Below are 143,079 nucleotides of genomic sequence, written 5' to 3'. Positions count from 1 at the left end.
TTGCCAGATCCTGGCCAGTACTTATGACAGTTCATAGCAATTCTACTGTCTTGCCAACCTTTTTCTCCACATCCTGTTTGCGTGATGTTCCTTGTATAGTGTCAAATGGAGAATTGCCCCAACGGTATATTGCCACTAATCTTTCTTTATTACATACATTATGTTTTACTCTTAAAAATTCCTCCCAGCCTTGTATATGGCTGAGAAGGACAACATTGGCTAATTGGTTAGATCCTGTTAGCAATAGTGCTATGGGCACTGGAACCATCCTGGCTGCTTTGAGTCAAATTACCGAAGGAGACTCTTCAGGCAGTGGAGACACATCAATCAATAAGTCTGCTAAGTTGAACAATACAACTTTGATTAGGATGCATAAATGTAGTTTTCCATCCCCTGGGGCAAGGCATTCACACACTGGATAACCCTACCTGTCATAGAGTCCTACCCACTTGCCCCCATATCAATGTTTTCCACCTAATTTTACCCCATGTCAGAGTCCATTCCAGAGCAAAACAATTCCCTGGGATTTGAATTTTCCCCTCCTCTTGACAATGTACAGTATGATTGGGGAAAAATAAGACCGGCAACCGTATTTTACCTTGGTATCATTGGGTATTCTCAAATGAGCAGGGAGCATACACATCTCTAATTCCTTTTGCTCGATTATTAGGTGAAGAATTTACATTGTATAATATTTCAGCCACTAGAACTAATAACAAAACCAGTTTAGTAAATGTAAAGATTAATGGCCTTTTAGCAATTGATACTGCCGTTGGTGCTTCAGTATGTGTTAGACCACCTTTCTTCTTTCTGATAAGCACTAATGTAAGCCGATAATCGTTTAAATTGTAATAACTCTGATGTAGTCTGTTATTTGGCTGGATACTAGGATGGCACCCAATGATACCAAGATGATGGTCAAGATTCCTCCTTGTAGCAAAAATCCCAGTAGAGGCACAACCCAGAAAAATTTTCCCATACTTATTTACTAAGAACCAAAAGGGTTTTTTGGTATTAAAGCAGCCTATAATTTCAGCTATTTACTATAAGCGCTAGCAGCAACAACCGAGATTGCTATGATTAATCAAGTACAGACGGCTGAGACTATCAATCAGATTGTGGAAAGAAGTGCAGTGGCATTAGAGATACAAGAAGAATTTAATGCCCACTTGGCATCTGGCTTTCTATTCGCTAACCAACAAATGGATTTAATTCAAGAAAAATTGAGGCATTATATCATATGACATTTAGCTGTCCTGTGTTTCCTCCCTTAGAGGCTATGTATTACTCTCTGCAAGCTAACTTTTCAGTATTCTCAACAGAGCAAAGAAATCTCGAATTATCTTAAAAGGAAAACTGGTCCATGAAAGCGGAGCAATTATCGAGACAATTGCTGATGCAGATTGTTGTCCTTAAAAAACTAGATTGGAACCCATCCACGCTTGGAGATTTCACCTCATGGATTACCAATGCTTTTCTCCTTTTTTTTAAAGAATGGCTAGCATGTTTGCCTGGGGAGCCATTGTCCTCTTGGATGCAGAGTATGTCTATGGCTCTTTTGTTGTTTATAACGAGAGCAACACCAGACAAATGATTGTTTACACAGGCTATGGCTGCCATTGAAAGTGGTGCTTCTCCCAACATATGGCTGGCCTCTTTGAAAATTAAGAGTTGGCCTAGATTTATTTTGTCACTGTCATGTGAAGCCATTGTATCCAGAGATGGGCAACTTTCCTCGGGCTTGGACCAACCTAAGGCAGGGGCCTGGTGGAGATAGGGTTATTCCAAAGACGGGTAAGGCCGAGCTGTCGAGAGGAACGACCTAAGACAGGAACAATGACAATATTGACATGACACCCTGATCCAGACCAGTCATAGACAGAGGTGGCTACACCCCGTTTGAATGTACAGGCTAGTCAAATGACCACTCTGCCCAGTTTCTCCCCCAAATAAACACACACGTATAGCCCAGAATGGTGTGTTACAACATAAGTTCACTTCTAGCCATTGGTGTGCAGTCCTAACTGCAAGAGTGGCTTGCCATGGCCGAGCTGGGCACCCTGTGAGGCATGTCTGATCTCTCTCAGACCACTACCTCCACCTAATGGTTTCATTTTTATAATACAATAAAGGGGGAGCTTTTGGGAGCGGCTAAAGATGACGTTGACATCTAGTGGTCGTTTGTGGTATACAACCATTAAAGCCGTGTCCTTGGCATTCCTCTAGCACCTACAAGGCTAGGGTGATATTCATGCTAATAAGGTATTTCACACCCCACCAATCCCCAGAGGACAAGTTTACAGCCACTGTTTGTCTTGTATATAAGGCTGGTGCCTTTGTTCCTTGGGGTCCCCTGTATCAACAATGAGGTGTTCCTGCAATAAAGGCTGTTGAGAAGAATCCAACGGTCTTCCTTGCTGGACTAGGTGGGCGCTTCAATAATCAGGTCTGAGGCCCTCTTCTGGCCTGCAGGTGCATGCAGGCAGAAAGCTGTATGATGTATACATAATAAATAAATAAATGTCTAAAAAAAAAAAAAAGAAAGACATAAAAAATACCTTAGAGAAATGCAGGAAAACAAAAGTAAACAAGTAGAAGCCCTTAGAGAAGAAACACAAAAATACCTGAAAAAATTTAAAGGAAAACACAATCAAACAGGTAAAGTATTTGAAAATGGAAATAAAAACAATAAGGAGAGAACAAAGGGACACAACCCGGGATATAGAAAACCAAAGGAGGAGACAAGGAGCCGTAGATACAAGAATCACCAACAGAATACAAGAGATAGATGAGAGAATATCAGGAGCAGAAGATTCCATAGAAATCATCGACACAACTGTCAAAGATAATGTAAAACAGAAAAAGCTACTGGCCCAAAATATACAGGAAAACCAGGACACAATAATAAGATCAAACCTAAGGATGATAGCTATAGAAGAGAGCAAAGATTCCCAACTCAAAGGACCAGTAAATATCTTCAACAAAATCATTGAAGAAAACTTCCCTAACCTAAAGAAAGAGATACCCATAAGCATACAAGAAGCCTACAGAACTACAAATAGATTGGACCAGAAAGAAACCTGTCCCATCACATAAGAGCCAAAACACCAAATGCACAAAACAAAGAAAGAATATTAAAAGCAGTAAGGATAAAATGCCTATCAGAACACCAAACCAGAAATGAAATCCTGGACAGATGTCATACAGACCCTAAGAGAAAAAATGCCAGCCCAGGTTTGTATCCACAAAAACTCTCAATTTACATAGTTGGAGAAACCAAGATATTCTATGACAAAACCAAATGTACAATATATCTTTCTACAAATCCAGCCTTACAAAGGAAAATGAATGGTAAAGCCCAACCTAAGGAGGCAAGCTACACCCTAGAAAAAGCAAGAAACTAATCCTTTTGGAAAAAAACAAAGACAAGAAAAGCAGACAAACGTAATCTCACCTCCAAATACGAAGAAAACAGAAAACAACACTCACTATTCCTTAATATCTCTCAATATCAATGCTCTCAACTCCCCAATAAAAAGACATAGATTTACAAAATGGATACGCAATGAGGACCCCGCATTCTGCTGCCTACAGGAAACACACCTCAGAGACAAAGACAGACATTACCTCAAAGTGAAAGGCTGGAAAACAACATTCCAAGGAAATGGTCAGAAGAAGCAAGCTGGAGTAGCCATTCTAATATCGAATAAAATCAATTTTCAACTAAAAGTCATCAAAAGAGATAAGGAAGGACACTTCATGTTCATCAAAGGAAAAATTCACCAAGATGAACTCTCAATACTAAATATCTATGCTCCAAATACAAGGGAACCTACATACATAAAAGATAATTGCTAAAGCTCAAAGCACACATTGTACCTCACACAATAATAGTAGGAGATTTCAACACCCACTCTCATCAATGGACAGATCATGGAAACAGAAATTAAACAGAGACATAGACAGACTAACAGAAGTCATGAACCAAATGGACTTGACAGATATTTATAGAACATCCTGTCCTAAAACAAAAGGATATACCTTCTTCTCACCACCTCATGGTACTTTCTCAAAAATTGACCATATAATGAGTCACAAAACAGACCTCAACAGATACAGAGAGATAGAAATAATCCCATGCATCCTATCAGAACACCACGGGCTAAAGCTGGTCTTCAATAACAATAAGGAAAGAACTCCCACATATACATGGAAGTTGAACAATGCTCTACTCAAGGATAACCTGGTCAAGGAAGAAATAAAGAAAGAAATTAAAGACTTCTTAGAATTTAATGAAAATGAAGGTACAACATACCCAAACTTATGGAACACAATGAAAGCTGTGCTAAGATGAAAACTCATAGCTCTGAGTGCCTGCAGAAAGAAACAGGAAAGAGCATATATCAACATCCTGACAGCACACCTAAAAGCTCTAGAACAAAAAGAAGTAAATACACCCAGGAGGAGTAGAAGGCAGGAAATAATCAAACTCAGAGCGGAAATCAACCAAGTAGAAACAAAAAGGACTATAGAAAGAATCAACAGAACCAAAAGCTGGTTCTTTGAGAAAATCAACAAGATAGATAAACCCTTAGCCAGACTAACCAAAGGATACAGAGAGTGTGTCCAAATTAACAAAATCAGAAATGAAAAGGGAAACTCAACAACAGAATCAGGGGAAATTCAAAAAATCATCAGATCCTGCCACAATAGCCTATATTCAACAAAACTTGAAAATCTGCAGGAAATGGACAATTTCCTAGACAGATGCCAGGTACCAAAGTTAAATCAGAAACAGATAAACCATTTAAACAACCCCATAACTCCTAAAGAAATAGAAGCATTCATTAAAAGTCTCCCAAGCTATATCAATGACAGTAAAGTGATTAGCCATTCTTTTATGCTGGTCCAAAGTTTCCTGATTCTAAAAGAGAAAGTTCTCATAGGGTATTCAGTTAGCCATATCCTATCTCACACAGAATAGTCTTTTACTGACTTCGAAGCTGAGTGAACAGTTATAAATTATGTTTAGCTATGTCTGCTTCTGTTGGACCAAAAAGAAGGACACAATTCTTGTATCTGACTCATATATCGTCTTGACCAGAAGGCAGATTTGATACATCTCAATAAAATCCTCAATGGTTGGATGAAGCCTGAAAGCACAGGGTTCTGTGTTCTCTACACATGTACCCCATTAAGCATTCTAGACAGATATATTATTTTACCTCTACTTCATTAAAAGTTGCTTATCTGTTAAAAAAAAAGTCTCCCAAGCAAAAAGAGCACAGATCCAGATGGGTTCAGTGCAGAATTCTATCAGACCTTCATAGAACACCTCATACCAATACTATTCAAACTATTCCACAAAATTGAAACACACGGAGCACTACCGAATTTGTTCTATGAACGCACAGTTACTCTTACACCTAAACCACACAAAGATGAAACAAAGAAAGAGAACTTCAGACTTATTTCCCTTATGAATAGTGACGAAAAATACTCAATAAAATTCTTGCAAACTGAATCCAAGAACACATCAAAACAATCAGCGATCATGATCAAGTAGGCTTCATCCCAGGTATGCAGGGATGGTTTAATATATAGAAAACCATCAACATAATCCACTATATAAAAAAACTGAAAGATAAAAACCACATGACAAAAGTCCTGGAAAGAACAGGATTTCAAGGCCCATATCTAAACATAGTAAAAAGCCATATACAGCAAACCAGTAGCTAACATTAAACTAAATGAAGAGAAACTTGAAGCAATCCCACTAAAATCAGGGACTAGACAAGGCTGCCCACTCTCTCCCTACTTATTAAATATAGTTCTCAAAGTCCTAGCCAGAGCAATCAGACAACAAAAGGAGATCAAAGGGATACAGATTGGAAAGGAAGAAGTCAAAATTTCACTATTTGCAGATGATATGATAGTATATTTAAGCGATCTCAAAAGTTCCACCAGAGAACTACTAAACCTGATAAACACCTTCAGCAAAGGGACTGGGTATAAAATTAACCCAAATAAATCAGTACTCTTCCTCTACAAAAAAAGAGAAACAAGCCGAGAAAGAAATTAGGGAAACAACACCCTTCATAATAGTCCCAAATAATATAAAATACCTCGGAGTGACTTTAACCAAGCAAGCAAAAGATCTGTATGATAAGAACTTCAAGCCTCTGAAGAAAGTTATTGAAGGAGATCTCAGAAGATGGAAAGATCTCCCATGCTCATGGATTGGCAGGATTAATATAGTAAAAATGGCCATTTTACCAAAAGCAACCTACAGATTCAATGCAATCCCCATCAAAATTCCAATTCAATTCTTCATAGAGTTAGACAACAGTTTGCAAATTCATCTGGAATAACAAAAAACCCAGGGTAGCTAAAACTATCCTCAACAATAATAGGACTTCCAGGGGAATCACTATCCCCGAACTCAAGCAGTATAACAGAGCAATAGTGATAAAAACTGTATGGTATTGGTACAGAGACAGGCAGATATACCAGTGGAATAGAATTGAAGACCCAGAAATGAACCCACACACCTATGGTCACTTGATTTTTGACAAAGGAGCCAAAACCATCCAATGGGAAAAAGATAGCATTTTCAGCAAATGGTGCTGGTTCAACTGGAGGTCAACATGTAGAAGAATGCAGATCAATCCACGCTTATCACCCTGTACAAAACTTAAGTCCAAATGGATCAAGGACCTCCACATCAAACCAGATACACTCAAATTAATAGAAGAAAAAGAGGGGAAGAATCTCGAACACATGGGCACTGGAGAAAATTTCCTGAACTTTAAAACACCAATGGCTTATGCTCTACGATCAAGAATCGACAAATGAGATCTCATAAAACTACAAAGCTTCTGTAAGGCAAAGGACACTGTTGTTAGGACAAAACTGCAACCAAAAGATTGGGAAAAGATCTTTACAAATCCTACAACTGATAGAGGGCTTGTATCCAAAATATACAAAGAACTCAAGAAGTTAGACTGCAAGGAGACAAATAACCCTATTAAAAATGGGTTTCAGAGCTAAACAAAGAATTCACAGCTGAGGAATGCCGAATGGCTGAGAAACACCTAAAGAAATGTTCAACATCTTTAGTCAAAAGGGAAATTCAAATCAAAACAACCTTGAGATTTCACCTCACACCAGTCAGAATGGTTAAGATCAAAAACTCAGGTGACAGCAGATGCTGGCGAGGATGTAGAGAAAGAGGAACATTCCTGCATTGTTGGTGGGATTGCAGACTGGTAACAACCATTCTGGAAATCAGTCTGGAGATTCCTCATAAATTGGACATTGCACTACCTGAAGACCTAGCTATAAAACTCCTGGGCATATACCCAAAAGATGTTCCAACAAATACAAAGACACATGCTCCATTATGTTCATAGCAGCATTATTTATAATAGCCAGAAGATGGAAAGAACCCAGATGCCCTTCAACAGAGGAATGGATACAGAAAATGTGGTACATCTACACAATGGAATACTACTCAGCTATCAAAAACAATGACTTCATGAAATTCATAGGCAAATGGATGGAACTGGAAAATGTCATCCTGAGTGAGGTAACCCAATCACAGAAAAACACACATGGTATGCACTCATTGAAAAGTAGCCCAAATGCTCAAATTACCCTAGATGCACAGAACACTTGACACTCAAGTAGGATGACCAAAAAGCAGATGTTCCGCTCCTTTTTTAAAAGGGGAACAAGAATACTCTTGGAAGGGAATAGGGAGGCAAAGTTTAGAATACAGGCTGAAGGAATGCCCATTCAGAGCCTGTCCCACATGTGGTCCATGCATATACAGCCACCAAACTAGATAATATGGATGAAAGAAAGAAGTGCGGGCTTTAAGGAACCAGATGTAGATCTCTCCTGAGAGACACAGCCAGAATACGCAAATACATAGGTGAATGCCAGCTGCAAACCACTGAACTGAGAACAGGACCCTCGTTGAAGGAATCAGAGAAAAGGACTGAAAGAGCTGAAGGGCTTGAGACCCCATATGAACAACTATGCCAACCAACCAGAGCTTCCAGGGACTAAGCCACTACCCAAAGACTATACATGGACTGACCCTGGCTCCAACTGCATAGGTAGTGATAAATACCCTAGTAAGGGTACCAGTGGAAGGGGAAGCCCTTGGTCCTGCCAAGGCTTGACACCCGCAGTGAACAGGATTCTTGGGGGAAGTCTGGTAATGGGGGGAGGATTGGGAGGGGAACACACATATAGAATGAGAGGGGGAGGGGTTAGGGAAATGTTCACATGGAAACCTGGAAAGGGAATAACATTTGAAATATAAATAAGAAATATCCAATTTAATAAAGATGGGGAGGAAAAAGATCAAACCTAAGGATAATAAATATAGAAGACAGTAAAGATTCCCAACTTAAAGGGCCAGTAAATATCTTCAACAAAATTATAGAAGAAAACTTCCCAAACCTAAAGGAAGTGATGCCCATGAACATACAAGAAGCCTACAAAACTCCAAATAGACTGACCCAGAAAAGAAAATCTTTCTGTCACATAATAATCAAAATACCAAATGCACAAAAAAATAAAAGAAATAATAAAAGCAGTAAGAGAAAAAGGTCGAGTAATATATAAAGGCAGACCTATCAGAATTACACCAGACTTTTCACCAGAGCCAATGAAAGTCAGAAGATCCTGGGCAGATGTCATACAGACCCTAAGAGAACACAAATGCCAACCCAGTCTACTATATCCCGCAAAACTCTCAATTAACATACATGGAGACACCAAGATATTCCATGACAAAACCAAATTTACACAATATCTTTCTGCAAATCCACCCCTACTAAGGATAACAGATAGAAAACTCCAACACGAGGAGAGAAACTACACCCTAAAAAAGGCAAGAAAGTAATCTTCTTGCAGTAAACCCCAAAGAAGATAGTCACACAAACATAATTCCACCTCTAACAACAAAAATAAGAGAAAGCAACAATCACTTTTCCTTAATATCTCTTAACATTAATTCATTAAATTCCCCAATAAAGAGACATAGACTAACTGACTTGATACATAAACAGGACTCAGAATTTTGCTCCATATAGGAAACGCACCTCAGTGACAAAGATAAACACTATCTCAGAATGAAAGGTTGGAAAAAATTTATCCAAGCAAATGGTCCCAAGAACAGGCTGGAGTAGCCATTCTAATATCAAATAAAATCGACTTTCAACCAAAAGTTATCAAAAAAGACAAGGAAGGACACTTTATATTCGTAAAAGAAAAAAAATCTACCAAGATGAACTTTCAATTTTGAACATCTATGCTCCAAATGCAAGAGCACCCACATTCATAAAATAAACTTTAATAAAGCTCAAAGCACACATATCACCTCACACCATAATAGTGGGAGACTTCAACACCCCACTCTCATCAATGGACAGATCATGGAAACAGAAACTAAACAGAGACACAGTGAAACCAAGTTATGAACCAAACGGATTTAACAGATATCTATAGAACATTTCAACCTAAAACAAAAGAATATACCTTCTTCTCAACACCTCATGAGATAGGACCTTAGGTCAGCTTCCTGAGTTTTAGGTGTGTGGGTATATTCAGGCCTTGCTGTGGTAGGACAACTGGGTTCTGATAATGCCCATGTATATTGGCTTCTGTTGCTTATGGTCTTGCAGTTGCCTCTCACCATCTAGTTAACCCTGATGTTTGATGGTCTGGATGTCTCTGTCTGGAGCCTGCCTTTGACCCTGGGTTGCTTTAGGTCTCCTGGTAGGCCTGTGGCCCTGGCTGTAGCAGATCTCCTGTGGTGCCTTCCCAGCAGAGGGTCTTCAGATGAGCATGTACACTGGTGACTTGTTGCCTTGGCTGAGTGGCTCTTCTGGGAGGCCGTTTGGGAAGCCTTTAGACTGTGGGGTCTTCAGAAAAGCAGAGGAACTGCTGATCTTTTACCCTGGCTGCAGCAGATCTCCTGGGAGACCTTCAGACTGTTGGATCTTCAAAGGAGCAGTCAAGCTGTTGCCCTGTGTGAAGCAGTTCTCCAGGGAGGCCTACAGACTGTGGGTTCTGTTTCCCTGTGTGCAGCTGAACTCCAGAGAGGTTTTCAGACTGTTGGGTCAGTTGCCCTGCATGCTGTGGAGGCCTTGGGACATCTTCAGACTGTGGTATTAGTTGCCCTGTGTGCAGCAGACCTCCTGGGATGCCTTCAGGCTGTGGTGTCTTCAGGTGAGCAGACTAGCTGGCAATCTGCCCTGACAGAATGTATCAACCTGAAGAGGAGTAGAATTCAGGCGTTGGAGGATTTGAGGGGTGATGGGTTCTGAGTCCACTGGGTTCCCAGCAGCAGCTGTGGGCCTTCTGGAGGGTACCTATCAGTTGCCCTGTGTGCAGCAGACCTCTTAAGATGCCTTCAGGCTGTGGTGTCTTCAGGAGAGAAGGCTAGCTAACACATGTGTGTTTCTTGTATGTAGCAAATTGCTGGATCCTCTTTGAATATCTAGTCTGTTAGTTTAAAACTTCTTATAGGAGAATTAAACCCATTGATATTGGGAGATATTAAAGGCAGATGATTGTTAGTTCCTGTTATGTTTGTTTTGTTTTTATAGGTGGCATCATGTGCATGTGATTCTCTCTTTTGAGCTTTGTTATGGGATGATTAATACCTTGTTTTTTCATTGGTGTGGATACCCTCTATGTGGTGAAGTATTCCTTCTAAAATCGTCTATAGGGACGGATTGGTAGATACTGATTGAATTTGGTTTTGTCCTGGAATATTTTGGTTTCTCCATCTATGTTGATTGGGAGTTTTGCTGGGTATAGTAGCCTGGGCTGGCATTTTTGTTCTCTTATAGTCTGCATGACCTCTGTCTAGGCACTTCTGGCTTTTAGCATCTCTGTTGAGAAGTCTGATGTAATTCTGATCGGTCTGCTTTAGATGTGACTTGACCTTTTTCCCTTGCAGTTTTTAATATTCTTTCTTTGTTCTGTGCATTTAGTGTTTTGATTATTATGTGATGAGAGGATTTTCTTTTCTGGTAAAATTTATTTGGTGTTCTATAGGCTTATTGTATGTTTATGGCCATCTCTTTCTTTAGGTTGGGGAAGTTTCCTTCTATAATTTTGTTGAAGAAATTTTTCGGTCCTTTGAGCTGGGAATCTTTGCTTTCCTCTATTCTTATCTGCAGTTGGGTCTCTATAACCTGATTCTATTCTAAAGTGCTCCATTATTATCCAAAGGCCTAAATACAATGCTGCATCCTTTCTAGAACAAAGAGGTAGAGTATGGAATGTAGAATGCATGCAAATGAAAAGACAGTTTGTTTCTTTGTAGCAGTTCAGAAGTGTAACATCAGTGCATACACCCAACATTATAAACAAGATACAGAAAAAATACTTTGTGATGTGATTTTATAAGAATATTTACCAAAGAATTAAATGTCTGTTCAACAAAGAAGCAATTTGAGAATATTTAATGAAATAAATAAAGCTAACATTAGGTAGCATTAATATCATGTAATGTTTTCTAAAAGGTGACAAAACCAATACAGATAATAATTTCATCAATACTACAGAGGTTTCACTTAAGAAGAGTCAGGGGCTGGAGCGATGGCTCAGTGGTTAAGAGCACTGACTGCTCTTCCAGGGGTCCTGAGTTCAAATCCTAGCAACCACATGGTGTCTCATAGCCATCGTAATCAGATGCCCTATTCTGGTGTGTCTGAAGACAGCTACAGTGTGTAATAAATAAATAAATAAATCTTTTTTAAAAAAAGAAGAGTTAGAAGTCTTATGAGTAAATAAATGGCAAATATGACAGTGTAGTAATGAATTTTGTCAGGAGCCATAACGGGACAAGCTAATAACTAGCAGGTGATCATCCTGAGAAGGCCAGCCTCGGATTATTATATAATCCGTAACCGGTTCACCCTTATTAAGCAAGGCTCTAAGGGATTCATTTTAGGAAGGATTCCTGCTATTAAAATGATTTTCCTCTTATTATTAAATATATATAACAATCATTAAGTAATAGCACACCCCTTTGGAGCAGACCTTTGCAGATCTATGAAGATGTACTGTCCTATAGTGATGCTATATAGAAAAATAGGTGACTTCTTAAGTCTTAATGATGATCCTATAAGAATTCCTAAAATTATATCAGTGATTATTAAGCTCTTTTATAGTGGGACTGCTATTAAATCTTTTTCTCATAGTCAAAACTGCAGTGAGGGGTTGGGATTTAGCTCATAGTAGGCGCTTGCCTAGCGCAGGTCCTAAGTTGGTCCCCAGCTCGAAAAAAAAAAAAAAAAAAAAAGAAAAAGAAAAAAAAAAGAAAAAAAAACTGCAGTGAGAACTCTGCCAGTCTCCCAAGTGTCACCAGTTAATTTCTCTTAGATAGTAACCAGACTTTCTCCTACTCAGAGCACATTCCAAGAAGTTGTAAAACAATTAACCAAAGGTCATAAAAAGGGAACTAATGATTTATTATAGGTGGAAGGCTAAAGAATAAAATATTGACTGAGTTTATTCAAAACTTCGCTAATAACTTAGTTATGGTTTTAAACCTTCAATGAACCTGTGGAGCTGTGATAGGTGATGGATGGTTTAGTCCGATAGTTACTCCTAACGGATATGCATGTAAACATACTCTGTTGTAAAGTTCTATTTCAACTTATGATTTGATTTTTTGTATGAACTTGTGATGAACTTTGTAACATGTGATCATGTATTCTGAAAGATGTTTAAGTGTTGAGGACAAAGAGAAGAGTAAGGACTGAGCTGGAGAGGGACTGAGCTGAAGACTCAGGAGTGAGCAAAAGAGAACTGAGCTAAGAAGTGTGCTAAAAGAACTGAGCTGAATTGAGCTAAGGAGAAGTGAGCTAAAAAGATCTGGGCTGAGAAGAAATGCAGAGTGGAATAACTTAGAGACTATAGGTAACATGAGAGAGCAATGTGCATAATGCAGAGGAAAAGAGGAAAAAAGAAGCTGGAGAGAGCAAAAGGAGCAGGCAGGTTTTTCCTTACCATGGGACAGAACAGGCCATTTCTTAATAGCAAGGCAGGCTTGGTCTTATTAAAAGGAACAAGCCTTTTTTCTTACAAATTTTGGTTTAATTCATTTAGCATTAAAAGGGTAGAAGCTTTTTCTTTCACTATGCAATAAAGATTGTAGTTCATTTTTTCATCCAGAATGAGTGAGTTCTTTCTGCACTGGTGCTTGGTCTTTTGCTCCATATGCATATGTGAGTATGGATGTGTGTGTAAGGATGTAATTGTGAGAATGTTTGAATGTGTGTATGTATGTGTGTAAGAATGTAATTGTGAGGGGTTGGGGATTTAGCTCAGTGGTAGACCGCTTGCCTAGCAAGCGCAAGGCCCTGGGTTCGGTCCCCAGCTCCGAAAAAAAGAAAAAAAGAAAAAAAAAAGAATGTAATTGTGAGAGTGCATGTAGGCTGGACCCAACTGTTTTGAGTCAAAATTATAAATACGCATTCATGATTCTGTATATGGCCTTATATAAGTTTATGCATATTTGCCTATGTAAAAGATTTTCCTTTTGCAAGCACTATTCACTTCTCTTGGTTCAATAGAATAGTTTATTGCTCCAAACTTCCCGCTAGCCCGACAAGCAAGAAGCACAGGGACAAAAGGGAAAGGCTCTAGCAATTAATCCTATACTTTATCTCCTGCTGTTTTAGAATGAGGCGCTAAATGCCAGAGACTGCAGCTTCTGACCTTAGAGGAACACAGAAGGCAAGTCAGGTATAGTAACAGAGCATAGTGAATTAGATATAGATAAGTAAGTCAGCTACAGTAACATAGTAACTTAGACTTAGATACGTAAACTTATTATACAGCAACCCTAAATATCTCATAAGACAAAGTCATACCCTCTGCCAATGCTCTTCCCCCTCCGCTACCTCAAGAAGAACCAACAAGAAAGAAGAATAATGCTGGGGTTGGCCCCAGCAGAATTTGGATTATTTTATAATGGAAATGACCATATTAAATTGTATAAGAATTATACAAACTTTTCATTAAGTGGATATACTACTGCTCATGAATACTGGCTCAATTACAATGTGAATATTTTGACTTCAGCAATATTCTGTTATTATATCAGCTCATTCATCAAGCATGATTATAGACTGCACAGATAATAATTTATGATTATTTTACTTTATTATTATTTTTATATTATTTGAGCTCATTAATATAACATGATTATAGGTTACGGAGATGAGTACTGAAAGACCCCCGGAGCTGGGAGATCCTCACTCAACTCTCGGGATGATGTGACCCTCTCCCCCAAGAACTCATGTAAGACCGTTCTTGCTGTAATTACATGAGGTTTATTGATAGGAACCAGTGCACTGGGATCGAGATTCGTATCCCATGCAGGGATAGAGGAGTTCGACCCCGAGTAGCTGAGAGAAGGGGTATTTAAAGGAAGAAGCCACAACCCCAGGGAGTAGGGATGGCGTCATTGGAAAATGTCGAGAATACTAGTGAAAAATCACAAGGAGAAGCTTTCTGTCTCTCAAGATTGCTTGTAAGATTGTAATCTAACTTTATGGTCAGTTAGGTCCTGGGAGAAGCTTCCTGTTATCTTACTAGGCTGGGATCATCTACTTAAGGGCCTTACCTTATATCCTTTTATCTAGTTCCATTCAGAGAGCAGGCTCAAGAAATGTGACCTTTTACCTACTTACAGGCAGAGAACAGGGTCTGGAATTTGAGGTATTTAGGGATACTTAGGTGTGAGATAGCATTTTAGCATTTCTAAACTTTTGACTTCTTGGCTGCATTTTTTATTCTTCCATTCTCCACTTCTTCTAGTGGCTAGTTCTGATCATAGACTAAATTTTAGCATCTTCATAAGCCTTGTGTTGCAGGGCAACAGCAGATGTCCTTGTAGCTGCCCTTGCAGGACCTAAACTCAGCCCTAAGATAATTATCAGAGTAATTTCTCACTCTCTTTGGTGCCTTACTAAGTCTTTAGCATCAGGATTCCAATCTGGACACTATCTGAACCTACACACAAAAGTCATGACTTCCTTTTTATAACTTCTAAACTTATACAGGTTGTGATCCCTGAGGCACAGTCCCAAGAAGTGCTAGGAGTACTACCATATGCAATGTTACATCATTTGTAATAGAAATCAAGCCTACCCCCACACATGGAATTGGGGGGACCTATCTCAATGGAGCCCAGGGCAAACATGAAATTCTTGTTTTTAAAGCACACTTTTCAAGTTAGCATACTCTCAAGTTAGCATCACAGAGATGTGATGTTAGCAGTCACATCTCTGATGTATCCACTTATCTGACATGCAGATCTAGGGAGCTTTTTGAAGCTCTGAGTGTCCCTCTAGGTCCCAGCTCCCAGCACCAACAGCTAGTATGCAGCTGGTGAGGGCTCAGACTTGACAGATGTCAGGGTGGTCAGCAGTACCAGGTACGGTCCTTTCCAGCGAGGCTTGAGTGTCTAGGCTTGGTGTCATCGTATGTAGCCAATTCTCCAACCTGGAACTGGTGAGATATCTCAGGGGTTCCCAGGGGATAGGCTGCTGCTAGCTGTGACCAGACTTCTTTCTGTATCACCTGTAGGTCTTTTTAGCCTGGCATACAAATCATTATTACTATGACATGTTGGTTTAATAACATCATCTAACACAGTCAGAGGAGCCGAGGCCAGCTGAGGCCCCACATAAGATCTCAAAGGGGGTAAGGATGAATCTGGAAGGGGTATTTCTTGCTCTGAAGAGAGCAAGATGGAAGGAGTGCCACCCAGTCTGTGCCAGTCTCTATGGTCAATTTGGTCAGGGTCTCTTTTAGAGTTCTATTTATTTACTCTACCTGTCCTGAACTTTGAGGTCTGTAGATACAATGTAATTTCTAATCGACCTCTAAATATCTGGCCACAGTCTGGCTTACCTTGGCAACGAAAACAGAGCCATTGTCTGACCCAATTCCCTTGGGTACTCCAAACCGGGGGAAGATTTCTTCCAGTATCATCTTGATGACTACCGAGGCCATCTCTTGCTTGATGAGGAAAGCTTCTATCTATTCCTGAAAAGGTATCTACCAGCACTAGGAGATACTTGTAACCATACTGTTTCAGTAAAGTTTACTTCGACTTCTCACTAAACTTCTTAGGTCTTTTTGCCCTGTTTGCTTGTTAAGCATTTACTTGCTGACATACTTTACACTTTTTTACTGCCTCTCTAGCTAAATCTTAAAGTCTACTACATATACCTTAACTACTTGGATAAGCTTCTTATCTCTTAAATGAGTCCATTTGTGTATTTGGCAAAGTGATTCTTTTGTTTGTTCTCTGGGGAGTATAGCTTCCCCTCAAGTGTGCCATTGTCTTTTTTTTCTTTTAAGCAATTTGGGCCTTTTCTTCTGTTGTACATTCTAAGTGAGGCCATCCCTTAGTCCAATCCCAATTCCCAGTGGCTGTCCCTTGCAGGCCTCCAACCTGTATAGGCCCCTGCATAGCCATTTCTTGAGCCACTGGATCTGCTTTGTTATTGCCCCATTCCACTGAATCTCTTCCTGATGTCCTGGGCAATGAATAATACTCACAGTTGCTGATTTCATCAGGGCATCCAAGAGATGGCAAAGGCATCTACGCTGATGTGCTGGGGGGTAGAGGTTTGTCTATCCCAGATGAAACTGTGATGTCCACCATGGCAGCACCCACTCATCTCTGACCTTCATGAAGAGAACTGTTCCCATCAGACAGGGGGCTTTCAATCGGTCAGTCTCAGAGGTCTTCCCTCCACCCATGGGCTTCTGCCAGTGCTGTGGTGGCTCCAGGTCAGGATTGGGCAGCAAGGTGACCAGATTGCCCCCAACAGGTGAAGAATCTAGTCCATGTCAGCTGACCAGTGGTCCCATCCTCTGGGACATTCTATTTAAAGGCAAAACATCAGCCACAATGTTTTAATGTGATAATTGTTAGTGCCCAGCTGGTAGGAACGGTGTGTTCTGGGCAGAATGGCACTAAGCCACACATCTCCCAGCATCAGGTACTGGTGCACTGAGACAGGTCTTAAGCTCCACATACACAGTCTGCAGATATGCATACACATGGCCTCACCCAGCCATTTCAGCCCACGCAAGCCATTTTGGAGAGCAAATTTCTCATGAGCAAGGGATAGGGGCAGTCAAAGATGACCATGAGCTAATGGGTTACCTGGCCCATGCCAAGGTCCACTGTTCTTCAGGTAGTCCATAAGTATTATTTTTTGCTGGTAGCCCCCTGTACCCAAGGTCTTTTGATGGACACTGGCCCACTTGAGCATAGGAACTCAGAGTGTTGGGCCCCTGTATCCACAAAACACTGGGTGGGCTTCCCCTCTATCCTGGGGCAGTCCCTGACCTAGTGCCCTTTTTCTTTACAATAGGCACACTGATCTTTAGCCAGGAATTCTCTTCTGTTGCCAGGTACTGTCTTCCTAGTCTCTCTAACTACTGTGGCCAGTATAAATTCCTCCCCTGCCTTTTATCTCTCTTTAGCTCTCTAGCTTTCTCTCCTTTCTGTCTTTTTTCTTTCCTAGCTTCCTGCTCTTTTTGCCTTCTTTCTTTTACCCTGAACTTCACTTCAACCTTACTTTCTCTGCAACTTACACTAACTCTCTCAGCGACTTAGCTTAACCCTTCAAGTTTCTGCAACTTTTTCTTTATATCTTTTTCTTACCTTAGCCAATTGGTGGGGTGTTTTTTAGCCACTCAGAGACCCACCATTGGAGCCTGGTGAAAGACTTGTAGCATTCCCTACCTTCAGGCATATTGAAGTCAACAGGCAGGAGTGAGGGCCTTCCATCCGTGTCTGGAACATTCTTTCTGGCCTCTAGTAGGATTCTGTATTTTCTCGGTGGTGAAGAGGACCTGTAGCAGCTACTAACAAGCATCTCAAGTGGGATGGCGAGAAAACAAGAAGAGAGTCCAGGAAATAGAAGTCCTCTGAAGAGGACAAATAGCATTCAGTCACACAGAAAGACAATCAAAAGATTAACAGACAAAAAACAGAAGTGCACACAAAAACAAAAAATAAGTGGCCACCACAAGATCACCACAAAACTGAACTGATTCAGACAGGAACTTCATTAGCTCACCAAAGACAGATGAAGGGGAGTGGATTCCACATCACTCCTCCTTCCAAACGGGACACCAAAGATAGATGGAGGAGAGCAGATTCTACAGAAATGATGGTTAAGTCAAAGGTGCCCTCTGGAGGCCAGCTGACATAGAACGTTGACCACTCCGAGGAGCAAAATGTCTTCCACGGTCCCTTCTTAATCTCAACTGACAAGTTGTGTGCTCTAGCCCTTACTTCAGTCCAGTGGTCTAAAGTCAAACTCAGAGGAGTCCTATCATCAAAGTCACAAGTAACACAAAACAAAGACCTAAGAGACACAGACAAAGACCACTCTAGAAATACAGATGGTCAGGAGGGCATGTCTCTTCTCCAATCCAGGAGAATCACCGAATCCTCACCGGCAACCAGACAGGAATCTCTCAGGTATCCCTGGGTGTCCCACGTGCGACCTCCCGCCGGCAAGAAGCACGCGGACATTTAGAAATCCTTGCTATATGTAAAATTTTATTTCTATCTCATGGAGAAGCCCCGGCCGCACGAACATGGTGCGCTTATAAACCCCCTAGTGCCGCGCATCCACACCTGATTGGTTGCTTTACCCATGATCTCATTAGGCACGCCCCGGAGTGGGCAAAGACCTGGCACGAAGGCACTCTTGCACATGCGCACAGTTAACTTCCTGAAAGGGGGCCGGCTGGCGCGGCGAAGGCTGGCGCCATCTTGTAATGGCGGAGGCTATCCTGGCCTTCCACGTGGGGCGCAGTGGAAGCCAGCGCCATCTAGTGGTGGCGAATGTTATTGCGGCCCTCTACACCTGGGGTCCCTCCTCACCTCCTGGGACATCTCCCAGGGCAGCGCAGCCGGTGAACCCCTGGCACATCTACCAATACTCACACTCCCCCGTCTCCTCCTGAGCCTCCATCTCTACCCAATACGGAGTGAATGCAAACACCAGTACTCATGAGTAACTACAGACCCAAAGTTCAGCCAGGATGGATACACAAAGACACAACACAAAGACACAGATGCTATCTCACCTCCAAGTGGGTCTTCGGAGACGAGGGTGGTCACCAATCCTGGATGAGCCCCCAAATGAAAGACCCCAGAGCGGGGACACCCTCACTCAAGTCTCGGGATGATGCGAACCCCCAAGAACTCACATAAGACCGTCCTTGCTGTAATTACATGAGGTTTATTGATAGGAACCAGTGCACTGGGGTCAAGATTCATATCCCACACAGGGGTAGAGGAGTACGACTCTGAGAAGCTGAGAGAAGGGGTATTTAAAGGAAGAAGCCACAACCCAAGGGAGTAGGGATGGCGTCATTGGAAAATGTCGAGAATACCAGTGAAAAATTACAAGGAGAAGCTTCCTGTCTCTCAAGATTGCTTGTAAGATTGTAATCTAACTTTATGGTCAGTTAGGTCCTGGGAGAAGCTTCCTGTTATCTTACTAGGCTGGGATCATCTACTAAGGGCCTTATCTTATATCCTTTTATCTAGTTCCATTCAGAGAGCAGGCTCAAGAAATGTGACCTTTTACCTACTTACAGACAGAGAGCAGGGTCTGGAATTTGAGGTATTTAGGGCTTCTTAGATGTGAAATAGCATTTCAGCATTTCTAAACTTTTGACTTCTTGGCTGTATTTTTTATTCTTTCAGTATCATTTATGATTCTTCTTTCATTTTTCAAAAAATAGAACTCAGGATTATATTCAGGCTCTATCATGAAAGTGTACCAGATATGTAAACCTCTGGACGGGGGAGATGACTCAGGCGTAAAGGACATTTGTTGTTCCTGAAAGGAAGCACAGTCTAATTGTCTTTATACACATGGCAAGGTATGATTTTGCCTGACTCCTGTGCCATACATTTGGTTACCACTTCAAGGCTCCATTGGTTTCCTGTAGGCATGCAATGCATATAAAAATATACAGATGGGGCTGGAGAGATGGCTCAGCGGTTAAGAGCACCCGACTGCTCTTCCAGAGGTCATGAGTTCAATTCCCAGCAACCACATGGTGGCTCACAACCATCTGTAAAGAGATCTGATGCCTCTTCTGGTGTATCTGAAGACAGCTACAGTGTACTTATATGTAATAAATAAAAAAATATATATATACAGATGAACACTTCTATACTTAAATGAACTTTTAAAGAAATAAACAGAAGTCTGTCTGCCAGGTCTGACATGGCTGTGGAAGAGATGGTTTGCCATGATTCCTACCTACCCTGGAGCAGGGACAGCAGTGTGAGTGACTTCTCTGGTGCTGATGGTTACTGAAGGCATAAGGCTTGTTCGATAATATTATACATGTTTTACTACATCTTCCTCTTGAGCAGAATGTTCTCTCTGCCAGTGTTCTCCTTGCTAAGGCTAATGCCTACATGATAATCAGAAACAGCAGGATTCCAGAAAGCAACAATGTGTCTGATGTTCTTTGGTAATGCTGTGGGAAAGAACTTCAGAAGAGCTGTGGAAAAGAACTCTAAAAACATGAGTTCACAAATATATAAATTTGGGTAAGAGCTGTTCTTTACCAAATTTCTCAACTATTCAAATTATAAGGATGCAATATGAATTTCATAAGGGGCTCCATGGACCTGAAAGAACAGAGGCAGCCACAATAGTGAGTTAGTAAAGGAAAAGAAATAGTTAAAAAACAAAGTTCATAAAGGAGCACAAGGAAGTGAGGTAATAAAGATCTCAGGGCAAGACCCCACACAGGTAAGTTAATTGTTTAATGTTTAAAAAGACAGGCACAATTCTGAGTTCAAGAACATCCTGGGGGAAGAGACAGAAGGGAGAGAGAGAGAAGCCGTGGCAAGAGAATATGGCAGGTGACGTTAAGATTCCACACTGTACCTTTACAGAGTCCTGTGAGATAGCACTGTGCTTCCAAGTGGCTGACCCCTACACACTGAGAGAGCCCTGGGCCCACATTACCTGCTCTAACACATGGCAGCTCCAGGAACAGTATTATTGCCTCCTGAGACCCAGTCCCCAAGTTGGTGTTTAGATCAGGAACTCCTACCTACACCAATCAGCGTGCAGCTCCCAGGCTGCTGGTCTCCAGCCACAGGAGAATCGATGTAAGCATCAAATCCAAGGGGAGAGGAGACAAAACCAGAAGAACTTAAGAAAAAGGTGCAGAGCCTGCCCCGTATGTCCAGTTCTGTGTTTCCAGCTATCTTAAGTGAGCCTTTTATTGTAGTAAGCTGACATAATCTTGATATAGCAAGTATTGTATGTGCTAAGTGACCATTAAATAGTATTTCTTCTGTGCTAGGACTTTTAAAAAAATATATCCAAGGCTGATCTTAAAAAAAATCCTAGGACAGAGCAAGTTTTAGATGAGGAATAGGTTAGATCCAAGCATGATGGATGAATGCTGGTAACATCCAGCATTCAGGAGACAGAACCATGTAGACTTGAGTTCAAGGTCTGTCTACAAAAAACGTTCCAGGACATCTAAACTTAGACACTGAAGGAGTGGAAAAACAGAAAGCCAACTTTCTCACATAAAAATAGCCTGTATGTCTAGACTTGGCAACCAGAAAGTGAAACTAACCAAACTACATGGGAGCTACTATGTTTTTTTTTTTTTAAAGTGTACTTGTTATCTTTTCCTAAGAGTCAAGGGGCTAGGATTACAAAAATGCTGATTCGTGGGATAATCAAAAGGGAACATGGGGTAAATGATTGAAATGCTTTGTAATTCCTAAGGAAGTAGCTTATGCAAGTCAAAGATTGGGCTTCCATCTTTAACTCTGAGTCATTCTCCCACCACTCCCATTCACTCCTTAGGACCCTTTCCCACCCAAGGCAGGTCCTCCACATCTATGCATCATGACTTCTCTTCAGAATCTCAAACTACAAACTCAAAAACTCAAAAACATGGAGGACAATAGCCTTCCATCTCCAAAACAAAAGAATAGACAATGCCATTAAATGGGACATTGGTTAATGCTTTTAAATAGAAGTCTTCAGCCTGAATAGCATCAATATCTATAGAAAATTCTTACTGATTTAAACCATGTGATATAACCTAGAGGTAGAGAATGCTTAAAGTCTGTCTGAAAACTGCTGTCAGCTTTCTAGTGGTAGAATATACTTAAAATCCAACTTATTTCATTCTACCTGGCTGGAGGAGTTCATGAATTTAACATGTGTGTTGGACTTTCTTGCAGAACAAACACATCATATAATGGCTCGGTTTACATAGCAAATATCATGGATTTTTTTCTCTATGGTAAACTTAACATTACATCCACTTACAACCATTCTCATCATTGTCTAATGTACATTGTAGATTTCTAACTTACTCCTCCTTCAAGATGGACTTGTTTCTGCTTTAGTTGCATGCACAACTTTGTGTAAGAACATTTATCACTTGAAACATTACCTGAACCAATTTAAAAGTTAGAGTATTAAAATTCAGTTCACGAAACTGTTTAAAACTTCATGTGTATGTGAAATTGTTGTAGGCAACAATGATACAGACTGACCATGTTGGAGGTATAGGAGAATCTAGCTAGTGAGACTCCAATCAGAGAGAAAACTATGTTCAGGACCTTATAGGACCAAGGAGCATCCTTTTAAGCTTGCCCATGTGATTATATCCTCTCTTAGATTTTTCTTCTTCTTGGCTTTTCTACAAGCTTCCAACAACCAGATCCATTATAAGCTAATATATGGATGATTAAATTAGGCAAAAATCTTCAAACTCTATCTATGCCTTGTGGAAAGACCTTCCTGTACACACACAGAAGCGTGTCATACTATTCTTCTAGGCGGTTTTTATACAATTTTGAAATTAAATTTGTTCATCTTATTTTCTTTGGTTTCATTCGTGAATGTTCTGCCTGCACGTATATATGTGCCCCACTTGCATGCTTTGTGGCAATGGTCATCAGAAGAGGAGGTCAGATTCCCACAAACTGGAAGTATAGGTGGCTATGGAATGTGATGTGGTTCTAACAATCCAATCCTGGTCCTTTGCAAGAGTAACAAGTGCTCTTCACATCAGAGCCATCTCTCCATTATTCAAACCATTATTAGTACACTAAGTGGAAATAAATGTTCACTGGGACAAATCTGAAAGCCTTCAGTCCCTGGTTGCTACCATTTTCTTCTTCTATCAAAATCGATCAATTTTATACTTTCACAAGAAATTATGTATGACATGTTACCACCCCCTTGATTATGTAACTAACTGTTGTATCTTGTTTTAATCGTGTGTCACAAAATGTGTCTCCATTGTGGATAAGAGATTTTATGTTTTCATAATTATGGAACCACTGTATATGTACATATGCATGTACACTGCATGACCTCACACAATTACCTTAACACTGTAAATTTCTATGATTTCTGATTGAACTATGTGGAAGCAGGTGCCACTTACCACTAACTTCATACCCAACTGATCTTACCCAATCACAGGCCATGGGCATTCTATATTTCTTCTACATGACGTCAGCAGAGTTGCTCCACTTTTTCCACATTTGGTATAATTTGACAGATTCTTAAATGATCAAGTGCAAACAAGAGCATTTTCAAAGATGAAGGTAAATAAAAGTACTAAAGTAAATTTGTAGGGAAAAATCCAGATATTTATGAATCCTTTGAGGAATTTAGAAGATATACATTGAGCTAACGAAGAAGAATAAAAAGTAAAAAAAAAAAATCAGGAAAATCATAGTAAAAAAAAAAAAAAGTCAAGACAAATGAAATCTAGTATCAATGAGGAAAAAAAGAAAATAGGTCCAAAAAGAAGCACCAAGACAATGAACTGTATCTCAGAAAGCTACAAGGTGAGAAAACAGGAGACAAATCCACAACTGAGGAAAGAAAAAGACATCATCACTCAAGAGCTCCTCTAATCCAACCCAACAGAAACCAGAGGACACAAGAATAGAGGATTCACTGTTTTTAAATCAACAAAGGGGGACAGACCCATAGTGCGGCAAAGGTCAGTGGAAGTCATAGCAGCAACAGAGAATGGAAGAGCAGTGTAGACGTTGTTGGTATCAGGAATTGCCTTTAGAGCGACACGGTTTGGCCACTATTGCCATGGCAACTGCCATACATTCCCAGAAGACCTTTTGGCTCACTTTGCACCTCCACCTGGGAACCTTTATACCACGTCACATTCCAAATAAAAGACAGATTCCCTGCCCCCAAGTCCTTTTTTCCTCTTTCTCTTGCCCCTTCCCTTTGTCTCATTCCCCCATTAAAATTTCACCACATGGAACTGTATTGGTGTTGGTTTGTTGTGCTCTTTCCCCACGGGTGCAGCCAATATTCTGATATTATTAACAACTGATATCTGATATTAATATCTGAGATTAAATAACAACAGACATGAAGGTGAAATGCAGTAAACTTAAAAGCTCTCAGTGAATACACTACATACAGAAAATTCCCCTCAGGGAATAGGCACAATATTCAGGACCTTAAAAGTTCTACTGCAAACCACAGCACTGGAGTGAGTGTTACGATGGGAATGTCACTCTGTGTATTTGGTTTCAGTGCAGGTCACATGTGAGCCAAAATGCCATGGAAGAGCTGAGTGAACATGTAGCACTAATCCAATTCATTTTACTAATGCAGATGATGGGTCTTGTTTAGTGATCATGAACTATTTGCAGTGGGAAACTGTCCTTTCTACATTATGCCTGACTAACCAGTGAGGAGGTTTAAGATCTGGGGCCCATGGTTATTACTGCAATAAGAAAACAGTGGAATTTGATACAATTCACTTTCCTATATAGAAGATTTCTTTGTTGATGGGTTCCTGGATAACAGTATTTTCCTGTATTAAAATCCCTCCAAAATTATGGCGCATCCTCATAAAAGTTAATATCTAAATGCATCGATATGATAAATCTTGTTTTCTCACAGTACAATGAGCATAGGATGGTCTCCAACTCTGGGATCTATGAATACAAACAACATTTTTCATACATAGGGATCATTCCTAACTGTTAAAATGTTGATATGAGGGTTCAGTTGTCCTGTAACATATTCAGGCTACACATTTTCTCTCATACACTTTCCTGTACTGTTGCTTGGGCCATAATGCAATTCTTCTAGACCATCTATAATTTTTTAAATAAAGTTTATTTTTATATGGAAGGTTTTCTTTGCCTGTATGTAGCTCTGTGCACTTTAGGCGCACAGAAGCTACAGCATCCAGACAAGGGTAACACATCCTCGGGAACAGGAGTTATGGAAGGAAGTAAAGTCCCCAGGCAGTTACAGGAAACTGAACCTGAAAACTGCAAGTTAAGTGCCCTTTCCTGCTGAGCCACATCTCCTGCCCTTTGTTTTGTTAATTAGCTACTCTGGAGACAGAAATCAATAAACACTGAGACAGAGTGAATGGAGCATGAAGGACACTTTCTTAGAGTGTAGGATGAGTGCCAGGTCAGTCAGGAAAGACAGTTGCAAATAAGTGGGTTGACAAAGATACATAGAGAAATTCAGCAGTTAGACACTGGTTGTGAAAGGTATTTTCACATAATTATGTACATGAGGGCTTACAAGCATGAGTTATTCTAAATTAGTCATCTGATCTGACAGAGTGCCCGCCCTCCCGATCGGGAACCACTCCTGATCGGGTTGCAGGCTGCCTTCCACACAACTGCAGCTGTCAGGATGCCCAGGTCCTCCTCTGAACAGCTTCGCATCAAGCTTGCTGCCAGACTAGACCAGAAGTGGATGTAGTAGGACACTGCGCCTGGGTTCTGACCCATTTACAACCAAGGTCGTCTGCCTAACAGCTCACATTGTGAGTCTAGTCCACTGGGCTAAAGATGCACAGAAGACAGCAGTCCCTCTGAACTCTGATGCTCAGAACATCTTTGACTTCTTTGCATTTACACCAACACAACACTAACATCCTAAGAAGTACAAACATCCACACAATGTGTTTTATCTGTAGAGGGCAAAGGTCCTTGTGGTCAGGGATAAGCTCTAGGAAACCAGGAATGGAAAACCACAGGGTTTTCTCTTCAAGGGAAGAGAAGTACACTCATTTCTGACCAGAAGTTAGGGAATGGATGTAGTAAGTAGCATGGTGACCTATGGTATATGTGTGCCAGGCCACACATGAAACTCCCAGGTTATTAAGTTTATCCCAGACTCTTCCTCCCTAGGCATTGTTTCTCAGTTAATAGTCTTAGGGGAGATGCCACACGCATTTTATAGCTTGGTGACATCTACACTGTGTCTTCTAGGCCCTTAAGTTTGAGGACTCAATTAAAAAAAAGAGTCACAAGTACTTTGCAAAAAAGTTTTGAGGTAGTCCCACCTTAACCTTTATTGCTCACAAAGGATTGAGATAATTGGTACTGGGAAAATGTTTCACAAAATAATACTGTACTTAAATATTCCTAAATAAACCACCTTGAGGTCAGAATCTAGAAGTCTGACCAAACACTGGCTACTGAGTCTAGAGGGTAAAAATTCAGAGTTTACCCCCAGGTTTCAATAAACGTATGAGTCCCTGAGCTCACTCAAGCTCAGGACACAAAATCCTACAAATCTCCAACCTGAGATATTTCCACCTTTGAAAATCCTACCCCACAAAGAGACCCTATACAAATCCTGTCTCCCACTCATTTCTCTGCTTCTCATCTGAGCAGAAGCAGCCTCCCTCCAGTGTTTTTTCCAGTAAATCTCTGGTGTGGTTACTTGTCCAATGGGGCTTTATGGTATATCTTTTACTTCAGAGCTATAACAATTGTACCTGGATACTTTTTCCAAGAGCAAGCAACAAGACTTCCATTGGGGATAACCCACAACACACCCCAGCAAGCTCTGAAATACTTACAGAGTAATGTTGAAATATATTTCTTTTTTTTTGTCTCATGTGGATTGTTACTCTGCTAGACCTTGGATTTGCAGAGACGCCTACACTTACTAACCAGTAAACATCAAGCATAGTCTTTCATTCTGATCAATAAACTCAGAGTTAAACACAATCTTTCTTCCCCTTTGAAATGGGAGGGGTTTTTTGTTTGTTTGGTTTGTTTTGTTGTTGTTGTTGTTTTGTTTTGTTTTGTTTTTTGGTTTGGCTTGGGTTTTTTGTTGTTGTTGGTTTTGGTTTGTTTTCTTTTGTCTTTGTTTTTTGTTGTGTGGTGTGTGTGTGTGTGTGTGTGTGTGTGTGTGTGTGTGTGTGTGTGTGTGTTTATGTATAATGGACCCTTCGAGAAAATTCTTTATCATCATCCAGGAAAAACTGTCTCTGAAAATTGCAGAAAAACAGACCAGAAATGTGAGACTAGAATTTTGGGATCCAAATACTAATGCCTGCATATTGAACATGAAAGAGCATCAACAAGAAGAATTGTCAGAGTGGCCTAGTGACCAATGTGTTGTGTTTGATGAACAACTGTCAGCAGCCCCCAGAAACAAATGCGTATAGTGAACACATTGGTAACATATGCAGCTGTGTTTAGCAAAGTCATTGAAAGAGAGAAATGGGTTAAAAGTGCCAGACAATAAAACATTTAGATGTAAAGGCATCAGATCCATACATCTTCGATAGCAGTAAAAATAACCCAATTTGTAACTTCTCATCTCTATCCTCAAACTTTAACAGCTACCACAAACAAAAACCTGCCATCCCTGTGCTGGGGACCCTGCCTCCCCCCAAAGTAGATTGTAGCTGGACACAGAGTTGGACATACAAGTAGCTTTAAAGAATGATGGTCTCAGGTCCTTTCTGCTGGGTCAAAAACCATATCCTGAAGCATCCCAGAAGATCTGTGCACTCAGAGCATTTGGTAAGACCCTCCCCAAAGTCACACAGCTGCCCCTGGGAGTTCAGTGGACTCAGTACTCACCATAGCCCAAACCCGTGCCCACCAAATACCACTCCCCTTCCACCTAGTCCTTTCTACTGGGACAGACTGCTAGCTAGTCTGCTACCCGGAAGACACCATATCCTGAGGCATCTCAGAAGAATCACTGCACTCAGAGCATTTGACACCACATCCTGAGGCATCCCAGGAGATCTGCTGCACTCAGGGCATCTGACACCACCACTGAGGAGAACCCAGGAATTCCACTACATATGTAGAAAAATGAAAATAGACCCATATTTGTCACCAAGCACATAGCTCAAGTCCAAGTGGATCAAGGACCTCAATATAAAACCAGATATACTGAGTCTAATAGAAGAGAAAGTAGGAAAAAGCTTTGAACTCATTGGCACAGGGGAAAACTTCCTAAACAGAACTCCAATGGCTCAAGCTCTAAGATCAAGAATTGATAAATGGGTCCTCATGAAACTGGAAAGGTGAAAGACATAGTCAATAAGACAAATCAGCAACCTATAGGTTGGGAAAAAAATCTTCACTAACCCACATCCGATAGAGGGCTAATATCTAAAATATATAAAGAACTCAATAAGCTAACCACCAAAAGACCACCAAACAACCCAATCAATAAACGGGGTATAGAACTAAACTGACAATTCACAACACAGGAATCTCAAATGGCTGAGAAGAACCTAAAGAAATGCTCAGAGTCCTTAGTGATCAGAGAAATGCAAATCAAAACTACCCTGAGACATTACACCAATCAGAATGGCTAAGATCAAAACCTCAGGTGACAGACATGTTGGCGAGGATGTTGAGAAAGAGGAACACTCCTCTGTGGGATGATGTCACAGGTGAGGCAGGTACAAGATAGCAGGAAGCCTGTCGTTGGACAAGAAGGAAGGATGGTGGGAGAAAAGTTGGAGGAGACTAGAACAAAAAGGAAGAGAGAGGAGGGACAGGGAGAGAAGCCATGGCAGGACAATACGGCAGGTGATGTTAAGATTCCACTCTGTGTATTTACAGATTGTTATTAATGTTAAGGGATGGCTGGTACTGGGCTTTGTATGTTTAGGTGGGCAGTTATATCTTATCAATTGGGCCAAAGGTTATTGTGTTGTGTGTTCTTTCATGCGTAGATTTAAGTGTAATGGAGTGTGGGGTGGCTGGTCTGGGCCACCACAGAGTTGGGATGTGTGCTTCTGGCATGGAAATATGCCTTGGGAACTAGATACATAGAGAGATTGCTGCCAGGCTCAGAGAGAGGCCTTCGGCAGTGTGATATGGGGTGTAGCAGAGCAGGTGAGACACTTTGCTGACTGAGAATTAAGATATCCAGCAAATATCTTGGGGTACCACAGTACCAGACCTAGTGGAGATAAAAAACAACAATACTTTTTTTATTTTTTTTATATTTTAACCACAACACTCCTCCATTGCTGGTGGGATTGTAAACTAGTACAACCACTCTGGAAATCAATTTGGAGTTTCCACAGAATATTGGAAATAGCTCTACCTGAAGATCCAGCAATACCACTCTTGAGAATATACCCAAAAGATGCCCCACCATCCTACAGGGGCACCTGTTCCACCATGTTCATAGCAGCCTTATTTGTGATAGCCAGAAGCTGGAAACAACCCAGATGTCCCACAATGGCATAATAGATACAGAAAATGTGGTTCATTTACACAATGGAATACTACTCAGTTATTAAGAATGAGGACATCCCGAGGTTGGGGATTTAGCTCAGTGGTTTGCCTAGGGCAAGGCCCTGGGTTGGATCCCCAGCTCGAAAAAAAAAAAAAGAACCAAAAAAAAAAAAAAAAAAAATGAGGGTTTTGCAGGCAAATGGATGGAACTAGAAAATATCATCCTGAGGTGAGGTAACTCAGACCCAAAAGGACATGCACAGTATGTACTCACTAATAAGTGGATATTAGCTATATACCCAAGACACAGTCCACAGAACTCAAAACGGTCAGCAAGCTGAAGGGCCCAAGTGAGGATGCCTCAGTCCCACTTGGGAGGGAGAAGAAAGCAACCACAAGGTGAGAGGGAGGGAGGGAGGGAAGAAGGGACCTGGGAGTGCAAGGGGATAGGGGGCGGAGGGGGGACATGACCTTGTATTGGGTGGGGGAAAAGGACTGAAGCCCTGAGGGCCAGGAGAAAGAATGGAGACAAGCAACCTCAGGAGGAAAGAGGTTGGGAGGACCCTCCAGAATATACCAGAGACCTGGGAGGCAAGAGACTCTCAGGACTCAAAGGAAGGGTCCCTAGATAAAATGCCCTACACTAGGTAGAGGGAACGTGCAGAGCCCACCTCCAGAAGAAAGACAGGACATCAAGTGAGGGATGGGGTTGCTGTCCCACAGTCAAAACTCTGACTCATAATCGTTCCTGTCTGAAAGAACTGCAGGGATGGAAACGGAGAGGAGCCTGAGGAAAAGAAGGTCCATTGACAAGCCTAAAGTGGGTTCCAGCTCAGGGCGGGCCCCAAGGCCTGACACTGTTACTGAAGCTATGGGGCATTCACAAAAAGGGACCTATCATGACTGCCCTCCAAAAGACCCAACAAGCAGCTGAAAGAGTCAGGTGCAGATATGTGCACCCAACCAATGAATGGAAGCTGCTGACCCCTCTGGTTGAATTAGGGAAAATCTGGAACAGTCGGAGGGTGGACTGGGAAGGGAATAAATCTGGAGTGTAAAAAAAAGGGGGGGGAATAAATAAATTAATAATAATAATTAATAATAATGATAATAATAAAAAGCTGATGTGTCTTGCCTTCCAACTTTCTAACTATATGGAATGCTTGCTGGTAACTTCCAAAATATCCCAAAAACTTTCTTGTTTATTTCAAGGGTTAAAAACTGCTGACTTGGGAGATTAACACCTGTGGCTAACAGCAGATTAAGTAAAGGATTAATGGGCTTTTTCTCTCTTGACCAGAAGCCTCTCCTCTTGCTTGTCAGGCTGGAGGGAGGTTTGGAGCAATAAACTTTTATTGAACCAGAATAAAAGAGTCAAGCTCACAGGAGGAAAAACTTTTACATAGGCAAATATGTATAAACTCACATTAAATTCATATACAAATTCACACACACACACACACACACACACACATACACACATCCATGCAAACCAGTTGAACCTAACTACATACTTATTTCACAATTACACGCTTACACACACATCCATACTTACATATGCATACGAAGCAAAAGACCAAGCACCAATGCAGAAAGAACTCACTCATTCTGGATGAAAAAGAACTCCAATCTTTATTGCATAGAGAAAGAAAAGGCGAATACCCTTTTATTGCTAGATGAATGCAGCCCAAGTCTGTAAGGAAACTGGGTTGCCCTCTTGAGTAAGACTCAGCCTGCCTTGCTGTTAAGAAAAAAGACCTGTTCCCACACGTAGTAAGAAGCCTGCCTGCTCTTCCTGCTCCCTCTGCAGATTCTGTTTTTGCCCTCCTTCTCTCTTCACTCTGTGTATTACTCTCTTAATGTCTAAGTTCCCTTTTAATGTCTAAGTTCTTTTACTCTGCTGTCCTTCTCCTTCCTCCTCCTAACCTTGCTGTCCTCCTGCTCTGGGGTTATAGTGCCCTATGATGTAATAATGCCCTACAGTGTGATTGTTCCTAGTCTTTTGTACCTTTTCAGGGAGACTAGATCACCATGGCAAACATGGTGAAAACAGAAAGCCGGGGTGGGGGTTGGGGGGCTCAGTGGTTAAGAGCACTGGATGCTCTTCCAGAGGTCTCAAGTTCAAAACCACACAGTGGCTCACAATCATCTGTAATGGAATCTTCCGGTATGCACTCATAAATTTTTAAAATATCAAAAAAAATTTAAAGAGGAAGCTAGGGCCATACAATCAGGCTATGGGGAATGATATTTCCCCAGATCAGTGGTGAGATGAAGGTCAATAGGCTGAGTTGCACAGCGAGCTTAAATTTAATAATCACATCATGGCGCTATTTCATTTGGCAGCTTTAAATGCTTGGGACCAGGCTTAAGGTTCAGGAAAGAGGGCTGAGTTGTTTACTAAAATTATACACGGCCCAACAGAAGCCTTCTCTGATGTTTTGCAAAAACTGACTTCAGTTATAAATAGAATAGTATCAGATTTAAGAGTCAGAAAAATGCTAATTGCAATTTTTGGCTTTTGAACATGCTAATTCAGAATGCAAAACATTGATTAGACCTTTACAGGCAAGATCAGCACCAAAAGGAATAGATTAGGAATATGGATGGTATTGAATCTCAAATTTATGATGCTACTCTGATAGAAGTAATTTCTCAAGGTTTAGGAAACATCAAAATGCCAGATGCTCTCATTGTGGGGAGCCTGGACATTTGACAAGGGGTTGTGGGCCAGGCATTCCAAGAAAGAATGTTTTTTCCAGAGATAATCCAAAAGGATTATCTGGAGCATGCAGAAGGTATGGCATAGGTCAACACTAGACTAATGAATGCAGATCAAGGGATACGCAAGGTAAGCTTTGCCTTGAGAGACACCCTATGGGGCCTACCACAGGGCCCCGGAATCAAATTCAGTTCAATCATATCCTGTTAGTCTCAAAGAAACTCACCTACACAGCAATTAAACGATTTAATGCCTGTTGTTAAAAACAACACTAGTCTGCATGTGATCAAGGACATAACAGCTTCTGTAAACAAATACAGCAGTGATCAGAAAACAAGAATTTTCGCCAACTGCTAGAAATGATGAAAGATAAGAGCTGAAAACACAAATAAATGGCGCTGAAATCGAGGGTTTAGTACACACAGGAGCAGATGTAGCCATAATTTCACCAAAATCTTGGCATCTAGGTTTGTCCCTTCGGGAGGTAAATATTCTTTACAAAATTCTAGAATAGAAAAAAGGAACATTACCCAATTCATTTTATGAAACCACAGTTACCCTGATACCCAAAGCACAAAAAGACTCAGTGAGAAGAATATTATAGACCAATTTCCCATGGGAGCACAGATGTAAAAATAATACTTGAAAATTCAAGCAAAGAAAAGACCGGAAGGATCATGTACGATGTTCAGGTAGGCTTCATTCCAGAGATGCAGAGAGTGTTCAACATACAAAAATGAGTGGGAAAATGAAAAGTGCAACCAAAACAGTAACATTGTAATGCTTGGAAAGATTGTTGACACCTGTTACACTTTTTTCTCTAGAATAAATAATGTTGTGTGACTGAATGTGTGATTGGCTAAAGTTCATACCAAGCCCCTTACAGTCCTAGACTTCTTTCAGATCTTTCAGAACCTCAAAGAGACTACTGGGATATGCAAAGTCTTTAACAGATTGCTTACGCACTGAAGGTTTTCCTCATGTACAAAGATACAGGGAAGTACAAAACTTTGCCACACTCACTACATGTGTGGGGTTTCTCTGTAGGCTGACTTTTCTCATGTTGTCTAAGACTACTGCTATATGCAAAGGTTTTACCATATGGCTTGCTTATTCAAAGTGTTTCTCTCCAGTATGTGTTCTTTTATGTATTCTGAGATAGCTGCTTTGTGAAAAGGCTGAGCCACATTGGTTACATTCATAGGGTTTCTCTCCAGTATGCGTTCTTTTGTGTCTTCGAAGGTGACTATTATCTGCGAAGGCTTTACCACATTGATTACATACATAGGGTTTCTCTCCAGTGTGTGTCCTTTTGTGTATTTGGAGACTATGTGACTGTGAAAAGACTTTATCACACTGATTACATTTGTAAGGTTTCTCTTCAGTATGAATTCGTTCATGACATTGAAGATGATAGTAACGGGCAAAGGCTTTACCACATTGATTACATTCGTAAGTTTTCTCACCAGTATGTGCTTTTTTATGTATTTTGAGATTAATGTTTTGCAAAAAGGCTTTATCACATTGATTACACTCATAAGGTTTCTCTCCAGTGTGTGTCCTTTTATGTATTCGGAGATTACTGTGCTGTGCAAAGGCTTTATCACACTGATTACATTTGTAGGGTTTCTCTCCAGTATGTATTCTTCTATGTATTCGAAGCTGACTTTGATCTGCAAAGGCTTTCCCACACTCAATACATTCATAGGGTTTCTCTCCAGTATGCGTTCTTTTATGTATTATGAGGTGACCGTTCTGCGCAAAGGCTTTATCACACTGATTACACTTGTAGGGTTTCTCCCCGGTATGTGCTCGTTTATGTATTCTGAGATTAATGTTTTGTAAAAAGGCTTTATCACATTGATTACATTTGTAGGGTTTCTCTCCAGTGTGTGCTTTTTTATGTATTCGAAGTTGACTCTGATCTGTAAATGCTTTACCACACTGACTGCATTCATAGGGTTTCTCGCCAGTATGTGTTCTTTTGTGTATTATGAGGTGACCGTTTTGAGAAAAGGCTTTACCACATTGATTACATTTGTAGGGTTTCTCCCCAGTATGTGTTCTTTTATGTCTTCGAAGCTGACTATGATAGGTAAATGCTTTACCACATTGACTACATTCATAAGGTTTATCTCCAATATCTAATCTTTTATATATTTGGAGACTACTGTGATATACAAAGTCTTCACCATATTGAATAACTTCATAGGGTTTCTCTCCAGTATGAATTCTTTCATGCCGTTGAGGATGACTGTGATATGCAAAGGTTTTACCACTTTTAATACATTCATAGAGTTCCTCTCCAGTATGCCTTCTTTCATGCCTGCAAAGACAATTGGCACATGAGAAAGTTTTACCACATTCATTACATGATTAATCTTTTTTATCTCTATGACTTATTATTTTTACAATGTGGTCTGATGTAAGAAGGAATCAGAACTTAAGGTTTTGTCACTTTGTTACAATCATGCTATTCCCCACATTATGCGATGATCTCTTGAGTCTTTGAAGACACCAGTGACTGTAAGAACATTTATTACACTCCCAATCACAGCATCCTTTTTCTATATGAGGTTTTTCATATAACTAAAAAGAGCTGAAAGAACTCAGAGCTTTTCCGTACTGATTGCATTCAAAACTTTTCCCACAGTGTGAGTCATAGTCCATTTGTAAAGTGAACCAGAACACACAGAAGAATTTCCACATTCCTAGCGTTCATAGGGATTTTCTGTAGAGTGAGTTTGTGGATATATTCTCAAGAAAGTTAGAAAACCAATTCACTCTAATTTTGTCTATCATATTCAGAAAGTCCACTCAATGTGGGATCTACTACACATCTTCTAGCTGTTCTGGGAGAGAGAAGGTATATCACTGTTTTCAACACCTCTAGTCTCACAGGACTTGTATACACTGTCGCATATGATAGAACTACGAAAGGAAGAACTACAAATGAAAGATTTCCACATTACAGTCACACAGGTTGACTTCTTGTTTCTCTTGGGTATGTGGTATAGGGATGGAGGTATCTGCACAACAACCTTCTTGACTCTCATAAACTGCCCTCTCCCTAAACTGAATAACATTACTACAAGCCTATGAGTAACACCAGCTTTGCTACTGACTATGTGTATATTAGAAGGCTTTGGACACACACACACACACACACACACACACACACACACACACACACACATATGCACTCCTACATCATAGTTCTTATGGTGCTATGATTCAAATAGTGATATGTGTTAAGGCACTGTTTCCATGTCTTCCTTCTTTGAGAAATGTCTAGCAAATACAAATCAGATACCTGACGTTGAGGTGCATGGTTTGATGAGAATTTAAGAATCATCTATACACTTAAAGGAATACTTTTTGACGCTGTTTCTGTTCTTTAAAACTTCCAGGACATATTACGGTTTCTTCAGAGGCGAAGTGGTATCAGCTTATACATGAACATTACCTTCCACATCTTCTAGAACTTTGACAGTGTTCTTCAGTATGACGGTCTTCCCAATTGTAGCCTAAAATATAGTACCAGAAAATGTAGGATATGTTACTGGAAATATGGCGCAATTTAAGTTCCTGCTTCAGTGAACCTTAGAACCATGCCTGATTTATTCATCTCATTCTTCCTCATTTGCAATTGAAATTACAGAAGAGTGTCGATATAAAAGAGTTCTCCCCTTACTTTAAAGAGTGAAAGGAAACTCACTGTCTTACCTATGGCACTGAGGTTCCTGTAGGTCTCCAGCATCACATCTTTGTAGAGACTCTTCTGGGAAGGATCCAGCAAAACCCATTCTTCCTGAGTGAAGTTCACATGCACATCGTCATAGCTCACTGCATCCTAAAATTTCCCATCCGTGCATGTGTACAAGAGAAAACATGATGATAATAATGCTGTAAATGTATACATTCCTTACAATATAGTCATATAATTCTGGTGCTTCCTTCATTTATTTCCTATGACAGAAGTTCTAATGTCATCGACAAAAAGGAAACTGAATAGTAAGGTTCACCTCTGTCATTTCTGTGACCGTTGACTAGGATACAGCCTTGCAAGAGAAAATGTCAATTCACACACACACACACACAGAGAGAGAGAGAGAGAGAGCACATCAGAGAAGTTATGTGAACAATTACTAACTAGAAATAATGATGGATGAGCTGGGTGTACTAGTTCATGCCTTTAGTTCCAACAGTCAGGAGGCAGAAACAGGTGTAGCTCATTGAGTTGGATTCAAGCCAGGCCTATGGAATGAATTCTAGGAAAGCCAATGGTACCCAGCAAGACCCTGACTCCCCTGCAAAAAGCAAACAAACAAAAAACACAGAAAGAACTCAGAGGTTTTCGTGGAGTTCTTACAAAAGAATTATACATTCACTCCAGTCCGTCTTCACATTACAGAAAGGCAAAGGGCCCCAGTCTACACTGTAACATTAGTAACATCGTACTGAAAGGAAGTGCGTGTTTAAACAGTCACAACTGGACAGATGAAAATATCACCAAAGTAAAGGTAGATAAACAATATAGGGCAGGAGAGATGGCCCATCAGTTAAGAGCTCTTGCTGGTCTTCCAAATAAGTGGGCTCAACTACAACTGCTTACATGGGGATTCACGACTGTCCATCAGTCCAAGTTCAACTTTCAAAACAAACAGAACAGGTAGGAAGAATGTCAAGCACCTGCAATTCCATGACTTGGAAGGCTCAGGCAGCATTAATGTCAAGATTATTTGCCATCCTGAGAAATACAATATACACTCTGCCAAATTTCAAAATGTAGGGGGAGGAGCTGATACTAAAATCTGGTTCCCTAATTGGTTCTTGATTTGGTCAATAAAGAAGGCAGAAGTGGTTGGGGATTTAGCTCAGTAGTAGAGCGCTTGCCTAGCAAGTGCAAGGCCCTGGGTTCGGTCCCCAGATCCAAAGAAAAGAAGAAAAAAATAAAGAAAGAAGGCAGAAGCCAATTGCTGGGCAAAAGGAAAGAGGGACTTCCAGGTCCCAGGAGGAAGAGAAGGGATGCAGGGAAAGTGAAAATGCTTTTGGCCAGGCTTTGGAATGGGAGGCATGGAAACGGCGGCCTCCGTCACCGGTGGAGAGCTGCAGTAGGCTACTAATGATAAGGTTAGTGCAGAAGACTCTTCGCCCAGCATTTATGTTTTCTGGCAAGTTCTAAATTACTAAAGCTGCCTGGTATTTTTCTTCCATGGAGCTAAGGTGGGCGGGAGAAAGAGGGAAGACCGGGCAGTTGATGGCGGCTTGGCACAGCTAACCTGGAGGAGCTAAGCCAGGAGCACAGCCCCGGGCAGGGGAGGAATCGTGGTTTTTAAAATTACAGGAGACGTCAAAATTCAAGGAGTGGGTAAAGCTCAGGACAATAGCATATGTTTGACATGTACAAAACTCTACAATCCAGGGTCATCAGCCAACAATATAAAAACAAAAAGCCAGGCATTTTGGTCCACATGTATTCCCTTACTCTGAAACCAGAGGCAAATGGATCTCCAAGTTTGAGGCCTATCTGGTCTACACCTACTTTCAGGACAGCATGGCTACACAGAGAAACTGTCTTCACAAACACAAAATTAAAAATAATTAAAATAAAAAAAACAGCATCGGGGTAGAAAAATAGCTTAGTATTGAATAGCACTCATTTCTACTGTATCTTATTTGACTTAGGAATAGAGTCTATTATGGTGAATGCAGGACAGCATGAGAAGGAAGCTGACTGATCAGTTTCAGATACAACACAGTAGACACAATGAAGAAGAAATGGGTTGAGGCTATAGACACTCAAATCCCATCCCAATAAGGAACTTCCTCTTGAAATGTTTCTCCTACAAAAGCCTCCATGAACTCCCCCAAAGAAAGCCACCATGGAGAAACAAGTGCCCAGAGGCATCACCCTGTATGAAGAACTACATTCTGATCCTGGTCACTATATGCTCATGGTCATCCCAGGATGCAAATGCATTTATCCTGAGTTCAATGTTCTTTAAGTCTGCAACAGCCCCTATACTGTTCCAATGTCTAAAGTCTCTTCTGACACTCAAGACAATCTCTTGTTGCCACATCTTTTAAAACCAGAAAACAAGTTACTTCTTTCCAACATACAGTGACAGAGAATACCCCTTTGAATTCTAATGGAGAGGGAAAAAAAATTGTGTGTGTGTGTGTGTGTGTGTGTGTGTGTGTGTGTGTGTGTGTGTGTGTAGTGTGTGTGTGAAGATTGGATCAAGGCAAGAAACCCAGCAGGGCAAACAACAGATCCTATAGCTCTGTTCCAGACACAGGTGGGGCTCAGTTTCAAAGGGCGTAGATGGCCATTTCCCTGGAATTTCTCATCCATCTCACCATGTGGTTGTTTCCATTCCCTATAGGGAGCTCTCCATGGCAGGTGTCTCATAACTTAGGTATCTCAACAGCTTCTGCTCTTAAACTGTAACTGGGCTTCATCCTCACAGCTTCAGACAATGGACTCTCAGTGTCCTCCCTCCCGGTGGCTCTGACTCTGTAAATCATACAAGGGTGGAACAACACTGAATTGACACTGAAAATTGAAGGCAAAACCACGGGCAAACATTGGTTCCAGGCTTGCTGCCTTGCTTGGTTACTGTCTCATGCTCAGTTAAACGTTTTATCCAGTCCAGGGCCACTGCTTAAAGGGATACGTCCACTCTCCCAGGAAATGCTTTACCACATCAATCATCAGTCAACACAAAATCTCGCAGGCATAGCCACCAGCCATTCTGATGGGGTCATAACCTTGATTAACGCTTCCTCAGATGGATGTAGGCTCTGAGATGTTAGAACTGAAGATAATTGGGACACAGAGACAATAATATATGAGAAAGTTTTAAAAACCCAAATCCAATGTCTTAACCACGTCAATCACTTAAGTAGCAAGACCTCAAATGTGGATGATTCCGACAACCGTGAAACACAGATCTGTGAAGAAATGAAGAGAGGCGAGCCTTTGGGATCAGGCAGAGAAAACTAAAAGTCTTCCTCCACAGAAAGTCCCTACAGCAACAAAAACTTAAACTCATAACATAATATTGCATATTTTCAGAAAACATAGTTGAACGTCTATCGTTTTCTAGAGACACAATATAATCAGATTCTAGTGAGTAAAAATTACACAACATGGATGGCGCCACTGATGAAAGGAGACACAAAGGAAGACCTATAAATACGACCCATCCTTCAAACACATACAGTAAGAGTATATCAGAATCAAAATACAAGAATATCACTGGCCAGCTCTCACAGTGGGCCCTCTGCTTCTCTCCATTGACAACAACGGGAAGTGCACTGGAAGTGGAGGGCTCCAATTGCAGAGATTTGCTCAGAGCGTACAAACGGTTCAACACTGGAGAACTCCTCCATTGCTGGTGGGACTGCAAACTGGTACAACTACTGTGGAAATCAATATGGAGGTTCCTCTGAACATTGAAAATAGATCTACATGAAGATCCGGCTATTCCACTCTTGGGCATATACCTAAAAGATGGCCCACCATACCTCACAGGTACGTGCTCCATTGTGGCCTTATCAGTGATAGCCAGAAGCTGCAAACAACCCAAATGTCCTATGACAGAAGAATGGATACAGAAAATGTGGTTCATTTACACAATGGAATACTACTCAGCTATGAAGAATGAAGACATCATGAGTTTTGTAGGCAAATGGATGGAACTAGAAAATATCATCCTGAATGAGGTAACTAAGACCTAAAAGGACATGCATGGTATGTACTCACTATTAAGTGGATATTAGCCAAAAAAAAAAAAAAGTACAGAATACCCAGGAAACAGTCCAAAGAACTCAAGAAGGCTAACAAGGGCCCAAATGAGGATGCTTTAGTCCCACTTGGGAGGGAAAAGAAAACAACACAGGAAGCAGAGAAAGGGAGGGACCTGGATGAGAGAAGGGAGGGGGAGGGGAAAGGGGGAACATAATCAGGTATTGGGGGGACAGGGGAAGAACAAGAGAGAAGCCCTGAGAAGAATGAAAGGAAATATGCAACCTTGGCAAGGGGGAAACCTCTAGAATGTACCAGAGACCTGTTAGGTGAGAAACTCTTAGGACTCAAAAGGAGGGACCTTAGATGAAACGCCCAACAGTGGGGAGAGGAAACTTGTAGAGCCCACCTCCAGTACAAAAACAGGGCATCAAGTGGAGGGATGGGGCTGCCATCCCACAGTCAAAAAATCTGACCCAGAGTTGTTCCTGTCTAAAAGAACTGCAGGGACAAACACGGAGAAGAGACTGAGGGAAAGGAAGTCCAGTGACCGGCCCAACTTGGGATTCATCTCAAGGGAATCCCAGGCCAGACATTATGACTGATGAAATGGTGCTGCTCACAGGAGTCTGGCATGGCTGTCCTCTGAGAGGCCCAACGAGCAGATGACTGAGACATTCAATTGATTTGATTGCACTTGAAAATGTTCATTTACTACAGCAGGGTCATTATTCTAACAATGTAATTGGAACCTAGACTGTTATGACCTCAGGAAATAGGATGTAGCAAAGCTATGCAGAAATATTACCATGCAGATTCTTACAATCAATGGGCTGAAGCCGGGGACCACTGTGGTTAAATTAGGGGAAGGGTGGAAGGAGCTGAGGAGGAGGGCTACTCCATAGGAAGACCAGCAGTCCAACTAACTCAGACCCCTGAGATCTCTCAGACACTGAGCCATCAACCAGGCAGCATACAAGAGCTGATCTGAGGCTCCAGACACATATACAGCAGAGGAATGCCTAGTCTGGCCTCAGTGAGAGAAGTGCCTAACCCTCGAGGGACTTGAAGTCCCAAGGAGTGGAGAGGCCTAGTGGGGAGGGCATCCTTTTGGAGACCAGAGATGGGGAGCACATCATGAGGGGTGAGGGTGGGGGGAATGACTGGACTATAAAGAAACAAATGTAATAAATTATTCATTCTCTTATGATAAGGAAAATGATATATTTAGGATCACTTAACTACTATATTGTCTTCTGTGATGGCTGGGTATATATAAGTCTGCACCAGTGAGAGGAAATGTAAACTTTTAAAAACCAAATGCAAGAAAGCAGATTGTTGAAGGAACAGTGTTTGCACTAACTGCTTTGTACGTCACAAGCTCTTGTGAGAACAAGTCCATTTTCTGTTTTTCTGTGTACGTTTACGTGTGCTAGAGAGAATGTCTTTGATGTATGTACAGGTGAAACACCAGAGAAGAGGGTGTGAGATCCCCTGGGTCTTAAGTAGCAGGTGGTTAAGGGCGTCTCAAGTGGTTGGGTGTTGGTATCTTAAGTCAAGTGAACCCCAAGAAGAATATTTTCTGAGTGACTTGCCCAGAATATATACTTTTTATTCAATAAATGAAAATTCCTAAACAGATTAACAACACCACCTAAATAAACAAAGAAGTAAATAAAAGAGCCCTGAGATCATTATTAAGAAGTTTAGCATGGGACCAGGTACGATGTCTCCAGACCTTCCCCACACTGTCTTACCTGAGACCCAATATCAGGGTTGCCCCTCATGAGCAGCTTCCTCCTCCCACCCCCCCACCCCCTGCCCATACCTTCTGTAGATACAACAGATCATCCCCATCTGCCCTGATAATGGGAGTATTCAACATCACTTTCACCAAAAGACAGGTCCTCCAGATAAAAACTAAACAGAGAAATGCTACAGCTAACTGACAATTTTTTTTGAAAAGTGAAAACAAGTGATATTTATAGAACATTCTTCCCAAACACAAAGAAATGTGCCTTCTTCTCAGCAACTCATGGAACTGTCTCCAAATATTGATGGCCTGATCGAGCAGGTGCAAAGCTCCGCAGATTGAAAGAAAGAAACAATGAAACAAAGAGAAAAGGAAAAGAAAGAAGGAAAAATGGCCTCTGTATCTTATCAGTTCACCATGGATTAAAGCTGTGTGTCATCAACAATAAAAATAAAGGAAAGCTTAAGAACTCATGGGGGAGGGGGAGGGTTAGGGGATGTTTGCCCAGAAACCGGAAAGGAATAACATTGAAAATGTAAATAAGAAATACTCAAGTTAATAAAAAAAAAAAAAAAAAAAAAGAACTCATGGAAACTGAAAAATGCTCTCCTGAATGAAAAGTGGGTCAAGAAATAAAGAAAGAAATGAAATAGTTTATAAAATACATCAAAATAATACACAACATATCCCAAAGTATGGGTGGGACACAATGAAAGTTGCGATAAGAGGACAGTTGATAGCACGAAGCGCATACATAAGAACATTGGCAAGATCTCTTAGTAGCAACTCAACAGCACACCTGAAAATTCTACAACAAAAAGAAGTAAGTGCTCCTATCGGAGGGGACAACAAGAAACTATGGAATTGAGGGCCAGTCAATAAAATTGAAACAAAGAGACCAAAACAAAAACAAACAAACAAACAAACAAAACAATAAAACACTGAGTTGAGAAAAATCAACAAAATAGACAAACCCTTATCTAAACAAGAATATGCAAATTAATAAAGTCAGAAATGAAAATGGGGACATAGCAGAAAACAAGGAAATGCTGAGAATAAAAAGAGTAAAGAGCAATTTCCTGCATGAAAATAGAAGAAAAATACTCAATAAAACCAAATCAAAGAACAGATCAAAAAGATCACCTACAATGTTTGAGTAGGTCTCATCCCAAAGATACAGAAATGATTCAACATACAAAAATTAGTAAATATAATCCACAATATAAATAAGTGCACACGTGTGCAGACACACACATACACACTCACACACACACACACACACATACACACACACATACACACACACACACACAAACAAACACACACACACACACACAAACAAACACACACACACACATACACATGCACACACACACACACACACACTCACATGCACACACACATACACACTCAAACAAATATACACACACACTCACTCACATGCACACACTCACATGCATACACTCACATGCACACACTCACACACACACACTCACACACACACACACACACACACACACACACACACACACACACACACACACACACACACACACACACACACACACACACACACACACACCCACACACACACCACACACACACTCTCACACATACACACACCATATGCACACACACACACAGACTCACATGCACACATACACACACACACACACACAGTCACACACTCACACACACCACACACACACACACACACATACACACACACACACACACACACACACACCAAGAAAAACAACAACGAATACCAACCACAGTGTCATCTCATTAGATCCCAAAAAGGTCTTTCACAAAATCGAGCATCAGTACATGATGGAAGTCTTGGAGAAATTAGAGATGTAAGGGACATATCTAAACATATGGATATATTCACAGGAAGCTTACAGCCAACATCAAATTAAATAGAGAAACACTCAAAACAACTACACTAAACTCAGGAACCTCACCCTATCTTTTGAATATAGTACTTGAAGTTCTAGCTACAGTAATAAGACAACTGGAAGAGAGCAAGGGGATATCATTTGGAAAGGAAGAACTCAAGTTTCCTAATTGGCAGATGATAGGATAGGATACATAAGGAACCCTGAAAATTCCACTATCAAATTACAAAATACAAATTACAATATACAAATGTATAAAGAACTCAAGCAACTAGATGTTCAAAGAACAAACAATTCTATTTAAAAATGGGGTGCAGATCTAAACAGAGAATTCTCAAAAGAGGGAGCTTAAATGGCCTAAGAAACACTTCAAGAAATGTTGAACATCATTAGCTATCACAGAAATGCAAATGAAAACTACTGTGAGATTTCTTTTTACACATGTCAGAATAGCTAAGGTCAATAAGACCAGTGACAGCTCATGCTTGCAAGGATGTGGAACAAGAGGACCACTCTTCCATTGTTGGTGGGAGGGCAAACTAAAACAGAAACTATGGAAATCAATATTGTGTTTCCTCAGAAAACTGGGACTTGGGCTATTTTGAGACTAAGCTTGGGCATATTCCCAAAAAATGCTCCATTCTACTGGAAGGACAACTGCTCAATTGGCTTAAATCACACTGGACAGAAACTTGAAATGAGCTAGATTTCCCTGAACTAAAGAAGATATGGTACATTTACACAAAGGGGTACTACTCAGCTGTTAAAAAATGACATTAAGACATTTACAGGAAACAGATGTAACTAGAAAAAAAATCCACCTTTAAGTGGGGTAACCAAAACCCAGAAACACGAATATGGCATGCATTCACTTAATAAATTGACAGTAGCTATTAGGTGAATGATAAGTCAGCTACACAGACCCGAGCAGACAGGGAAATAGGAAGGCTATAGAGGGAAACATGGATCTCTCTGGAAAGGAGAAAGAAAAAAGAATCTGAGGGTAGACTGGGTGAATGGGCACAGGAGTAGTAGGGATCAGTTGGGGAGGCAGGGAAAGTGCAGTGCAGGGAGGAACAGCTGGAAGTAGGGGGTGCAGTGTAATTGAGGTGGATACCTAGAGCACTGGTATCTTCCTAGAATCTATGAAGGTGGCCTTAGTGAGCACTCCTAATGTTGGAAAATACAGACCCTGAACTGACCATTCTTTGAGAACAGGCACAGTTTCAGTGGTGAATTACATTTCATTGAATTGTTCCCAAAGAGGTCCCATGGAGATTCCTCAACAACCCAGACTGATAGCAGGACAAAAGGGTGCTCTCTGAAAACGGCAGGAAGGCCCCATTGCTGAGGAAAACTTCCACACAGCTCACTGAATGAGGAGGGGTCAAGCAGGTGCAGGCTTGGACATTTCACTCCTATGTTCTGGTCTCTTTGGGGTGAGAGTCCTTTAGAAGTGTATAGTCTCTTAACCATTGTTACTGTCTTCATTTCTTTAGCACAGTGTCCTACTAGGTACCCAGCTTGTCCTCGATGAAAACAGCATTTAGGTTATTTTAAAATTTGGGCCGCCATGAATATTGCCACAATGAGCATAAGAATTCTGAAAATTCTTAAAACTAATATCGAGTGCCTGGAAAATACACCGAGAAGATTTCTCAGACCCATACAAAGTCTGTCATTTTATGAGAACCCTGTAGACTGCAGGCACCCACAAGCTTGGATAGAATGAGACTGTGTGGAGAACATGGTTTTAGGGTGCTGTTTGTGGTAATGAGGTTCCATGGGTGTAGCTACTGTGTACAAATGGATCCGAATACATACACTAAACATGGGCGATTTTTACATCGACTATAAAAATGCAATAACATTTTAATTAATGGCAGTTTGTGTCTGTGGTAAATCCGAGTTTATTTTGTACGCTAATACACAATTCCCTGCGTGGTTCAATTCTGAACTCATACTAAAGTCCTCTGCCCAGGTCACCACATGGACCAACATAACCACAGTCTGACCTACAGTCGGCCTCCGTCCCAGCAGATCAGACCCTAATAGCTCAGAAGAACTACTCCTCCTGGCCTGGGGACAGTGGGCTCCATACTTACCATCTGTTCTCCCTCACTTCTCCATACAGCTGCATCAGAGGACACTCCTGCAAAGAATATTCAAGCTAGCTCCCTTTGGACTAGTGATTGCTAGGCCTTCTGAGTATCTTGATTTAGCTTGGACAACCCTGCTGGGCCATGGGACAACAGCTCTTGCTCTGCTGCAGGAATCAGAGATCAAAAGTCTTAGACAGCTGAGACATTCTTGCTCTACTCTCCCACCCTAGTTTCAGACAGAGCCCTGGCCTGGGAAATTTGCATTTTAGTACAATTTTCCAGTCTCCCAGAGCTCTTCTTGTTCCTCTTCCAAACCACAGGATCATTTGTGTACACATTCCATTGCACACACAATGCCAGCTGTAGCAATCTTTGCATCATAACTGGGAAGTCCTGTGGAAACCTTTAGCGAATGTCAGGCAGTAACAACAATTAAAGCAAAAGGTGCTTTAAAGCGACCATTAATTGGGAATTTAACATTCACTGGCTCAAGCTCACCTTCTCAAACTGTGCACCCACCGATCTTCTCTGATTTCATTCAAATACATGAATTGATGCATGCTGGGAAGTTACAATATCACTCACTTGCCTGAACCAGTTTCTTCTAAGTAACAGTGACCCCTACAGCTCACTCCCTTAAACTTTAGTCTTGATCTCCATATTGCCTAGCCTGCTTCTCCTTGAAATGTATACCTTAAATCATTCCTCCAGTTCTGGTCTCAAAGTGGAAGCCATACTCCTACAGCAAACACTTTTCCTGTTGCTGCTACGGACACTTAATTACAAAACTCAAAAGGGTAATTTTAAAACTCTTGTTGTGGGACAGCCTTTTATTTAAAGAATCTGGGAAGTTCAATCGAGAGAAAAAGCAAGGACATTGTCCAGGGGAGCAGGTGACCTGAGTCAACACGGCTTGCTTAGAAATAGTTTGGGAGAAGGGTGAAGATGCAGCTGTCCTAGAATTGATATGCCTCCCCAGGGAGAAATCACTTCAGACAAAATTAATTAAGAAAAATCTCTTTAAGGACACCACGCATGTGGCTCTGGGAGTCCTCAAAGAGGAGTCGGCCTAGAAGAGATTTTTGCATTCCAAATATGGTGTATCCCTTAAGTCTCTTTTAGATTCAGACCCCAGGTTACACCATGAAGTGTTTAAACATGGACTGCAGAGTCCTAACGTAAACACAGGCAGACGGGATACATACAAAACAAAGTAAATACACCAGCGTTCTAGTAAAGCAGTGCTAGTGACAGGGTCTTAGGCGGAAGTCCCAGCGGGTGAGAAAAGTAGGGAAAGTAGTAGATAGAAAAGACAAAAGCTGTAGTGAAGAAGTCTGTTGTTTTTAATAAAATCTAAATCGTTCAATTTTGCCAAGGAAGACTCAGGAGCCAGATTCTGGGGATGAAGCCTTCTACCTGAGAGAGGCCTTCCTGGCCTTCCTCTTCAGCTGAAATCCCAGAAAGAATGCCCCTCTCTTCTGCTTCCGGTGTATCTCTCTGTCTGTGCGACCATCTCCCTCTTACTGGTTTTTTTTTTTTTCTCTTAATAATCCTAGGTTTCAGGACTTGAGGGGAGAAGGGGGACTACAACCCCAACAGAAGAACAACACCTGACCACCCAGTTCTCCCAGAGTCCAGATCACCAACCAAGGAGTGTCCCTGGAGGGATCCATGGCTCCAGATAGGTATGTAGCAGAGGATGGCCTTGCCTGACAGCAGAGGAAGAGAGGCCCTGGGTCCTGGGGAAGCTTGATACCCCAGCATAGGGGGATGCTGGAGCGGTGGGGCAGAAGAGTGTATGTGGGGGAGCACTCTCATACAGGCAAAGGGTAGGGGGGAGGGCGCATGTGGGATGGGGGTTATCTTGGGATGGGGTGTTGGTGGAAGGGGTAACCAAGAAGTGGGATATCATTTGAGATGTAAACGAATGGAATGATTAATAAATATAACAATCCTAGGCTCCCTTCCTGTCCAGTGGTTGCTTGTTCCACCTCTTGACCTACAGTTGATTTTACTTAATCTTGTTAACACTCAGGGTTCACAGTGTGATCAAATATCCTGCAACAGAGGTCTTGCTTAAGCTAGATCTCATGCAGTAAGCATCTTAAGAAGATTAGCATCTTGTATACTACTTATAGGGAAAAACTGAAATGAGAGACTTCTCTGAAGTCAGCAGAAACTATCATACACTGGGACAAACTCAGGAGGGGTCTAACAAATCCATGCTGTTCACAGGGAACACGGCATATCAGGAACGTTACTGAACAAGCCTACAGTGGACTTCGGACAGATAACCGCAGCCCCTTGTGCTGTCAAGAGTTGGGTTCTCAGGATCTGAAGCCACCCCTCTCCACAGGTCGTGGTCCCAGACCATAACTAGCTTTCCCAAACATATTCCTTACTTTAGACAAGGAGCTCTGTGAAAGTAATTTTATTCACCAGACATAACTGTCATCTCTGAGGCTTACTGACCTAGCCTGTTTACCTAGCCTAGTCCTCTCTGCACAATCCCAGCCTCGGAGATTTACTGCTGAATAAGTTCACCTTTCCTAGTTCTTCCTCAACTCTTGCTGGCTGGTCAACTCATGGGTTCTGGCTCAAAACTCCTCTCTACACTGTGCTGTCTGTCTGTCTGTCTATCTATCTATCCACGTCTCTCTGTTCCCCAACCCCCACACCACACCATCCCCGTTTCTCTCTCTCTCTCTCCTCTCTCTCTCTCTCTCTCTCTCTCTCTCTCTCTCCCCCAATATATTATAGTCTATCTCCTCATTCTCTGGCTTGATCTGTCTCTACCTAACTTGTTTCCTCTTCAACCTATCTTTATAAAGCTCTCCTGGTAAAAACCCCTATTCTCTTTTTTTTCCCTTAAAGATTGATTGATTGATTGATTATATATTAAGTACACTGCAAACTGTCTTCAGACACACCAGAAGAGGGCATCAGACCTTATTACAGATGGTTGTGAGCCACCATGTGGTTGCTGGGAACTGAACTCAGGACCTCTGGAAGAGCAGTCAGTGCTCTTAACCACTGAGCCATCTCTCCAGCCCCACCACTCTCTCTGAAGTAGCTTCTCTTTTAGATCTCTTCTCGTGAGCATTGGGCAAATCCTATTCTGTCAAATCATTTTGATTTGTCACTTTTTCTGCCACTCAATAACACATCCCTTTCAAACACGGGCGTTCCTTCTACACACTTTTGCCTTCCTTATTTGTGACTAAAAGTGTGGAGTAGGGGGTTGGGGATTTAGCTCAGCGGTAGAGCGCTTGCCTAGCGAGCGCAAGGCCTTGGGTTCTGTCCCCAGCTCCTCAAAAAAGAAAAGAAAAAAAAGAAAGAAAGAAAGTGTGGAGTAAGGGCATACCTGTATTCCAAGCAGAAGGATTAAATCTGTGTGCTAAGGGCTGAGGCACAACAGAACACAATCTTTGGGTTCACAGTGTGAACAAATCCTGAACAGAGATCTATTTTATTCTCAACACTTAAGGGAAAGCTCCCATGGCATAGGCCCCAGACTATTACTGGCTCTGCCTAGCATGTGCCTGGCTATGTCATTCTCCATGTGTGCGTGTCACATGGAAAGCCTTACTTGATAAAGCCATCCCTCAACACTACAGGGTTGTTCCTTTCCGAAGAGTTGACAACAGTGTAGTCTTGCCCATGTTGCAGAACTATGCCTTTCTGGAGAAGAAAACTGGACATTTATGGCACTTCAGGCCTTAGGGTTGGTTGTGACCCTATAACACCATCTTGACCAGCTTGTTAGAGGCCTGTTCCTTGATAAGGGCATTTGGTTTCACATCTGGGATAAGGAACTGAGGTCCATCTTTTATATATGAAAGCAGACCTGGACTCCAGGTTCTCCCAGCATCCCTCAGTTCCCACCTAGCATACCCTGCTCCCAACCCCGAATTTCCAGTCCAGGGGCTATGCTGCTCTTCCCCCAGAGCTCTTCCCTACAGAATCCAGATATTTTGGTCTCCTTAATCATCGCTCCCTCCCTCTCTCCCTCCTTCCCCCACTTCTCCTCCTCCTCTTCCTCCTCCTCCTTCTTCCTCCTTCTTTTTCCTCCTTCTCTTCTCTCTGTGTTCCCACCTGCTTTCTCTCTTTCTCTTCTCCTTTCCTGCCTCCCTCTCTCACCATGGTGACTTCCCTGACCTCAGTCCTTGGGGGCCAGTGAACTCGCCTGAGAGCAGCTTTCCAATAAACTGGCATTTAGTATAATCTAATCCGCCTTGAATTGGCTCTCTTTACCAGCAGAGAACAGATAACTTGTCAATGGTGATGGGCCTGGTGGCTGGTTGCAAGTCTGGTTTGCCGCCTTTGTTCTACTCTTCAGTCATATCTCTGAACAACCCTGGTGAACACACATGTGTATCCTAGCATCCCATGGCTAACAGGCATGGTTAGCATAGTACTCATCTCTGGGGTATTTTAGAGGCAGTCCTCCCTCATCTAAATTCTACTTGGTGTGACTTACTCTCTCCTACACACAGCAAATCCTTTACATCGCAAATCCTACTGTTCCACACCACAGGTTAATATTGGAGTGCTATCCAACACATGAGATGCCTTTTACAACCTCCACAAGACTGACTCCAGATGGATCTTACAACGAAATCTTAAATGCTAAAGTTGTAGAAGATACTAAGAGAAACTGGGGCTCTTCGAGTCTGGCGTTTTGCCAAGGATGTTTCTGCACAGAAGCCCCTACTCCAAATGCTTGGCGCAGAAGCAGCCCCGACAGTGAAGTTATTCAGAGCCCACCACCGAGTCCACGGAATGACTAGAACTAAAAGAGACCCCCACAGGTGGCTACCTCTGGCTGCCGCTTACCACCCAGTCCCAGAGAGGACACAGTACACCAGCTCCCGAGGCTCAGCCGCCCGCTCCTCCCCGATGTGGGCAGTGACCCTGTGCTCACCATGTCGCGTCTCCAGACTTTGCCTGAGTGTGTCTCAGAGTACCCAGAACGAACTTCCCCTTCTCCCTCCTGAAATCAAGGTACTGCTCAAAATTAACCTGGAAGCCTTCTCGGCCCCAGGATTACGTAACTTCCTGGAATGCTGGGAATTGTAGTTCTTAGGAAATAACAAAGGCTCATGGGAAAGTATGGTGGCCTAACTGAATTTCTCGGTCTAGACCGCTGTAAAACGTCACGGAGGCCGTTCGAGCTGGCAAATTCCGGGGATATTTTACTGACCGAGGTCTGTGTCTTGGTCAGTATTTAATATTTAATAAATTTGGTTCAAATTTGTTGAGTTGGCTTTTTCCAGCAAAAATCGGGATTAACATACAAAAGTTCATAGTAAGGTAACTCTGCCCCACAATCGCTCTGAATTCAATACATATACTGGAGAGTAAGCTGAGCTGCTATCGGCACTGAGTGTCCTAGCGCCAGATTTTTACATATGGCAGCCAAAGTGGGATCATCACAGAAGGAAGCAGTCTCTAGTAGAAGCTAAGATAAGCAGTTAGCCAGAGCGGGTTCCAGCACAAACAGGCTGAGATAAACTAGCAAGGATATCCTGACCTTGGGTTACTAGAAATGGAATTGGGTAATTTTCCTAGAATTCTTGATCAAGGAAATCAAATTCTGGTTAAATCTGAAATGACCTCAGCAACAGTACAAGATGGAGGAGTGGGGTCTCTGTCCAGCATCAAGAACGAGGAATGAAGCCAGACATGGTATAGCATAGGTAGAGGGATCTCGAGTTTGAGGCCAACTTGATCTACAAAGAGAATTCCAGAGCCAGGTCACATGGAAGGTTGTAAGTTGGACATCATAAGTAGGGGATGTCTGCAATGAGGGAGATGTGGAGACACCCCCTCCCAACTCTTCTTGTACTCTAGCCTGTTCTAACCTCAAGATATATCCCATAAAAGGTAAGGCAACTGAATTCACCCTTGTTCAACATTCCCCAGGCCTCTTGTCTTTGCCTCTCTGTGACCAGTTAGGGGATGCATCTTCTCATCTCGTTTGCACTCAGAGTTCTATTCACAGAGAGCAAGGAGTGCTGTGCATGACTGGGCTTTTTCTGTAACCAGCACCTGAGAGCTGAGGATGGCTGTCTAGGATGACTGAAACCATCCTAGTCTCATGGCTGAAACTGGAATTGTTCCAGGCTGGGAGAAGGAAAAAGGCTGCCATTCCTCAGAGCAGAAATCAGTATCACACAGTTCCGACTGCCAGACCTCCTTGCAGGAGAGACTGAGTTTGAAGTGATGGGCTGGTTTAGCAGCATGTGATAGTTCATGCCTTTAAGTCCAGAACTAAGAAGCAGAGGCAGTAGATCACTGAGTTGAGGACAGGCTAGTCCACAGAACTAATTCCAGAACAACCTAGAACAAATTCCAGAAATACAAACGGAAACCCTGTCTTGCAAAAGAAAGAAAGGGAGAAAGAAAGAAAGAAAGAAAGAAAGAAAGAAAGAAAGAAAGAAAGAAAGAAAGAGAGAGAGGAGAGAGAGGATGGAAGGAAAGAGAGAGAGAGGAAGAAAGAAAGGGGGAAGGAGAAAGAAAGAAAGAGGAAGGAAGGAGGGAGAAAAAGAAAGGATGAAAGGAAGAAGAAAGAAAGAAGAAAGGAAAAAGGAAGGAAGAAGTGAGAGAGAAAGAAAGGATGGAAGGAAGAAGTAAGAAAGAAAAAAGAAAAGACAGGAAGGAAGAACGAGAAAAAAAGAAGGAAGGAAGAAGAGAGAAAGAAAGAAAATGATAGGCCATTGATGAACACCTTGACAGGACTGCTTAGCCGCAAACAACACTTGCTTTCTACTTTAATGTTAAACCTGTCAGAATCAAGATGGAGTAGGAGAGGGAATGCTGGGATCCTCCCTGCCCAGCTCAATATCTTTTAAGAAATATTTATTTTTATTTATATGCATATCTCCACGTAAGTATGTCGTGCGTGTGTGTGTGTGTGTGTGTGTGTGTGTGTGTGTGTGTGTGTGTGTGTGTGTGTGTGTGTGGCATCTGAGGCTATCTGGACTTACAGGCAATTGTGAACTGCCCAGTGGGTGTGCTGAGAACCAGATAAATTCCGTTCCTCTGGAAAGAGCAAGAAGCACTCTAACCTGCTAAGCCATCTCTTCAGCCTCCTTACCTTAATATCTTATCTACAAAATGCCTTTTACAACGCCCACTTTGTGTGCTCTAGAGAAGAGAGGTGAGCATGGCTTGGACCGTACCCCCATTCTCCCAACCTGTGTGTCCAAGGTCTAAACTCCACAGCACATGGCTGTATCTGGAGACAAAGCCTTTGAGAAGGTAAGCAGGGAACGGTCTTGGGTTACTCCTGTAACATTGCCCGTCTGTTAAACAGGGAACTTCAGCAAGGTACAAGCACAAAGAGATTGTGTGGGAAACCGTGGGAGTGTCGTTCATGGTGTGCGGATTAACGAAGTATCACTAATAGTGTTCAGGACTGGGGCTTGCCCGTGGGATGGCTTTCAAGTTGGGCTGTTTGGTGGTTGGCCATTCCCTCTGTCTCTGCTCCCTCCCCTGGGACCACATTACTTGTAGAAAGGATAAATGTGGGGTCGAAAATGTTGTGGATGTGTTGGTGTCTCTATCTCTCGACTGCGGTTTCTGCGTACTTCAGGTTCTGTATCCCCCAATGTAGTGATACGGATAAGGCGACTCATTGATTCTTGGGAGCCTCCCTTATCTCAAGTCTCTATCTATGGAGTTGCCCCCCACTTCCTCAACCCCATCAGTTGCATTTTTCCATTCATTTTCATGGCCATCTAGCCACACCTCCTGTCCTTCCCCGCACCTGATCCCAAACCCCCAATTTCCCTCCCCGTCCCCTTCCTCCGAGTCCCCCCTTCCATCTATCTCTTATGACTATTTTTTTCCTCCCTTGTGAGAGTCAAGCTTCATCCCTTTGGAGCTTCCTAATTGTGTACCCTCTTTGGGTCTGCAAGGTACCTGTATTTAATGTCTAATACCCATTTACAAGTGATTATGTACCACACATGCCCTTTTGGGACTGCGTTACCGCATTCAGGATGATATCCTCAAGTTCCATCCATTTGCCTGAGTAAGCAATATGGTAAAGCCGTTGCATATAGCAGGAGTCTTAGCTATCGTGAGAAAAGCCTATTGCAGAGAAACTCCATTAATATAGTCAGTGTGGTAATGTTTTGCACTTGGTGGTAATCTTTGTACAAGAGTACGACCTTTAGTATGCAACAATCTGTTAGAGCCTTTGCATCTCCCAGTAGTCTTTGAGGACCTGAAAGAAAGCAGACTGAAGGGAACCTATGACTAGAAAGGATTTGGTAAGACCTTTAGCCAACACACATTCAGTTACACAAGGTTATTTATTCTGAAGGGGAAAAAATCTGACAAGTGTCAGGAAGCTATTCAAGAATTATGTCACTATATTTTTTTTGCACTTGCAAACGCATCTGGACAAAAAAAGCCCTTGGTGACTTAAACAATTAGGTAACCCTGCTAGATTTCACAATTCTCTCCATTACATAAAATAACTCACCCAAGTGTAAAGCTTTGTTAGTATATGTACCAGTGCCTTTTCCTTTGCTGTGATAACCCACAAAGTCTAAGGGAACTAATAAGAGATTTTAATTTGGCTTAATGTTGAGGGGAATCCGTGATGACCAAGGAGGTGGCATTGCAAGTGTCACACAGGGCAGCAAAAGTAGGAAGCTCACAGCTCACATCCTCAACCTGAAGCATAGATGTAAATTCTCAAGGCCACTCCAAGTGACACGTTAACCTCCAGGAGGGCATTTCCTAAATCTTACCAAATCAAAGTAGCAAGTGAGAAGGAACAGTTTCTCTGACTTCAATCGTACATGCTTGGTTTCTGTTACAGGAACCAATTCATGATGAAGAAAGACTGTATGGAGGTGGCCCTTTAGAGGCCTCAACACCTGAGTTACGTGAATGTGTGCGTGCAAAAGCACTTTGAAGTAAAAATGTATGTGTTTAACCATCTGTTTCTATCTTAAATTTCTATTTCTTTTTATGTGCATTGGTGTTTTGCCTGCATGTATGTCTGTGTGAGGGTGTCAGATTCTGGAGTTGCAGACAGTTGAGAGCTGCCATGTGGGTATTAGGATTTGAACCTGGTCCTCTGGAAGAGCATCCCAAATATTAAGCCACATCTAATCCTCTGTTCAATTTTAATTATGTGATGCAACTCTGTCTGTCTGTGTATGTGCATGTGACTGCTGGTTCCCAAAATTAGACCCTTGAATCTTCTTGTAGCAAGAATTACAGAAAATTGTCAAAAAAAACCTGACCTTAGTCATCGCAACAAACGTGTCTTCACTACTTAGCTATGTCTCTAGACCTGTAAATATTTTAAACCCTTTACATATCATCTTGATGTCAGGAAGGAGGGAAGAACTAATATGTCGCGCGCCCAACGTCTCGCCAGTAAGAACGACGCGCGGCAACAGGATTCTTCTGCGAACAAGCCTTTACTGTACAGCTCTCTTGAACAGGGACAGGGGACCACGAGCAGCAAAGTCGCTCGCCTTATATATACAACAGTATGCTAATAATCTCTCAGGGATTGGTGAGGCACGGGTCACCCCACTATCACCCCACTACATGTCCTCTAGGGATTGGCGGAGAATGAATCACCTCACTAGCATGGTATCGCCCCTCATTAGCATATTAACGGCCAACTGACACCAGGTGCAAAACCTGTGCATGCGCAGTACCGTTGTTCACCACTGGAGGGCGCTCTACACTAATACAAAAGAAAACCCCTCTTCATGTAAATTTTTATAAAGATATTAGACATCATAGATAGATGTGTTCAGTTTAAGAAAAAAAATCTATCTTTCGTCTCTCTTTTTTTTCATAGCCTTGAAGGAAGGATATTGTTTCCTATGTTCACTCAAGTGTCATGGAGGAGATGACCAATCGTGGCTGGAGTCTGCATTTTGCAATATTTGAAGTAGATATTAAAGTTTAATACATGTGAGGCAATTCCATTTACAGAACTTTATTAGGCCATTGTTATATTTCTTCTGTGACTCCTGGTCATCTTTTGTATTTTCACTTGATTGTATTTTTGTTGCTCCAATGTATAGAATGAAAGCCCATCACCTGTGTGGTCCATTGTTTATTTAAATATCAGACGATGTGTACTCATATATTTCAAGCAAGGCTGTTTGTGAATGGTGTTGTGTGGTTGTCCCTGGTTTTGTTTTTCAGATGTTCATAAATTTCCTAGAGGTGGTGTAGTTTGTTATCCAGCCTGGCTTGGATGTCAATCATTAGTCAAGGCTACATTTTAATGTTTGATTCTCATGTGTCAGCCTCCTGAGTTCAATTCCCAGTGACCACATGGTGGTTCACAGCCATCTGTAATGGGATCTGATGCCCTCTTCTGGTGTGTCTGAAGACAGCTACAGTGTACTCATACATGTAAAATAAATCTTAAAAAAAACTTTTTTTAAATTTTAAATTTAAATTTGAAATTTTAAGCAGGGCAAGAGTGTACAAACCTGCATTCTTTGGACCCACGGGCTAAGGTATCAGGATTAGTATGACTTTGAAGCCAACCTGGTAAGATCCAGGTTCTCTTGATCTCAAAAAACAACAACAACAAAAAAAAAACAAAAAAACAAAAAAAACAAAAAAACCCCAACAACAGGACACACACACACACACAAAGCAAGAATCTACAAATGGCTAAAGCTCCCATTTGTTCTGCTTTGATCTATCAACCTGGCATTAAAAAAGAATATACTGTTTTTGCTTTGTTTTAGATGTATGGGTATTTAACCTGTGTGCATGCCTCCCTGTACATCACACGCATGTCTGGTGCCTGTGAATTTGGAAAAGACCATCAAATGTCCTACAAAAGGAGCTACAGAAGGTTATGAGTCGTGATGTGGGTGCTGGAAAGTCAACCTGGGGCCTCTCAGAGAGCAGCCAGTGTCCACTGCTGAGCCATCTCTCCAGCCTGCAACTGGAACTTTAGAAAAACTAGTTCCACGTGCATGCACATCTGTGCAGGTATCTTCAGAAGCCGGAGAGGAAATCTCGGGCCCCGCTGCGATTGGAGTTACAGACATCTGTGTACCACTAGATATGGGTGATCCAATGCTGGCCCTCTGATGCAGAAGCGTCTTAGCTATTTTTCCACAACTGCGGAGGGAAGGTTTTATATAGTCCTAAAGGTTAGAGCCCACGGTGAAGGGCGCGGCGTGGCGGCTGCACTAGAAGCCGAGAGCTGAGGGCTCATATGCAGAACCACCAAGAGGATACGGAGTGAATGGATGCAGAAGAATGAGCTTTTCACCTCCCAAAGCCCACATTCAGTGACATTGTTCCTCCAAGGTCACATCTTCACAGAGACGCATCCTTTACATACTACAAAGAATATGTTCATTCGAACCACGAGCAGTATGTACTCTTACGTGCTGAGCCGTCTCTCACACGTCGAATTTAATCTTATGGAACCTAAAGGATACAAGGCACTGGGGAAGCAGAGTCCCATTCCCTACCACCTGCCAAGTCTGTCTTTGATGGGGTTGTTGGCTGTGAGCTCCCTAATGTATTCTTCCTAGGGTTGTGGGTCACCCACTTTCTATAGGTGAGCCCAGAGAGGAACATGGAAGAAACCAGAGACCTCAAGAGAACCCTTCCACGGAGGTCAAGGAGCAAGCTCACTCAACATGAGACGCCGTTTTCAGTGAGTCCCATGCTGAGAGAATGTGTGTGGACACAGGTGCACACACGCTATGGCATGCATAGGAAATCCTGAAGACCACATTAGGTGTGGGTCCATACCTTCTTCCAATGTGTATGTCAGATTACCTTGCCCATCAGCCTGTGGGATTCCTCTATCTCCCCTTCCCACCTCCCCATAGGATTATGAACACTTGCTCAGCACCTGGCTTTTACATGGGTCCTGGGGATTTGAACTCAGATCCTCAAACTTACATAGCAAGGATTCTTATCCATTGAGCCAGCTCCCCTGGCCTGAGATATTTTGACTCTCACCTTGGCCTAGTCTGCTTTGGGGACACAAACCCCCATCTGTCTGGTAGGCAGCCATCTTATCTAGATCTGAGAGCAACAGATAAAGCTAGTATCCCGACCAGGGTCCAGTGGCGCATGCCCACATTCCATAATGAAGAGGTAGAGGCAAAAAGATCAGAAGTTCAAGGTCATCCTTGGCTACATTGTAAGTCTCAAGCCATCTTAGGTTTTGTGAGACCATGTGGTAGAAAATACACCAAAAAGCCACACTCCCAGTGTGGCCCCCAGGTAGCCAGTGTCTCCCTTAGGCAAAAGGGCCCAGGTGAGGCCAGAACACCTGGACCTCAAGAAGGCCATCAGAAATGAGAGGCTTACATGGAACTGGAAGTGTACGGCCCTGAGCTTTATTAGTACACTACTCAGAGCACTCCCTTCCCTCTGCCATAGATTTTCCACTTTCTAGCTCTCAGGAGACGAAGGGGACAACCGAGGAGAGACAGCTCAGCCACCGCCATCTTGTCCACTTCCAGCTCTCAGGTGCTTCTCCTCAGGGGATGCTGATGGCACTGGTAGAATACTGTCGCCTTCTGTATGGCTTCTAGTGGGAGGGACAGAGCCGGGCAACCTGAGGCTCTGACCAGAAAGGTGGTGGGACCCGTGATCGCACGGCCTGGAAGAAGAGTGAGGTCTTAGGGAGTTACTAGTGGACAGATGAATAGTGAGACATTGTGGGGTCCCTCAGGGATAGATGGGACTCATACCAGCCTCAGCTCCTCCTGCACCCTGCAGTGAGGGCCTCCTTCCTGGCTAGACGGGAGCAGGTGTCAAGGACCATCAAAGTTGCAGGGACACCTTGTCAGAGCCTGGGCTCCCCCATCTTGACAGGATCTGTCTTACCCGGACACTTTGCCACCCCAGGTTGGGACACACCCAAGACCCTACCTGACAGGATGGGTTTGTGGCTGACAGATTCCGGCGCTGTGCTGCTCCATGGGACACAGAGGACCAGAGGTCCAGGCTCTTGGAGACAGAGGTTTTCTCTGACTTTGGAGGCAGGATGTCCCAGCCCAGCAGACAGTGCTGTGGAAAGCCAAAGTTAAAGGCAGTTGTCATACACAACTACGGAAAAGTCCCCTGAGGAACTACAATCCCCTCCCTGGGGCGGAAACTCTGTTTACCCACTGGGCTTACTTACCCTAGGTCACCCCAAACTCAGTCCATGTTGACCTGGGCACCACAACCCTCCCCAGGATGGAGGAGAGGATGTGGATATTAATGGAAACCTTCCCACACTGGACTTGGCCTTGAACAAGTCAGTTGCATGACTTCACTAAGCCACCCACGAAACTCCAATACTGACAATGGTCCCTTTATTCCCACTTTACAGGGGAGCCAAAGCGTCTTTCTCCCAATTGCAGCTGCTTTATCCTCCACCAGGTTTAAACAGGACACTCTTTGACCCCCATCCTGAGTAGGAATATGGGACGTTATGTTGGAAATTTAAAGGTCTGGGTTCAAGTCCATCTCTGCCACCAGCCCTCATCTGCCTCCATGGCCTGTGTTGGGGTGAGGTAAGACAGTGGCTGCAGTTGCCCTGGGGAACAGCATTCCTAAGAGCTATGAATATGGCCAAGAGCTCAGTGAATATGGCCCATGTAGATACACATTTTAGACACCCTGTAGGGGACAAGTACCACACCTGGCCAGGGACTGAGGGATTCACCAGCCATAGCCTGGTAGCATTCAATATCCTTAGAGCGAGTTCTCTTCCTAAGGCTAGCTCAGGACCCTGGCCCAGCGGCCTCTAGCCTCTTAGGGCAGGGAGCTTACCCGAGGCAGAGCAAAAGTGTCAGATGCATCAAAGCTCTTCCTTCTGTGAATTCGGTACTGGTGTGGAGGGTCCATGATGGACAGGGGGACGCTCACCCTATGTAAGAGGGCAGGCACAGCATGAAAATCAGCAAGGGTCACATTCTGCACCTCACCCTAGTTACAACTGTCCACTGGGACCCTCCAGGATTCCCAGTGTTCTCAACACTCACCTGACTTGTACTGGATCTACCAGAGTTTGAGGGCCCTGCTCATCCCGGGGTATCCCACACAGACGGCAAGGGGCACCCGGATCCAGAGGCTCAGGAAACAGGCGGCGGTTGATGCGGTAACAGTACACACCTGTGAAGTCCATGAGACACCACCGTTCCCTCTATAAGCTAGGGGTGTTGTTTCCAGAGCCGAGGGCTGTCCTCGGTACACGAGCCATGCCATCCCCTGAGGAATGGCTTTTTCCCAGCACTTTTCCTCTCAAAGTCTTGGTTCTATACCTAAGTTCAGGGAGAAATGTCCTCCCAGGGGCAGCTTCTGGAGAGAGGTGGTTATAGAAGGCAGAACCAAAGCCAGTCAAAGCCCTAGGCTAGGATGCATCCCATGATGCTTGGACCCCAGGCTGCCCTCCCTGAGTCTGCAGCCCAGAGTGACCCGGCACAAGTGTACACTCACACTCGTGGTCCTCTTCCACACCATTGCTCTCTTGCAGCTCTGGGAATACGGCTCTGGGGATGGAGAAAGAACATGAGTGGGGTGAGTGATGGAGTTCCCCCAACCTTTGGACAGGCCCCACCAACCCCTGCTTACTCAGGGGAGTTGCAAACACAATCCTCTCTGTTGTCCTCTCGAAACTTCTGCAGCATAGAGAAGTAGGCTTCGGATTCACTACTGACGGGAGAGCTACTGTCCAGGGACCCTGGGGTGGGCGAACCAGCAGCGGGTGAGTAGAAGCACCCTGCCCCGCAGACTCGTCATCCCCTGTTAATGCCAGCTCTGTTTGAGCACCAGCCTGGCCTGCTGTGGTCCAGCAGCCCCCAGACAGCACAAGCCACATTCTAAAGAGGTGAAAGATGAGTTAGTCACCAAGGATCTCTGTGATATGATACTGAACGGGGACACTTTCTGGGAAGCTGGAGGCTGCAGACCAGAGGGTGGATGTTCCGAGGGAGGTCTGTGAAGGTGACCTAGGTAGCCACAGGGACAAACTGAAAGGATACCCCAGTAGCTGAAGGTGTGAAAGCCCCAGAACAGACAGGAGGGGACTGTGGCCAGAGCACAGTGAGGAGTGAGGGTGGAGGGATGGAACCCAGAGTCTGAGAGAACTCAGGGACAACAGACGTGTTTTCACAGGATTCTTCTTTGAGGCTGAGAGGTGAGAGGAAGCATGGCCAGCAGGAGAGAAGTTGAAAATTCTAGAGTTGTACTAAGGAATTTCTAGAGAACGTACTAGTCGTCAGTACATGGAATATGTAAAAGGGAGGCGAAGTCAAGGCTGAGCCCAAGGCATAGGGTGACTTATTAGGTGCATGAGGCTGCCATTTACAGAGATAGGAGGAGGGGCTACACTGAGGTTGGAGGTAGAAACCACACCTTGGTTACTGATGTGAGATTAAGATACTCTTTAAAATTGCATCTTAGTTTACTTCTTTTGGTGACTAAATTTTTTTAAGTGGAGTGAAAACACTTATAATCTTAGCAGTTGGGAGGCAGAGTCTTGGGGATCTCTGTGTTTCCAAGGAAGGCTATTCTACATAGGGAGTTTCAGGACACTCGAAAAATTTACCAAGAAGATACTAAGGTAGCGCTGGAGTGATAGCACAGGCCTTGGACACCAGCACTGGGGAGGTAGAGGTAGGAGGTGGAGCTCTGACATCCAGGACAGCCAGGACTAAATAGAGACCCAGTGTATACAAACAAACAAGAAAAGAACACTGGCCGCTTTTGCACCCACCCAGTGGCTCACAACCACAATTCCAGCCTCTCCCATGCACATGTGGCCTCCACAGCCACCAGGTATGTGCGTGATGGACAGACACACATACGGGCAAACTCACATGTAAATGGATGGTTAAAAAGCCAAAAGCTGAAATGGGTATCATTTCTGCTGCATGCATTTTAACACTCGGTTTTCAGAAATGAAGCAGAAGAGGTTAGAAAGACGACAGGAGGCCCTGGGAAGCCAGAGGGGCAGAAGAGTTGAGATGCTTCCATTAGTGTCGATCGGGGGCCTGGCTTCTATAAATGCTCAACTATAGACCGGCAGTCCTGACTCACTAGCTCATGCATTCACCCTCATTTCTGTCCAGGCTAAGATTAGTCCAACCCCGGCCCTCCCTCGCCTGAACCCCTACCCGGCACCTGTAACCCCGCCCCTCACCTGCGGTCCAATCATGGTCTAGGCATGGCCTAGAGTACCAGCTGCTCTCAGGCACTGAAGACTCCTGGGAGAAGGTCACTTTGGGCTGAGGAGGTAGACAGAGGCTACATCAGCAGGTCTGGGCCCAGAGGTCCCAATACAGGGGGACACCATGCCTCGTCCTGACTTAGACTCCATCGTGGCGCCAGCCTCACTGGGGAACTCAGAAATGGGAAGGTCAGTTTGGACCCGCTTTGGGTGTGGCTTTGAATAAGCCCGGGCTCCAAGCGTGTCTTCCTACCTGTACAATAAAGCTTGCTTCCTTTTTTCACAAAGCACTGACTAAGAAACACTCCAGACCTTATAGAAGCCTCACTTGGACAAGGGACACTTTTCTAGGGACAATCTGTCAGACAGGGAAACTGAGGGTCCTTAAGGCTCCCCGTGATTTCCAGGAACTACTTAGTTACCTTAGACAGCTTGCCTAGTCGTAACGGGAGGGACCTTGGGACCTGTGCCTTGTCAGGCCCCAGACCTTTTGGTCCTCCCAAAGACACTGGCCGCTTCCGACCTTCAGTGGCTAGCAAGGGTACTGAGGAGGGCCGTAGTCCTTCCTGGGGCTCCTGGTGTTGGCATGTGGCAGGTGGGAGAGAGTCCACCCTGGAGTTGACTTTGCCATACCAGGCCACGTCATAAGTGTCACCTCGATGACTGTCCAATGGGTCCCACACGTGTCTTTTGTCCTGTGACCTGGGGGCCACTGAGGAAGCAGAAGTCTCTTGGGACAGTGGCATCTCTAAGTTGTTGTTGCTGCTGCTATAGTCCAGGTTTGACTGTAAGAAACACGTCAGGTTACCCAGGCAGTAGCCTGGCCAGTGCCCAGCCACTCTGACCTGCTGTGGACCCGTAGGTCTTTACCCTTCTGTGGCTTTGGGGTTTCCCAGTCCAGTCCCTTCCTCCCAAAGCCTCAGTTTTACACCATCAATGAAATGGGTGCATCGGGAAAGGTTGACCCTGGAGGCTTGGACATAGTCACTGTGGATAAGTTGTCTTTTCCTCATCACCTGGGCATTACCAAGGTGGCCACCCACCTCTGATGCTGCTCTGGTCACCGACTGACACATGGCCTCGTGCCCAGCCCAAAGCTGCTTCAGGAGCTCCAGGCTGAGCAGTCGAAGCTGGACAGTATCTTTGGTCTCCGCCATGTTGGGCATGTGGGCTTCTCACAGCAATATCACCATCTCTGGGCTGCGGTGCACTCACAGCCTGGGTTCCACCTGAAGTCAAAGCAGCAATGACAAGAGATGAGGGAGGAACCCTGCCCCACAGGCCTAGATTCGAGACGTCACCGCGATGCTCCTTCACTCTGCGGCCTCACCCCGTGTCCTTAACCTCTCTGTGTCTCTCATCCTCACCTGACAGATCGGGAAACACAGTGTTTACCCCACCACACTGACACCGAGGCGACAACAGTTTAACGCGGGTTAAACCCGTAGTATGGCACCTGACTGATGTCCAATACCCACTAACACAGCCAGGATGTGCTTCCTCGCCCACCAAGAGACTAAGACTCCCACTGGGCCTTCCCTATGTAATCTGATTCCTGGGGCCTGTGAGATGGCTCCGTTGGTAAAGGTGCTTGCTGCCAAGCCTGACAATCTGAGTTCAACTCCTAGGGCCTACATAGTAGAGAGAACTGACTCCCACAAATCGTCTTCTCACCTTCATACAGGAGTCATGGCATGTGCGTGTCTACACCCCCACATGTATACCCACATCTGATTCCTTTATCATATAGAAAAGACTAGTACAGCATGCTAACTAACTTGCTTAACATGTTTAATAACTTCTGCTAACTGGAGCTGGCATTGAACCCAGGACCTGAAGCACTGAGTCTTTTCTCTACCACAAATCTTCCAGTCAATTCTTTTTTCTTTTTCTTTCATTTTTTTTTCCCCCCGGAGCTGGAGACCGAACCCAGGGCCTTGCGCTTGCTAGGCAAGCACTCTACCACTGAGCTAAATCCCCAACCCCCTCTTTCATTTCTTTATCTCTTTCTTTTTCCTTTACTTGCATTTGTGACCTCATCCCAAGGGCACACAACTACTAAATGCCAAAAGCTGGGTTTGAAGCAAAATGTAGGTTCCTGCTTGTTGTGCAGTGGCTACTTCCCTGACATTCAAACTTCTCCCTCATGGTGGGAGGAGAGAGTGTCCTCAGAATGTTGCAAATGCCCAAGGCCCATTCCACAAGGTTGATTTAAAAAATGTCCAGGGAGAGAGGATTCTCCGATGGAGCTGCCTGAACGCTGCGCAGGGGTGGGTCAGAATCCATGCTAGGTGTGCGTGCCAATGATGCAGCTGCCTTTGGGTCATGCAAGTTCCCGCGGTAACCCCAGTGCGTACACTCATTGGTTCACCCGGCCACGCTCGGGTGGACTCATTCCTCTGCTCTGTTGGCTGTGCTCTGGGGCAAATAAACCTTTGCTGACATAGGACTCGGAATGAAGGGTCTGCAGTTAGTAAAGCACGGCCGTGATAGGGTTGGTACGATGCCGGGACACCCTCCACCTCTTCTCCAGCCAGCTTTGGTCCCTCATAAATTAAACTCAGTGACACTTCTTTTGCTTCCGGAAGAGATGTCTGCAGTATAAAGAAGCACTTCCCACTTCTCTTAAAACCCCAGGCCAGACTCCTTCAGCAGTATCAGAACCCCTGTCCTGTCCCAGCCCTGCCACCCCACACACCCCTGGGGACTTGGGCTGCAGGGGGCGAGCAGAGATGACCCTAGCATCCCACTCACGCGCACTCAGGCAGGGTGCACACCCGGCCTGGGCGCTTGCCCCTTCTCTCCTAGTCTGGCGGGACTTAAGCACACCTCTCTGTTCCCAAGATCAGTGGCTACCTTGGACGCCAACGCTCCTCTCCCGGAAGCCCAGGTTTCCAGCAGCCCGGGGATCCGCCCCTAGCAGGGGCGGAACCTCCAGTGGTTGTCCTAATTGGCTAGTGCCGAGGCGGGGCCTCCGCCGCTGTCCCAGTCGGCCAATTGGCGGTACCAGGACTTGTTTCTTCGCATCCGGAAGCGGCAGTTTCATTTGGGGGCGGGGGGAATTTATGGGGCCTCACTGCTAATTGGTTAACTGATGATGCTAATTCTACCAGTTCAAATTTTACCGAATAGCACGGTCCCAGGAGGACAGGTTCCGATTGGTCAGTGTGGCCCGGTTATGCAATTTCCGGATGTGAAACGGCTACTGGCGGTGCATAGGTGGGGCTAGAGACTACGGCAAACTTTTTTTTTCTTTTTCGTTTTCTTTTTAAAAGGCTTACTTCAACCTAGGGGCTCCTCCGTCTTGGGCGGGTGTGTGAATATACAGACGTGCCGTATTAGCCCAGCTTTCTATAACACTTTAAGTCTTCCTGAAGTGCCTATTTTGTGCCAGAGACACAGGGATGCGAAGATTTAAACGGGTGGGGACAGAAAAAGAGAACTTGGTGCGAAGATTACAATATAGATACCAAAAATCTGCTGCTGTAAGATACAAGCCAAAATTTAGTGTAGTCCAGGCTGGCCTCAAACTCGCTGTGTCTTGAGGATCATCTTTAACTCCTTTCTAAGCCTGCAGCCTCTACCTCCGCTAGTGCTGGAATTACAGGTGTGTTCCAGCGCACCCAGTTTGTACGGTGCTGGGAATTGAGCCCAGGACTCTAGGCATAAAAATGTTTTACCTTAGCTGTTCTCAAGGGCACCTTGTGTTTAATACCCATGGCTGACAGCCGCTCCATGTCACAGAGGCAAAGCCAGCCTGCCCGGGGAAAGGGTCTTGGAATATACATCTGGAGTCCAGGTTAAGGGGCTTGTTTACCCTTACAGTCTTCATTCAAGAAGCGAAGTGTACTGCTACAATTTAGGTTGCAAGTACCTATTCTATGGCAGGTTGGGGATAGGGGGTGGGGATAGCATATGCAGCCGGGATAAAGTGCCCTGGCTAGGACAGCACTTTATAATCAATAGAATTCGCTGGGTGTGGTTGTGCACACTTTTAATCCAGGCACTCAGTAGGTAAGGGTCAGGCATCTTTGTGAACTCCAGGCCAGCCTGTAGTGAGGTCCAGGAAAACCAGGGCTACACCATGAGATGCTGTCTCAAAACAAACTATCATATGGCATGCACAAATTTTTAAAAAGAGGTATTTACACTGGGGATGTTGATCGGATAGCAGAGTGCTTGTTTGTTGTGCACAGATTGCTGGGTTTGATCTCAGCACAAACCGAGCATGAGAGTGCACACCTTTCATACCGGGTAGAGGCAGGTGGATCTTCAGATCCCAGCATCTCCCTAGCCATCCTCACACACGCACACACGCACGCGCACACACACACGAACACACACGCACACGAACACACACACACACACACAGACATACACGTAGCCACACACACGCACACACGAACACATACACACACCAGCTCTAAAAGTAGTTTTGTTTTTTAAAAAAAGGGGGAGGGGCTGGAGAGATGGCTCAGCGGTTAAGAGCACCCGACTGCTCTTCCAGAGGTCCTGAGTTCAATTCCCAGCAACCACATGGTGGCTCACAACCATCTGTAACGAGATCCGATGCCCTCTTCTGCTGTGTCTGAAGGCAGCTACAGTGTACTCGTCATATATAAAATGAATAAATAAAATCTTTTTAAAAAAAGGGGGGGGAAGCATGCATGCCTTTAATCCCAGCACTCGGGAGGCAGAGGCAGGCAGATCTTTGGGGCCAGCCTGGTCTGCAGAGTGAGTTCTAGAGAGCAAAATCCTGTCTTGAAAAAAAAAAAAAAAAAAAAAAGAGGGACACATCATTGTGTTTCACAAAGGTGTATAGACTCTGACCCTTCTCACCTGTGTGGCTTTATTGTAAGCACCCGCCTAGGGCACTTTCATGGCCCTCCCAGGGTACTGTCATTGACTGGCTGTTCTCTTTGCTTCCCTCACTCTGACCTCTGTCTCCACCAGCATCACTGCAGACCCCTAGTAAGATGTGAGTCAGCTCTTCTTACTTTCCCCTTCCTTTCCTCTCCCTTCTCCTTCACTCTTCGTTGGCTACACTCCTTTAGTTCTATGAAGACAATTCAAAGCACACTCACCTCAGGCCCTGTGCACTTGCTCTTTCTGCCATGGAACACCCTACCCAGATCTACCGGGACTTCATTACCCAGTCTGTATGTAGGGGATACCTCACATCTCCAACCAACCATCCTTTTACCCTTTCACACCTCCCTTCCTTCTCTTCTTGACCTCTTGTTTGTATGGAATAGATCTTGGCTCTTATCCACAGAGGAGCTTCATAAAGGCAGGGGGTTTTGTTGTTGGAATGCTGGGAGTCAAACCTACAGCCTCCTGTATGCTGGGCAAGTCAGCCCACCCGGAGACAGGGTTTCTCATTGTGATTTCAGGCTGGCCTCAAACTCAGATCAACTGCCTGGTTCTTTAATCACGAGCCACCACGCCCCACTTTTTTATTTTTTAAAGACAGGGGTCACTATGCAGCATGGCCAGCCTGAAACTTGCTGTCAGAGAGTCGGGTTGGGTCTCCTTGGGACCCCAGCACTGGACAGTTAAAGCCCCCATGACCCTCTGTTGCCCTCCCCTTCGAGTGAGCAGATGAAATGGAGAACTATCTGACCTTACCTGAGAATAATTAACTCAGTGCACCCTTCCTCGTTAACCACCACCCAGCAGGCCATCAGTAGCAGCTTGCTAATGACAGAACAACCCCTACGTTTAATAAACTTTTTGCTTCACATACATGTGTACTAACTAGACCATGTGTTTCTAGTGCAGGGGAGAGTGAAGGGCACATTTAAAGGCTGACAGGCTTGGGGAAATTAAGATTTGGGTGCAAAGGCAGGCTCCCCTTCTACCCTTCATCTTCCCTTCCCCAATCAGCCCAAGATGCCCAGGACAACAGAGTCTTATTTCCCTGAACTTCAGTTTCCACAAAGTTGCTGAGCAAGCCGAATTCTCAACGCACACTTGAATGTCCTATAACTGGGTCCACCCACAGGCTTCCAGGAGCATTTGAGTTCTTCCAAAGTCCTGGACTGAAAATGTGTAAACAGACTTGCTCTCCTGAGACAGAACGGAACAGCCCCGGCCTTTAGAGAGCCCCTTCTATAGGGGAGACACACGCACCATGATTGTTCTAGGATACATGCATATCCTGTATGCTATTCACAAAGAACGGGTATCTGTTCAGGATGAGGAAAGACAGACACACTTGTAGACAAGCAGAGGTGGCAGGGAGAGAAAGAACATGAATCTGAGGAACCAAGTAAGAACTTGGGCTTCTATCCTGGATGAGAGTCTGGGTGTTTGGAGTGTGGCACGTGCTGAACTCCAAGTGCAAGGGTCATAAGAGGCAAGGGTGGGAGAGGAAATAGGGTAAGAGGCAAGAAGTCCTATCAGCACAGAGTAGCTGTAATGAGGAAGAAGAGGTCAGGGTCTCATAGATTCAGAAAGTGGCAGACTAGGTACAGCATGTGTGATGGTGGACTTGATGATCCATCGAGTTTGTGGCCTGGGAATCTGGGAGGGTGTAGTTACCATTGAGAGGTCAAACCTATGCCATCTTGGCACAGGCCTCCATTTTAAAAGAAAAAGTGCCTGAGAACTTGACCTACAGCTGACCCCAAGCTGTACCCAAGTATCAGGAAGAACCACACAGCTTGTCTCTGGCCCATACACCAGAGTTACTCCCTAGCAACGGCCAATCAGGATCAGTCTGGTGGTTCCGGATGTACTTTCAGACTGATTGTTCATGGTTTTGCTTCAGAGCACCCACCGGCGTATAGCAGTCATTTAATTGGAAGCCTGCCAGGTTAGAACCCCCTCACTTACTCATCATTTCTTTAAAACCTTGTCCTGCTGGAAGCCCAGGGCTTCACCCTCCCATCCTGCTGCATCACTGACAGGAACCCAAGCTCCAGCTTGAATAAATCCCCCAGTGCAATTGCATCGGAATCAACTCCTTGGAGGACTTGTGGTTCAAGAATGCTTCCGAAACAGGCGCTACACCGTCAGCTGAGCTCACAGCTTCCGAGACACACAAGTGGGTGGGTACGGTTGGAGCCTCAGACAGGAGGACACATGCAGCAGGGAAAGGAGAACCCACCAATGGCCTTTTCCACTCCCAAGGGCCTTTCAAACAAGAAAGGTCACAGGCGGAGCTGGAGAGATGGCTCAGTGGTTAAGAGCACTGACTGCTCTTCCAGAGGTCCTGAGTTCAAATCCCAGCAACCACATGGTGGCTCACACCCATCTGTAATGGGATCTGATGACCTCTTCTGGTGTGCATGAAGATAGTTACAGTGTGTGTACACACACACACACACACACACACACATATTTAAAAAAAGAAGGGTTGGTCACAGACAAGTTCTCAGAAGGTGAAGCAGGGTGGTCGCTGAGTCACTGCTGTTGTACTGAGAACTGAAGTGGAATTAGAGAACTCTGTTCGGGAACTGCTCCATCTCCTGGCTGTGGAGGCTGGTCATGGCCTTCTCCCTGACTAGACCACTGCAAGGCAGAGAGCTCACACAGGGTCACAACTGGGGCTTTATTTTAGGTTCCAATACGATCAGCAGAGATACAAGTAACCCAGGCAGATGCATCACCTATATATACCAGAAGCAAACACACTGTGTCTGGTGCCTTCTGCACCCCAGCAAAGGATCACACAACAATTAGCAGCAAGAAACTAAAGTGCTCTCTGCTAAACGTCTCTCAGATACAGGCTCTCCCTGGTGGTATAAATGAATCTTTACTTATATAAGCTCAAAATTCCATTCATTACTCAAGGGCTATACAGAAAAAGAATTTGAGTTTATTTTACCCCCCCCCCCAAAAAAAAGCACATAACACTCATTGGGATTACATGACACTGATGTGTCCTGACCCACTGTGAGATGACCCCGTCCAGCCTGGCAATGACCCACTGTGAGATGACCCCGTCCAGCCTGGCAATGACCCACTGTGAGATGACCCCGTCCAGCCTGGCAATGCACTATGTCTTTCCATTCACGCTGACCTTGGCCAAGACTGTCCCAGCAAAAAGGGTAGACTGAGGGGAAGTGACACACAGACATGGGCAGGAGAGGACATGGCCCATGGGTCCCACAGAGAGCTCCTGGTTGTGGGCTTCTGGGAGGGGCTGGAGCCCAGTGCTTTATCTCTACTCTACCTGTCCTACAAAGGATTCATCACTCTAAAACTGCTCTTCCAAGACAATCAACCTTGGTGACTGAAATCCCCCCTGCTTCGACCATTAACAATTTCAACACTTAACAGTAAGAAGTTCAGCGTTGACTTGAGGCAGAGCAAGCAGCGGGAGGCCTCAGGCGCAGAAGAGGAGGAGCTTGAGGGCTGGGGCAGAAGGAGAGCAGCCGCCAGGCTTCTCCCATGTTCTGTAACAGCTGCAGCATCGGCACAATCCAGTCCAGAGAACGGTGGCACAGGGAGCTTGTAGCAAGGCAGGGATGAGCTCAAATTAGCAAGGGGAGCCTCACAGGTTTGTGAGCCACTCAGTGCTAGGTCAGATAGAGAGACCTCTTCTGTACTAACCCGGGCAGCTCCCATCTTCCACCATTCCTCCTGCTACATCCTTTAACCACCTGGAGCAAACTAGCAAGAAGGGAGGCGAGTCCCTTGTCATCACAATGCCAGACACCAACCTCACTACCACATCGGACACCCTAGTTCACATACCGTCCCCTGAGCTCTTACTTTGCGCTGGCTGGCAAGGGTCTCCAGCTTCCCCTATAAGCTGGTTGAGTCTAAAGCCCAGGGTGTGTGAGCCTGGCCACCAAGCACAACTGAAAGACTCTGCAAGTGGGAAAAAGTGCTAAAGCTGAGGGCCAAATGCAAGACACAAGTTCTTCAGTACCCTGAACTTTTCTGGGGAGTCCAGTCACCCCCAACATTCTCTCTCTGTAGGTGTACTCGGGCTGAAGAAAGGAGCGCCTGCCTGATGCCTGTGAAGGCGCCCATCAGTCGTTCTGCAGGATGCCATCCTGAGGAAGACCTTATCAAATGCACAGTGACTTCCAACCGGCTGAGCATGATGAGCAGACACAGACACATGCATGACTCCTTGGGGCTGAGCTGTCCAGTCCTTGTTGGTCTCCACTGGGTATGAGCTGGGGGTCTTCTGCAGGGGGTAGGGAGTAACTGGTACAAGACAGTGGGTGCTTTCCTTCTCTCTGCAGCAGCCAAGGACTAGAGCTGATGGGAGGTGCGGCCCTGCCTCTTCTCGGTGCAGGTCCGCCCTGGCTGCCCACTATCTGCTGGGCTGCAGGTACTGGTGTATGAACATGTTGAGTTCGCTGTCCAACCAGCCAGCTTTATTCCTGCAAATACAAGATTAATATAGACAGTTGCTATGGCAGATCACAGTAGCCTGACTGAACTTTCATGTAATCCTTCAATAGCACATTTCCCTCTTTGCAAATAAGAAAAGGTCACAAGCTGGTGGAATAGAGCCAGGCAATTTTAAAAGGGGGTAAACAGGATCTCTCTAATCTCTAAGTAGTCCAGGCTGGCCTGGAACTCACAGCTGTCCTCCTGCCTCACCTTCCTATGTCCTCTGATTACAGGAATGAACCACCACAGTTGGTTTTAGGTTTTTCTAGTTTGGCTACAGCACAGAGCAAGTCTCGATTTCTGGAAGCCAACTTTCTTGACAGATAAAAGGTTTGGGTGTTAGCTCAGGCTATCTTTGTGGCTACAAGCAGCAACAGACACTCTGTCCTTTGAGTCCCAGTGGAAGAGCAGTGTATCCCTGGTGATGGACAGAAGGGGCATTATCTGCACAGGCCAGACAAAGGAGAGAAAGTCCACTGATCTGTCAGGGCTAGAGCTCAAACCCTCTCAGTCCCTCTTCCCTACCTCTGTCCCCTGTGGGCTGCAGACATCAGAGGTGGGGGCAGGAAATGCAGGTCCCCATACAATAATGTTACCATGGCCTGAGCAGGCCGAGGACTTCGCAGAATACTTCTATCTTCAGCTGTGGCCCATGTCACAGGTAAAAGCCACAGGACACAGCAAAGCTGAGAGAGTACAGGCTAGAACCCAGAACCAGGCCCTTTCAACGGATACCCCCGCTGCCCTACCCCCTCAGCAAACCTCACAGTGCTACAGAGACTACCAATCCTGCTCCTGTGGAGAGACCTGGAGCTACACACCCCAGCTCCTGGGCTCAGCATGAAACTGAGCATGACTGACATGCTCTCACATAGAGCAAGGAAAACCAAAGTGCAGCCCACCTGCAGCCCATGTTCCTGTAGATCTCCAGACAAGGGACTGAGCTTCCTCTCCTCTAGGGGTAACAAAACAGGCTGGGTCAGCTGGGTCAAGTACTGAGGCCCTCCAGTTCAGAGGGCAACCCATGAGCTGTGACATCACTACCTTGCTCGTTTCCTGACATCATAATGCCCCATCTGGAAGCCTTGAGGACGGCGACACTCTACTAGACCTCCAGCACCAGCACTACCTACCCCACACTCATCAGTGCCGAGCAACCAGCTCACAGGAAGGCTCAATCCCCCAAGAGCACCTGCTGTCCACACTGAGACACCAGCCGCAGACAAGCTCCACCTGCCCCCACCCCGCCCTACCACACCCCTCCCCACTTGGTCCTGGGCCACTCACCTGAGCAATTTGGCTTTGCTCTGAAGTGAATCCAGAGCCTCAACTTTCTTGTTCATGGCAGCAATTTCCTGCTCCAGATTATCCCGGGTGATGTCAACTTGCTGGCACAGATGAGCAAATGTCCCAGACAATTCTCTGAGGGGACAGAGGTTGGATTAACTGGGCACATGGTGGTTTAGGTAGGATTCTTCTATTCATAGTTAAATCTACCCAGAACAGAGCAGCTGAGTCCTGCTTTTTGGGATCCTTTCCACCTCTACTGAAACCACAAACAGCTCCCAATGCTCACATCAAAGACGGTGGGCATCATCACAGGAGGCACAGCATTGCAGTGCTGAGGCCAGGATTCTAACTCTGATGCTCACCAGCTAAGTGACTCAGCTCCCTTATCTGAGTCCAAGGTTCAGTGTCCTCCTGTACACAGTGTGTGTGTGCGTGTGTGTGTGTGTGTGTGTGTGTGTGTAACAGAGAGAGACAGAAACAGAGACAGAGACACAGAGAGACAGAGACACAGAGAGAGACAGAGACAGAGACACAGAGACAGAGAGAGGCTAGGGATTAACTTAGGCCTTCACGCAAGGCAAGCGCTCCCCGACAGGGCTATGTCCCTAGCCCCTGTCAGTGCTCTCATTTGAGAAAGTACGCACCAATAAACACTCAGCTCACAGCTACAAGAGCAAAGGGAAGCTACTGCAGAAAGGTCTGTCATGCACAGAGGGTCAACGGAAAACACTGAGCATGGTGGCTCATGCCCGCAGTTCTAGGGCTTGGAGGCTGAAGCTGCAAGATTGCTCTGAATTTGAGATTAGGCTGGGCTATAGTCAAGAGGCTGGGAGACAGGGACAAAGAGTGTGCAGGATAGTGCAGCTACCTGCCTTCTCCTGCTCTAAGATCTAGCACCCATAGGGACCCTGACCCACAGAGGCAATGAAACCAGGCTTTGATTTAGGATCCCAAAGCTCATGCCCTTCGTAGCATCATCTATCCATCCATCCTTCCTTCTTTCCTTCCTTCCTTCCTTCCTTCCTTCCTTCCTTCCTTCCTTCCTTCCTCTTTCTTTCTTTCTTTATGCAGAGACAGGGTCTCACGTAGCCCAACCTGGCTCCAAACTCCCTATAGCCAAGGCTGACCCTCTGCCTCCACCTCCTGAGTACTGAAGTACAGGTGCTAAGACATCGCAGCTGATCCACACGATACTGGAGACCAAGCCCAGGGCTTCATGTATGCTAGGCAAGCACTCTGCCAACCAAGCTGCTCTTCCAGTCCCAAAGCCACCTTTAAAACCTATGAAATGAAGCGTGTCTTCCCGACCTGAGGCACCAAGGCCTGCCCGACCTCAGCCTGGGACCCTCTTGTCATCCAAGGATGCAAAGCTGGCACTGCCCAGCCCAAGTCCTAGAACCCATGATGCTAAGACCTGGGGACTCTCAGGTTAGGCTCAAAGGAGGTGGAAAGCCCACCTACTGGGATGTCCTCCCCGGGCCCCTGGGCCACTCACTGCTGGACTTGGTGGCTGCAGTTAGAGCCGGTATAACTGATAATGAGCTGCAGCTTCTCACTGGCATACTCCACAAACTGGCGCTTGAAGGCCCTCTCCTTGGCTCTGGTGGTCCAGGTCAGCCGCTCATACACGTACAGGAGGCCATACAGTCCAAAGGAGAGGGCGATGAGTCTCCAGCCCACTGCCTTCCACACCTGTAAAGATGCATGCTCAATGTGCAGCAGTCTCTGTGACCCCAGTGAGGTAAGAGGACTGCAGCGGAAAGTGAGGGAACCGGGTGTTGGCCACAGTACATAGCTTAGGGTTGGGACCACTGTCCTGATCTAGGTGAGGTTTGTTTGCTCTGTATTTTAAGTGCTGGAATGGAGTACTGGGCTTGGTGTGTGTTGAGCAAGCTCTCCTCTACTGAGCTTCACCCCAAGCTGAGAAACAGGCTTCTTAGCGAGAGACACAGATAATCCAAAGTAACAGCCTACTCTGGTGGAAGCCAGGGTCAGAAGTTGGCATCCCACCTCACAGTCACAGAACGGGGCGTGGAGCTCAGCTTCAGAGCTCATGTCATCCTCACCCTGGCTGTACGAACATGGGCACACCGGGCACGTTTAGTCCACAGGTGGCGTAGCCAGGTAAATAAGATGCTAGAAAGGGGTCTGTGGATGGTCAGTGCGGCAGACCATGGCCCTCTTCTAGGACACTATCTGTGGAAAACACCACAGAGTGTGACTCCCGGCCTGGGGAAGAGGCCTTGGCTAATCCATCTTGTACTGCATGCTGGAAGAGCAACCAGACAGCGTCTGTGACGGTCACCCCCTGCCATGGCTCTGCTCAGTGCTACAGAAGGGCATGAGAGCTGGCCAACACTATGGGAGGCACTGGGCTGAGTCAGACAAGGTGAGCTCCACAGAACCAGAGGAGGGCCAACTGCTCCTCAGGGCTTGGGTCAGAGCCACCCAGAGGCAGTAGAGAGAAGATCAAGGGCCAGGTGGGCCTCCTCCTCCTTAACCTTTTCCCTGTTTGCCGTGGAAGAAGAGACCTCAGTGTCAGATGGGGAGTTCAAACTATGGATTTCTGAAAGCCATGCCCAGGAAATGGAAGAGCATCCTTAGTTAGTGATGTCTCAGCAGAGCAGCTGTCTGTGAGAAGGCTCTGACCATATAGCTCCCCAGCACACAAAACACTCACTGAGCCCCCACGTCCCTCCCGCTGCCCCTTCCCCAAGCAAGTGTCACTGACCACTCCTCCGACCACGAGAATGCCCATAGAGGTCCTGGAAGTCAGAGAGGCCAGGCCAGTAACCATGGAAACCATGAGCTCCTCCTGGGTGAGGGAGCCCTGTGGCAAGGGTGGCATGCTGGGGTTGGCAGGTGTCAGAGGGAGAGGACGCTGAACCTGATGAGAGATGACAAAGGTATGAGAAGAATGTTGCAAGTCTGCCATTCAAGCACAGCCTCAGTGACCCTCAGGACTGCACCAGGTAGAAGAACAGGGACTGAGCAAGACACCTGAGGGAGAATGAGCTTTGTATGCACCACAGTGGGATGCCTGCCTCCCAGAAAACTGCAAGCCCAAGGTGTATACTCTGGCATGCCACGAGATGTAAGCCCTGGCTACTGGGCTTTCACCAGCACAGCGCCTGTACTAAAAGCAGTAATTTAGACATGCGTGTGTATGTGTATTGCATGGCATATGCATATGAGTGTGTGCACATGTATGTGGTGGGGTAGGGGATGCCTCTATGCTCTCACAGACAGAACCTAGAGCAGACGGTCAGGTGTCCTTCTCTACAGCCTTCTGTGTTAACACAAGTCTCTCTCAAGGAACTGGAAGCTCACTGTTTCAGTGAGGCTGACTGACTGACTTTAGAGTAAGAATTATACCCACTGAGCTATCTCCTCAGTCACTAAATTTTATTCTAAAATTCAAAGTAATGATATGTTTTATTCTCTAAGATTTAGTTTATATGTATGAATCCTTTGTTTGCATACCACACGTGTACCTAGTGCACATGAAATTCAAGAGAGCACTATATGCCTTGGCCTTAGAACTAAAGTTAAGGACAGCTGCAAACCACCATGCGGGTGCTGAGTGGAGTCTGTGTCCTCTTCAAGAACAGCAGCCTCTAAACTGCTGAGCCAGCCATCTTGCCAGCTCCTAATGGATCTTTATTCTAGTAATCTTTTTAAAGTTATTTTTTATTCTAAATTTTAAAGTGGTGGTTTGTAGGTAAGTATTTTTAAATTCTCCCCACCCCTCCAGTGGTAAGGATGACATCCAAAGCCCAGGCAAACACTTCTCTGCTGAGCTACATCCCCAGACTCCAAGTGGTCTGTCTTGAACAGCACATACTTATTAACAAGCACTAGAAAAACACCCGGAATTTTGCTTTTCCAAGACAGGTTTTCTCTGTGTAATAGTCCTGGCTGGATAGAACTCACTTTATAGACCAGGCTGGCCGCAAACTTACAGAGGTCTGCCTGCCTCTGCCTCTGAAGCCCTGGATTAAAGGTGTATGCCACCACCACGCGGCCAGCCCTCAGCATTTGTAACTAGGACAAGACCAAGTTGGTAATGGCGGCAATTCTGACCACTGCCCTGATGACACTGTAAATGGCTTCTGCCCTAAGGTCCCCAGTAGTAGACTGACTGTGTATCTGGTAGCAGGGTGATCTCCCATGATGCACCAGGGAAAAGAGCTTCTTGCCTGATCATTGTAGCCCAGCAAGGCCCGCCGGCTATTCTTAGGGCCCAGGAACCTATTCACTAGCATAGTCCATCCAAGGGAGAAGTGGAATTCGATGTCCTCCTGAAAGTCAGCGCACAGCTTGTCACAGTTCAGGTCATAGCTGAGGGAGAAACACTGTCGAGGGACCAGCATGTCTATCTGATTCCGCACAGACACAGGAAGAAGGGGCTTCAAGCCGTCTGTCAGGGCAAAGCAGGGAGAGAGTGCATCAGCTAAGGCCTGTGTCACCCCAGGGCCACCCAACCTGAGGCACACTGTTTGCACCAGCTGCTAGAGACACTGCAGCTCTGTGCAGAAACTACACTTGGTTGGTCAGTTGGTGGGACTGGTTGACAGGTTACCTTCCCAAACCTGCCAGGAGTCATGCAAACTTCTATACTGTCCCCTATGGCAACCCCAAGTTCATACAGAATGAATTGAAGACACCCAGAAGACAAAGGTAGTGAGTTAAATCACTATCAAGGTAACATAAGGAAGTTGATTTATTATTTTTGATTAGATGTATGTGTATCTGGGGCTGTGTGCGCACATGGGTGCAGAAGCATATGAAGTCAGGGGCACATGAAGTCAGGGGCACATGAAGTCAGGGGCACATGAAGTCAGGGGCACATGAAGTCAGGGGCACATGAAGTCAGGGGCACATGAAGTCAGGAACATATGAAGTCAGGGCACATGAAGTCAGGCACATGAAGTCAGGGCACATGAAGCCAGGAACATATGAAGTCAGGGGCACATGAAGTCAGGGGCACATGAAGTCAGGAACATATGAAGTCAGGGGCACATAAAGTCAGGGGCACATAAAGTCAGGGGCACATGAAGTCAGGGGCACATGAAGTCAGGGGCACATGAAGCCAGGAACATATGAAGTCAGGGGCACATGAAGTCAGGAACATATGAAGTCAGGGGCACATGAAGTCAGGGACACATGAAGTCAGGGGCACATGAAGTCAGGGGCACATGAAACCAGGAACATATGAAGTCAGGGGCACATAAAGTCAGGGGCACATGAAGTCAGGGGTACATGAAGTCAGGAGCATAGGATCTCCTGGATGGATCTGAAGTTCAGGCAGCTGTAAACCTTGAGACATGGTTTCTGGGAACCAAACTCAGGTCCTCTGTGAAGGCAGTACCCGCTCTACTCTGAACACACTTAACTCTCTCTCCAGCCATATCCTCAGCTTGGATATGGCAGCCCCACAGACTCCGGGTCCCTTGTGGCACTAACCTATCATGTCCTGCTGCATAGTCTGCAGTGAACTGGCGATGGCTGTGGAGCAGCGGTCAGACATGTTTCGGCCCAGGCCTTCCTCTATATGGCGGTGCAGTTCCTGCCTCCAGAAAAGAAAGGTTGTGAGAAGAGGTACCACCACAGGAGTCTGTAGGATGTTCAACCAGACCTCACCTACCAGCTGACCAAAGAGGCAGCTTGGACCTCATGTCCCTGGCTGTCATTTCCACTCAGGGACCCTGATATGGAGCAGCTAAGGCTGAGTTGCTGTCCCCATGGTGACTCTGTCCAATGGTCCCTGCCAAGAGCACATGCTGCTTCACTCACATTCTTATAAACCTTGAGGACAACTGGGGATGGGTGGAAGTCCATCTGGTACTCGTCAACCAGCACAGAGAGGCGCCTGATCTCTTCAGCCATGGCTGTGGACACCTGCAGTCAAGGGAGGCCACAGTCAGCATCAGGAGAACTGAGCTTTGCTTCTGCAGGGGAGGCTGCAGTTAACTACCCAGCTGTCCTTATACCCTACAGTCTTCCCAGCTCCTCTTGATTTGAAGTCACAGGGGTGGAAGAAAATGGACAATCAAGGTGGCCCTGGAAGGAGGCCCAGGGAAAACTGTGTTCTTGAATTAGGGCCACAAAAGCTTCCCAGAAAGCTGGGGAATCCTAGGAGTCTTGCCTAGGTATTTGCTGCCACTGAACTGACTTTGGTTCTGAGTGTCCACACAGAGCTTTCTCTTCATTCTCACCTGCCTTTCCACTTCCTCTGTCATCTGCTTAATCCGTAGCTTATAGTCTTGAGCCAGGAGCTCCAGCTGCTTGTCAATGAATCTCAGCCGGTCTTGCCGCTCTTCCCGCATTTCAAGACAATAAACCCTGAGAGAACAGAAGCACTGCTTAGAAACTCATGTCCCCACAAGACCAAGCAGAGGAGCCAAGGGAAGCTGGGAAGCACCCAGGCCACTCTGTCCTGCCCCTCATCCCTCCAGCTCCCATTAGGAGGAGGGATGGTGACAGAGAAGAGAAGTACCTGAAGGGGGGAAGAGTTAAAAACAGCTCTGCTAACAATATGGGAAACAGAATACTTGATAACCCAGCAAGATGGTTCAACAGACCAAGCCCTTGCTCTGCAAGCCTGATTCAGTCCCTAGAACTCAGGTAAAGGTGGAAGGAGATCTGATTCCACAAAGCTGCCCTCTGACCCCCATGCATATGCCATGCCAAAGACAGGGGTTCAAAAATAACATTGTGAAAACTTTTCAAACAAAGTAACAACAAAAGAATGTTTTACTTTTCACTTGTCCAGGAATTGGGAAATTAAAAAAAGATACTACCAGACCCTCAGGGCATGGCCCTGATTTAAGTGTGGTAAGAGCTACAGAAATGGGAGGTCCTCTAGGCAGGAGCAGCAGATGCTCTGGAAAGCACCCATGACAAGCTGAGTCACTGGGTAAAAGGACGTGGTCAGTTCCTAAAAGAGCCAGAGTTGGTGCCAATATGAGGCCAACACAAGGACCCCTTCCCTTCCAGGAAGAAAAAAGCTGGTTTAGTTCCTGGAACAGCTGCAAGCCAAACTGTCACACAAAGTTACCTGTGGCTTCCAACTGACCCCCTCCTTGGTAAAGTCTTGAAAGGTACACTGAGTTGATCTGAAAGTTGTTTTGCTCCACCGAATGCACATAGTATCCTGCCTAGTTACTACTGTTTGAATTCTGCCCCAGTTGTTTGCAAGTTATATAACTCCCTGTTAAGAGTCTGCTCAGGGTTGTCTGCCTTTGAAGTGGGAGGACCCTGACAGGTCGACATGTCAGAATGATTACACTCCTCTCGCTTTTGCATCAATCACTGCCTCCGTGAGTCTCATTCAAGAGATCCCGGAAGAGGTTCAATTCAGACCTCACATTCCCAGCACCCATGTCAAGTGTCCCAACAAGAACTAAGGGAAGGGAAACCAGGCTGCGTGGCAAAAGCAGCAGCTATACTGTCAAAACAGGTAGCGCCATGCCTCAACACATGTGGCATGTGCCCAACAACCTACAGTCTTCTATGCTCTCCTCAGTACTACCTTTAATTTTGGGTAGTGGAGCACACAAACCCACCATCACCAGAGGACTGGGTAGGACCACAGAATCAAAGTCACTTAGCTCCTTGTCTCTTCTAACTTAGGGCCAATACTGTTGAGTCTCTCTAGTAGAAGTGAACCATTGGTATATTATTCCCTGTGCTTTTCTGTACTTTAAATTTCTCAATTTTTCTTTTTCTTTCTTTCTTTCTTTCTTTCTTTTTTTTTTTTTTTTGAAGCAGGATCCCATGCATCCTATGCTGGCCTCAAACTTACTATATACCCAAGAATGACAGAATGACACTGAACTTCTGATCCTCCTATATCTTGACTCCATCTCTAAAATGCTAAGATTATAGGCTGTCACTACCACAGCCAATATGTCTGTACTGGAGATGAGCTTAGGGGTTCCTATATAAGCACTCTGCAAACTGAGCATACCCCCTGCACCCAACCATATTTTAATGTCCCTTTAGTCCCATCATTCATGTGGCAGAGGTAGGCAGGTCTGAGTTCAAGGCTACCTGGTCTACATAGAGAGTTCTGAGCCAACCAGAGATGCATAGATGGATAGATAGGCAGACAGACAGACAGACAGACAGACAGATAGGCAGATTCAGGTGGAATGTGGTATATTGGGGTAGGGGTTCTGGAGCAATAAAATCTTAAGATTAAGACTAAACTGGGACTACATAGTTAGAATCTGTTGGAAATAAAACAAAACAAAACCCTGGGCCAGGGCTGCAACCCAGTAGTAAGGTGCCTTTCTAGCTGATATAAGGCCTCAGTTCTAAACCCTGTACTACTGAAAATTAAAAACAAACACAAAGGCCAAGAAAGACCTCCAACAAAGAGCCTGCCTTACTGTACATGCTGTGTGGGATGATGAGACACCGGGTGGCCCTCCTGACCAGTGTGACCAGTGGCTCTAATGCGGGTCTGATCATACATGCAGACTCTCACCGCTGCTCCTGAGCCGCAATGTGCAGGGAATCCATGATGAGACGGACGGCCTCTGCGATCTGCTTGGCCCGGACTGTGTGCTGCTCAAATTTGGTCTTTACTGCAGACTGGGAAATGCACTCCTGCAACAGACAGAGGGACTGAGGGAGGTGAGGGACATCGCCTCCGAGGGCTAAGTTGTCCTTTCACAGCCAGGCTAGAGAGAGCTTGGAAGGACAGAAGTACCACAGACCAGAATCAAAGACTTACCTCAAATCGCCTCTCGAAATTCTGAAACTCAAACATCCTCACTTGAAAACCTTCTGCAAGAGCGCCACCTAGGAGAATGGCAGGGCTGATGAGGAAACTGCTGTCCGGTGAGGAAACTGGGGAGGATCCCCTCTCCAGGATGCTTTTCTGGCCCTGTGACCAAAAACACCTGCCAAGAAGCAACTTACGGGAGGAAGGAAGGCAGGCTTTCCTGGCTCTCAGTCTGAGGGGCTGCAGTCGGTCAGGGTAGGAAAGGAACAGCCACAGGGACTGCTTGCCCAGACCTCACTGGGCAGAGACCCAGAAGGACAGCGGTGCTCGGCTGGCTTTCTCCATTTTACCCAGTCTGGGACTCAGCCCATGACATGCTGCACTTCACATTCATGAAGCGTCACCCCTTCTCAGGCAAGACTCTCTGGTAATGCCCTCAAAGATATGCCCAGAGGGAGTCTCCTAGATGCCTCTAAGGAACAAAAACCCCCCTCCACCTCATTGCCAGAGCAGTTTCCACCAACAGTCCCAGTAAGAGACTCCACATTTTAAATAACAAGTAAAAGGAAGTCACCAGCTCTCATAGTTACCTCCTTCTGGCATGCCCTGGGCTTTCTGGACCCTGGCACTGAGCACCTCCTTGGCAGACACGAAGAAGATCCGGTCCCCAGCCTGAGCTCGATCCACCACGCCTAGCTCATCCACCAGAAAGCTGGTGCAGCGTTCCATGTGCTGCCGCCGCACCTGGGTCAGACAGATGTGTGCATGAGCAGGGCAGTGGTGGGGAAACCCAGTCCACAGGCTCAGTAAGCACAAGGATAAACCTGAAACAATGGAAGGTCACCCACTACCATCTCTGCTCGGGAGTCACCATCCTCCCAGCTCCTCTCTGTGGGTTCCTGAGGCACAGCACAGGCCCAGGCTGCCTCAAGTTTTGAAAATAGGCCTAGTATGTTCTTTGGTATCCCAGAAGGAAAGGATCCTAAAATCCCTCTACACTGACAAGCCAAGTCTCCCAGAATCTTGATTTATAAAACAAGTAGGCACCAGTGGGCAGTCCCAGCTCCATACAAGACTGGTAGGATTTAAAGAGACTCCATGAACAAGCTGGGTATGGTGGCGCAGGCCTTTAATCCCAGCACTCAGGTGGCAGGCACAAGTGAACCTCTGTAAATTCAGGGCCAGCCTGGTTGACAGGTCTACAAAGTAAGTTCTAGTACAGCCAGGACTATACAGAAAAACCCTGTCTTGAAAAAACAGGAACAATGAAAAGAGCCTCCATAGATACCCACCATATCAGTCAGGCACTGTGATATCCCATCCTCCTCAGATGTGGAGCCAGGTTTGCAACCAAGGCCCTACTGCTGAGCTCCAGCCGCACGTTGACTCACAAACCACTCTTCTTTTAGTTCACACAAAATTAGAGCTAGGAGTTGTACTAGCTGTACTAAGAACCTCCTATCCTTCATTCTCTTTAAGCTTCTTCCCCAACTGCCTTTCTAAAGCCTGTCTCTGCATGCACTGAGCCTTTGTGAGCCAGTTACTGGCCCAAGCAAAACCACGAAAAACAAGAAACAAAACCCGAAAGCAAAGACAACAGTAAGTACAGCAGGGCTGCTCTTTTGACCCAGAAGAAACCAAGGAAAAGGAAGGAATGGAAGGGGAAGGGAAGGACTGAAGCCAGCAGCGAACACATGGGCAATCTTTGGCACTGACTTTAACTGAGGAAAGACACTAAACCCAAGGCTGCCTGGGACATACAGCAGAGTAGTTAGTGCTCATGGCTCATGGCGGTCTCCAAACTCCCAGAGAAACACCCACCTCCTCCATGTACTCAGGCTCCGAGGCAGACGCATCCCAGCGGTTGTTCAGGATGAAGATGTTGGGCCGGGAAAGACGCTCACTCACTTTGTGGAAGAATTGCTTCTCCTAAACAAGGGCAGGACCTTGATGGAGGAGGGGGCCTGCCAGCCCAGGCCCCACTAGCCACCTGTCCAGCAGGCCCAGGGACAAAGCGAGAAAAGAGTTACCGTCTGCATCAGCGTGGACTCTGAGTTGGCCACCAGCACAAACACATCAGCATCCAGGCAAAACTTATCAATCCAGCTGTCCAGCTCCGTGGTGACATCGATCCCAGGGCTGGTGGTGACAGGTATAAATCAGTATGGTCAGGCACAGGACATGGGCCCCAGTGTGAAGAGCCCTGGGACTTGCAAAGTAACCCGACATGGGAGGGTAAGGAGATCTCTACCCCCACCCCTCTCCTTCTGACCACAGAGGACGCCAAGGTTGGTTGTAGCACCCATCACTTCTTTCCCTTGGTTTTTAGGACAGGGTTTTTGTGTGCAGCCCTGGCTGTCCTGGAACTCACTCTGTAGACCAGGGATCCACCTGCCTCTGCCTTCCAAATGATGGGATTAGAGGTGTAGACCACCCAGCAGCACCTATCACTTTTATGAAAAGCAATGATGTATAGTGATCCACCTCTCTAGAGAGGTGATTATAGGCATCTACTGCCCGCCTGACTCTCAGGTTTGTATCTGAGGCCAGGGACTGCACAAGGCCATGGTACTGGGGCTGTTTTGTTTTTGTTTTTGTTTTTTTTTGGTGTAGGTGTAACATGTCCAAAAGGCAGGGACAAAGCACTCCTTCAAGAGGAACGAAATGCCCACATAGGCTACCTAACACATACACACATACACACACACACACAGATAGACACACAGACACACACACACACACACAGATACACAGACACACAGACACAGACACACACACACACACACACACACACACACACACACACAGACACACACACACACGCACGCACGCACGCACGAACGCACGCACGCACACGCGCGCGCGCACCATCAGACTTCCCAGAGCCAATGTCCCGAGGACTGCTAAGGCCCAGTCTGCCAAAGGCATTTCAGGCAAAGGCAAATAGAATGATTAAACAGATCCTAACTGTCTCAGACTACAGTCTTCACAGTATTGTATTTTGGTCTTCCAGAAGGAAAGGAAGTAAGGGAGTAAGGAGCCTAAATCTGCTTGCACAGATCTCCCAAGGCCTTGTTTCATAGAACAAATGGGTGCCTGGACTGGCAGAACCCAACCATAGTGAATGACATGTAGGGCACCCCCCAACACTTCTAAGTGCCCTCCTATCACTCAAATAACCCACTGCTGGGAATCTGCAGGTCACTAATGCCAAAGGGCACAATGACCACCAGCCCCTGGAAGAAATCCAAGAGGCACAAGGCTTTGGTTGAGCTACCCGAAAGGCACCACCACTTAAACAGAGCAAAGAGAGGGCACAGGAACCCTGAACCTGAGTCACCCAGAAATGGAGACTTGGTACCCTCTGACTAGGCTTCTAGGAGCATGTCTCCCTCCTCACCTGTCCATCAGCACGAGGTCATCCTTCAGAAGTGGACACTTGGAGTTGGGCCACATCACACTCACCAGGCTGCCTGCATGCAGCTGCTCATCCTGATGGAGGGCATGGGCTAGCTGGTTCACGGTCTGATGGTGGAGGAAGGAGATAAGTATCAGGCTAAGTAAGAAGTGTCATCAGCTAGGAGATGTCCTGTGTCATCTCTGTCACCTCTACAACACAACAACCTGGGATGACTGACCAACAAGATACCCTTTCCTTAAAAAAAAAAAAAGGGGGCGGGGGAGATGGCTCAGTGGTTAAGAACACTGACTGCTCTTCCTGAGAACCTAGTTTAATTTCCCAGCACCTACATGGCAGCTCACAACTATAATTTCAGTTCCAGGATATCTAATACCACATTGGATGAACTGTGCACACCAGACATCTATGTAGCACATAGACATACACATAAGGCAGACACACAGATAAACTATTTTTTCCTAATGATTCATTATTTTTCCTATGTGCATGTGTGTGTTTAGGCATGTGCATGTGTGTGTATAGGCACGTGCATGTGTGTATATAGGCATGTGTGTGTATAGGCATCCATAGAAGCCAGAAAATGGTGTTGATCTCCTGGAGCTGGAGTTGTAGAAGGCTGTGAGACACCTGACAGTGCTGGAGCCTGAACTCCTGTCCTCAGAAAGAGGAGCCATCTGCAGGTGTCTTAAGAACCAGCCTTCTGCACTCCCCCTTTAAGCCTCTTTCTCAAACACTGGTTTATCCTGCAATGATTAATTTCCTATGAATCAAATGTGTACTTGGCTCCAAGCAGAGCACAGCTGCCTCTCAGGATATGAGAGGATATGGGGACATGAGAGTCCCAGAGCACTCAGAAACCCTCTGGCAAGCCCAAGACGAACATGTGTGCTCCCCTCCCTGCTCAGTGCACAGGTCAGCCAGCTCACTCTGCCTCTCACCCTCAGGCTGGGCCCTTGCTCTTGGTACCCGACTCTGATCCTCCCAGATATTCTCAAAGTCTTCCACAACGTTCATAAGCATGGAGGCTGGGTGAGTCTTGTGACACTGATGTGCTAGCTGTTACAAGTCACGACTACACTCACTGCCGCCCAAGGTAGAGACTGGCTGGCTGGCACCCACCTTGACACTCTTCTTCTCTTCTGAGCCCTCCGTGAGGAGGAAGGCCTCATGGCCATCTGTGCCCCCAACCCGCAGGAAGCAATTGGTGGTGTGGCCAATCCCAGATGGCAGAACTTTGTCCCAAAGCATGGCATTGATCACGGTGCTCTTCCCATTGCTCGTCCTAGGATGAAAAAGCAGAGGCCATAGGGCACCAGAGTCTTGTTCTCTGCCATGTCAGTGGTGCCCAGACAGCACTGAAAGGAAGGCCGTGTGTTTATTAGCCTGAACCTGTGATGTCCTCATCACTTCAGACCAGCTAGTGCAGCAGGTGGCTGGTGTGAACACGTGACCTGTCTCACAGGCCAGCAGCGCTCATTACACATCGATGGAGGCTGCCTACTTCCAAAGTATCCCTGCCCCGGGGCTGTCTTTCTGTCCAAATGATCCCAAGTCCTGGCGTCCCACACTGAGCCTGCTTTGTGGCTATTTTCCCATTATGCTCCTCCTCACACAGGAAGCCCCACTTCTCAGACCCAGCATTGCCAGGCCGAGGGAGCTTCCCTTCCTGCTCTCTGCAGCACACCCCCTTGTGTGCTCTGCCTCTGGCAAACAGCTCTACTTGCTGACTTGCCCTCCCACTCATCTCACTCTGCATGGCACTCCTCAGCAGCATGCAGCTTCAGGGCCACCAGTTTCCACGTGCCCAGTGACGCGGCAGGCACTAGCACCCAGGTGAGGGCCAGCCCACACCTTCCAGGAGAGGATGAAGAAACAACAGGCCAGACTTGAGAACACGATCGTCAAGAACAGGACTTGAGACACGGCACCCACTCTACAGTGCCACCGTGTGCCAAGCATCTGCCTTATCTAGAGACCTTCAGCCTGGGTAGAATTTTATTTGTTTTTGACACAGGCTGACTTCAGACTCCATACAGAGGATGACCTTAAGCTCCTAATCCCCCTGCTGCCACCTTCAGAGCGCTGGGACTGGAGGTGTGTACTCCATCCTGCTGGGCCCCAAGGCTTCGTGCACACCAGACAAGCTTAGCAAACTGAAACACACCTCAGCTTTGGGTGTGGTTCTTTTGTGCCTGATTCTCCTTATAACATTTAAAATCTTAAAACGAAGGGAGGCTTCAGCAGTTACTGTTTGGATATGATACCACAACAGAGAGGGAAAGAGTTCAAGACACATCGAAGATTGGACAAAGTGAAAAGGTAGCCCACAGAATGCCTAGGATCTATAAATATACAGAATATATTTAAAGGGCTGGAGAGCTAGATGGCTCAGTGCAGTGTTCTCAACCTTTCTAATGCTGCAGTTCAATACAGTTCCTTATGCTGTGGTGACCCCAATCATAAAACTTATTTTTGTTGCTACTTTGTTAACTATAATTTTACTACTGTAATGAGTCACAATGTAAATATCTGTGTTTTCTGACTGTCTTAGGTGACCCCTGTAAAAGGGTCATTCAACCCCCAAAGGGTTCAGTGGTTGAGAGTTTCCACTGCTCTTAGACAACCCAGGGTCAGTCCATGTTGGGCAGCTCACAGCTGTCTGTAACTCTAGCTCCAGCAGGATCTAATGCCACGGGCCTGTACTGAGAGGCATGCTTCTGTGAGTATACTCATAAACATAGTAAAAAATAAATAACCTCTAAGGAAGGCCCACCAATATATTTAAAAGCTCTATAATGCAACAATAACCAAAAGAAACTACTTAAGGAACAGACATGGCTCCTAGATATGTAAAAGGCCAACAACACATGAAAAGCAGCTCAACATCATTACCCACATTGGAGACCAATGGAGGCCCAGCGCTTAGACAGTGCAGGCCCACCTGAGCCCAGGAGCTGAAGACTTGTCTGGACAGCATGTAAGCCCTCATCTCCAAAAACAAAACTAAAACAAATAAATAAAAACAAAAAAAATCCCACATGAGGCTGCGACTCTCACAGAGGCATGGCTGCTATCACAACAGAGAACCGTGTGGACAAGGGTGTGCAGACATGTACCCAGGTGCATGCTGGGCGCTGGACAACAGTGCAGCTGCTGAAGAAAACAGCAGCGGAACCTAGGAAGCTTCAGAACAGAATGGCAGCATTCTCCACCAATCCTACTTCCAAGAACACACCCAAAGCAGGGACCAGAAAGGACATCTACACACTATACGCAGTGATATTATGTTACCATCAAAAAGCCAAAACAGGGGTTGGGGACTTAGCTCAGTGGTAGAGCGCTTGCCTAGCAAGCACAAGGCCCTGGGTTCGGTCCTCAGCTCTGGAAAAAAAAAAGCCAAAACAACCCAAATGTTTGTGGAGAAGAACAAATAAAATGTCAGATGCACATACAATGAAATAGTCAGCCTTACAAGGAAGAAGCTGGGCTGGGGAGATCCCCAGAGCCTATGTAAGACACAGGGAGGTGTGGCAGCCACCTGCAATCCCAGCTCTTTACTCCTGGGGGCAACCTGGCTACCTAAACAAGCTGGAATTAGCTAGTTCCGGTTTTAGTGAGAACTTGCCTCGTAGAGAGCAACTGAGGAAGATACACATCATCAACAATCACCAGCCCCACACACATACACAGAGACAGTTCTGACACATGCTACACAGACCACCAACCGTGAGGACACTGTGCTGAGACAAGTCCATAACTGGATGAGAAATCCTGCCGGATGCTGTAACAAATGTCTTTAGTCCTAGCTCTCAGGAGACAGAGGCAGGAGGATCTCCATGAGTTTGAGAGCAACCTAGTTTACACAGCGGCTACACAGACGACCCCGTCACGTCTCAAACAACCAAGCTCCAGAAAACACTACGATTCCATGTGTGTGGTATCTAGAGCAGTAAACTCTCCCTCAAGTTTAGGCTTCCTACTTAGGATTACGTACAATCAAATCCCAGCGCTGAGGAGGCTGAGGTGAGATGACCATGGCAGCTGGTTTGAGCTATGATAGAGGCTGCCAAGGGCTGAGGTGAGTAGGGATCAGAAAGCCACTGATCGGGGCTGGGATTTAGCTCAGTGGTAGAGCGCTTACCTAGGGAAGCGCAAAGGCCCTGGGTTGGTCCCCAGCTCGAAAAAAAAAACCAAAAAAAAAAAAAGAAAGCCACCACTCACTAGAAACCATTTCCATTCCACAAGATACTAGGCTCAGGGACTAGCCACACAGCAGACAGGCACCATTGGCTTCTCACCAGGGACACACAGCTCCCAACGGCTCAGCCAGGAGCTGGGCACAGCTCAGTCAGTGACAGACATAGAGCCACATGTGTGAGGTCCCGGGCTCCATCTACAGCAACTTCCATGAAGATTTCTATGTTAAGTTATCACAATTAAAAATAAAAAGACCTGGCGAGATGGATGAGTGTTTCAGTAAAAACATTTGCTGATAATCCAGACAACTTGAGTTTGATCTGCATAAGACAGAGGGAACCGACTCTCATAAGCTGTCTTGACCTTCACACGTCTCCAAAAAATAAATAAAAATATAGTTAAAAAAAAAAAAAAAAGCTCTAGCCGATGGAAGTGGTTAGCACTCTGGAAAGGCAGGCGGATCTCTGAGTTTGAGGCCAGTCTGGTCTACAAGAGGAGTTTCAGGACAGCCAGGGTTACAGAGAAATCCTGTCTCCAAAAAACAAAAACAAACAAACAAAAAAACCCAAAAAATAAAATAAAGCAGTGTTCCTTTTAAAAAAAAAAAAATCAAAAGAAACATATGAACTCGGGTTTGCCACTGCTCCCAGCAGAGAGGGCCTCCCTCCTCACCTGCATCTACCCCCAACCCCACACCAGGAAAAGCAGCAGCAGAGAGGGCTTCAAGTACTCACCGGCCAAAAAAGGCCACCTTCATGTGCCGCCTGGCCAGCACCTCGCTGATTCCCCTGACCTTAGACAGGTACCCTTTGACATCCAGGACCTGCTCTTCTGTAGTAACTGGGTCCAGTTCTGTATTCCTGTGGGTGTCTAGAGAGAGGACAGTGGGTTAGTGTGTGGCGAGAGGAGCTCTAGAGTGACAGTGCCCCCTGTTCCAAGGCCTTCATCACCAACACAAGACCACCTCTGTTCACTCCCTGCTCTGCCATAAGGAGGAACACCCAGACTCCATACTGTGGACTGGAAAGCAAGACTGGCAGGGTTCCCCCATGCTGCATCTTCTCTCATAAGAACAGCAACTTCCCAAGGGGTTTAAAAATAAAAAAGTACAAATGCAAAGTGCTGGGTGATACCTGAACACTGATGCTTCAGGACTTTTTTTTTTACGATTTATTTATGACACAGTGGAAGAGGGCCTCAGATCCAATTACAAATGGTTATGAGCTGGGATTTGAACTCATGGACTCTGGAAGAGCAGTCAGTCCTCTTAACCACTGAGCCATCACTTTTTCTTAAAAAAAAAAAAATGTTGTATGTGTGTGTGCACAACAGAGGGGTTTTATGTACCACAGTACATGTGAGGTCAGAGGACAACTTTTGGAGTCAGCTCCTCCTCCTGCCTTCGCCTGGGTTCCATGAATCTAATTTAGGTCACAAGATTTGCTCAGTAAGTACCTTTGCCTGCCAAGCCGTCCCAACGGCCCTATTCTCTCTCCTTAGATTTTATTTTATGTTTATCAGTGTCTGGTCTTCATGGGTATGTGTGCACCACAGCTGTGCCTGGTGCCTTCAAGGTTACACAAAGGCACCAGATTCCGGGGAATCAGTTACCGATGGCTGTGAACCACCATGTGGTGCTTAGGACCAAACTAGAATACGAAGCAGCCAATGTTCCTAACCCCTGAACCTCCCGCCTCATCAGTCACAATATCTCTTAGTAAATGTTAACAAAGCGCTCACATGCCAGGCACTGTTATGGTCACTTTGATTCATTTATTTAGCGTGTAGCATACATGTGTCCCACTATGCATGTGGAACTCAGAGGACAACTTAAGGAATCAGTTCTCTTCTTCTACCGTGTAGGTCCCAGGGACTGACTCTGGGTAATCAGGCATGAAGGAGACAAGTGCCTTTCCTCACTGAGCCATCTTGCCTGCCCTCTAGCCAGTTTTCAAACATGGTCTCATTTCCTATGTGCATGATACACAATTTGAATCATACAGTATGGCTCTAGAGTATAGGCCTTCCCCACTCCATGTCACATTGAGAGGTCCTTCCTGACCCGGCTCAGGCCAGCTGGCTCTCTCTGACATACAGCCTCGTCAGCCCCTACTTTTAAGTCCACCACACCTTCTCCCCAAACTCATAAGCTTCTCTGTCCTTCTAGGCTTTCTTCTGCTGCTCACCCCGGTTCACCTCACGTCCTGAAGAACAGGCACTGCTGTGGAGTAGTGCGGCTCATTCCCACTTGGCCGCAGGTCGAGCTCAGACAGCACAGGCCCATGAAGCCCTCCCTGGCTACACTGTAACCTGAGCAGGTGCCTGTCTGTGCACTCACAAGCACTCACTTCTCCCATGTAACCAGCCAGCCCACCTGTCCGCTTCATCTGCTGTGTGACTGCTGAGCCAGCAGCTGCAGCATACCGGCTGTGTGAACGGATGCCTAGATGACTCTGTGGCTTTTCCCCAGTGCCCGACAGGCAGATGGGTAAAAAAGAAATCACTGTACAAGATGGGACTGAGCAAGATCCTGCCTCGCCCTCACCCTTCCACCAGCCAAGTGCTTCAGCTTCCGGCAAGCAGATGTCTGCTTGAACCTGCAGCAAACTCTTGCAAATTACCAGACTGGCAGGTCCCAGTCCCAAAGCATCTGGAGTATTACAAGTGGCATGTCATAGACTACCTAGTGAGTTCTCCCTCTAGTTAGTACCGTGAAAGGAAGTGACCCGGCTAACATACCCCACCCCCAACCCATCACCCCAGCCCAGATGCATCAACATTCCTCCCTTATATAGGCACATGGGCATGACCTTTGCGATGCCCCCATAGAAGGAAGCTGGCTCTCGGGCACATGGCTCCACTGAACAAGTGCTGACTAGGTCTCATTAATAGCCTGGGTGGGAAGGAAACATCCTTACCAGAACCAGAACAGTCCCCAAAACAGCTCAAAACACGCAGCCTCTTTTCCTTCCATATGGTCAATAAACAAGGGCCTCGTATTTTCACAAAGAGACACATCAAAGAACCATGACAAGACACCTTCTGGAAACACCTGACAGTCCACATCATGTGAGTGAGTGACTCAGGTCTGGGAAGGCAGCAGCCTGGTCAGTCTGTAAAGCCCTAGCCGCGGCTCAGGGAAGGCAGAGCAGAGCTGTCATCTGCAACCAGTTCAACCTCAATTGGACTGCAAGATTCAGGTTCGAAGGGTTGGGGATTTAGCGCAGTGGTAGAGCTGAGAGTGTGGAGGTGGGGAGGATATTCAGGTTCAAACCTGTCTACCGAGGAGACATTATTTTCTCCTTAAGCCCCTGCATAGGGCAAGGCACAGGCAGGTTAACAAAGCGGACATGGTCCTTTTCTTTAATGGGGTCTCAGGTACTGGCCTGCCCATGAGAGACAATGAGCAAGCTGAAGACATGTTCCACCTGAGCTAGCTAGGGGTCAATCCCTGCAGCACCACCACGGGCTCTGTCAAGGTCTGCAGAAAACCCTGAAAATTCTTAGTCTCATACGAACTCCTCTTCCACACACAAGAAAACCACAGACAGAGAAGATGAAGCACGAGTCTCCACAGACGGGATCCAGACCTAGAGGGAGCCTGAGACAACTGGTGGCTGGAGCTGCTCTCAGAGAGGGGCTCTAGGAAGCAGTCCTCGCTGACGGAGGCTGTGCTCAAATTAGTAACGGGAGAAAAGGCAGTGCCATGAGTTTGCTACTGGCGCTTTAACTGGCAATATAAAAACGCCAACCAGGGCACCCAACACCCAACAGGGCTGGATGCTACGGCAGCCAGAACTGGGCCAAAGGTGACTAACTCACGGGCTGTGGCTTTAGAGACACCAGGGCAAAGCTAGTCCAGTCACACTGACACTCAGCTGTCAGGTTACTCTCAAACCTCAGCCTACCGGCCTTTAGGTTTTTGGCTTTGGTTGATTTTTGGAGACAAGGTTTCACTAAGCCCAAGCTGACCACAAACTCAGTGGCAGCCAAGACCTTCGACTCTTGCTGCTCCCACTACAACCTCCCAAGTGCTGGGACTGCAGGCATTCACCACCACACCTATGCATGTGCTGGGGATGTACAGGCGTCGTGTCAGCCAGGCTCTACCCACCGAGACAATCATCACGCCACACATCCCTGCCTGCTCGTCTCAGATTCTGAGAGGGATAAGATTCACTTACCTTTGATGGCTCCCACCTTTAGTTCCAGCACTTGGGAGGCAGGGGCAGGCAGATTTCTGAGGCCAGCCTTGTCTACAGAGTGAGTTTTAGTTCTAGTTCAGTCAGGGTTACACAGAAACCTGTCTCAGACTAAGTGTAGTGGTGCATGTGGAGGCAGCGGCAAGTGGATCTCTGTGAGTTCAAGGCCAGCCTGGTCTGCAAGTTCCAGAACAGTCAAAGCTACACAGAGAAACACTGTCTCAAAAATCAAACAAACAAACAAACAAACAAAAATCTTCAAATAAAACATAGCAATTGCCTAAGCTTCCTGGTACTCAGAATCCAAAGGGATCCAGGCAGAACACAGTTGAGGGCAATGACCCATTTAGGCTTGAGTGTCCCTAGAGCTGAGCTATCTGGAACCCCCAAATCCTTCTACTCAAATTTCTCACAGGGCCTGCCTGAGCAGAGGCCCAGCTCACCTTCAAGGAAGCTGGCACTCTCTTGGATGTAGGCCCCCAGCTGCTCAAAGATGCCATTGATCTTTTTCTTGGCAGTGACAAAGTGCTTGAGAGGGGAAGCATTCACCTCAGCCATGTGTCGCTTATCCTTCTTGACAGTGACGATGGAGTTGCATCGAGAAAAGAGCAGGGACATCTCGCTGCAAGGGAACCAAGACTATATGAGCACAGGCACACTAAGTGTTCGGTCATGCTGCTGGGCACAGATCGGGGAAGAGAACTGGGACCACCAAGAATATGGGGCACTCCTGTCTCACTCAAGAGAGACATCTTAAATAGGAAGGGAGTTCTCAGCACACCTGGGCCCATTTCCACATCACACTGTGTGGATGCACAAACATCTGGTTGTAGATCCCTGAGATCAGATTTTGTCTATGCTAGCAATCCCTGCCTTGCCTGTTCAACACTGTCCAGTACCTCAGAGAGAAGGGAGATCTCAAAATCACACACACACAGCTCCTCAGGTAGAGAAGACAGGTAGCCCTATCTCACAACACCATCAACCAAGGAGAACACCAGACAATGACAGCAAAGTACATTCAAGGTCAGAGTTGCCCACACCCTTCTATGACCACTGCAGTCCAGGAACACTGTGGTCTTCATTCCTCATGGCCTTACTTCATTTGTTTGCTTAAGGAGCAGAGACACAGGAAAGTGATCCTCAAACAAGAGAGATCTACTTCTAAAACTTAAGAAAAAAGGACATGTACTAAGGCAAACATGGAAACACATGCCTGAGATTCCAGCACTTGGGAGCTGAAGACAGCAGATCAGGAGTTCAAGTCCAGCTGAGACTACAGAGTGAGTTTAAGGTCACTCTGGGCTACGTGAGACCCAGTCTTAAATGAACAAGTAAAGGACAGCAGCAAAGACTACCGGTTCCTCCTGGGAATACTGCTTTGTGATGACACCTGACATTTCACTTCCTGCTAGTCTATCTTGTGTGTCCTTTTCCCAATCTCTCACATCTTCATAGAAGTCATGATGCCTAACTCCAAAGTCCTCAAGATCTTTGGTCAAAAGCCAAAACATATGCCAGTGTCTCTCGGATGTGGTTAGTTCCCAAGTGGAGCCTTGGATGGTCCTACTCAGAGTTTCAACCATGGAGAGAGACTATTCCCCAAGCAGAGGCTGAGACATGAAAAGAAAAAAGCCTTCCCACGATGAGGGGACAACACAGCTGTGTGGTCTGTCACTCTGTGCAGAGCCACGCTAGCCATGGTGCCATCAAGCCTCTCCCCACTGTTCATGAGTAGCACACAAGATAACCCAACTACAGCACCAAAAGCTACAGCACAAGGTCCCTCCTGAGGGAAAGCTTTCCTGAGGAAAAGCTCCAGTCTGAGTGCTAAAATTGCGCCTTTGAGAAAGGCCATCTTCAAGGTAAACAGAAAGGCAGGTCCTGACGTGGAGACGACCTGCATTGCTCAAATCAACAAACCCTTTTGTAGTGTTACAGCCAATGCAGGGGCCAGGAGAAGGAAATGAGCACAATGCTGTTTCCACCTTCTCCTTCGTTCTTCTGGGAGAGGGGAGGGGGAGGGGGAGGGGGAGGGAGGGGGAAGTGGGGGGGAGGGAGGGAGAGGGGGGGCTAAGGGTAGGGGGTGGTGTAATAAAACGAGTTAATGGAGGCCTTGAACTTCTGATCCTCCTGCTCTGTCTTCCAAGTGCTACAATCATGGGCTTAGCCACCACACTCAGCTTCTGAGGCACATTTCCTCAACTAGGAAAGACAATAGAGCTCCGAGGATGGGCACTGAAAATAAAATAGCTCAACACAGCAAAGGAAGAGTGCCCTGAAGTCAGAGGGTGGGGCAGGCAGAGTAGAACAGGGAAGGAAGGAGAGAGTGTAGGATGTGGTGAGGTTGCATAGGACAAAGACTTTGAAATCAGCAGCACAAAGTGAGAGCCTCTGTGTTCTTCCTGCAGAAACCCAAGCCAGTCACTTCACTTTGGAATCCTGGCTTCTTGATGTCCAACAAATAAGATATGATATGGTGTAAGTTGTACAATGACTAGAAATGACGGCACACGCATCATGCTCAGCAGTCAGGGTTCAAAGGTAGCAGCAGCTTACAGTCCCAAACTGTAATAAACTACAGCCACATCACAAGACTCTCCTCAGGATCATCTAGCAACCAAGCCTAGGGTGCTGGGAAGCAGTGTTGGTTAGTAACATCCAGCCTTTCCCACACCTGCTACCATGGAAACAGAGTAAACAGGTCAGCTGGAAGCGATAAGTAGTGACCAGCCCACAAGTGACTAGGTTGAAGCAAAAAGTTCATTGACAGCTGCTGGGCACACAGAAAAGGGTGCTGCCAAGGTGCTGGCCATTGTCTGCAAGCCCAAGAGGTATTAGTGTTCAGTAAATGCAAGATTCAAGGGCATGCACACTAGTAAAAGCCCAGTGGCTGGAGGGTAAGGGCCTGCTGGGGGTTCAGGTGGTTTGGAGCTGCCCTGATCGAGCTCCGGGTCCTAGCCCTGCAGACACACACCTAGCACTGCAGCTGCGAGCTCGTTTCTCTGGCTCTGCTGGTTCCCAGGCAGAGTGTCTGCACGTGGCCCTGCTTCCTGCCTAGAAGCACGCTCCTCTTCCATCCACTTGGCTTACTCTTACTCTCATCCTACACATAACTCAGAAGTCACCACCCACAGAGGACAGCCACACAACCTCACAAGATTTCTAGTTTGAACTGTTAAAATCACACCATGTCTCTCTAGGTGCTGAGCTTCTAGAAAACCAGTTTTTGAGAGTACAGCACCCTCATTTCCACCTTCCCCAGCCACAGTTCTGACAAGTACAGGCTGCTTACTGAGTGTCCCCCACTCCGGGGGAAACAATCTAAAACCTTCCATCCTTAAATACTCAAATTCGCTTTCCTGAAAAGCAGTTTCCAGCTAGGTAGTTGGAGCTCAGCCAGTCAACAAAGATGAACGAATGCTTCCGATTCTGAAATTTAATCCTTCCAGACAGCAAACTGTACACACACATATCCATGTGCACAAAAGTACCAAATTTGCAAAACACATGCACAAAAGCCCCAAAAGAGCCCTTACTATCTGGGGCCTTGCCTGCCAGTTCTCCCCACCCCACTCCCCATGGGGGAGGAGGTGGACTTCCTGCTCCTCTTCTGGAAAGCCCTGATAGGCCACCCTTTACCACCACATGGCTTGCTGCAGGCACATGGTACCTGTCCCTTAACTACAACTGGACCACAGTTAGTAACACTAAATGGCACATTCTGAGGGTTTGGGGTTTGTTTTTTTTTTTGACGCCCTCAAAGTGACCCCAGTTTTGAAGCGTTTAACAGCAGCATTTCCCAAAGAATAATCCCCACAACTCTAGTTGTACCCAATGGCCCATGCAAAAAAAGTGCCTGTGGACATCAATATGTAAAACACTATACGGCCAAGTCACCTCTGTGTACATGAATGTGGCAGAGAGACCTGGGAAGAAAGGCAGACCTAAACATAATGTCACTGCAATTGATCTGCATCCGGCTATTTATTCAATGAAGACACTTCTTAGCTGAGCCTGATTGGACACAATTGTGTTCCTAGAGCTTGGGAGATGGAGGCAGGAGAATCACCAATTCAAGGCTGGAGAGAACAAATTCCCACAAGTTGTCTGACCTCCCCATGTGCACCATGACTCACATGCACACAAAATAAATTTGGAAAAAAAATAACAAGAAAAGATCATCAGGTCATCCTCAGTTAATCTGTGGTGTGTGTGTGTGTGTGTGTGTGTGTGTGTGTGTGTGTGTGTGTGTGTGTTCAAGGCCAGCTGCGGTTTCATGTGACCCTGCCTGTCTCAAAAGAAATGGAATGAAGAGTGAGAAGAAACTTCTAACAGGCTTTAAAATTCTAAAGATCAGCCCAGCAGTGGTGGTGTATGCCTTTAATCCTAGTGTTTGAGAGGCAGAAGCAATCGAATCTCTGAGTTCTATACCGTAAGGCCCAAGACAGCCAGGGATACAGAAAAACCCTGTCTGGAAAAAACAAAAAACAAACAAATAAAATTCTAAGGATCCTGCTTTAAGGAAAGGCTCATTCGCCTGGCAGTCTTCTCCCACCCCTGGAAGCTGCAGGAGCACAGTAATAACATCCTTAACCTGAGATCAGAAACAATCGCAACTCTCAACAGAAACCAGTACGGCACTTGAAGGCCATCAGAAGCTTTGCGTTGGCCCAGGCTATTAGTGGAGGAGTATTAGGTGTTTGCATAGCAGTAGCAAAACTCAGTGCAAGGTGCTTGGATCCCAGGTGTGGCTCCTTGAATCCTCGCCACCTCCTTACCCAGTTTATATGCAGCAACTCCTAGCAGAGAAAACAAAACGGGTCCAGAGATCGTCTGCTGCACAACTGGAATAGAGCAGAAGCTGAGAAATTGAAGCCAAACAGTACAGAGGGTAAAGGGCATAGCAGACTCTTGGAGCCATGATAAGGATCCAACCTCTGCCAAGCAGAGACAAAATGAGCCGGCACAGGGGAAAACAAACAAGGAGAGGAGACTACTTCTTCAGAGACACCAAGAGATAGATCCTGGCCATGTTTTGAACTGTCAACTAGTGAAATCCCCATGGAAGAAGAAAGGAGATACAGTAGAAGCTGAAAGCAGAAGCTGGAAGCCACAAGCTCTGTGCTCCAGGATCCACTCCAAGAGACTTGCACCCCAGAGCCAGCAGAACACACCCTTTTGCTCTTAATCCAGATCCATGGTGGCCAAACCACATCTTTCACTTACTTTCTAGCTGGTAAGGGACCTTCACAGGTTGGGCATCATGGACATGGCTGGAGTCAAAAAGATGTAAAGAACTTGAGGTCTCCTCTGTGCTGATTCAGGTCCAGATTGGCTACTGATGGTGTTGACTCCACCTGTCTGAACTTTTGGAAAGGAAAAGGGAGAAGTCAACTGGGCAACCAGGAAAGAAAATGCAAACTATGCCTAATGAGGTGTTAAGCCAAACTAACACATCCCTGAGGGAAGCTTACTCATTGAGGTGCTTCGGGAGCAGGTGAGGAAGTGTGGAGGGGGAGGAGGAAAACAACAACAATGACAAGGACACAAAGCACAGGTGTGTTCGCGCACACATTAGCCACGTGCTAATGCACCAAAGAGGTCTTTGCAAAGGCACAGTCAGAGAGAGAGAAGGGATCAGAATCAGGACAAGGCCTGGCCTTGAGGATTGGGAAACTGCCAACTAGAAATGGAAGGGGCATGGAGAGGAAGAGTAGTAGACCTGATAAAAGCCAGAGTGTCCCTGATGCTATAAAGTATCCCCTTCCATTCAAGTCTATGGAGTAAACTTGTCCCCTGGAGTACTAGGAAGATGTAGAAAGTCAAGTAGCCAAGCTAGACACCAAAATACACTAGCCGTGACTCTAAAGCTCGCTTTGTTAAAGCTGGCTTTGTTTTCCTACATAAGACGAGAGGGGGTTGGGGCATCAAGAGTCCTTTTCTGACAGAAGGAGCGATGATCCGGAAAGGAAAACAGGATAAAAGTATTACAAGAGATGGAGGCCAACAGCTTTGCCTTTCTTCATCAGCTGTCCTTTTTAGAAATTACTGTGGCCTTTCGGTGTGTTAGGTGCTAGGGTCAGGGACGGATAAGAATAGCTCCAACCCTCAGGGTCTTAACGGTGCAATGAGAAGCCATGTAAGTAAAAAGACCTCCACCGTAAGTGAGGTACAGTGTACTGGGTCCTGGAAAGATGCTGGCAACAGAAAAGAAAAGTACTGAATGGAAACCGGGAATGGGGCAGGGGTCAGGAATGAGACCAAGGAGCCCACCTCCCAGCCCTGAGTCCTGTGGCCCGCCCCCTCCTCAGAGACGAGGAGGGCCCGGCGGCGAGGCCGGAGCAGGGGGAAAGCCCGTGTGACCCGAGCCTGAGCCCAAGGCCCAGGGGCCCCAGCGTCCCAGCGTCCCAAGCCGGGTGGCTCAGGACTCTCCCGGCCGGGGCCTGCCGGTTCCCCCACCCCAGCGCGCTCGCCCTCTCACCTTCACCTTCCCGGCCTCGCGGCGGCCATCACACCCAACACGTCACTGGCCAGCGCCACACTGAGAGAAGCGGGAGGGGAGGGGGCTGCGCTCGTCACTAGCCCTGCTGAAGCCCGGATGAACAGATGTCCTCTGAACACCGTCACTTCAACCCTATCACTCCTATACAACAGTGTCGAGGAACTCCGCGCTCCAAAAGGAGCCTCCGCGTGCCTGGTAACCGTCCCGCGTCTTATGCAGATGACGTAAGCTGTGGGGTGGGGCTCCCAGCGCATCATGGGAGTTGTAGTTTGAACCAGCGCCCGGCAGGGTGGGGTAGGGCGGAGCCTCGAGCTGTCAAGCAGGGGTTGGGAGGGGGAAGGGGGGGAGTGGAGTGGAGAGGGTGGACAGAGGAGAAGGGGACTGGCACAAAAACGAAAAGGGTGCGGATTAGAGGTTTGCGTGCGCTTTTGTTGTTGTTGTTGCTCCAAAACATGACCCTGTAACACCTGTCATCTTTGAAATCCAGACTTGCGTTTCATAATCTGAAAGTGTGTCTTCAAAGGGAACAAACAGACCATTAGGGTGAAGTAATTGTCCTTCAGTTGCCTTTGAGGCAACAAAACAGCAGCCACAGTGCACCAGGCACCTACTAGGTGACAGTCATTGAGCTGGGTATCTAACATGCAATTTTTAATTTTCACAGCAGTCCCAGGACCCCCGGGGCATGATGAGTTGCTCATATGTCATTCACTGGCCTCTTATTTTGTTCCAAGAACTGGGATACATCATACAACCCCAAGCTGGGAGTGCTCCAAGCCTAGGCTCTGTAGTAACACCCACCAGCCACCTGTAGCTACTGAGGACCTGAAATGTAGCTGCTGTAGAGAGATGCCCCAATATTTATTATTAAAAAGAAATGCAAACTACCTTACTAATGTTTTCATATTGATATGTTGTTATAACTTTGGATTCGCTCGACTAAATGAAATACATTATCTTAATTAAACTCCCATTTCTTTTTACTTCTAAAACTACAGCTAATAGTGGTGGTCACAAAATGGCTCAGTAGGTACAGATGGCTGCTACCAAGCCTGCCAACTTGAATTCCATCTCCAGGAACCCACATGATGGAAGGAAAGGACCTACTCGTAAAAAGTTGTCCCCTAAACCTCCATACGAGAGCCATGACATGTGTGCATCAACCACATGCCATAAATAAATATGGCTGGGGCCAAGAGAGATGGCTTTTACAGAGGAACCAACACCCATGTTAGCTCGCAACATTTGTAACTACAATTCAGGGGATCCAGTGTCCTCTCGGTCCTCCAGAAGAACCAGGCTGGAGAGATGGTTCAGTGGTTAAGAGCACTGACTGCTCTTCCAGAGGTCCTGAGTTCAATTCCCAGCAACCACATGGTGGCTCACAACCATCTGTCATGGGATCTGATGTCCTCTTCTGGTGTGTCTGAAAACAGGCACACATCTCATACATGCAGGCAGGAACTTGTACATATTAAATAAAAACAATAAACAAAGTATTTAAAAGCATAGGATATGGCTAGCTGAGTATTTTAAATTATTTGTGGCCTGCATCTGTGGCACATACGACATTGCTTGTGTTTGTTTGTTTTTAAGGCAGGCTTCCCACTAGGTAGCCCCAACTAGCCTTGAACTGATGATCTTTTTACTCTACCTCCTAAGGGGTTAAGACTGTAGTTCATCCCACCGACACACCTAGCTGTCATGTTCTGCTTTCTCCCGACTGGCACTGCCCTAGAGAGGTATGTAACAGCCTCAGAGGTAAACCAGCACTCCAGTTACCAGTCTCCAGGGAGGTGACTCACAGGAGCTGCCCTGTAGTCACTGCCCACAGGGTAGCCTCCTCTCTGTAACGTCTGACTCTGAACTAGAGGGCCACACCCAGCCCTCGCCTTGGGGACTCACGTGCACTGAGTGTCTCCTCCCCCGTCATCTCCAGCCTCCCCAGGGGATTCTTTTGAGTATGAAACTGAACGGTTTCCTTTCCCTTGGGTGGAATCTTACTCCCAGAGGCTTGGAGGAGCTTTTCTAAAATCTCTCCTTTCCATTCTTCCTCTGCTGTGGCCTCCCTGAAAGCTTTGGCCTAGGCTCTCCTCCCATCCTAGGCAGCAGAAAGAACTTCTGAGCCCATTCCCAGGCTTCTAATCTTACACTCCATGTGGGCTTCTCTAAACCGGAACTCCAAACTGGGAGGCCCTTCCTTTAACCCATCAATGACAAGGTTCCTCCAGTACTGCTGACTGCCACTAGAAATAGGTCCCCAGAGTGCTGGGGTTCAACCTCAAGGGGTGGGGTCTTATGTCAATTATTCCTATTTTGATTGACTTTTCCACAGCATATATGAATTACATATACCAGAAAATGGTCACAGAGATAGCTCTTGACAGGACACAACGGTTCATGCCAGTCATCCCAGTATTCAGGAGCTGAGGTAGGAGGACCACAGGTGAGAAGCCAGCCTCGATTACACCGGCAAACTTTGCCACAAATGAACAAAACTCGGGCTGGAGAGATGGCTCAGAGGTTAAGAGCACTGAGTGCTCTTCCAGAGGTCCTGAGTTCAATTCCCAGCAACCACATGGTGACTCACAACCATCTGTAATGGGATCTGATGCCCCCTTCTGGTGTGTGAAGACAGTGACAGTGTACTATATTTATATATAGTAAATGCATCTTTTTTTTTAAAAAAAAAAAAGCCCTACTTAAAAAAAATGAACAAGGGGTTGGGGATTTAGCTTAGTGGTAGAGTGCTTGCCTAGCAAGTGCAAGGCCCTGGGTTCGGTCCCCAGCTCCGAAAAAAAAAAAAAAAAAAAGAACAAAACTCAAGAATCCTCTAAAAGGCATGCATGGTTTTTAACTTTTATTATGTGTGTGTGTGTGTGTGCGTGTGTGTGTGTGTGAACATTCATGAATGATGTATGTAGGGGATACACATGTGGAGTTCATTCTTTCCTTCTATCCTTTACATGGTAGGTTCTGGTAATGACACTAAGGTCATCAGGTTTGCTCAGGTAACTACTGGATGAGCCAACTCACCAGCTCCAGTGTACACAATGACTGACTGACTGGTTGTTTCCAAGTGGAGTTCTAACTCCTTTTCACCTACCTCTATGGTTTGAATGTGTTTGATATCTGTGCAGGTCAGTTTTGGGGTTGTTTGTTTGTCAACTTGACACAAGCTCAGAGTCATCTGAACAGAGGACATTTGTCAAGAAAATACCTCCATAAGATTGGTCTGTAGGCAAGCCTGTGGAGTGTTTCCTTGATTGGTGATTGATGTGGAAGGACCCAGCTCAATGTAGGTGTTGCTGTGGTCAGGCAGGTGGCCCCAGGTTGAGAAAGCAGGATGATAAACCAGACATCTGTAATCCGATGCCCTCTTCTAGTGTGTCTGAAGACAGCTACAGTGTACTTACATATAAATAAAACCATTCTTTAAAAGAATGTAACTTGAAATAAACCCTTTCCTCTCTAAGTTTCTTTTAGTGAGGGCTTTTTTTCTCAAACCCTTGGAAACCTAAGACACCATGCATGTTCAGTTGTGGCCATTAAAGGCAATGACTTCTGGGGAGCAATCAGGAAGCACAGCTTCCAGACATACCGAACTCACCAGCTTCTGTGCTTTGGTTTAATCCATTATGGGTTTTTTGTTTGTTTGTTTTTGTTTGTTTTTGTTTGTTTTTGGTTTTTTGAGATAGAGTCTTTATGTAGCCCACGCTTCAAACTACCCATTCTCCCACCTCTGCCTCCCGGTGCTGGGATTACAGATGTGCACCACCAGACCCAATGGCATAAACTTCTAATCCAGGTGTATCCAACCTGTGGCCTGAGCGTCACGTGTCCCAAGATAGCTATGAAATCAGCTTAACACACTTGAAGATGACAGCATCTGGTGGGCAAGGACAAAAGGTTGGATACCCCTGTGTCTTTGCAAATTACCCAGACCTACAGGATCTGTAACGGTGTAACAACAGAAAACAGACTAAGAAGCAAGCCTGTAACATTGAGCACTAGGGAGCTAAGGTAGAGTATGAGGTCAGTCTAGATTACATGAGTTCCAGATCACCCTTAGCTACATAGAGACCAGCACAGTAACCTCCTGCTTCTCCATAAGAAACTAGACTATAGGACAGCCACCTAGGGACCCAGTCCTTTACCTACCCCACCTCTTCCAACCATCAACATTCTCCAAGCCTTGGGGGTCTTTGCCTACCAGGACTAGACAAAGTGTCCTCCCTCCGCCTCGCACTAAGGCCCCACGGTCACATAACGTCACACAGCTTCGGTGGCATCTTCAAGGGGCATCTGCTGACAAGCCTTCCCCAGCACTACTGGCATTTTAGGATAAATCTTTTTGGGCCGTAGTGGTTAGGAGTTGCCTGGTTCCCCTCTAGTCTCTGTCTACCAGAAGCCAATAGTGCACCCCTTTCCCCCGTTGTAACAACCAAACCAAAAAAAAAAAAAAAAGCCTCAGACATAATGGAAAGTCTCCTGGGAGGCAAAAAAACATATAAATTAGAGCAAAGGCTTATACTTAGCTGGCCATGCCCAACTGCTCCCACACCACACTGGTTTGTTTTTATGGTCACTGATGACATTTTACATTGACCACAAAGACTACAGTGAAGCACATTTGGTTGGGTTTGTTTGGTTTTTTTTTTTCCCCGCTTTTTAACCACTAGTGACAATCCCTTAGGACAGGAATGTGATAGCTTCAACTACAGAAACCGTATTCAAGCCCCTGTCTCTATCATGTACCTGCCATGTCCCCAAGCCAACAGTTACTTCTCTACCAGTGAAGAAGAAATGGCCCTTACCCAGGAGGGCTACGTGCTCAGGGCCTCGCTGTCACCACAGCCAGCTTACCAGAACAGATGGATAGGTGGTACGAGAGACAGGTGGTAGCCTGTAGCCTAGTTCTTGGGGTTCAAACAACAGCGTCCTGAGTTGAGTCCAGCCTGGGCTACACAGATGTTATATCTTAATAGCAGATGTCCTGAGGTATAACCAGGCCACTGTGCCCAGGGTATGGTGAGGGCCACCCAAAGTTCTAGTCTTTACCTCAGGTTCATGGCTGAAGGAAGGGCTGGAAGAGGCGATGACAGGTAATGCAGGTCTCGGCAACGGAAACAACATGTCCCAGCCAGTCCCCAGTTCACAGTAGAGGCTTTTATAAAAGATAAGTGCACCCTCGAGGCAGCAAGGCACTGAGTTTGAGAAACAGGAATCCTACAGTCTACTGACAGCCTCTACCTTCCAGCCACGGACTCTTTCAAGATCAGACGGGTACCTGTTGATATCTGCCAGTGGCGTGTATGCTGGCCCACCCCAGGCATCTCTCCTACGGTGGTTTGAACAACATTTAATAGAACTCTCATCTCTGTCCCTGTCCCCACAGGCATCGGGGCAGGGTGACCCAGTACAGTGTGAACATGTGCCCCTCCCCCAAGCAGGGTCAGCATCGAGCCAAGCATTGTCACAGATGTCTTTCCTGCCCCTCCGGGAGGATTTCGAGTTATAGTCTCAATAGAGACAATTATTTGCTCCGGTGATAAAAACCTGGAAGAGAGCGTATCATCAGTCCAGGCAGGGGTGAAGTTGGGGTAAGTGGGTTGACCCAGATCTTGGTGGCACTGAATCTTGAAACAGGATCCTGGGGGGTAGCTCTTCTAGAAGTACTCTAGGCAAAGCTTCTGACTCTCCAGTAACTCTCCAGCAGAAGTCTAGCCCCAGGGAAAGTCAGAGAAGAAGGGAGGTTGGGAACTCCAGGAAGATAAACATTGCTACCATCTCCTGAGACTGGTAGGAGCACCACGGGCAGCCCCAGTCTTGGAGGGGGTGCCCCATTTCTGGCCTGCACCCAATCCTTCCAACTGGCAGCTTCAAGAGCAACAGGAATTCAGGAATCAGAGGTCGGATTGGGTTCCTTGGCCCCAGAGGCTGCTAGGCAGTGGTTGTCAATGAAGAGATAGGTCGAATGGAAGCAGGCACTGGGCAAGCAGTTAGGGATCGACGAAGGACACAGCAATGTAGCGGGTACCCTTGGTAGTGGGAAGCCCCTCGTGGTAGTGTGTGAGCCGCCCAGGGTGCATGAGGGCCCAGCCCTTCCTTGGGGCTCTCACGGAGCAGTTGTAGCGTAGAAATCGGCAACCTCCACCCTAGGAGAGAGGAAGCATCCATGAGTTCTTCCTCAGTTCGAATCCCCTGTCCCTACAGCTCCCAGTCCTCTATTCTATTATGGCCAAGGGGCCTCTCAGCACTGAGCATCTGGGAATGCCTGAGGAGGCGCTAGGAGATACAGAGGCTGACGTCTCCAGGAGTCGGGAGTCAGGCATCCCCAGGCAAAGTCACCACTATCCTTCACCCTTTTCTAAGTTTGTAATTCCCCTAAACCTCAGGCTCTGCTTTTGTGGATAACTGATGGGGATAAGGAAGAGCACACTCTGAGAGTTTAGCTACGTGTGGGCCTGTAAGCCCAGCACTGGACAGGTTATGACAGAAGAATTATGAGTTCAAGGCCAGCCTCAGCTTCATAGCAAGTTCATGGCCAACCAGGGCTACATGAGACCTTGTCTGAAAAGCAGACACAACATATACATACATTCACTCAAACATTTAGCTCAGTACTGCTCGGGGGTGTGGCTCAGCAGGAGCACAGATGCCTAGGAAGCAAGAGAACCCCTGGGTTTCTGTAGCTCCTGGACAAATTACTCATTCCCAGAACTACTGATACTTTGTTCCCTGGGCTGTCCTGGGCAATCCTGGCCTCCAGTCCTACTAACAACCTCAGAGTCTGACACTTGTATCTTCAAGAATGGTTGATGCTCCCTAGGGGTCAAAATCCCTCCTGGCTAAGAACTCCTGGCTTCAGGCTATATTGCTTCACTGTTAATTTGTTTCCTTTGGCTTTTTAAAAGACAGGGTCTCTCTACATAGCCCTTGCTATCCTGGAAATCCGTATATAGATCAGGCTGGCTTTGAACTCACTGAGAACCTCTTGTCACTGCCTACACCACACATAACTTCCTTCTGTTACGTTCTTTAAAATATAACACGATAGGGCAAAACAGTGCCAAGGCCCCTCCAGGTTTAGCTAGGCTGTGATCTCCTTGATGGAGAAGCCCATGGAAAATTACCCAACTCTCAAACTGTCTATGTCTATGAAGCTCCCTGCAGCTGCCAAGTGAGATGGCATTGTTTGGTTTCTGCCTAAAAAAAAAAACTCAAGTTCTCATACTGGGCACCTCTCATTCCAGCACTTGGGAGGCAGAGGCAGGTGGATTTCTGATTTACTGGCCAGCCTGGTCTACAGAGCGATGAGTTCCAAGATAGCCAGGGATACCACATAGGGAAACTGTCTCAAAAACAAACAAAACAAAACAAAAACCAACTGTATTCCAGACACTTAGGTGTGGTCCTAGCCAGTTTTCAATTAGCTATAAACTGTCTGAGTGGTCCCCTCTGGTAAGTTCCTGTAACAATAACTATTTTGGTTTTGAAGACAGAGTCGCATGTGGCTCAGGCTAGCCTGGACCTTGCTATGGAGCCGAACGTGACCCTGAACTTGTGAACATCTTGCTTCTGTCTCCTAAGTGCTGAGGTTGCCGGTGTGCACCACCATGCCTGGTTTTATACAGTGCCACAGTGAACACAGAGACTGGTGAACAACAGGCAATCCCACTATCCCCAGAGCCACCTCTGCAGTCCCAACACTGTTGTTTTCATGGGTGTCCTTCACACTGTCTACCTACTCCAGGGCCGAGTCCAGAAGAACTTAAAAATAGCTGTACCCAGGCTCGATGGCCCAGCACTCAGGAGGCAGAGTCAGGCAGATCTCTGTGAGTTTGAGGCCAGCCAAAGCTACATGGGGAGACCATGTCTCAACACATTTTTTTATAAATCACAGGCAGACGTGGATGGAGGCCCAAGCTAGGTCACTCACAGGCCCTGCACAGAGCCTAGCTTCCCTTGACCTCAATGACTTCTTGGTTTCCCTAGTGCTTTCTTCCAGCCACAGTTTTGTGCCCTGGACCAAGTCTCCATACTCCCAAAGAAACTGTCTTCCTCCTTATGAGGAGAATCCTCAGTTCCTTCACCAGTAGCTGTCACTTGGGATTTATTGGGGTTTCTGCTAAGCTGTGACCTGGGTCCCCCTCGCTTGTATTCACAACTCACACGAAGACAGAAGGAAACAGAGGTGAGGAAACCTCAGGGGACACAGGGCTCCTGAGGAAGGCCAGATGCAGAAAAACTGCCCAGACCTTCTGGAATGGGTGTCGGGGTTCGTGTGAAGACACTTCCTCTTGCCGAGTGGAGCCTTGATTTATCCTTCCAGGAAGTCCTCCCCACATACTTAGCACCATCTCCCTCTGAGCCCCGGGACTGTCCGTTTCATAAGCACTGGGTTTAGCTCACTAGAGCCTGGCTCCTCCCTCAGCCTCTCCCCCAAGGCCTGAGGTCCTGGCTCACCTCATAATCTTCCCCAACCCTGTTCAGGGCTATGTTGACGGTGAAAGTAGAGGCGTCATGGTGAGGCATCAAGGAAGGCTGCTCATCGGGCTTATAGCGGACGACGAAGGCAAGATCAAACTGGGCCTGTGACAGGGCAGGGGGCGGGCGAGAAAGCCTACATCAGTCAAAAGGGGCTTTGAGGGCAAGGAGAGGCAGAGTGCATTGTGGGATCCCCTCTAATCTGCTGTAGTGTTCACCCCCAGAGGATGGGGCTGCTTATGTTCTCCAGTGCCTAGGACGGCAGCTGGCACAGAAGAGTCTCAGGAAGAGTGTGAGGGAAGAGAGGAGGGGTAAGGGGAGGGGGGATGGGAAGAGGGAAAGGAAAGGAAGGCAGAGTGGGAGCAGGAAGGAGTCCAACTCCGTTTTCCCTCTCTGGCTACTATATACATTGCCGATTCTCTGAGAATAGACCCAGGTACACTAGAGAAGGTTTGCTCTTCCAGAGGACCACGGTTTGATTTCCAGAACCCACGTGGTGACTCACGACCTTCAGCAACTCCAGTCCAGTCCCAGAGAACCCGACCACCTCTGTGTCTTCCACAGGCACTGTACACCCGTGGTGAACAGACATACATGCAGGCAAACACACACACATAGAGTTAAAAGAAAAAGAAAAGGGCAGTGTGGTGGTTTGAATATGCTTGGCCCAGGGAATGGCACTATTTGGAGGTGTGGCCTTTTGGGAGTGGGTGTGGCCTTGTTGGAGGAGTTATGTCGCTGTGGGCGTGGGCTTTTAAGACCCTTGTCCTAGCCTCCTGGAAAACAGCCTTCTCCCAGTGACTGCCAGATGAAGATGTAGAACTCTCAGCTCCTCCTGCACCATGCCTGCCTGGATGCTGCCAGGCTCCCACCATGATGATAATGGACTGAACCTCTGAACCTGTAAGCCAGTCCCAATGAAATGTCCTTGTAAGAGTTGCCTTGGTCATGGTGTTTGCTCACAGAACTAAAACCCTAACTAAAGCAAACAGGCATGCAGGGGAGTCTAAAGTCCTAGGCCTGCCTGAGCTACAAAGTGAGTTCAAGGTCAGCTTGAGCAAGTTAGTGAGACCACATCTCACAGAAGAAAGCAGGGGACCAAGATTTAGGCTCAGTGGTTCAGACCTGTAATCCCAGATCTTAAGAGGCCAAACAAGGAGGATCATCCCAAGGCCAAGGCCAGACCAGACTGCTCTGTATAGAGACCCTGTCTCGAAAGACCTATTTCTGATAAAACAAACAAACAAAAAAACAAAGAAACAAAAACAAAACCAGAAACAAAATTAAGAGAGCTGGGGATATAACTCTGTGGTAAACTGACTGTCCAGTCATGCAAGGCCCTAGGTTCAATTCCCAGTGCAGATAGATATAGATATAGACAGACAGACAGACAGGATGGGTGGGTGGGTGGATGGATGGATGGATGGATGGATGGATGGATGGATGAAAGATTCACAGGAGGCACAGCCAGAGCCTAAGATTGCATGCCAGATTCATGGGTGCTTCTCATGGCCCCTCCCAGAGGCTCTGTGTCGCCCCCCCACCCCCCCCCCATTCTCCTTCTCTCTCTCTCCACACACATTCCTTCATACCTCCCTTAGTGGGGTGGAGATATCATTCTTCCTTGGAGACCAAACCATCTAGCCTCTCCCTAAAGCTGGAACTGTCCCCCCGACTCCCCATCCTGTGCCTCCAGTCAGACCCACCTTGGTGTAGTAGCCAGGGTACAGCTTCTCTGTCAGGGGGGCGATGTACTCCACCAGGAACTTGTGCCACTCCCGCTCGAAGGTGATCTGGTTCATGTGGATGTCAATAGTGGGCACGTTTTCATAGCCACCCTGGATACGGTTGTCCTGGAAGTGACCACGGAGAGAGAATCTAAGACTCCGCACAGACTCCCAGGCTCTGATACCCGGGCTCTGGCCCATTCCTTCCCTTTGACCTTGGCACAGGATAGATATTATATGACAAAGAGGAGGAGCGTTAAAGTCCTCATCCATTGACTTTGGGTTAATCAACAGAGAGGTTATCCTGGGTGGTCAGACCTAACAGGTGAGCCTTTTTAACAGAGAATCTTGAGTAGGCAGGTAGGTCATGGCTCTGTTCCCCAGCTTCAGGAACTGGCCTGTTCCAGCAACAACATCATGAGCTGATAATGAGTCCTCACTCAATCCCAGACAAAAATAAATAAATAAATAAATAAATAAATAAATAAATAAATAAATAAATAAATAAAAAAAAAAAAAAAAAAAAGCAGCCCCAGCAGACCCACCAACTGCAGCTTTGTAAGATCCTGAGCTGAGGATCCAGGTAAGGCATCCTCAGAAACTAAGAGACGGTGCATGGGTGCTTTGGGAGTTTTGTCTTTGGTGCTGAGAACTGGATTTAGAGCCTTGTGACTCTAAGCAGGTGTTCTGCCACTGAGGTACACGGTAAGTCCCTTAGAAATGGCATCGCTGAGGTTCTGGGCTCCATAACTGTCCCTGTCACTACAGCAGAGATCTTCCCAGACACTGAAATAAATAGGTTGGGCAGGAAACCCACTCAGCTAGTCCAATGGTAGGGTCAGAGTTCAGCCAACCGGAGGCACAGAGGCCTAGGAACGCGTGCGTCTTTAAGGGCAACGCTGAAAGTTCCCAAGTCATGTGCAGGCACGGACTCCGGACAATCTTCACCGTGCCACTTGCGTCAGATGTCAGATGAACGTGGACCTGGTACCCAATGACCTTTGTACCGTGTTGGCTCATTTCTCCCCACTTTCAAATGCTCGCCCGGGGCAGGAAGCTGAAGCACTCAACAGACAAGCCAGGAAATAAAAACTCTGCACCTCACTTTAAGGCAGATCAAAACCACACGACTGGCAATGTCTGCTTGGGAACCTCCACACCCAGTTTCTAAACCTTGTACACTCGCCTGCCTGCAGCCTGAGAGTAAAGGGTCCTGGGCAGACTGGCTAGTAGGTTCTAGAAGAACCTAGGAGGGCGGTCTCCCGCAGCCTCCCAGGAATTACCTTATTGTCACCCAGAGACCATTGGCCGTAGTGTTCCATTTCCTCCACCAGCTCGTCACAGGCCACCTCCGTGAAGATGGGGAACCAGTAGACATCCGGACAAGGCTGGGAAGAGTGAAGACTCCATCATGGGGGGGGTCCAGAGTAACAGCACCATGTCGACCTCAGAATGTGGGAACCCCCTCGGGGCTCCTCGTGAGTCTCCCCCAGCCCACTCCTTGATCCTCGGGGAACTCTCTGAGTGTCCCCGAGGAGTAAGGGCTCAGCAGATGCTGGTTAGATTGAGGGGCTGAAGAAAGACAGATCAGACAGACTTTCCAGCCAAGGTTACAGCCAGCCACTGCTACCGGTATCAGCTGGGGAGAGTGTGGGCCTTGGGCAGACACTACTGGTGTGAGTGAGAAGAGAGCCCCATCCCTCACTCTTGCCTCAGAGGCTCTATTTGGGGACAGTCCGTCTGCCTCCAGCTCTGTCTGAGTTCTGGGGTTTCAGGCTCACCCCATCATGCTCAGCGGTTCTGTCCTTCTTGTCAAACGATCTACAGTCCTCGACTGGAAAGTTCTGCTGGAGAGGCCAATCCACCCCAAGCACTGCCAGAGCAGCAGGCAGGCAGGCAGGCAGGCAGACAGACAGACAGATGCCTCCCCCTACACACACATATTGAAGCCCCACCCCCATGTGCTCCCACAGCAGCCAGTGTGGGTTATGAACCCCCCTACCGTCTCCACCAGCTTCCCTGCCAGGGCCTTGGTGTAATTCTCGTGGATGTACTTCTCTTTCCAATCCTGTAGAGAATGCGACATGGAATGGGGTTCCCAAGCCCGGCCTGGATCAGCTGTGGTCACCACACGCAAAAAAGCATTGGTAGCTCCCAAAGATCTCAGGCCCCCAAAACATGAGTAGGCATGACCTCATCAGAGGCAAATTACATGTGCCTGCTGGGTGTGGGAGTGTTGTCGGGATTCACAGGATCTCACATTTGCACATATATGTACATGTGTAGATCTGTGTCTGTGTTCAGTCATGTACAAATGCCCATGTCAGCTGCCCCATCGTTTATGTATACTGTCACACACTGTCACAAATGCTGCTTCCTCTGATCAAGGCAACACCCTCGGGGGGTAAGCCAAGCCAGGGAAGACCCATTTTAGAACTGAAATAAGGGTAGCGGGAAGGTTGAAAGAGCCCAATTAAGTCATGGCTCCCCGATCCACTAGGTGGCAATGTGTCCCTCTATAATAGACTAGGGCCCTGGAGGTGAGTGGGGACCTGTGGAGAACAGGTCATGCAGTCTCCAGTTGACAACATCAACCAACTGGAGTCTCTTTGACTTCCAACCCAGGTCCAACCACCCAGGTCTTACCTCAGGGTTGCTGAACACCTCCCAGAGATCATTATGTAGGTGGGTGGTCTGGTAATTATCCAGCGACAGCAGGTGGCCAAAGGTATGCCGGTTGGTCAGGAACATGAACACCTCCTACAGAGAGTTGACAGAAAAGCGTCTGCACCCTGCACACCCCAGAGGATGGGGGCGGGCATGCAGTGCCCCACAGCCAGATTCAACCAGATTGAAGACCTGTGAGTACAGTGGGTGTCCCCAGTACCCAGCACAGCCCCACCCTGGGATGCAATCAGAGAAGGCTTCCTGGAGGAGTAAAGTAAAAGAAAATGGACTCTCTCCCTTCCCTTTCTTGTTTGCCACACTGGGGACTGAATTCAGAGCCTCAAGCCTGGAGGGCAAGAATGCTCCCAAGGGCTGTGATCGGACAGTCGGATCACAGGGGAAAACTTAACCACGACGTTACAGCAAAACAAATGCACCAGGACTGGAGAGAGGGCAAACGCCTGACAACCCAAGTGCAGTCCTTGGGACCCACGGAAAGGCAAGAAGAGAAAACCAACTCCATGAAGTTTCCTCATCTCCACGTGCATGCCGTGGGATATATGCACCACACAGCCCCTCTCTCACACACAGACACAGACAAAGAGCCAAACAGACACACAGACATGGACAGACAGATACACACACAAGACAAACAGACACAGACATGGACAGACAGATACACACACAGACAGACTCACACAGACATGGACAGACAGATACACACACAGACAGACTCACACAGACATGGACAGACAGACATAGACAGACAGATACACACAGACAAACAGACACACACATACACACATAGATACACACACAGACACACACACAAACACACATAAAAAAAAACACACAAACACACACACACACACCAACACACACACACAAACACACAACCCACCACACACACAACCACACACATACACACACACACACAAACCCAAAAAACCAAAGCAGAAAAATAAGAGCTATGAGGCAAGATATGAGGACCCATAAATGTCTCGGGCATAATTGCCAGAGAACATTGAGGCAGGAAGCTCGATTTTCTTCAGGCTCTATCAAAATAACAAACAAGCTGGGTGTGGGCGCACACGTCTGTAATCCCAGAACCCGGGAAACTGAGGCAGAAGGACCAGTCTCACCCCGGTGCCCTGAGAAGCTCCTGCCTACCCCAAGAAGACGGCCTAGTGTGCCGGTCAAGGCTGGAGGACCACAGCCCTGGTACAAGTACACCCCCCTCAAAGCCCCACTGACCTGCTGTCGGACATTGGCACAGAAACTCATGTCGGGATCCAGCTTGCTGTAGTGGAACAGGTCTACGTGCCGCAGCTCGGCCCGCAGGGCACTGCCCTTGATCAGGTAAATGTTTGAGATGTAAGGCACATTCCAGACGCCACTGAGGGAGAGAGGAGGTCACAGGCTCGCTGAGGGCTCAAAGCCTGGGAACCTTGAGCTGGGAAGAAAAGGCTGTACCAAAATTATAAATAAACCAGGTGTGCTGGCACCCATGTCATACCAGAATTTGAGAGACTAAGGCAGGAGAATCAAGAGTTGAGTCTATTGAACCTGAGGTTATAGTCAATGTTGGGGGGGGGCGTTCATTTGAGGGGTGCTAATCTGTTTTTATATGTTTTTATTTTGTGTACATACATGTGGATGTGCATGTATGAGCCAGGGGACATGGGTGGAGATCAGAGGACAGATTTGGGGAACTGGCTCGCTCCTGTCCCCATGTGGTTCCCGGAGACCAAACTCACGTCGTTGTCAAGTTTGGCAAAAGGTGCCCTGACTCACTGAGCCATCTTGCCAGATCTGATCGGACTTTCTTCTCTTGCTTCGGTGCTGGAGACTGAACGCAGGAGCTTGCAAATATTCTACTACTGAGTTAAGTCCTGAACTCAACAGTGCCGATCTCCCTGCCCCTGGGCATGGGAGCCCAAGATGACTTTCAGGGATTCTTCTGTGTGTCTGACTCTAGTCCTCTTTGCTTGGGGTTCAGCGTGACCAGAACAGTATGGGGAGAGGTACCACAAACCCTGAAGAGGTGAAGGCCATGGGTACTCACACACGACGGCCCTGCACGATGTCCACGTAGTCCTCCGAGCGGGCGTAGTACCCATCCGCACTCAGTGCCCCCCAGAAGTTGGACCAGAGCCTCCCGTGACGGGTCATGAGTGGAGCAATGACATTCCTGAGTAGGGGACACAGGCAGACCAGACTGAGGATGGGGAAGGGAAGGAGCCTGGCAACCTGTGATTTGCATGCTGGGATCTCTGGGGAAGGGCAGGCCCGGCTCATTTGAAGCCTCATCCCTCCTGTGCTAAGGACAGACACAGGAAGGTGCCATTCTATCAACCTTTGAAGTTGTCAGGCTGGGAGCCCCAAGGAGTAGAAAGCAAAGGGGCCTCCCAGCCTGAGCAGGTTTAGCCCAGGAGGCCACCCACAGTCTTACTTGTTTTGCTCAATCAGGAGCCGTAGGCTGTTCGGCTCGGTCAGGGCCACGTCAGCATCCACGCTGAAGTAGTAGGTGCATGTTTGGTCCTGGCGGCACAGGTTGCTGTGAGAGGAAAAGGGGTGAGAAAGGGGAGAGGAAGGGAGAGGCTGGTCCCAGAGCTTCCTCAAAAGATACCACATCCGTTATCACAGCTTGGCTTTATGATGTACGGAGGAAAGGGCCTTAGAACTCATGGGAACTCCAGGAACAGGCTGGGATCTCAAAGGTCCCCCTCCCAACTCTAATAGGGGGGGCATTTGAGCTCACATATTAAGGACTTGGTAGTGCAAAGTCTTGAGCTGGGGGAGGCCCAGACCTTCAGATGGGGCTCAACCTTGCCTGTCTTGAGATCAACTGAGCAATGAAAGTTGGGGTACACAAGAGTAGCAGAGCACTTGGTTGGTTTGTGTGAGGTCCCGGGCTCATTTCTAGCACCCCAGATTTAACAAAACAAACAAACGCGCCCCTGGGTATGACGGCACACACCTGTAAGCAACTGCACTTGGGAGAGGGGAATCTGAAGTTTAAGGGCAGCTTTGGCTATACAGCGAGTTAAAGGCCAACCTGGGCTACATGAGACCCTGGCTCAAAATGCTGAAAACCCTCCCTTAAAAGATCCCTTTTGTTTAACCAGTCCAGGGCTCAGAAGGCAATGGCCCCTTAGTCTGAGGCTTCCCGTTCCACCTAAAATGGTTTTCTGTTCCTAAATGACTAGGAGAGAGGGGGGAAGAAGAAAATTACACCTTCCTGTGAAGAAGTCAAATTTCAGTGTCCCTAATAAAAGTCCTTCTGGGGCACAATCTCACTCATTCGTTATACATCGGTGGCCATCTTCATGCTACATGGGCAGACAGCTCAGCAAGGGCGATGGAACCCGCTAAGAGCTGATTCCTATCTGGTACTTTATAGGAAGATTGAAGGGAGTCTGCCGGCCCCAGACCGAGATGGGAAGTTTCATTCTTTTGAAACAGCACATAGCCCCAGCTGGCCTTAAGCCAGCTGTAGAATTGAGGATGACCTTGAACTCCTGCCCCTCCCGCCTGAGGTTTCAGGTGTGTGCGACCATAGCCAGTTTACATGGTGCTGAGGATCACAGTGTCACCGCGCACCACACAGTGTCACATTGGTCCCTAAACCTGGACCAATGGGGTCTTGTTTTTAATGAGTATTAGCATGTGAGTGCACCACAGTATGCTTATGAAGGTCAGAGGATAACTTTATGAGGTCGGACCTACCCTCCCACAGCCAGGAGGTAAATGCATTTACCGAGTCACCGTATGTCTAATAATAAAAAAGAATAGTGAGAGACTGTTTCTCTGTCAGTCTCGATCTCTTTCTAGCCCTGCAGCCTTTCGTCTATCTCCAATTTGCCTTCTAAACCCACATGACACTGCCTGGGAGCCCCCAAGTTATCCAGACAGAGACCACTTCCTCATCTCACAGAAAGCCCTGAAGCCCCGACGGGGTTAGGACTAGGTTGGGGCCCACAGAGCCGTCTGAATTCCCAGCCTGCTGCTCCCAATGCCATGGCCCATCTCCCCACCGCCACGAATGAAGAGGACCCAGAAGTGACTCACGCGCCCATGTTCCTGGCGTCTGCGTTGGCCATGCGTACCTCAGGACCCACTAGCTTCACAGACTGGTACTCACTGCCGTGCTCTGCCAGGAACTGCTCTACCTGAAGCTTGTGGTGCTGTTCCTGGGGTGGTGAGGAGGCAGGGGACAGATGGAGACGCAGCACCCCTGTCACTTGCCAGAGAATGCTATCTCTGACACACTCATGCCATCTGCGTCTCTGTCAGGTCGTTCTCTGACCTTCTCCATGCTCAACTTCCCCAGCCAGGCTCTACCCCATTGGCCTCTTCTCAGCTCCGTCATCAGGACATCCCCTCCTCCCAAAGACCCCCACATCCAGAAACTCTGATGACCTTTGGGGTGTCGTGTTAACCAGTGTACCAGAGGGATCTGGCAGTCTGAACCTGGAGCCCCTATCCTGGGATGCGTGTCCGGCCGCCATTCTGTCCGTAGGGGCTTGATGTACATTGGAAGTGAATGTGGGTAAAGTCAAGAAGGGAGCCAAGCTGAATGGGAGACTGGGGGTCCCTGGTACAGGCATCTCATTACAGCTGGAAGATTGTGATGGTTTGCATAGGCTTGGCCCAGGGAGTGGCACTAGTAGGAGGTGTGGCCTTGTTGGAGGAAGTGTGTCACTGTGGGGTGGGCTTGGAGACCCTCCTCCTAGCTGCCTGAGGATGCTCAGTCTGTTCCTGACTTCCTTCGGTTGAAGATAGAAAACTCTGAGCTCTTCCTGCACCATGTCTGCCTGGATGCTGCCATGCTCCCACCTTGATGATAATGGACTGAACCCCTCAACCTGTAAGCCAACCCCAATTAAATGTTGTCCTTTATAAGAGTTGCATTGGTCATGGTGTCTGTTCACTAAGACAACTAACTAAGACAAAGATATAAAGGGAAGACACAGGCAAGGCATCTGAGCAAAGCTCAGAGGGGACAAAGGCCCCATAGATTAAATAAGACTTGGCCAGTCAAAGACACATCAAAGTAGAGGAGAGACAAGGCTTTTTACCTAGCCAGAAGAGTGCTTAACCACCAGGCCTGCTCCCCACAGAGTTCAGGGCTCAGGACTTGAACCCATGTCCCCTGAAGCTCCTAAATCAATGGTAGCCCAACTTGACTGTCATCAAATCAAACCCAGAAGGCACTAAGGAGGCCAGAAACAAAAATGACAACAGTCAAGGTGTGGCTTGAATGAGAAGAGCCCCCATAGCCTCCTATGTTTGAATAGCTGGTCCCCAGTTGGCGGAACTCTTTGGGAAGGATTAGGGGGCGTGGCCCTGCTGGAGGAGGTGTGTCATGGGGGCGGGGCCAGGCTTTGAGATTTCAAAAGCTTTCTGCCATCCTTACTACGCTCTCACTCTGCCTGCTGCTCATGGCTCCACACGTGTGCTCTCAGCTCTGGCACACCGTTGTTCCACTACCACAGACTCTAACCTTCTGGAATCACAAACCCAATCCATTTGTGATTTATTTCGTACACTGCCTCGGTCATGGTGTTTTGTCACAGCAGCAAATAGGAAACTAAGACCCAAGGTTACCCACTACACACTACCTGTGAACGGCAGCCTCTCCCCCTCCACTCCCCTTACTATGAGGGTAAAACCCAGGGGCTCGGGCCTGGAGAGACTTGACTATTCATCCATTAAGAGAACTTGCTGAGCTGGGAATGGTGGTGCACACCTTTAGTCCCTGCAGTCGGGAGGCAGAGAGAGGTGGATCTCTGAGTTCCAGGCCAGCCTGGTCTACAGGGCAAGTTCCCGGACAGCTAGGGCTACACTGAAAACCCTGCCTCCAAAAAAAAGAAAAAGAGAGAGAGAGAGAGAGAGAGAGAGAGAGAGAGAGAGGAGGGAAGGAAGGAAGGAAGGAAGGAAGGAAGGAAGGAAGGAAGGAAGACTAAAAATAATTAATTAATAAGTGCTTGCTGCTCTCCCAGAAGACCTGCGCCTTGGTTCCCAGCACCCGTGTCAGATGGTTCATAACCACTTGCAACTCCAGCTTCAGGGAGTCCAACACCCTCACCTGGCTTCCACAGGCACCTACTCTCATGTTTGTTTACATGCACACGCACATACACATAATTTTAAAAGTCAAAACACTTAGAACCCACACATTCTAGGCAAGTATACTACACCTGAGCTACTACCCCTTTATGTATGAAAAAAAAATTTTTTTAATGGGAGAAGGCTAAGCTCACTGTGTAGCCCAGGGTTGGCTTTGAACTTACAAACCTCAACCCTCAGCCCTCTCTGTAGCTACTCAGCTCCTCCTGACCCCCTTACTCTTCTGGGCACTTCACGGGTTAACTTGTTTTTAATGTTTGCAGCAATTCTAGGTGATGAGCGCAGTGCTGACCTCGGTTCCACTGGTGAGAAGTCAGAAGGAGAGAGTTTAAGTTGATGCCCCAGGTCACACAACCAAGAAAAGCCACAGTGCTGGGTGACAAGCCCAGTCCGCCCGGCCTAGACAGCTAGTGATTCAGGGACACAGCCCACTGCTCACTTCCACTCGGCCCAGGCTCACTGAGATCCTCAGAGGTCTTAGGCCACCTCACGAGGCTGGGCCCTTGAGCTGAGCTCCATGGGGTGGCTTCCACTCACTTGGTTGTGAATGAAGAGCCGCATCTGTTTCTGAGGGTATCGCAGGTGCAGCAGCCGCCGGAAGAACAAGGATAGGAATGGTGTGGGCTGCTCAATGAACACACCGACCAGGACGGTGGGGAGAGCTTCATCCTGCAGAGGGAAGGACAGAACAAAAGTGGAGCAGGCTCTAGTCACTGGCCGCCGCCGCCGCCGCGCCCCTACCATGGCCCCGGGACACCTGAGGTGGAGGCACATGGCCTTGAGAGGCTAGATGCCCAGGTCACAGATCGAAGCAGGCCATGCAGGCATAGGGCTGGCAGGACACATGGTAAGGCCTGTTTAAGAAAGGTACCACCAATCCCCAGGCTCCTACCAAGGCCAATGGATAGCACGACACCAGATCCTGGCCATAACTGACGACGAGGGCTCACAGCAGAGGAGGACACTATAGGGGCATGAAGGGCTAGGGAGAAGAAAGGAACTTGGACATCAGGAGGGAAAAGCTGGACGTGGGTGACCCACAGACAGACAAAACCTCCTTCCCTTCTCACCGAAGCATCGTTCTAGTCAAGATCACCCCCTCCTCCCCACCTCTCATGCGACTGCCCTCAACTCTCCCCCTCAGCTCATGCCAGGCCTTACCCCAATGCCCTTGAGGCTTCGTAGGCCCTCGTCGCACACGGTGCAGCCCGTCTCGAAGGTCCAGAATCGAGGAATGTAGTTGCCCAGGTAGTTCACCTGCAGCTGTTGGGAGTCAGACGCAAGGTGTCAGAGGAGCCAAGCCGGCCACAGACCCCGCTGCCAAAATAGCAAATTTCATCTCCCTGCCTGCTATCTTCTCCTGTCTCTGGAGGAATGCTCCGTCGTGCAGGAGGGCATCCTGGCTAAAGAGAGCCGGGGGCTTACAAAAACCCAGATTCCTAGACACTTGCCCTCCTAGGAGTCAGGTAGCAGAGGTGGGTAAAGCCAAGATGAGCATTTTTTTTCTGTTATTTAGGGGTTGGGGGTTAGGGAGAGGGAGTTGGGGGGAGGGGAGAACAGAATCTCAGTTTGTCCAGGCTGGCCTTGAACTCACCATGTAGCCAAGGATGACTTTAAATTCCTGATCCCCACCCACAAGATTCTAAAGCTGGTGACAGGCAAACGTACTAGGAGCCACAAACCAGTCCTCTGGGACCACGGGTGTGCTGTCCCCAGACACTATCTGCCTCCAGCCCCTTCCACTCCACCATGAAGAAGGGACTCTCCTATATGTGACAGATTGGTCCCTGGTGCAGGCACCCGATACGTGTTCACTCAATGAATATGTGACTGCCATTATCACGACAGCCCAAGATGGTTCTGGAACCTTCCTCAAAGCCTAGGTGGGACGGTGGCCTCTTTTGTGGATTCTGCGGTCCATCAGGGATGGACCTGCCCACCACCATAGAGAAACAGGACACCACTTACCAGAGGACCCCAAACAGTGCCGCTCCCCCAGAGAGAACAATCGCAGTAGAAGAATTGGGACTCTGGCTTCCTCCCACACTCCCCTAAGGCTGGGCCCCAGCCCTACCTTGGTGGGCCCGTTGCCGTGGATGACCACTGGGAGGGTGTCATAGGCCAGATTCCGGGCTCTCACGTGGCCCATTTCAAACTTGAGTACGACTTCATCTGGGGGTGGGAAAGTACAGTGGCAGAGAGGCCAGGGCTTCGGCTCTGCAAAAGCTGCTTCACCCTCTAAGCCTCAGTTTCCCCATCTGTGAATTCCTTCTTTTTGTTTTTAAAGACTTGGTTTTGGGGTGTGTGTGTGTGTGTGTGTGTGTGTGTGTGTGTGTGTGTGTGTGTGTGTGTGCACATAAATGCAGGTGCCCAAGAAGGCCAGAGAAATCAGCTCCCCTGGAGCCGGAGTTAACAGGTAGCCATGAACTGCCTGACATGGGTGCTGGGAACCAAATTCCCATCTTCTGGAAGACTTCCTAACCACTGCGCTATCTCTCCAGCCATGCTTCTTTTAAAATTATATTTAGCCAAGCACGCCTTTAATCCTAGTAGGTAGAGGCCGGCAGATATCTGAGACTACATAGAGAAACTCCGTCGCAGAAATTAAAATTGAAATTACATTTATGAATCTAGTGTCTGCGGATACATATGTGGGTAATGGAACACCTTGCCAAAGTCGGTTCTCTCTTTCAATCCTGAGTCTTCTGTGGCTCAAACTTGCCACTGGGCCACCTTCCCAGCCCTGAAATCCCTTCTTCGGGGGGTAAATGTGTGGCCAACAAATACTTTTTTTTTTTAAGATTTCTTTTATGTATATAAGTACACTGTCGCTGTCTTCAGACACACCCGAAGAGGGCATCGGATCACATTACAGATGGTTGTGAGCCACCATGTGGCTGCTGGGAATTGAACTCAGGACCTCTGGAAGAGCAGTCAGTGCTCTTAACGCCCAAGCCATCTCTCCAGCCACCACCTCCACCCCACCCCCGTTTTTTTTCCTCCTCGGAACTGAGGACCGAACCCAGGGCCTTGCACATGCACTTGCTAGGCAAGCACTCTACTACTGACCTAAATCCCCAACCCTGGCCAGCAAGTACTTGGCACAACAGAACGGAAGGCACACAGAGGCCACAGTGACCCCACTTAGTGTGGTGACTCATTAGAGCCAGAAGGAGGAGGGGCAGGGGGAGGGGCAGCAGAGACTGAGAACATCCCAGCTGCAGACACAAGGGGCAGCACTGAGGGAAGCATGACACGTGGTCAATCAGGACGACCTGTAGTAAAGTCATCACCAGCTTTGGGCCCAAGAAGGGGTCACTTGTACTGATATGACATGTAGGGCAGGTACCTGCCCAAGGATGTCACTGCCTTCTCCTAAGTGAAACAGCTGCTCTTCTCCCTCCTTTGGAGACACAACTTTGTCCCCAAAACATCTGAAGGGTCTCTGGGGACCTGGGCAGAAGGCTCACAACAGCCCAGTACAATGACCAAGGAGGGGCCACTTGGTTATTGAAAACCTTCCTCAACTCCTCAAGCCTCCCACTCAGCTCCCTTTCCTCCTCAGGCTCCACCCTTCCTCCCCTCTAAGGCCCGCCTCCTCTTCTCTCTGGCCCCACCCCTCCTCCCTTCTGAGTGGCCACCTCTTTTCCTCTCCGGCCCCACCCACTCGCAATGCTACTGCTCACCCAAGGCTCCATCCAGGTTCTGGAAGATTCGGCAGCGATGGTCCAGGCTGATATTGATTTGCTCCTGCAGGAAGGACGGACGGCATGGGCTGCAGCAGGGACAGGCACCAGCGGGGACAGGGGACAGGGCCGAGCCAAGACTAGGTCCCAAGCACACCCAGCATGGGGAGCCTTCCCCTCACTAGCCCAGCCTGCCACATCCTGGCTCTATCCACAGAGGACCGGGAAGTCTCGAGATGGGCAGGAAGCTAAGGAAGCGGCTGGCTCGACCATAAGGATGCTAACCACGTGACAGCACACGCTGAGGCATAATGTCATCACTGTGGGTCAGGCTCGAGTCCCGGGTTTCTGTATACATATATGAATCCGATCCTCACGACATTCCTGTGAGAAGTGCTAACAATATTGTTCTTCATTCCTCACTACGTTAACTTAGACTCTGAAGGACGGTTTGGGCTGACCTCAAGTTCATGACCCACCTCCAGCCTCAGTCTCCACATGCTAGGATTCCAGACACACCATCAGGCCTGGCTTTTTAAATTTTATTTATTTTTTTAGATGAGCGTTTTGCCTGCGTGTCTGTGTGTCATACGCATGTTCCCTGGGAGATCAAAAGAGGGCATCAGGTCCCCCTGGAACTAGAATTCCTGACAACTGTGAGTCATCATGTGGATGCAGGGAAGAGACCCCCCACCCCCGGCCTGTGTGACAGCAGCAATTTCTCTTAATCACTAAGCTAATTCTTTAGTTCCATACATTTTGTGTGTGTGTGTGTGTGTGTGTGTGTGTGTGAGTGTGTGTGTGTGTGTGTGTGGGACTGAACTGAGTCACTAAGCTTGGCGGCAAGCACTGTTACCCATAGAGCCATGCTACAGGCTTTGCTTTAACCCAAACAGGGCGCACTCGTTACTCCAGAACACCGGGCAATGGCCGTCCCCAAGTCTATGGCAGTCTGTTAGTTACAGCAGCCCAAATGAACCGAGACACCAACCCACTGGCTCAGATCCCGGGGGGTTGTCCCCTGTGCAGCCTGGCCAGTGGGATCCAGGGTCAGGATTCCCCCAGACCCTTCTCCCTAACCCACCTACCACCTCTTACCCTCTTCTCCGGGTCCAAGAAGATCTTCGTATAAAAGAGCTGGTCGCTGTCATTGTCCTGGCCCTCCCACTCGGCCACCAGTTTGCTGAGGCTGGGAGCAAAACCAATGAAGCCTGGAGAGGTAGTGGGGGCCGAGACACAGGCTTAGCTTCCAGCCTCTGGGAAGCTTCCCTTAGCCACCAGCCACCTCCCACTGCCTTACTCTTCTCTTCTGACTGAGGGGAGGTGGGATGCAAGCCAGCTAAGGCCACCAGGTGAGCATTCCAAGACCAATGGAACCCACTGAGCTGGGCCCACTTGGCGCTAGGTCCCTAGAAAGAGGATTAGGAAGGATCCCTGTTTCCCTTTTATACAATCATCTGAGCAGCTTGCATCAGAGAAGGGGAGAGGCTAAAAAACTGTCACCCAGCACTCCAGGGTCTGAGCCCCAGCAGGGAGGGAAAGCCCCAAGGTGCTCCTAGAAGCAGGAAGGAAGAAACAAGACACTTGGCCCCAGGGCTAGCTCCCCCTCACCCCGCCCTCCATCCCTGCCAGGCCATGGCAATTGTGTTAGCTCTCTGGGGCTGGTGGGAACAGCTCTCCCTGCTGAGGCAGGGGGAGGCCTGTGGGTTCTACTCTCCGAAAGTACTGAAAAGGGCTGAGGGCCAGGCTCAGTATCAGGAGAGAATGAAGTCTAGATGGGAGTGGGTGTAGGTGTGTAAAGGAAGACACAGGGGAATTTAGTTGTTTTTGATAAAGGGTCTCACATAGCTCTGGCTGGCTTCACCCTTTCCATTTAGCGAAGAATGACCTTATGAACTCTCGCCACCATGTCTCCAATTCTTGGGAACCCAGGGCTTAGTATATTCGGGTAAGCATTCTACCAACTCAGCCACCCGCCCCACCCTGTTTTTCTGCTTTTAATTTCTTTTTTACACATTTGTGTGTGTGAGTGTGTGTAAATGAATTGTGAGTGTGTGGGTGAGTGTGGGGTGTGTGTATATGTGGGAGTGCTGGGGGGGTGAGTGTATGTGTGAGTATAGGGGGTGTGTGTTTGTGTGAAGATGAGTGTGTATGAGAGTGAGTGTATGTCTGTGGGTATAGGTGAGTGGAAGGAGTGGAGTGAATGATGTGTGTGTGTGAGTGTGAGTGCGTGTGTGTGTGTGTGTGTGTGTGTGAAAATGAGTGCGTATGAGAGTGAGTGTGTAACTGTGGGTATAGGTGAATGGGGAGTGAGTGTGTGTCAGTGTGTGTGTGCACGTGGGGGCGGCGAGGGGTTTGTAGGTCAGAGGACAACTTAAGACAGTTGCTTCTCTCCTTCCACCACGTGGGTTCTGAGGATTAAACACAGATTGTTAGGCTCGATGGCAAGAGGCTATGCCCACTGAGCAATTTCATCAGTCCAGGAAATAAGGTCTCATGGAGCCCACTGAGTCACTGGGCTCTAGAGATCTTTGGAAAGCAGAATGAGGTTATCAGGGGTGATTCAGTTTCTCCAGTATAGCTAGATGGCCCTTCAACAGAGTGAGGAGGACCCCCCACTCAGAGGCTCTCTTTGACACAGTATGCATTTGAAACCTAAGACCCACGGCCAAGTCAGGCACCGGTCCCCACACCCTGTGCAGAACCACTTACCTCCAGAGCCCAAGAATCGTTTGCCATCGGGGACTGTGGGATACTTGGCCTCCAGCCTCCGGTCAGGGTAGATAAGCTCCTCTGCTGAGAAGACCACCCGGCTCTTGGCCTGCTGGAACTTCTTTAAGAGTTCCCGGGGTCCCGAGGCAAACACCACGTCATAGCTGAGGCCAAAGCAGGAAGAAGATGAAGCAGCTCCAGAGAGAGCACCCACAGGGGGACACAGGGATCAGGACCCCCTCACATCCTATGCCAGCCACCATCTGAGAGACAGATCTGCACTCCGCCACATACTGCTGTCTGCCCCATTTCCGTGTCATATTAAAACTGGTTCCTCTGTCATCTTGCCGCTCACACTCTTTTTTTTTTTTTTTTGGTTCTTTTTTTTCGGAGCTGGGGACCGAACCCAGGGCCTTGCGCTTCCTAGACAAGCGCTCTACCACTGAGCTAAATCCCCAACCCCCGCTCACACCTCTTATCTCTTCCCCAACAGGGGTATTGGCTTACATCCGAGAGACATACCCTGGGCTCTCCTGACCCTAGATAAGCTTAGCAAGGGAGCCTCCTGATGTCCAGGAAAGGTCTTACTTGGGACCCCGCCCCTAACACCACTCCGAACTCCCAGGACCCGATTCCCCGAACACCCACCTGTCAACGAAGAGAATAACCAGGTCTTCCTTGTCTGCATACTTCTTCAGTGCCTTCTTCAGCAGCCGAACCTTCTGTCCTCCGCCTGCTGCCGATGGTCCCCCGGCCGCGCTCCAGTCCTCCCCCAGGCCCAGTGACTGCAAGAGAGAGGCCCCCAGCTTTTGGTGGAGAAATATTCTCCCCACCCAGTTTGAGCAGTGGCTATCTTTGCTTCCGTACCAGGTGATGCCAGGGGTGGTCATGTGACCGTGCATAAACATTCGCTACATCCACACTCCTTCGGCCCCTCCCACAGCTGGAGCTTTGAGCATATAACCCAAACATGGCCTATCAGAGTCTTCCCTGGGACCATTGTTAAAATTAAGGCAAGGATGTCATGATTGGCTGAGGTTGAAAAGGTTGTGGTATAGGAGTCTGCGGTTTGAGTCACCGCAATGGAGAGAGCCTATTTCTGGAGATGGGAAAATAAAGCCCTTTGATGCCTGGGACCCTGGATCTAGCAACGCCTGAAATAACACCCAGCTTTCTATAGGACATGACTAGGCTGAGTGCGTCTCTGTCCCCAGTGCCCAACACTCAGAATGGCCCACTGAGGTGAGGGCTGACTTCCGGCAGGCAGGTCCCATAACGACACGAAGCCTATGCCCGGCAGACAAGCAGTGTATGCATTCCAGAGAATGTATTTAGACCACATCCACTAAGATGTGGGATTGTGGGAGTGCTGGTTCCCAGGCTCTGCCATCTACACTACCACTCCCAGTGAGGCCGGTGCACACTGCCATCCGGGTACCACTCCACATCTCTCTAGCCTCCACTCTCCCTCTCATTCACCTCCTAGAATCTACTCACACTCCGCCCTTCATCCTAATCCAAGCTCACTCTTGGAGCCCTAACTGTGGGAAGGAGATGCCCCAGCCCCTCGACTCCCCCCACACACACATATACACATGTCACACACCGTCTCTGCCTTTCCCAGGAAGCCCTCACCTGGATCTTGTAGTTGAAGAACTGGGCTGAGCGCTTGAAGCGGCGGAAGCCCTCAGTCTCTTTTGTGGCCACGGTGAGGACCAAAAGGTTGTCTGTGGACAGAGAAGGGGACGATGAGGAGAAAGGAATACATGAGCCTTGAACGGTGGCCTTCATCACACCACTACAGTCAAGGGCTCAGGCTATGCCACGGACCATCTAGTGGGGTAAGGAAAAAACAGGGGTGTAACCCTTGTCTCCCAATTCCCTCCCTTGGGGTCCTTGTATGTAGAAACTGACAAATATGTCAGGCAGCAATGGGGGTAGGGGTGCACCCTGCCTTGTGAAACAAAGTCTCTGGCTTTAGAGGGTTGCAGGCATCACGTGGGGTGGAAGGGAGGATGCCCTGAGCGCTGACCATGGGAGGATCTCTCTGGCCGGTGCTGGGCATTAGTCTGGGGATGGCAAGTACAGGATTCAGAGGCCGCTTCCTCTCTACGCATGCACCAAGGGTGGACATACTCATCCAGTCTGGTCCTTCCCAACCCTGCATAGCTGACTCTCCCAATGCCATGTTTCCAGTTCAGGCTGCCTGAGGTAGAGACCAACTTAAAGTCCACCCATCTGTCCATGTCTGTGGCCAGAGGAGCTCATACCATCTCTCCTCCCTCTCATTTTGAAAATGGTTCTCATGTGACCCAAGCCCATACCCAACTCAACAGGTAGCAAAGCTGTCCTTGCATTTGTCTCTCGGTCTTCCTACCTCCACTCCCAAACGCTGAGATTCCAAGAATGCACTACCAACATGTCTGGCTTTGTTACTACCTTCTTAACAAGGGACCTCAGCCAGGTCTGCAGTGCGACTTCACCTCGGCAACAGAACGTGCTAGAAGCAACTGCCAAGACAGCGTCTGTGGGAGTCCCCAGCATCCCCTGTAGACCCTATTGTGAGGCTGTGATGCTTGAGAAGTGAGGGTAGGGGCTGGCCTGCCAGCTTAGATCCTAACACTGCCTTACAAACTATGTGACCCAGGGCAAGGCCCTGGAACTCAGTTCTTTATTGTCCTTATTCAGTAATGACAATAAAGTGCCTGCCTTTCAGGGCTGCTAGACACTTGGCACACAATGAGAGAAATCAGTGGGGTTGACCAGTGAGGGGGATGCCTTGTCCAGTATCCATGGCTCTGTGTGGCTAGAGGGTAGACTCATTTCATGTTTGTGTATGACTTTTCTTCAGCCTGAGTCTTGCTGATGGCTTCTGTCCTTCTTGCCAAAAATCCCAGGGCCAGCCAGACATACTAGCACCCCTTTCCTTCCTCTGCTATCAACCCCTGTGATTCCCACTCAGATGTTTGCCCATGGAGGTTGAGGGACAGGCCCACTATTCAATGGCTGGTATGGCTCCTCTGAATCCAGAACTCCCATTTATCTAAATGAACAGGACAACACACACACACACACACACACACACACACACACACACACACCCACACACTCTCAAAAACAAACCAAATAGTAACAATAACAACAAACCAGTCAGGCCAGCAGCAGGCAGGTCAGACCTTCCCCTTCCCACCTCTGGACATCAGGAGTTTGAGCTGAGAGAACAAAGGAAACCAGGTCTCCCAGCTGCTTAGGCAGGAAGTTATCCCCTGCAGCAAGGGATCAGTGCCAGAACGTGAAGCAGGAATTGGCAGGACCCGGTGGGATGGGTTCAGGGGCCTGGGCAGGAGCAGATGATGCCATAAACAGCTGTGGAAGGGGTTGGAGAAATGGCTCAGCGGTTAAGAGCGCTGACTGCTCTTCCAGAGGTCCTGAGTTCAATTCCCAGCAACTCCATGGTGGCTCACAACCATCTGTAATAGGCTCCGATGCCTGGTGTGTCTGAAGACAGCGACCGTGTACTCATGTACATAAAATAAATCTTTTTTTTTTTTTTTTTTTTTCCGGAGCTGGGGACTGAACCCAGGGCCTTGGGCTCGCTAGGCAAGCGCTCTACCGCTGAGCTAAATCCCCAACCCAAAATAAATCTTAAAAAAAAAAAAAAAAAAAAGAAAGCAGCTGTGGAGGGGTAACCTCCCCACTTGGCCCTGGGGGCCCAGAGAAGAAAGCTGCTTCGTCTCACAAGAGAGGAAGGGCTGCCAACGCTTGCCTGAAAAGTTAAGTCTCCCTGCAGGTGAGGAAAACCAATCCAGTCATCAGCTCTGAGGCCCTCTTGCCAAAAGGGGTCAGGAAGAGTATCATAGGCCAGCACGTGCTTCGGCTGTCCCAGAACTCACTCTGTAGACCATGCTGGTTGGCATCGAACTCACACAGATCCACCTGACAGAGGTGCGCCCAGCCACATTCACAGCACGCAGCATGGTGGAACAGCTGACTAAAGACAGAACCCTGAGCCACTGGGGTTTCTCCAAGCTCCCCTAGTACAGGTACCTTCTCCAGTCCACCATCAAGCCCATCAGAGCTCTGGGCCACCCACATAGTGTCAACAGGAGTTGTGGGTTGACCGGGATAGCACCCCCACCCCACCCCCCTCCCATCCCTCACCCCCACCCCCGAGGCCTGTTTTGTCTGCTCAACAGCCACGAAAACCAAATGGGCCTGGCACCCTGAAAGCTCAGCCCTCCCCACCTGCTGCCCAAAGTCCGGCGATGATCTCCCAGATGGACAAACTGTGACCCCAGTCAGCAGAGGTAAAAGAGGGGTGGTAGAGCAAAGTGGTAAGAGCAGATGGCTCAGCAAGGGATTGAACCTCCCCGTGTCTCCGTGTCCTCAACTGCACCATAGGAACCGTGGATAAAGGAGCCCTCTCTCAGAGATTAATGTGAAGGCTCAATGAGTATCTTAATTACTGGGTGTCTGTGAGGTGATGCCTCCATTCTTGGCACGGAGGCATCAAGAGGGGGAGCTGAGTACCCTCAGGCACCGGCTTTCACCTGCCGCTGCTGGGTCAGGAAGAAGGACCGTGTCCTCAGTAGTGAGGAGCATCTCTGACCCCCTCCCACTCTGGGCGGAAGCTCTTGTAACTTGGATGGTCTGGGTAGAAGGGCATACACCAGCAGAAGCAGGAGAGCACGTGAGACAGAGAAGAGGTGGCTTACCACAGGGCCCCAGGCTCCCGTCACTGGGTGGACCAGGCTTTTGCACACTTTACCAACCCCGTGGTTGCGTCAGACTTACCAAATAGTCTCTCATCCATCTTCCTTCCACGACAGATTAGACCCTACAGAAAACTAGCTGCTCTGAGCTGGGAAAGAATGCCCAGAGCCTTGACTTTACGGGGACTCAGGGACCGGCCTCATCTGAGGAATCTCTCGTGATCTCTGGGAATGAGGTATTGCCACCCTGTGTATCGGTCTAGAATACCAAGCTTCTCAAAGACTGTGCATCCCCAGTGTAACCAGTGGAAGGTGTGTGATCCTGTGTTTAATAGCATGGATGCAGCAGGCATTCGAAAACCAGTGGTTCCCAGCACATGGGTCTCAAAGCCTTGGGGTTTGTTTTTTGTTTTGTTTTTTTGGGGGGGGTTGTTTGGTTTTGGTTTTGGCCAGGGTCTCATGTAGCCTAGACTGACCTCAACCCTTTGTGTAGTAGAGGATGACTTTAACGTCTGATAATCCTGCTCCAACCTTCCTCAGTAGTGGGGTTATAAGCACGCACAGCCATGTTTTACTTTATGCAGTGCTGGGAACCAAACCCTGGGCTGCATGCAAGCTAGGCAAGCGCTCTTACCCACAGGGCTCACCCACCAGAGTCTGACACTCTCCTACCACCCACCATGACTAGGCCAGCTCCCAGGTCTCCAGGAGGATGGGCAGAAGGAAACAGGATGCCCTAGAGAATGTGGCTGCTTTGGTTTTGCCTGTCTGGGTGGTCCACAGTCTGTTCTCCTGGGGGGGGGGTGTCTCAGACAGCAGGACTGAGGGTGGTCTAGTCCAGCATGGGCTGGGGAGACGGGATAGTGGGGCAGTCGGGACACAGTTCAGAATCCAGTAGCCCCTGGAGAAGCAGAATGAGCACTGGCTGCGAGTTCAAGCGACCCGGGACCAACCACTCCCGGCTGCATGCCTTGCTAAGCTCCTGCACTCAAAATCCCCTTACTCTAAAGATAACAAGAACTCACGGCTGGGCTCCGGAACCAGACACACCCAGAGAGGTAGATAAAGCCATTCCCAATGCCCACAAGCTGTGTGCCCTTCGGGAGAACCAATCAACTCTGGAGCCTCAGTTTGTGAAGCTAGAAAATGGGGTTAAACATAAGAAAACACTTACAGTAAACGTGCTTAACTGGTGCTTAACTGGTGAGGCCCGGCTACTGTAGGAGCCTTGCTACTTAATATGGGAACTGTGATTGATCATGGGCTCCTCTGGGCGCCAAATGAGGTTAGGGGGCGCGCGTGGGTGGATGAGGGGTGTACTTCGGCTATCCTCTCCTCTGCTCGCAGGACAAACCTAGGAATCCTGACCTCATGAGAGGAAGTGATCTATCGGAGTTACCCGCGGGCAAGTGGACAGATGACCAAGACCCAGTTCCCCCCGCCCTTCCAGCCCAGGTCGCCTGGACACCCCGGTCCTCGGCGAGACAGCCTGACACAACTCCGCCGCCGCGCCCTCACCCTCCAGCTTGGCGTCGTCCTTCGCCTGGGCCAGAAGAAGCCAGGCCAGCGGGGCCAGGAGCAGCAGGGACCGCATAGTCGAGTCTTGGAGACGATCCGCCGGCACTGAAACACAAGCTGAACTGGAAACTTCGCGATGGGGCGGGCGAGCGCTGCCACGCACTGGGGCCCGCCCCGGGGGCGGTGCCCCGCACTCCTCCGCCCGCCTCCGGGTAGGGTCTTCCTGCTTAAGCTTGCGGGTCTTCCAGACTTGGGGCAGGTCACTGTGGCCCCTTAGTCCTGTTGCCGGACTGTCCATGCCCCATACACCTCCAAGTGGGCGATGAAGGCGAGGCCTTGATGTCTAGAAAAGGGTGCTTAACACCATGCACAGCGATGATGGGATCTGTAGAGCATTTCAGTGTCTCTTAGAGATTTCATTTTCTTTATGCGTTCCCCAAATTCCAGAGGTGAGCGGTTAAGCCCAGAGTGGACACAGTTGTTGACACCTCTGCAGACGCTGGAACTGTTAGGGAAAAAAAAAAAAAAAAAAAGAGTCTAGCCCCAGCTCCCAAAAGGGAATCACTTAATTCAACTTTCCGCCCCTTGAAAGGAAATCTGAAAATAGTCAAGGAAATTCTGGCTGCAGAGGTTAATTGTGGGATGGACGGGGGTGGGTAAGTGGATGGATGGATAGATGAATGGATGGATGGATGGATGGATGGGTGAGTGGATGGGTGGATGGGTAGGTGGGGTGGGTGGGCGTGAATGAATAGCAGTTAAATGGATGGAGTGAAATTTTTCAATGCCATTCATTGACACTCAAAGTAAAAGCTGATCAAAGGTTTCTGGAGCAAGAGCTCCTGGTCCAGATGTCAGCCATGTACGTTCGCCTCTGAATAAAATCCGACAAGCCACGGAAGAGAGCTCAGACCGGGACCCTGGAACCTCTTTCCCACAGATTAGACTCTAGGGCAGGGTTGGGGGGGGGTAAGAGGGCTTGAAGGAATCAGGAAGTTGGGAAGAAGTGGACTTTCACAGAGGAAACACTATCTACAGAATGCTACTCGGGAAAAGCTGTCTCTTCAGTACGAGTCTTTGTCAAAGACAGACTACTCTCAGCCTTGTAGATAGGTAAAATCAGTGCTGGGTGGGGTAGGGTGGGGTGTGCCTAAATCCTAGCACTTGGGAAGTAGAAGAGCTCCATTGTCCAAAGCCGGCCAGAGTTGCACAGCCAGACCCAGTCAGGAAAAAGAGAAGGAAGGGGAGGGTCAGCCAAACTAGAATGCCTGCACTCAGGAGGTGTAGCAGGATCAGGAGTTTGGGACATGCTCAGCCATGCAGCTGGTGACTATATAGCTCGAGGCCGGTGTGGACTGCGTGAGACCCTAACAACACCCACTCACCTCCAACCAAAGAAAGGAAGTCACAGACAAACGTTGGCAAAGATTACTTCCAGGTTGTGGTATAAACCGGTGCATAACTTACACTGCATTTCTAGGTCATATTACTGTGGAGAATTCTTTTCTTGTTTCTCTCTTTTTTTTTGTTAAGAAAGATGTACAATATTTGTATAATTTTAGAACCTGTGTCCTTTCTGGAAAATGAGAACCGGCTGGAAGACGGGAGTCCGCCTCATTGAGCAGAGGCTCTCTCACACTCTCACAGACTGTAGGAGAGAGGCCCAGGGCTCTCCAGCAGCAAGCTCGAAGTCACAAGACAAACCAGAGGAAGAGACCTCAGCAGAATGCAGAACGTTGGCTTCCTAGCTGGGACTTAGGGCCAGGAGCTGCTACAGCTGGAGACAGGACTTGGTGCCAAAGATCCACCAGCATCCACTGGGTGTTTTAGACTCAGAAGGCCGAGGACTGAGATTTCCAAACCCCCAAAGGAGGAAATGCAAGTGTAAATGGGGGGGGTGGGGATGGGGGAGAAGCAGCCAGCCTGTGTTGGCTGGCTCAGTTTTCAAAGCTCTTCTTCATGCTCCTAACTGCCAGGCAGGTCACTTCTGTTTGCAAAAGGAGAAACTAAGGCTCGGAGAAGCATTATCTGCTTGGCATCACACACGTGACGTGGGGCCGCAGTAAGGAAGCATCAGACAGCTCCCAGCTAGAACTGCCTTTTTGCCAGAGTCCACGGAGACCCTCACCAGTGATATACCCCAGATAGAAGACATTCCTGGGCAGTCATCAGAGTCTAAATTAAAAGAGGGGTGGGCTCTAGAAACTGCCTGAACCTTCAAGAGGAAGAGTTCACTCTTGTAAAGCCCGACTTTACACGCTTCTGGTATCTGTTTCCTGTTTGGTTCATCGAATTGCTAGAACTTGAACACCGTCCAAGATTCGTGTGCGGCGGCCTGTTTCTTTAAGCAGGGGTGGTGGCTGCTGTCCAGATGTTGCTTCTCGAATTTCTAGTACGTGCTCCACGTGCTTTGGACTGTTAAAGGCGCAGGACTCCACTTTGCGCAGACACTGGAGAGGCTTCCTCTTGTCATCCACTAAAAAGAAAGGCTGGAGAGATGGTTGGGCAGTTAAGAGACTGGCAGCACCACCTCCAGGGATCCTGCACCATCTTCTGACTTAGACATACAATATGCACATGGAGTTGTCCGTTCTCTCCTTCCACCATGTAGGTCCTAGGTACAGAAGTCATCACACTTCCTGGCGAATGAATGTCTTTACCTACTGAGCCATCTTGCCATTAGATTTTTATTTTAATTTTGAGGTTCTGGGAAATCGCTTGTGCTCTGTTCTGAGCTAAAACTCTGCCAAAGGAGGGGGTGGGGGGAGTGTGATTGTTTTGTTGTTTACTTTGAGATAAGGTCTCACTGTGTAGACAGGCTAGCCTTGAACTCACTAAAATCCATCTGCCTCTATCTCTTGAAAGAGTCAGATTAAAGACATGTACACAATACCTGGCTAAAAATGTGCTATTGAGCTTTGGGGCGTTTGTTTGTTTTTTTCTTTGTTTAGTTTAGTTTTTAAAGACAGGGCTTCTCTGTGTAGCCCTGGTTCTCCTGGAACTCTGTAGACCAGGCTGGCCTCCAACTGCGAGATCCACCTGCCCCTGCCTCTTAAGTGCTCGAACTAGAGGCATGTGCCACCACTGCCGGGCTCTTAGCATGGATTCTTGTGTGAAAATTAAAACGGGTAAAAGCTGGACACGTGCCTTTAATTCTAGCGACTGGGAATGCTGAGAAAGAATCTTTGGGGCCTAGGAATTGTTTGAAGTCCAGTCTGGACAATACAAGAGAGATCCTGTCTCAAAGATAAACAAAAAAATAAAGTAAAAGCAAAACAGGATGAGCATTCTTCCAATGCGACGCGGGCTCACAACTTCAGCAAACAACTTTCTGTCTGCTTACAGCCCACTAGAAACCACCTCAAGTGACCGTTTAGTTGTCAACTGTGAATTTGCAACAGCCCATCTGGCTCTGGGTTGCTCAGACTCCGAAGTGGGAAACAATCGCCCGTTGTCTGCCTAGAATCCAAAGTGGAAACAACCACCCACTGTCTGCTCTAGGGCTCCAGTTGATTCCCAGGCCGCGCCCCCCCCCCCATGGATGCTGTAGGTCATGTCAAAGTATGAGATCTTAATGTTTCGTGTTATTGAATGAGTTAAAACTGTTACTGAATGAGTTAAAGATGGACCTTAAGAAAACTACTTGGTGTGTTTAAGAAACAGGCATTCCCGAGCTGGATTTATGTCCCACTCTGGTGTACTCAACAGCCAGGCAGGTTTGAAACGCTGCCGACAAAATATTTCCTTAGGACATCGTTTTTCAGTGGCTACCCTTCCTCCTCCTCTTCCTTCCCTCTACACTTCATTCCTCCCTGTCTCCTTTCCTTCTTTCCTTCCTTCCATTTACCTCTATGTCTTTTCTTCATTAGGTTAAAATTTTTTTTTTTTTTTTTTTTTTTTTTTTTTTTTTTTTTTTTTTTTTTTTTTTTTTTTTTTTTTTTTTTTATTTTTTTTTTGGTTCTTTTTTTTTTTCGGAGCTGGGGGACCGACAGGGGTTTGCGCTTCCTAGGCAAGCGCTCTGATTTTCTTTTTTAACTTTTTTTGAAACCATCAGCTAACGGCACACTCTCTGATTTTCTTTTCTCTTTTTTTCCACCAAGCCATTTGGATTCCTGCCCACATTTTGCCCCGCCCTGCCCCGCCCGGCCACGCCCTCAAAGAAACTCCGCCCCTTCCCCAAATCCCGCCCTTGGCCGCTTTTCCACCTTGTCGCAAAAAAAAAAAACTCAGCGATGCTTTACGGCCGGCGGCGTTTGACGTCTAGGAGGCAACCAAGAAGAAGGAGGAAGCGGTGAAGGTGGCTGCTGGGGCGGCTACGGTGGGCTTTGAGGTGGGCGCGGCGACGCGGCCCGGGGAGTGAGCGGCGGCGGCCGGGCGGGAGGGCTGGGCGGCGGGCCCGATGTGGCTGCAGCAGCGCCTAAAGGGGCTGCCGGGGCTGCTGTCGAGCAGCTGGGCCCGCCGCCTCCTCTGCCTGCTCGGCCTCCTGCTGCTGCTCCTGTGGTTCGCGAGCTCCGGGGCGCGGCGGGCGGCGGGTGGCCTGCACCTGCCGTCCTGGGCCCGCAGCGAGCCGGGCGCCGCCGAGCCGTCCGCCTGCCTGGAAGCGGCCACCCGCGCGTGGCGCGGCCTGCGTGATCGCGGCGAGGCGGTGCCGCTGGGCCCCGGGGTGCCAGCTCTGGTGGCCAACGGCTTTCTGGCTCTGGACGCTGCCAACAACCGGTTGTGGGTGACGCCCGGAGAGCGGGAGCCTGCCGTGACGCCGGACTTCGTGCCCTTCGTGCAGCTACGCCCGCTGAATGTGGTGGCTGAGGCTGGAGAGGCGGTGCTGCTGCTGCGGGAGGGCCTGCTGCGCCGAGTGCGCTGCCTGCAGCTGGGGACCCCGGGCTCAGGCCCTGCCGCTGGTGTCCCCGGGCCCGCCTCAGCCTCCGGGCTGTCCACGGGGTCAGGCCGTGACTGCGTGCTACTGCAGGAGGACTTCCTGGCGCATCGAGGCCGACCCCACGTCTATCTGCAGCGCATCCAGCTCAACAATCCCACGGGCGCGTGGCCGCGTTCCAGACTGTGGGGCCCACCTCAGGCCCAGTCCCCAAGTCCTTCACCAGCACTCTGGAGAAGGTCGGAGATCACCAGTTTCTCCTATACTCGGGCCGGTCCACACCCCTTCCATCGGGGCTGGTGCACTTGGTAGTGGTGACCTCTAAGAAGTTAGTGAACAGGCTCCAGGTGGCTCCCAAGACACAGATGGACGAGACGGTGCTGTGGGTGGTGCATGTCTCTGCTCCCATCCACCCCCAGGTGCTCAAAAGCAAAGGAACCAAGGAGCTCAAGGCACTGCAGGACTTAGCAAGGAAGGAAATGCTGGAGCTGTTGGAAATGCCCGCCTCGGAGCTGCTTCAGGACCACCAGTACCTTTGGGCCCAGCTTTTCAGTCCGGGTGAGGCCTTGGTGTGGGCTTGGTACACAGTCACCACTTGGCACCAGTGTGCGTAGGGTCCACTTTAGAGATGTCCCCCATGCTCGGAGGTGGTCACACAGAGGGTTGCAACTTGGCCTTGATGTTCAAGGGTTGACTCTTCTTAACCACTTTGAAGCTATATGGTCTTGGCTCTGTGCTCTTAGCCGTTTAAGCCTTCACAGTAAGTTCTATAGGGTTTTAGTGAAGATTTGAGTGTAAACATTCAGTTTTATTGTCTGTTCTTGGCCTTGGGCCTAACCTGAGCAGGTGGAGGGTTTTGTTTGTAAAGAATAAGCCATCAGGGAGGTGCACAGACACTCTGACACTCTCGTTTGGCCGCACAACATGCTTGGGTCTGGCTTCAGCTTCTGACACTTGAGACTGAGATTCCTTCCTCTGGCCGTCGTGGCTGCAGCTCTTGTGTCGGAATGCAGGAGGGTTCTTCCAGTGGCCTGGAATGTGCAGGCCGAACGAAAACTTTCTTTAAAAAAACAAACAAACAAACAAACAAAAACCCAAAAACTTTTATTTACTCTTTGGGAACGGAAACCTTCCCTGTCAACTGTTTAAGAAAAGGCAGGCAATGCACAACACTGAGTTTTGGTTTTCAGGGTTACAGTTGCCAGCACTCCTGTGTGGTTGTGCAGAGAGAGTTTAGTTCATTCAAGAGGTATCTATCTGTTCGTCAAGTGCATTTGCTGGTGGACAAGTGGGCAGACGAGTCCTTGTCCATGCAATGCTTCCTTTAGCCTGGTTTGGGGGGAGACAGGAACATGAACATTTTAAGTGAGACAACTGTGCTGTGAAGAAGACTGAACTGTGGAGCACTGGTGAGGTATGGGGTGCGAGGGCCACCCTTCTGCTCCCTGGATGTCGAGCCACTTAGAAGCAGCCTGTCATGTGACCAGGAAGAGGGCATTCAAGCCTGGAGACTGTCCTAAGGAAGTTAAGCCTGGTGATGAGCAGGAACAGGGTGGTATGAACTTGAAGCCTTGAGAAAGGACAAGGAGTTTTATCCTGAGATGGGAAAATGGCACAGTATAGACTAAGGAGGCAGTGGGTACACAGACAGAGTAAGAGGTTCCTGGGGAGCCCAAGGGAAGGAGGAGACATCCCAGTTGTGACATGGACGTAGAAGTGGTGGGTCTTGGTATATTTTTGGAGGAAGGACTGTTGGGCCATGGTTTGACTATGGGAAGTGAGACTGGGAGGGCAGCTCCCTGATTTGGAGTTGTGAACAGTTTACACTAGGTCAGTTGTGCCTGTCAGATACCCAGGTGGAGATGCTAAGGGGTGTGGTTAGCCCCTTGAATCTAGAATCATTTAAATAGGAGGCTTCGTCCTTTAAAGCACAGTACTGAACCAGGTTAGGTTCTATAATCTAGCATTCCAAGAGAGTGAGGCAGAAGGATGACTGAGTTCAAGGTCCACCTGTGCTACATAGAGAGCCTGCCTCCAAGAAGAAGAAAAAATTGAATAAAACAAAATATTAAAATAGCTATAGTGGGGACTGGAGAAATAGTTCAGTGGACAAGAGCACTTGCTGCTCATCCACGGGATCTGGGTTTAATTCCCAACACCCACATGGTGTCTCACAATGTACTGTAACTCCAGATTCAAGGGATCGAAGTCCAAGAGACTTATATGTAAATACTGCATAGACACATGTGCATATGTACACACATAAGGTAATGTTTAAGCTGTAGTTGTTAGAGTGATAGAACCAGCCAGGATTGGCTATGACACAAATGACATCTGATTGGGAGTTCTAGACCATAGGATTCACACCAAGTGCTGACTAAGTGTATGGTGGCTTGGCTCTGGCAGGAGGTCCCATACCTCTGTTAGATGTCCTGTTGATTAACTCTTCATCACTACAACAAAAGCAGTCTGCTGAAGAAAGTTTATTTTGGCTTACAGTTCAAAGAGGTGCAACTCATCATGGGGGGAAAGACATAGTAGCAGAAGTAGGAGGTGGCTGGTCACACGGCATCTGCAAATCAGGAAGTAGTGTGGATGGAACCCAGTCCCTGGTATAGGACCACCAACATTTAAGGTGGATCTCCTCACATCAGTCTAAGGTAGAAAATCTTACATAGATATGCCCAGAGGTGTGTTTGTGTGATGATTTAAGTCCTACCACATTGAGTCAAGATTGGCCATCTCAGGAAATAAAGATTGCTCTATCATACCCAGGGCACCAAACCGCTATCTTTTATTACTAACCAAAAGCTCTGCCTTCTTTAGCCCTCACCTTCATTCCATCTCCTCTGCCTTCAGCCAGGCCTTCCTCCCTAATGCACAGCTTCTCTGGCGTTCCAGGTGTGGAGATGAAGAGAATCACGGATGCTCATACTCCATCTGGCCTGACCGTGAACCTGACGCTGTACTACATGCTCTCCTGCTCACCAGCCCCACTGCTTAGCCCCTCTCTGAGCCACAGGGAACGAGACCAGATGGAGGCAACGCTCAACTATGAAGACCACTGCTTCAGTGGCCATGCCACCATGCACGCTGAGAACCTGTGGCCAGGCCAGCTCTCCTCAGTGCAGCAGATCCTGCAGCTGGCTGACCTATGGAAGTTGACCCTCCAGAAGCGCGGCTGCAAGGGGCTGGTGAAGGTCGGAGCTCCAGGCATCCTGCAAGGCATGGTGCTCAGTTTTGGCGGGCTACAGTTCACAGAAAACCACCTGCAGTTCCAGGCCGACCCTGAGGTGCTCCATAACAGCTACGCGCTCCACGGCATCCGCTACAAGAACGACCACATCAGCCTGGCTGTGCTGGCGGATGCTGAGGGCAAGCCCTACCTGCACGTGTCTTTGGAGTCCCGGGGCCAACCTGTCAAGATCTATGCCTGTGAGGCAGGCTGCCTCCATGACCCCGTGGAGCTGACCTCCGAGCCTGGGGGCCACACGTTCTCTGTCATGGTGACACAGCCCATCACACCACTGTTGTACATCTCCACCGACCTCACACATCTGCAGGACCTGCGGCACACGCTGCACCTTAAGGCCATCCTGGCCCACGATGAGCACATGGCCCAGCAGGATCCTGGCCTGCCCTTCCTCTTCTGGTTCAGTGTGGCCTCCCTCATCACCCTCTTCCACCTCTTCCTCTTTAAACTCATCTATAATGAGTATTGTGGGCCTGGAGCTAAGCCTCTCTTCAGGAGCAAGGTAGGTTACCTCAACTCCTAAAGCCCCAAGCCGTTTGTCCAAAGCGGGTAGCCTTGGCAGGGGACAGTCAAGGCAGGAATGAGAAACCCTCCAAGCCAGTGCCACAGCTCTCAGTGTCATTTTCCATTATATCAGTATCAAATATCAGTATCAGCTGTCTATTGACTGCACGCTGGTTGTGGTGCACTCCTGTTATCCCAGCATTGATACTGAAGCAGGAAGGTTGTGAGCTATATATCAAACCCACTGCCCTTGGAGGTCAGGCCATCAGTGTGTTTGGGCGGTAGTTAATTCTGTCAGCCTACCACAGTAGGAGAGCCTGGTCTTCCCTGGCCCTCCCCTCTTCCTAAGCCTTGGCTGCTGCAGAAAGGTAGACCAGACAGTAAACCTGTGCCCCAGCATTAGGAAGCCCTGATCCCATGCAGGAGATGGGCCCTGTCCCTTCCACCAAGAAGCTCTGTGGCATTTGGTTTCTGGTTCAAGGCCAGGCTTTCAGGGAAAGCAGTCCTTGACCCTCAGGAGCAGGCAGCAGACGGAGGCAGGTCTGAGTTCCTCACGATGGGGGAACCAGTGGAGACTTGGGTCGGAAAGCAGTGTGGAGAAGGCCTTCCAAGTAGCCAGCTTTTGGCCAGCTCTATAGAAAAGGTGGGTCCTGCAGCCGCTGGAGCCAGGAGGCTCTTCCCCCTACTGGCCACTGCCCTCCTGCCCTTGCTCTTGCTTGGCATATATGTTCTTCTATGTCCAGCATACAATTGGGAAGACAGCTCAAACTGCCTCCCTGAGGAACTGCCCATGCCCCTCACTGCAGGGCCAGAGAGAGCCCCAGCCAACATGCCACATCAACCCAAGGCCCTGGGCCAGGAGCTGCCTATTTGGCTAGTTCTAAGACGTTATCCCTGTGGTCTGGTTCCCTGCCAGTGTGTCCATTTGTCTGTTTTGAGATGGCCTCATGTAGCCTAGGCTGGCCATGAACTTGCTATGTAGTAGAGGCTGCTATGAACTCTGATCTTCTTGCCTCTACTTCCCAGATGCTGGGATCATGGGGGGTGTTCACCACCGTGTATGGCTCCCCTCCCTCCCCGCAGCTCTTTCTGCAGCTTGGCTGTGGTTGGTGGTAAGCAGTGCTCTCTTGTCTCTTTGAACAGGAAGATCCCAGTGTCTGAGTGAACCTCGAGTCCTGCTCTCGGCCACCGTTTGCACAAGACACCCAGCACTGAGCATCCTGCTGCCGCATGAACAGGGAGCCTTTGGAAGCACCAACCCTTTGTGCCTTGTGGGGGACAGTGACTCAGGAGCGCTTGTGGGTACAAGAGTTTGCACTGGAGGGGAGGGAGGGCCGAGGACTTGTGTAAGTTTTCCAGTCAATAAAACAAACCCTTAGGGAGAATACTTGAAGTTGAGCGCACCCCTCCACTTCCCCCGTTTCTTCTATCCCAGGAATAGATCCTCTTTAAAGACTTGTTTAGGAAAAATTGTGTTCTTTTCCTAATTTAATGTGTTCTTTCTCGAATGGATTTCTAATTTATTTTTGTTGAAGTTTTGCTGGGTGGCTTTTCTTCCACCTTAATCAGGACTGTTGGTGACAGCAACTGATCCCTGCCACCTCATTGTCACCCAGAGGTCCCACACAGTCTGTAGGCTGGGCCTGTGGCTACCCTGCCTGGGGAAGGCGTGGCTCCCTGCCCTCCGGCTGGTTTGCACATTGCCTCTGTATTACTTTGAGCCAGGGGGGTCTGTGCTTTTGAACTTTGGGTCCCTGGGAGAGGTGTTTGACTTTCTAGTGATGATGGTTGTTGGGTTTTGAAATACCAAAGCTTTTTTGTTCTTTTTTAAATAAATATCTTTCAAACTTCCGGGACTGGTTTGTTTGTGGTTAAGCCCTTGGGCACACTCAGCACATTCTCCTGTCACTAGAGTTTCGGGGTGGTCTCCAGTGGTGCTCTCTGCCTCAGCGTGCTGCTTTGTCTTGTGGAGGTCACTGTGCTGCTTCAGGGCCTGGAACATCTCCCCTGCTCTGCTGCAGGCACCTCCTCCCTTAGCTGCCCCAAGGGCTCTGGACCCTGCAGTCCTGGATTCTTCTAGCTAGAGGGTAGAGGCAGCAGGCAGTGACGGCCTTTGCTCATGGGAGGAGAGGGAACTGTCTACTTCAGGGCTCTGAAAGGGACTGAATGGGAATAACAGCCCCCTACTGGGGCTGTCACCCGTAGAGTCTGGTGTCCTTCCTGCCCCCCACCCCTACCCTGGGGTTCCCTGACTTTGACTCACCAGGAAGCCTGACCTGATTTCCAAGGATTTGTGTGTCAAGAGTAGACAAGGGGATAGGGCTGTGTTCTAGGCAGCCCTGGTTCTTACTGCTTTAGTCCACAGCACTGGCTGTGTCATGTCAGGAGCCATCTAGGGAAGGCTAAGGCTACCAGGTGGCCTTCCTGGAGGTGGCCCACCTTGTTGCATGGACTAAGATGGGTGAGCTCTGGGAAGCAAGGCCTCAAGAGACTTCATCCCAGGACTGCTTCTCGCTATTGATATACCTTTGCTGTCACTAGTAAATTAATATAACAATTCCTAATAGCATTTTCCACCCTATTGGACAAATTTTCTGCAGATCAACAGAGATATACTGTCTTGTAGTGATGCTATGTAGATAAACAATTTCTTAGTTCCTAATACTGATACTATAGAATTCCTAAGTTTACACTGGTAATTTTTTTTTTTTTTTTTGGTTCTTTTTTTTCGGAGCTGGGGATCGAACCCAGGGCCTTGCGCTTCCTTGGCAAGCGCTCTACCACTGAGCTAAATTCCCAACCCCTTACACTGGTAATTATTGAATCCTTTATAGAAAGGGCCACAATTGCTGGGGAGATGGTCTCAGTGGTTAAGAGCACTGGCTGCTCTTCTAAAGGTCCTGAGTTCAATTCCCAGCAACCACATGTTGGCTTACAACCATCTGTTATGGGATCTGAGTCCCTCTTCTGGTGCGTCTGAAGACAGCTACTTATATACATACATAAATAAATAAATCTTTTTTAAAAAGGGGGGCTGCAATTAAGGTTCTGCAAGTCTTTTTGAG

At 47.2% G+C, this 143,079-nt stretch overlaps 5 protein-coding genes across 5 annotated transcripts; 1 reads left to right on the top strand and 4 right to left on the bottom strand.

Moving 5' to 3' along the window:
* Positions 1-33,237: 33,237 nt before the first annotated feature.
* LOC116892966 (zinc finger protein 431-like) lies at positions 33,238-39,938 on the bottom strand. Its single transcript, XM_032894920.1, is given in 5 exon segments — positions 33,238-33,444; positions 33,447-34,656; positions 35,797-35,857; positions 36,057-36,183; positions 38,694-39,938. Coding segments are annotated over 5 exon segments (1,557 nt in total). The 5' UTR covers positions 38,697-39,938; the 3' UTR covers positions 33,238-33,288.
* An 18,250-nt stretch (positions 39,939-58,188) lies between these two features.
* On the bottom strand, positions 58,189-63,266 carry Miip (migration and invasion inhibitory protein). Its single transcript, XM_032894889.1, has 9 exons — positions 63,078-63,266; positions 62,457-62,819; positions 62,008-62,092; positions 60,438-60,546; positions 60,303-60,355; positions 59,849-59,978; positions 59,637-59,733; positions 58,749-58,886; positions 58,189-58,476 (listed from the first exon to the last, which is right to left on the bottom strand). Exons 1-9 carry the CDS (start codon positions 63,198-63,200, stop codon positions 58,405-58,407), a joined length of 1,170 nt encoding a protein of 389 aa, XP_032750780.1. The 5' UTR covers positions 63,201-63,266; the 3' UTR covers positions 58,189-58,404.
* Positions 63,267-69,570: 6,304 nt separating this feature from the next.
* Mfn2 (mitofusin 2) lies at positions 69,571-99,941 on the bottom strand. The gene is made up of 19 exons (XM_032894875.1): positions 99,720-99,941; positions 98,465-98,604; positions 93,679-93,857; positions 89,768-89,903; positions 85,956-86,118; positions 84,816-84,940; positions 83,446-83,554; positions 83,237-83,344; positions 82,006-82,159; positions 81,425-81,492; positions 81,176-81,297; positions 78,900-79,026; positions 78,478-78,582; positions 78,148-78,250; positions 76,881-77,101; positions 75,413-75,568; positions 74,177-74,373; positions 72,679-72,813; positions 69,571-71,378 (listed from the first exon to the last, which is right to left on the bottom strand). Exons 3-19 carry the CDS (start codon positions 93,851-93,853, stop codon positions 71,309-71,311), a joined length of 2,274 nt encoding a protein of 757 aa, XP_032750766.1. The 5' UTR covers positions 93,854-93,857; positions 98,465-98,604; positions 99,720-99,941; the 3' UTR covers positions 69,571-71,308.
* A 5,145-nt stretch (positions 99,942-105,086) lies between these two features.
* Positions 105,087-131,517, bottom strand: Plod1 (procollagen-lysine,2-oxoglutarate 5-dioxygenase 1). The gene is made up of 19 exons (XM_032894865.1): positions 131,385-131,517; positions 126,790-126,881; positions 125,803-125,939; positions 125,155-125,318; positions 123,541-123,653; positions 122,443-122,506; positions 120,831-120,928; positions 119,918-120,019; positions 119,294-119,425; positions 116,696-116,817; positions 115,077-115,181; positions 114,690-114,815; positions 113,879-114,020; positions 112,604-112,717; positions 111,960-112,025; positions 111,241-111,345; positions 109,937-110,083; positions 108,210-108,335; positions 105,087-105,898 (listed from the first exon to the last, which is right to left on the bottom strand). The coding sequence occupies exons 1-19, from the start codon at positions 131,458-131,460 to the stop codon at positions 105,743-105,745; spliced, it is 2,187 nt and encodes a 728-aa protein (XP_032750756.1). The 5' UTR covers positions 131,461-131,517; the 3' UTR covers positions 105,087-105,742.
* A 4,110-nt stretch (positions 131,518-135,627) lies between these two features.
* Positions 135,628-141,865, top strand: Kiaa2013 (KIAA2013 ortholog). Its single transcript, XM_032894851.1, is given in 4 exon segments — positions 135,628-136,417; positions 136,420-136,815; positions 139,159-140,012; positions 141,158-141,865. Coding segments are annotated over 4 exon segments (1,902 nt in total). The 5' UTR covers positions 135,628-135,783; the 3' UTR covers positions 141,176-141,865.
* The last annotated feature ends 1,214 nt before the right edge of the window (positions 141,866-143,079 follow it).

This window comes from Rattus rattus, chromosome 1 (assembly GCF_011064425.1).
Source record: "Rattus rattus isolate New Zealand chromosome 1, Rrattus_CSIRO_v1, whole genome shotgun sequence".
In the NCBI taxonomy this organism is placed as follows: domain Eukaryota; kingdom Metazoa; phylum Chordata; class Mammalia; order Rodentia; family Muridae; genus Rattus; species Rattus rattus.
Note: the sequence above shows the minus strand (reverse complement) of the source record. Positions and strands in the feature narration are given on the sequence as shown.

What these genes read in the sequence shown, in the direction of transcription:
- Miip (XM_032894889.1), bottom strand. Translation starts at nt 63,200, where the DNA reads ATGCCCAACATGGCGGAGACCAAAGATACTGTCCAGCTTCGACTGCTC. An exon ending in GACTAGGCAAGCTGTCTAAG is followed by an intron (nt 62,093 to 62,456) that starts GTAACTAAGTAG and finishes CTACCTCCTCAG; the next exon opens with CCCAAAGTGACCTTCTCCCA. An exon ending in TGTGTTTGCAACTCCCCTGA is followed by an intron (nt 60,356 to 60,437) that starts GTAAGCAGGGGT and finishes CTCCATCCCCAG; the next exon opens with AGCCGTATTCCCAGAGCTGC.
- Mfn2 (XM_032894875.1), bottom strand. Translation starts at nt 93,853, where the DNA reads ATGTCCCTGCTCTTTTCTCGATGCAACTCCATCGTCACTGTCAAGAAG. An exon ending in AAGGTGGCCTTTTTTGGCCG is followed by an intron (nt 86,119 to 89,767) that starts GTGAGTACTTGA and finishes TTTTCATCCTAG; the next exon opens with GACGAGCAATGGGAAGAGCA. An exon ending in CAGAGGAAGTGGAAAGGCAG is followed by an intron (nt 78,583 to 78,899) that starts GTGAGAATGAAG and finishes CCTTGACTGCAG; the next exon opens with GTGTCCACAGCCATGGCTGA.
- Plod1 (XM_032894865.1), bottom strand. Translation starts at nt 131,460, where the DNA reads ATGCGGTCCCTGCTGCTCCTGGCCCCGCTGGCCTGGCTTCTTCTGGCC. An exon ending in GGACGACGCCAAGCTGGAGG is followed by an intron (nt 126,882 to 131,384) that starts GTGAGGGCGCGG and finishes CTCTGTCCACAG; the next exon opens with ACAACCTTTTGGTCCTCACC. An exon ending in ACGGCAACGGGCCCACCAAG is followed by an intron (nt 120,020 to 120,830) that starts GTAGGGCTGGGG and finishes GACTCCCAACAG; the next exon opens with CTGCAGGTGAACTACCTGGG.